At 43.6% G+C, this 129,580-nt stretch overlaps 2 protein-coding genes across 5 annotated transcripts; both read left to right on the plus strand.

Annotated features, from left to right (window-relative positions):
- Positions 1-11,057: 11,057 nt before the first annotated feature.
- On the plus strand, positions 11,058-12,666 carry LOC121572812 (mid1-interacting protein 1-B). Its single transcript, XM_041884840.1, has one exon. It carries the CDS (start codon positions 11,324-11,326, stop codon positions 11,798-11,800), a length of 477 nt encoding a protein of 158 aa, XP_041740774.1. The 5' UTR covers positions 11,058-11,323; the 3' UTR covers positions 11,801-12,666.
- An 11,146-nt stretch (positions 12,667-23,812) lies between these two features.
- si:dkey-100n23.5 (cyclic AMP receptor-like protein A) lies at positions 23,813-119,255 on the plus strand. Of its 4 annotated transcripts, none has more exons than XM_041883161.2 (13): positions 23,813-23,853; positions 31,652-31,704; positions 34,556-34,610; positions 36,837-36,893; positions 37,000-37,060; positions 40,984-41,071; positions 43,098-43,187; positions 43,725-43,763; positions 48,052-48,130; positions 53,857-53,904; positions 71,594-71,676; positions 117,181-117,328; positions 118,875-119,255. In XM_041883161.2, exons 1-13 carry the CDS (start codon positions 23,851-23,853, stop codon positions 119,040-119,042), a joined length of 972 nt encoding a protein of 323 aa, XP_041739095.1. In that variant the 5' UTR covers positions 23,813-23,850; the 3' UTR covers positions 119,043-119,255. The 4 variants fall into 4 exon arrangements, with proteins under 4 accessions (XP_041739095.1, XP_041739094.1, XP_041739097.1 ...); XM_041883160.2 differs by having other exon boundaries at positions 23,819-23,989; XM_041883163.2 differs by having other exon boundaries at positions 23,819-23,989; positions 117,246-117,328; positions 118,875-118,997.
- Positions 119,256-129,580: the final 10,325 nt, after the last annotated feature.

Consider the following 129,580-nt stretch of genomic DNA (forward strand, 5'->3'; position numbering starts at 1 on the left):
CATTGTTGGTTAAGGTCTTGTAAGTAAGCATTTCACGATAAGGTCTACACCTGCTGTATTCGGCGCATGTGACAATAAAGTTTGATTTGATTTGATTTGAGATAATGGATTTCCGAATAGCTCTTTCAGAAGAGCGATTTATTCTAATCATAGGCCGTGACCGAATAGGCTACTCTACTAGTCTATTACGATCATACTGTTTAGTCAAATGTATGCAGTAAGTGTGTTCTGGACCTATCATAACCCACTCCATCCTCCTACATCAAACACCTTAATTGAAAACACCAATAAAACCATTGTTTTATAGGCTATATAGGCTTTGGGTCAACCTTGACCCTTGGCTTTGGGTCAGCCGTATGGACGCAGCTGAACACTGTGAGTCTCTCCAGCCCTGACATCTGTGTGTCTGTCTGTGGTGTGGAGGTGCGGAGGTGGGGACGTGAAATGATGAGTGCGTGGCTGGCCGTTACCCAGGGAGACAGCTCAACGAGAAGTTCTCATCTCGTTACGCAAATTACTGGCATATCAGCATGGCAGTGCACCCCCTAATAGAGCGCGCGTGCCATCGGCACCGAGCCAACCCCTCTTCCCCCTTCTCCCTTCTCCTCCCCCCTCTGCGTGGCTTAATGGGTGGGGGAATTACGTGTTCTGTGATTCATGAACATGGAATGCACCATTACACATTGCACACACACACAGTTTATCTCAGCATAAACTGTAAATGACCTGTTGATTATAATAGACTCATTCCTCTCTCTCCCATTTTCTCTTTTATGACGCTCCCTCCCTCTCTCTCGTTCTCTCTCGCTCTCTTGCTCTCTCCTATCTCTATGCTGTCCATCTAGCTCTCTCCCCATCTAACTCACCCTGTGGGATGATGACACCAGCTGTAATCAGTGGGAGTCGAATCCCTCACATGCAATTGAGGAACGTCTCCTGTAATCTACATTAATGAGTTAAATTCACACATTGACACCCCTCATGTGTGCCATTTTAATACAAAGCTTTCTCAGAACATTAAGGAAGGGGACATTTTAATCTAGTTCCTGGTTGTGACTGTGAATTAACATAGTAAAATAATGTTTTCCAGACAGGAATAGGTTGTTGTTACCAAGCATAATCCAGAAACGCTCTGATGTCGAGGACTTGCAGTGATGAGTGTTTTGTGGGTCATATCAAGCCAAACAGTGTGTGTGTGTGTGTGTGTGTACTTCTTCTTATTATTATTATTATTATTCTACACGTGTACATACAGTATGTGTGTATGTAGGCTACCCTTAACAAATGGATGTCACTCAAAGGCTTTTTCACCTTGACAGCTTTGATGAAAAAACTGAAATCCATCTCCACTTATCTGACTTGAAATCAGTCCAACCCTGTGGTCACAGCCGCACCGTCTTGGGTGGTGCTGACCTTTATTTTTACTTATCTGATCTAGGATCAGCCAAGCCTCACTGTAAAACAAATTCTAGTTGTTTCATCTAATTATTATTATTAAGTACCTGGTTCCACAACCTTTTTGAGTTTACTCAACATTTCAATCGAAGTGTTACCTGCTCAACTTGTCATACATTGTGAATGTTAATTTATACAGTAATTATTATTCAACATGTGCTCACCTGGAATTTGAACACACAACCTCTTGGTTCACAGCATACCGATACTGCCAAGCCACCATGTCTGTGTGAATGACTGATTTCACCTGTATTGCTATACTTTGCAATTCAAAGTAAATCTCAGCTCTGTTAAAAGTACACTGAAGTAAAACAATTGTATTTATTATAGTAATTAAGGAGTAACATTAAAACAGAGTAATATGCCCCAACAACATTAGACAACTATACAGAAAACCCTAAAATTGCTGAAATAAATAAATCAAATCAATGAGAGAATAGTCAAATTAACTGATCATTGACACAGACATGGTGGCATAGCATGAAGATTGGAAAGCTGTGAGTTCAAATGTTGAATAATAATTACGGTATAAATTAACATGCACAATGTAATCATGTATGTCATTGTGTCAAATATGTGCACTATAGGTCAAAAGTTTTAGAACACCTACTCATTCAAGGGTTTTTCTTTATTTCTACATTGTAGAATAATAGTGAAGACATCAAAACTATGAAATAACACATATGGAATCATGTAGTAACCAAAACAGTGTTAAACAAATCCAAATATATTTGATATTTGATATTCTTCAAATAGCCACCATTTGCCTTGATGACAGCTTTGCACACTCTTGGCATTCCCTCAACCAGCTTCATGAGATAGTCACCTGGAATGCATTTCAATTAACAGGTGTGCCTTCTTAAAAGTTAATTTGTGGAATGTCTTTCCTTCTTAATGCGTTTGAGCTAATCAGTTGTGTTGTGACAAGGTAAGGGGGGTATACAGAAGATAGCCAGTTTATGGCAAGAACAGCTCAAATAAGCAAAGAGAAACGACAGTCCATCATTACTTTAAGACATGAAGGTCAGTCAATACGGAACATTTCAAGAACTTTGAAAGTTTCTTCAAGTGCAGTCGCAAAAACCATCAAGCGCTATGATGAAACTGGCTCTCATGAGGACCGCCACAGGAATGGAAGACCCAGAGTTACCTCTGCTGCAGAGGATAAGTTCATTAGAGTTACCAGCCTCAGAAATTGCAGCCCAAATAAATGCTTCACAGAGTTCAAGTAACAGACACATCTCAACATCAACTGTTCAGAGGAGTCTGTGTGAATCAGGCCTTCATGGTCGAATTGCTGCAAAGAAATCACTACTAAAGGACACCAATAAGAAGAAGAGGCTTGCTAGGGCCAAGAAACACGAGCAATGGACATTAGACCAGTGGAAATGTGTCCTTTGGTCTGGAGTCCAAATTAGAGATTTTTGGTCAGATGACCTGGCCTCCACAATCCCCCAACCTCAACCAAATTGAGATGGTTTGGGATGAGTCAGACCGCAAAGTGAAGGAAAAGCAGCCAACAAGTGCTCAGCATATGTGCGAGCTCCTTCAAGACTGTTGGAAAAGCATTCCAGGTGAAGCTGGTTGAGAGAATGCCAAGAGTGTGCAAAGCTGTCATCAAGGCAAAGGGTGACTATTTGAAGAATCTCAAATATAAAATATATTTTTTTGGTTACTACATGATTCCACATGTGTTATTTCATAGTTTTGATGTCTTCACTATTATTCTACAATGTAGAAAATAATTTAAAAAATAAAGAAAAACCCTTGAATGAGTAGGTGTTCTAAAACTTTTGACCGGTAGTGTATGTTGAAAAGATCGTATGTCAAAAGCACCGTGTGTGTGTGTAACTAGTTCCACAGCCGTTTTAGTGAAGATGCCCAAATAATAATTTCTAGTTGAGTGAACATATGAGACAATACATTTTAAGTTCAGGTAACACTTCGACCGAAAAGTTGCGTAATGTAAAAAAAGTCTGTGTAACCAGGTATTTCATAATAATTTGTTGAAACTGTGCTCAAAATGGTGTGGGTTTGTAAACCGGAAGCGACAACACCAAAAAAATGCAGATATGTGACATTCATTACATTCCAGAGAGAGAGAGAGAGAGAGAGAGAGAGAGAGAGAGAGAGAGAGAGAGAAGAATACAAAAAGTACGGGAGGGGTAGCAGAGATTGAGAGGGGAGGCGAATGAGTGTGCTCGCATACTCCCTTAAAAGACCTTCTCTTGAAAAACGAGAAAAAAGCGGCAATGTTTGTCCATCTTGAGTCAAAATATAATTAATCTAAGATAATTCAAGAAATCTGTCATTAATTTTGACGTTTTTGCAGAGGAGATCTTAGTCGCACAATTTTACATACAAGATGTTTGGTTCAGTATTTCTCAAGTGAAAAAATGTGCATGAAAACGATTCGTCTCTCGCTAAATAGTCCCAGTCGGTATTAATTAACTATTGACGCTAATAACATAATAAAAAAAATCCCCATCAAAATCTGTCAGTTTAAACTAGAGATATCTGCGTGGGCTGCGTCTCAATACACCACATCCGCCTATGTCAGCCTACCTCAAATATGACCACTCTATGGAAAGATGAGACTCTCAAGAACAAGATCTTGTTGGAGGTAGTTTTGTGCCAACATAAATAAGGGGTTAAGTGTCCAAAAAAACAAAAATATTTCCTGAGCTTTCTTATATCTCCTAGATAAAGGACAGACACTTCAAAACCTTATTCCTTATGATTTATTTGTTGACTGTTTTTTATGCCATTTATGAATGTGTTATTCAATGTATTTCTATGGGCTATAGTAGTAAAGGCCAATTTCAATATTTTATTAAATAATGTTTTTTTATATATTTTTTTTACCTAAAGGGGTCCTAAAATTCAAAGCTCAAATAGCTAAATGATCCATGGTATAACAACCTGTGGTTACCTTGGTTACCGTATTGGCTCACAGCAAAAACCTGACCTTTTTCAAATGCAATTTTCTTGTTGTCTGCATGTGTTAGTCAATTACACACTACATTTTTTCTAATGCAATTTTCTTGTTATCTGCATGTTTTAGTCAATTACAAACTACATTTAAGAAAAGTACAACATGTCTAAAGATTACTTTTCAACATTGCCTGCTCCCAAGTGTTCTCACTACTTAGAAAAACGTAATCTTGAAGGGCTTCCCTCATGTGCCTTTTCATGACGGCACTAATGTTAGCCATGTGAGTTAGTGCTAGCTAGCTACCAACCAGAACATTAAACTAGCCAAGACCAGCAACGCAAACAATTTATTTTTATTTTTTATTTAACCTTTATTTAACCAGGTAAGCCAGTTGAGAACAAGTTCTCATTTACAACTGCGACCTGGCCAAGATAAAGCAAAGCAGTGCGATAAAAACAACAACACAGAGTTACATATGGGGTAAACAAAACATAAAGTCAAAAATACAAACAGAAAATATATATACAGTGTGTGCGAATGTAGTAAGTTATAAAGTAAGGCAATAAATAGGCCATAGTACAAAATAGTTACAATTTCGTATTAACACTGGAATGATAGATGTGCAAAAGATGATGTGCAAATAGAGATACTGGGGTGCAAATTAGCAAAATAAATAACAATATGGGGATGAGGTAGTTGGGTGGGCTAATTTCAGAATGGCTGTGTACAGGTGCAGTGATCGGTAAGCTGCTCTGACAACTGACGCTTAAATTTAGTGAGGGAGATAAGAGTCTCCAGCTTCAGAGATTTTTGCAGTTCGTTCCAGTCATTGGCAGCAGAGAACTGGAAGGAATGGCGGCCAAAGGAGGTGTTGGCTTTGGGGATGATATACCTGCTGGATGGTCTATAATGCTACAAGTAGTGAGTGGAGTTACAAACAGACTATACTACAGAAGTTAACAGTCTTACCTGTGGTGAAATGTTTTCCACACACATAGCTATATTCTTAACTTGGACTGAAATAGGTGCCGGTACTCACTTTGGGTACCGGTACTGTTTATATTTTGGTGCAGGAACGCCACAATAGTCCGCCACAATGGACGCGTCATAATACCCATAAAACCTAGCGGTAAACCTGGTGTAGGCTTACCTTGGCGTGGACAAGGTGAGTTTTATCAATATATTCAACTCAATTTACTCAAAGAAAATCAAAATGCTAATTAACAACAGAGAAGACCTCAGCAAGTCTACAAATTCCTGCAGGAAGCTCCTGCACGTCATCTCTAGCCGACACTGTCAGCTACCATTCACCAGCACGATCAGAGACCTGTGCCCAATCCATGATGAATCCATGTGCTGTATTGAAATGAATTGAATAAAGTGTTGAACTTCTTCCGTCCCCTTTCTCTGTCTTAGCTAGCCACTGACTACACTTTAGATAGCTAGTTAGCAGAGCAGTAGATAAAAACATTATTTTGTATTACTTAGCCTAGATAATTGTTTGTACAGTATGTCGTATGTATTTTTCAAGGATGAGCATATGAGCATTAAAATGGGAGAAGACCACTATAAGTCTGGCTATGTGGAGAAGTGCAGCTATAGTGAGGGCCAACTTACCGGTATGGTCAGGGCCAGCATGAGGGATAAGGTTTATCCTGTGTCGGCGAGTTTAGCTATTAAGTTAAATTGAGCATCTTAGCAATACAATGTGTTCTATACAGCTGTCAACATTCTACAAGGAAAGAGACACAATCAATGATATAATCATTAACCAGATTACCCCAGATACCAGACTTCGATGAGTAATAACAGTGGGAATTTATATCTGTGGTGTATAAATTATGTCTTACCCCCAGAGTGAGAGAGTGGGAGAGTACATAACTACCAGCAGATCTCCTTGGACATAAAGTAAAAATGTTGATGCGTCTACAAATTCAATGTTTTACACCATATTGTATCATATTTGATGAGTTACTGACCTGTCCGTCCACAGGCTCGATGTGCTGTAGTCTCCACAACTGGATGCTCGTGCTCGGATCACACTGCCACAGGATGTCCATGCACCGGATGGTCTGAAGGATGCACTCTGTTGAACTGGAAAACAAAGAGACATTTGGTCAGTGGTAGGTCTTTTTCAATTCTGTATCACCATCTTTATCTGGACAGAAAACACATTGTTTATCATAACACAAACCCACCTTGGACAATGTGACAAGTGGTCCCTCAACACCCAATCCTCATTTCTCATAGTTTGTTCTTGTTCCCAATCAACAGTCTGGAGCTTCCTCTTCTGCCATGGTGGATGAGCTACCTTTTCTGGTAAATACAGGGCCGTTTCTCTTTCCAACCGGAAAATGGCAGCTACAAACCTGAGTGTTTTTACTGGGTTTCCGGTCCCCCCACCTGAAAGACAAAAAATATATATACTTTTACTAGCTAGCTAAATTGATTACTAAAATGGTAACATCTGTATTAAAATACCATAACCCACAGACTTGACTATAGTAACGGTAAAATAGACTGGGCTTTGGTCTATCTGCACATCTGAAATCCTACTATGTTGATGGGACATTTCTGCTGGGATGGAGGAATTATCTGGAATGCTCAACTAGATGATCAGGACAGTTTAGGGTACTATTTGCCCGAAGAGGTGAAGTATTGGGATGAGCTATACGACTGTACTTCTGATTCTAATTCTCAAGAGGAAAGTTAAAACCCTCAGCCGTGAGGTCACTGAGGATGACCAACAGTGATAAGGGGATCGTCTGAAATGGACTGACATGTAGGGATGTAATATAAGGATTTTGGGAACTGGCCAGCAGACCATGATTTCTACGTTCAGATCCTAAATCTGTGGCATGCGATGTTTGTAAAGGCAAAATGTCACTGCAGTGTCAGGCTAGTTTGGCACATTTTCTACTAGCCATTTCACTGCTGTGTCAGGCTAGTTTGGCACATTGTCTACTAGCCCAGTCTGAAAAGTACTAGCTTACTGTAGACATGTATAACTGACTTCACAGGTAATTTGATTAGTCATGTACAACAGATGCACTCGTAGAACTAAACCGTTTGTGTTTTGTATGGGGAAAACATTGAGCCCACAAGTCCTTTGTGAGATAGCTAGACAACTTTAGATAATGTAGCTAACTAGCCAACCAGGTGCCTAACTAGCTAGCCCACCGGGCGATATTTAGCTAGCTAGTTAACATTAGCTCACCGTTCGTGTAGTCAGAATTTTCTAAGTGGTGACATGCTAGCTAACCAACTATGCCCAAGTCAAGCACTGGCAATGTGTAGCCTACTTGGACACCAGGTCCCCACAATTTCCCACTCTTCCACACCGAATAGCCTGAAGCCACAGGGCTCGTCTTGCAGGTTCTATTTCGGTGGGAGCATTGCGAACTGTAGGTCGAGAATTTTGACCAGGTTACATGTACATTGAACGACACAGCAGTTTTTCGGCATGTTTTGTGATTTCTGTATGACAAAAACTTGAGGACAAAGTTGGTTATTTTACAATGGGGGTCAATAGGAAAGAATGTTTGTTTTCCCCAAACTGTGGGCGTGGTCGAGGGAAATTCCTTCTTACTCAACTCGGAGTATGACAACAAACACTTAATTGAAGAATCCCTACTGTTGACCAATCACCGACGAAGTGGAGTAGTCTTCAGCTACCAACTTCGGCTTGCCTCGAGAAAATGTTTTGTGTGCACGAACAGCCGAAGAAACCTTTGTCGAAGACCAAAAAGAAAAAAACGTCACAAAATGTCGCCATAATATATGCACAAACTGTTCCGAACTGTTTCAGATGATGCCTTTAAGATGAGCAGAGGCAAAATTGATAAGTATAATTATCGGAATGGGAGGGAGGGAGGGAGGGAGGGTGAGACCAAGAGAGATTGACTGACCAAGCAGGTTTTGTCATCTACTGTATGTTGACATTCCTCCCATTGTTGCTGAGCAGTTCAGTGTTTAGAATACTGATTCAATCTGTATAGTTTCTCTCCAGACATTCCAGAACACTCTCTCTACACCCATTATCTCCTACCTGCATTTTTATGTGTGTGTGTGTGTGTGTGTGTGTGTGTGTGTGTGTGTGTGTGCGTGTGTGAGTGTATGTGTGTGACACACGAGTGCATACTCATATTTCTATTTCTGCTAAATGGTCACTATCTGGAATGAATCATTGCTTGATGTGACTGCTTGGACAGTACTGACAGATTGTTCTTCTTGATTGATTTCTTCTTCTAATTCATCTAAAGAGTGAGGTGCAAAGTCCTCATAAATATAGCTATTCCATCAACAATATGAGAACACTCACCATTTAGGCCTATGAAATTTCAAGGATTACCATAGGCCAAATAAATATATTTGGTGAGTGCTGTCCTACATAATGTAGATGGACCAGGCTGTAGTCACAATGATTCAGCACCCTGGTCGCAATAAATAATAATTTTGTAGTGACTGAAAGCATATTGTTTGCTATTTCTGTCAATTGTTGATTGTGCTGGTGGTTAACTGTAGGTGTATACATATGATTAGATTTCAGACTGGCTGGGCTGGATCATTTCCGCCTACTTGTTGTGGTGTTTTGTTTTACCATGTCAAATCAAATCAAATCAAACTTTATTTGTCACATGCACCCTTTACAACATGTGTAGACCTTACCGTGAAATGATTACTTACAAGCCCTTAACATTTTACATTTACATTTTAGTCATTTAGCAGACGCTCTTATCCAGAGCGACTTACAGTTAGTGAGTGCATACATTTTTCATACTTAACCAACAATGCAGTTCAAGAAAGAGTTAAGAAAATATTTAACAAACAAACTAAAGTAACACAAAATAACAGGGGGGGGGGGGTCAATGTAAATAGTCTGGGTGGCCATTTGATTAATTGTTCAGTAGTCTTATGGCTTGGGGGTAGCAGCTGTTAAGGAGCCTTTTGGTCCTAGACTTGGCACTCCGGTAACACTTGCCATGCGGTAGCAGAGAGAACAGTCTATGACTTGGGTGACTGGAGTCTTTGACAATTTCTTGGGCTTTCCTCTGACACCGCCTAGTATATAGGTCCTGGATGGCAGGAAGCTTGGCCACAGTGACGTACTGGGCCATACGCACTATCCTCTGTAGCGCCTTACGGTCAGATGCCGAGCAGTTGCCATACCAGGCAGTGATGCAACCGGTCAGGATGCTTTCGATGGTGCAGCTGTATAACTTTTTGAGGATCTGGGGACCCATGCCAAATCTTTTCAGTCTCCTGAGGGGGGAAAATGTTGTCGTGCCCTCTTCACGACTGTCTTGGTGTGTTTGGACCATGATAGTTTGTTGGTGATGTGGACACCAAGGAACTTGAAACTCTCGACCCACTCCACTACAGCCCCGTCAATGTTAATGGGGGCCTGTTCGGCCCGCCTTTTCCTGTAGTCCACGATCAGCTCCTTTGTCTTGCTCACATTGAGGGAGAGGTTGTTGTCCTGGCACCACACTGCCAGGTCTCTGACCTCCTCCCTATAGGCTGTCTCATCGTTGTCGGTGATCAGGCTACCACTGTTGTGTTGTCAGCAAACTTAATGATGGTGTTGGAGTCGTGTTTGGCCACGCAGCCGTGTGTGAACAGGGAGTACAGGAGGGGACTAAGCACGCACCCCTGAGGGGCCCCAGTGTTGAGGATCAGCGTGGCAGACGTGTTGTTGCCTACTCTTACCACCTGGGGGCGGCCCGTCAGGAGGTCCAGGATCCAGTTGCAGAGGGAGGTGTTTAGTCCCAGGGTCCTTAGCTTAGTGATGAGCTTTGTGGGCACTATGGTGTTGAACGCTGAGCAGTAGTCAATGAACAGCATTCTCACATTGGTGTTCCTTTTGTCCAGGTGGGAAAGGGAAGTGTGGAGTGCGATTGAGATTGCGTCATCTGTGGATCTGTTGGGGCGGTATGCGAATTGGAGTGGGTCTAGGGTATCCGGGATGATGCTGTTGATGTGAGCCATGACCAGCCTTTCAAAGCACTTCATGGCTACCGACGTGAGTGCTACGGGGCGGTAATCATTTAGGCAGGTTACCTTCGCTTCCTTGGGCACAGAGGTGGTCTGCTTGAAACATGTAGGTATTACAGACTCGGTCAGGGAGAGGTTGAAAATGTCAGTGAAGACACTTGGTGTGTGAATGTTTTGAGAAAACTCAATATAAACCATTGTGTTGCGTTTCAGTGGCTGATGCGCAACACAGGCTGACAATTGTGCGGACATAGAGCCTCCTATCATTTGGTTTGCATAAGATGCAAACCAAATGTAGCTCAGTTGGTAGAGCATGGCATGTGGGTTCGATTCCCACGGGGGGCCAGTATGAAAAATGTATGCACTTACTAACTGTAAGTCGCTCTGGATAAGAGCGTCTGCTAAATGACTAAAATGTAAATAAATTGCTTTCCTCCTGGGCACTGGGCAGGGGCCGGATAGTAGGCTAATCGCTATTGGGAGGCCGCTCTCCTTCATGCAAACTATGCCCAAAAAAAATATCTGTATGTGTGCTAGCTCGTTGGAGTCCGGTTACAACTGTAGAGAAAGAATAATCCTGACAAACAGGTTCTGGGCACGCCCTTGGACACGAAACCACCTGCTCTATAAAGATCCCACCCGGGACCAGTAAGAGTCAGAACAGAAACGAAAAGAAGAAGGAACAGGCAAAAGGAGAAACGATAACTATTGCCGAACTCTCTCCATAGCTTGAAACACAGAAATCTGCACTGACAAGAATTACCAGCAACCAATCTCCGTTTAAGCATTTAATACAAAAAGGACAAGCCGCTTTCCAAAGCTGATTTGAAAATAATTAGAACAGGGTACACGCAAAGAAGAAACGAACTATCCAGCTCTGGTTGACAGTTATAACTTTCATTTCTAAAAGAAGTTCAAGAATCAACAACAGTCGCCAAGATGATGCAGATCTCAGAATCCCACCTGCAGAAGAACTCCCTGTTCAACTCCATGAACCGCTTCATCGGTGCCGTCAACAACATGGACCAGACGGTGATGGTGCCCAGCCTGCTGCGGGACGTCCCCCTTGAAGAGGCGAGGGAGGTGGCCGACCTGAAAAGTTCGGGAAACAGCGACATCGAGGACGGCGACATGTACAGCTACTACCAGCTTCTCAAGTCTATCCGCTGTGACATTGAGTGGGGAGTGATGCGCGCGGAGGAAGACAAGAAGCGCAAGGAAAGCTGGGCTCCCATCTCTCGGATGGATTCAGCGGAGGAAGATTCAGAGGTATCGTCGGAGGAAGAGGAGGATAACCTGCAGAAGCAGTTCCAGTTCCACATGACGGGGCTCCACGGGGTGCTGTCCAAGCTGACGCAACAGGCTAACACCCTGACCAACCGCTACAAGCAGGAGATCGGCATTGGAAGCTACTAAAATGGAGCACAACGACCCGAGCGAGCCCTCATTCCCCGATGATCGATTCTCATTCGCGGAAAGGAGGTGAACTGAACTTAACCGAATAGTCTATCACTGATGAAATTCGTTTGAATGGACTGAGAGAGAAAGAAAATAAGAGAGACAGAAATAAACATTTCTGCTCTCTATATGTGGTATTATTTTACCTTTGTGATATATTGTGTTGATCCAAAGTAATGTTGTGGTTGACCTGCTATGTGGTATATCCGGGTTCCACTACACCTGTTTTGCACTCAGATTTTTTACCACAATGTCTGTGTTTTATGCACGGTGTCCAATGGCGCTCCATGCCTTCAGCTCAAGTGACACAGATAATACATATGTATACATTTATTTAATATTGATGTATTTAACTTGTTACCTCGCACTGTATGTTTGAGAGCTGTATATTTCAAGGTTGAAGAAGTACATGACCTCAGAGACATTTGGCTATATATTTCTTTACTTCCTAGAAAGGGGAAATGCGCATAGGATTTAGCATGTCTAATGATGCCAATGTGTCAAAAAAGTCTGTACAGGTCTTGTACTTTTCCCTATTGTTATGTGTCTTTATTATGTGCTTAGCTAAATGGAGGAGGCTTGACAGATTCTTGCCTATGATCCCATTGCTGCCCTATATGATCAATGAACTGAAATCAACTGATGGTTCTTCTGCATAGAGAATAATGAAGGATTCCAAGAGATCATGTTATTATCTTGCTATTGCCATGGTATTTATGGAGAGGTGAAACTCCATAAGCCAGTGTTTTTGTATGTACTATATTATGTTTTTATATTGAAGATAATGTATTTGTACTGAGAAATAAAATATTTTGTAAATGAAATTAATTTGTTATGCAAGTTCTTTGCCTATAGCAACACTTCACCTAGAATGTTGTGGAACAGGAATACAATTGAAACAGCTATCATCCTCCAACTGACCCCAATACATTTCAACCAGTGTTTGATATTTCCCTAACATTTAATGTTTGTCCAGGGATCACTTCATCATATGTACATGTTTCTATACAAACCCTATTCACCCTATACAATAATTTTAAAGGCATACAAAGGCAGAGTGAACCTGTAACATATATCCACTTGTCTAACATAATTAAACGTAAAGCACACAGAAACTCTTAGGTTACAGTAATGATACAAACCAAAGTTATTTTGGTAAACATGCATTAAAATGGCTCATATTGAAGTACAAGTAGTCATGTGATATGACATGGCCACTCCCACGGTTTTTCATTCAGCCAATTAAGAAGGATTCATTTTATTTCCTTAATAAGTGTGAGTCTACTCTCAGCTACAGTAGCTGCATATGCTGCATCCATCCAACTCAGATTCAAGGCATTTGCAGGGCATTGAAATAGACCCCTATATTCTGTATGCAAGGTCATGAAACAGCCACTGACTATTAGGACCATGCAAATACATCTCCCAAGAGTACATTTTTATATTTATTTTGACATTTTAGTCATTTATCAGACACTCTTATCTAGAGAGATGTACAGTTAGAGCATTCATCTTAAGTTAGCTACAGTTGAAGTCGGAAGTTTACATACACTTAGGTTGGAGTCATTACAACTCGTTTTTCAACCACTCCACAAATTTCTTGTTAACAAACTATAGTTTTGGCAAGTCGGTTAGGACATCTACTTTGTGCATGACACAAGTAATTTTTCCAACAATTGTTTACAGACAGATTATTTCACTTATAATTCACTGTATCACAATTCCAGTGGGTCAGAAATGTACATGCACTAAGTTGACTGTGCCTTTAAACAGCTTAGAAAATTCCAGAAAATGATGTCATGGCTTTAGAAGCTTCTGATAGGCTAATTTACATAATTTGAGTCAATTGGAGATGTACTTGTGGATGTATTTCAAGGCCTACCTTCAAACTCAGTGCCTCTTTGCTTGACATCATGGGAAAATCTAAAGAAATCAGCCAAGACCTCAGAAAATAAATTGTAGACCTCCACAAGTCTTGTTCATCCTTGGGAGCAATTTCCAAACGCCTGAAGGTACCACGTTCATCTGTACAAACAATAGTACGCAAGTATAAACACCATGGGACGACCACGCAGCCATCATACCGCTCTATGAGACACGCGTTCTGTCTCATAGAGATGAATGTACTTTGGTGCAAAAAGTGCAAATCAATCCCAGAACAACAGCAAAGGACCTTGTGAAGATGCTGGAGGAAACAGGCACAAAATTATCTATATCCACAGTAAAACAAGTCCTATATCGACATAACCCGAAAGGACGCACAGCAAGGAAGAAGCCACTGCTCCAAAACCACCATAAAAAAGCCAGACTTCGGTTTGCAACTGCACATGGGGACAAAGATTGTACTTTTTGGAGGAATGTCCTCTGGTCTGATGAAACAAAAATAGAACTGTTTGGCCATAATGACCATTGTTATGTTTGGAGAAAAAAGGGGGTGCTTGCAAGCCGAAGAACACCATCACAACCGTGAAGCACGGGGGTTGTCACGATCGTCTAAGGAAGCGGACCAAGGCGCAGCGTGTTGAGCGAACATGTTGACTTTATTAAATCAAAGCAACCACGAAACAACAAAACAAATGACGATACGTGAAGTCCTCTGTGACACTGACAGAACATGGAACAAAAACCCACAACCCCAAGGTGAAAACACACAGTTTAAATATGGCTCCCAATCAGAGATAACGAGCCGACAGCTGACACTCGTTACCACTGATTGGGAGTCACACGAACAACCAAGACAACACACCCAAAGACAACCAACCAAAACACAACAAAACGAACACACCCTGGCTCAACATACAAAGTCCCGGAGCCAGAGCGTGACAGTACCCCCCCCTAAAGGCGCGGACTGCGACCGCGCCTCAAAAACCCCCAAACAGGGGAGGGCTGGGTGGGTGTTGCTCCTCGGAGGCGGCTCCGGCTCCGGGCTTGACCACCACCCCACTTCACTCCCCCCGTAGTGCCCCCGGTCCGATCTGACCCCGCTTGCTGGATCAGGACCTCCGACCGCGCACCCCTGGCTTGGCGCGTGAGGTAGGAATGGACCGGACCTGGCAGACGATACGCACCCTTTGCCTGGTGCGTGAGCCGGAACAGGCCTCACCAGGCTGAAGACTCGCATCCCTGGCTTGGTGCGAGTAGCAGGAATGGGCTGGATCAGGCTGACGGCTCGCACCCTTGGCTTGGTGCGAGTAGCAGGTACGAGCTGAACCAGGCTGACGACTCGCACCCTTGGCTTGGTGCGAGTAGCAGGAACGGGCTGGACCAGGCCGACGACTCGTACCCCTGGCTTGGTGCGAGTAGCAGGAATGGGCTGGACCAGGCTGACGACTCGCACCCTTGGCTTGGTGCGAGTAGCAGGGACGAGCTGAACCAGGCTGACGACTCGCACCCTTGGCTTGGTGCGAGTAGCAGGAACGGGCTGGACCAGGCTGGCGACTCGCACCCCTGGTTTGGTGCGAGTGGCAGGAACAGGCCGGGTCGGGCTGGCGACGCACACCGTAGGTTCTGTGCGTGGAGCAGGAACAGGCCGGGCTGGGCTGGCGACGCACACCGTAGGCTTTGTGCGTAGAGCAGGGACAGGCCGGGCTGGGCTGGCGACGCACACCGTAGGTTTAGTGCGTGGAGCTGGGACAGGCCTCACCGGACTGTGGAGACGGATAGGAGACCTGGAGCGAAGAGCGGCCACCACCCGTCCTGGCTGGATGCCTACCTTCACACACTCTGCGTGAGGCATCTGCACAGGACGTACAGGGCTGTGAACCCGTACCGACATGACAGCACGCGATACGGGAGCAGGATATCCGGGACCGCGGAGAGGCACTGGAGACCTCGAGCATAGAGCCGGCACACTCCGTCCTGGCTGCATACCCCCCTTCGCACGACACGTGCGGGGTGCTTGCACAGGACGTACAGGACTGTGCCGGACCACTCGTGGCCCAGTACGCTGCTCCGCATACCGCGGAACCTGCCCCGTCTCATGCTGCCATGCCTGAGTACGGGAAGTTGGTTCCGCTCTACCTCCAGGCCTCGCCAACCTGCCTTCTGCCTCCCAACACCCGGTGACCACCTCTCCAAAACGTCCTGTAGCAGCCGCCTGCTGCCCAGCCGCCCAAGCCATGTGCCCCCCCCAAAATTTTTTTTGGGGTTGCCTCTCTTCCATCCGACGATGGCCCTGCTGACGCCGTTGCTCCTCTCCTGCCAGGTTCTCCCCCTTCATCGCCCTCCGGTACCGGACGGCCTCCTCCTGCGTAATATGTCCCCAGCCGAGGAGGACATCCACCAGCGTTCTCTCCTGCGGGTGTTCCTGTATACGCTGCTTGGTCCTTTTGTGGTGGGTTTTTCTGTCACGATCGTCTAAGGAAGCGGACCAAGGCGCAGCGTGTTGAGCGAACATGTTGACTTTATTAAATCAAAGCAACCACGAAACAACAAAACAAATGACGATACGTGAAGTCCTCTGTGACACTGACAGAACATGGAACAAAAACCCACAACCCCAAGGTGAAAACACACAGTTTAAATATGGCTCCCAATCAGAGATAACGAGCCGACAGCTGACACTCGTTACCACTGATTGGGAGTCACACGAACAACCAAGACAACACACCCAAAGACAACCAACCAAAACACAACAAAACGAACACACCCTGGCTCAACATACAAAGTCCCGGAGCCAGAGCGTGACAGGGGTGGCAGCATCATGCTGTGGGGGTGCTTTGCTGCAGGAGAGACTGGTGCACTTCACAAAATAGATGGCATCATGAGGAAGGAAAATTATGTGGATATATTGAAGCAACATCTCAAGACATCAGTCAGGAAGTTAAAGCTTGGTCGCAAATGGGTCTTCCAAATGGACAATGAACCCAAGCATACTTCCAAAGTTGTGGCAAAATGGCTTAAGGACAACAAAGTCAAGGTATTGGAGTGGCCATCACAAAGCCCTGACCTCAATCCTGTAGAAAATGTGTGGGCAGAACTGAAAAAGCATGTGCGAGCAAAGAGGCCTACAAACCTGACTCAGTTACACCAGCTCTGTCAGGAGGAATGGGCCAGAATTCACCCAACTTATTGTGGGAAGCTTGTGGAAGCCTACCCGAAATGTTTGACTCAAGTTAAACAATTTAAAGGCAATGCTACCAAATAGTAATTGAGTGTATGTAAACTTCTGACCCACTGGGAATGTGATAAAATAGAAGAGAAGAGAAGAGCTTTGACAGGGCTGAGCGGGAGCTGACCCGCCGTAGGTTTGGGACGGCCAAGAGACCAGAGGTGGCAGGACGAGTGCTCTGGTTGGTGTGTAGGGTTTGAGCATAGCCTGAAGGTACTTGCTCTTTGCTTTTGAGATAGTGAGATGCTTAGTTCACACATCAAATCAAATTGTATTTGTTAATAATATGCCATTTAGCAGACGCTTTTATCCAAAGCGACTTACAGTCATGCGTGCATACATTTTTGTGTATGGGTGGTCCCGGGGATCGAACCCACTACCTTGGCGTTACAAGCGCCGTGCTCTACCAGCTGAGCTACTCTGAGCTACAGAGTTACATGCTTCGTAAACAACAGGTGTAGACTAACAGTGAAATGCTTACTTACGGATCCTTCCCAACAATGCAGAGAGAAAGAAAATAGATAAATAATAGAAAAGTTATAAGAAATAATAATACAAGTAATATTAAATACACAATGAGTAACGATAACTTAGCTATATTCACAGGGTACCTGTACAGAGTCTATGTGCAGGGTATGAGGTAATTGAAGTAGATATTTAAGCAATAAGGCATGAGGGTGTGTGGTATATGGCCAATATACCACAGCTAAGGGCTGTTCTTGTGTACAAAGCAACTCGGAGTGCCTGGATACAGCCCTTAGCCATGGTATATTGGCCATATACCACAAACCCCTGAGGTGCCTTATTGCTAATATAAATTGGTTACCAACGTAATTAGAGCAGTAAAAATAAATGTTTGGTCATAACCGTGATTATATACGGTCTGATATACCACGATTGTCAGCCAATCAGCATTCAGGGCTCAAACCACCCAGTTTATAAGTACATTTATAAACTGGGTGGTTCGAGCCCTGAGTGCTGATTGGCCGAAAACCGTGGTGTATCGGACCGTATACCACAGGTATGACAAAACTTTACTGCTCTAATTACGTTGGTAACGTTGGAGGATGGGGAATGTTACTAGACAACAATCCAGCTTCTTATTACTGAAAGAGCGCCTTTACTTTATCACGAAAGCACTTGGACCTTGAAAACTTGACAGTTGTGAGTTATTTATCAATAGAAATATTATGAACTATAACTCAGGTTGTCATGGGTGAGATAGCTGGGGGTGTTGTGGTGATAAAAGACAGATAGAGGTACATTGATTGGAGAACGCATCATGTAGAGAGCTATATGTGCAGTATAGTGTATATGACTCTGGGTTCATGGCATGGCTTTGCATGCATCCAAAACTCATGTTCCTTTCCTTGGACATACATGTCCACTTATCTGAAAGGATATTGTTTCAACGTGTATATAATATGCTTGGATATGCTATTCAGTGCTCCATAGGAGCAGCTGGTAAATGCACTGGATTAACTGAGAACAGCAATGCTGACAGGGAAAACACTTCAGGCTCACAAAAACACAACAACACTCCTGCACGTTTTTCTAATATACAGTGCAGTCGGAAAGTATTCAGACCCCTTCACTTTTTCCACATTTTGTTACGTTACAGCCTTATTCTAAAATGGATTAAATAGTACCCCCCCCCCATCAATCTACACACAATACCCCATAATGAAAAAGCAAAAACGGCTTTGTATTCAGACCCTTTACTCAGTACTTTGTTGAAGCACCTTTGGCAGCGATTACAGCCTCAAGTCTTCTTGGGTATGACGCTACAAGCTTGGCACACCTGCATTTGTGGAGTTTCTCCCATTCTTCTCTGTAGATCCTCTCAAGCTCTGTAAGGTTGGATGGGGAGCTTCGCTGCACAGCTATTTTCAGGTCTCTCCAGAGATGTTTGATTGGGTTCAAGTCCAGGCTCTGGCTGGGCCACTCAAGGACATTCAGAGACTTGTCCCGAAGCCACATCTGCGTTGTGGGGTGGCAGGTAGCTTAGTGGTTAAGAGCGTTGTGCCAGTAACCGAAAGGTCACTGGTTCTAATCCCCGCGCCGACTAGGAGAAAAATATGTTGATGTGCCCTTGAGCAAGGCACTTAACCCTAATTGCTCCTGTAAGTCGCTCTGGATAAGAGCGTCTGCTAAATGACTAAAAATGTAAATGTCTTGGCTGTGTGCTTAGGGTTGTTGCCCTGTTGGAAGGTCAACTTTCACCCCAGTCTGAGGTCCTGAGCACTCTGGAGCAGGTTTTCATCAAGGATCTCTCTGTACTTTGTTTCGTTCATTTTTCCCTCGATCCTGACTAGTCTCCCAGTCCCTGCCACTGAAAAACATCCCTACAGCATGATGCTGCCACCACCATGCTTAAACGTAGGGATGATGCAAGGTTTCCTCCAGACGTGACGCTTGGCATTCAGGCCAAAGAGTTCAATATTGGTTTAATCAGACCAGAAAATCTTGTTTCTCATGGTCTGAGAGTCTTTAGGTGCCTTTTGGCAAACTCCAAGTGGGCTGTCGTGTGCCTTTTACTGAGGAGTGGCTTCAGTCTGGCCACTCTACCATTAAGGCCTGATTGGTGGAGCGCTGTAGAGATGGTTGTCCTTCTGGAAGGTTCTCACATCTCCACAGAGGAACTCTGGATCTCTGTCAGAGTGACCATCGAGTTCTTGGTCACCTCCCTGACCAAGGCCCTTTTCCCCGATTGCTCAGTTTGGCCGGGCGGCCAGCTCTAGGAAGAGTCTTGGTGGTTCCAAACTTCCACTGTGTTCTTGGGGACCTTCAATGCTGCAGAAATATTTTGGTACCCTTCCCCAGATCTTTGCCTCGACACAATCCTGTCTCGGAGCTCTACGGACAATTCCTTCGACCTCATGGCTTGGTTTTTGCTCTGACATGCACTGTCAACTGTGGGACCTCATATAGACAGGTGTGTGTCTTTCCAAATCATGTCCAAACAATTCAATTTACCACAGGTGGACTCCAATCAAGTTGTAGAAACATCTCAAGGATGGTCAATCGAAACAGTATGCACCTGAGCTCAATTTCGAGTCTCATAGCAAAGGGTCTGAATACTTATGTAAAAAGGTGTTTAAGTTTTTTATATTTAATAAATTTGCAAACATTTCTACAAGCCTGTTTTCACTTTGTCATTATGGGGTATTGTGTGTAGATTGATGAGGAATAAAAGTAATTTAATCAATTTTGGAATAAGGCTGTAACGTAACAAAATGTGGAAAAAGTCAAGGTGTCTTAATACTTTCTGAATGCACTGTACGTGTATCAGAGGATACTGATCAATTTGATCAGTACGTTTATTGTCCCCACACCTAACATGCTTTTATTGCAAATACACTTCACGTTACAACACAGCATTACAGTCATAGGATATTCAATATTGTGTGCTACAAATGTGTTAGGGAGCAGGTGTCACTGAGTGAGAGGGACTAGGGTGGGGAGGCGAAGAGGAATGTAGGTGTGTGTGGTGTCTGTGTAGTGTGTGTGTTTCTTCTGTTTTGTCCCAGTGTAACCTCGTCTCTTGGGAACTGAGACAGAGGCATGTCAGTGTTGCGTCATCGTTCCCAGGGTGTGACAGTCTCTGAAGCTCTGTAGCCACCATTGGTGGTGATGGGTGCAGCTGGGGCTTAGTGGCAACAATGGGCCTCTCTACACACATTTCACACACACACACATCACATACACACGCACGAAAGCACGCACACACACACACACACACACACACACAGACACACACAAACAAACACATACAAAGGCACACCTATCACAGACAAACACTGACCTTATTATTACACAAAAAACTAAACTAAATCAATCACAAACTAACAATGTTACCTTGCACTTACCACATACACACATACATACATACTCACATACAAAAACACACAGGACTGCTGCATATCGAAAGACTGAATCTTCATTTCAGGTTTCTAAAAATGTCTTTGGCATGAGGTCAGCACCAACTCAGTTTCCGAGTCCCATCCCTATAGCAGATTCCATTGTGGTGAAGCACAATAGCATTGAACAGAACAGAACCAGTTTAAGTCTAGATACCTAGAGCAACGCCTCTTACCCATTGGCTAATACCTGAAGACATGCTGTACCTTTACAGTAGTCACACCCCCCACAGTATTCTTCCTCATACTATCTCTCTAATTAGTGTTGCAACATGTCGGGTTTGCTCTCCTCCGGATTCCTCATCATTTGGTCACTTCTCTGTCACCTATCCCTTTTCAAGCCAAAGTTATAGCTAAATTGCTCTGTATAGCTCAATTGCTATGTTTGTGTTTGATAATAAAATGTATGTATTTGGTTTTTAAAACATCCTCAGTGATAATGATAACAACTTGTTATTATCGGCTAGCAGATTTACAACCTCAATGTTTACAACAAATGAGGGTGACTCTTGATTTTTCCATATGCCTGGCTGGCCACCAGACTTTATCTCTTGCACATGCACGAAGATAGACCTACATCTTACTGACAAGTATAATTTCATGTGAAAGGGTTAGCTACGGTCTGCATAAGAAGAGAGAACCTCATCTCAAGGGTCAATACCAATAAAGTACTGTATACAAACCCTGGATTGCTGAAGCTATTCATTGGTCATTGACAGGCTTTGAAGCCACCTGTCGGCCATATTGGCACTCCCCAGAAGGAGCAGTCCTCCATAGGAATGAATGGAATTCTACAGTATTTCAATTAAGTGTTTCAAAGATCAAATTAAATGTATTTAAGTATTTTATTGTTGTAGTGAGGACAGTAACATTACTAATAAAAAATATATATACTTTAAGGAAAATGTTTTTATATGTTAAAAAAATTTTATTTGAAAGTTTAGCTTAGATAATATAAATGAAAAGTATGCTTGGCAAAAATAAATGTAGATATTAATAAATACATTTCTATAGCTTCCAAAATAATATATGTTAAATCGGTGAAGGTAGCTCGAAGTGGACTTCTAATGATTTTCTGTGTTTCTTCCATCCAGAGGGAGCGGGCGTTTCCCGTCACACGCCTATGGACAAGACCTGTGACTTTTTTTGCTCTCTGGAGCAGGGTGCCTTTTAAAGGAGTGATTACTAGGGTGGTGTTAAGTGTTGAGGTGGAGCAACTGAAATGGAAGATTCCCTATGTCTGTAGCTAGATTTCTATCCAATTGGTGACAGATATTCATGCAAATATTCAAAAATCTGCATAAAAATAATATGCACATTTTCCCACCAGAGATGTTTCCATCAAATTGACTTGTTGTGGATAAAAGGATGTGCATGATGACGTAGTGCACAAAAAAATAACTTTTGCTGTTAATTTCCCATGTACCGAATAAAAAATACATCACATTTTCAACTCTACTTATGGTTTTCTCACAACAAATGTTGCGTTAAATAGCGAGTGTGCCCACTCTGGTATTGGCATGTGCGCTCACAGATACAGTGTGGGTATAGCCTACATGATGAGATTATTATGGACAAAAGAGCGAGATAAGCTAGTCACCATTGATCATGTCATCAGAATAAGATTATTGAAATTTATTGGAAAGAAGCATGAAGGTCATCACCTTGCACTTTTACCAGCCTGTGAAGTTCATCATCACTTATTTCATCTTTAGCTTAATAAACGGTATGCTTTCCCAATGAGTCGTAGTGGGAGGACCACACAACATGTCACATGTGACTCCAAGTTTACTTTCGATATGATGGTTATTATATCAATATTTGCGCATAAAAGCGTTTCCACTGACATTTCTAGCATAATGAATTTTACAGACACTTACAGATCCCACCTTGTCTAGCGTATTTTGTTTTGTCGACATTTGCAAAGTTTACCGACAAATGTTCTGTTTCCATTCCATTTTTTATCCCACATGTACTTTACTCGCTTAAAAAGGATGGATGGAAACCTGATTTGTGACGCCCGCCGTTTGGTGCAACGTAGACCTGGTGGCGTGCATGGTGAAACTTAGAAGACACTGTCTGTCTTTTTGAGTTTTGAAGCAGAGTCTTTACCTGATGCAGTCATGTTAGAATATGTCAGTTATTCCATGAGATCTTTTGTGCCAAACCCACTAACGTGTTTCAGATGCCAGGTTTATGGTCATGTTGCAGAAGTGTGTAGGAGGGAGATCCCTAGATGTGAGAAGTGTGCAGGAGAGCATGGGACAAAGGGATGTGTAGTATTGGTGGAAAAATCTTGTGTAAATTGTGGGGGTGTCCATGTTGCTGGGGTCAGAAGTGCCCGGTGCGAGAGAGACAGGTTGAGGTTGCCAGGGTCAGAGTAGAATAGAAGGTGTCATATGCTGAGGCAGTGGAGAGGGTAGAGGATGATGGGTCAAGGGTGAGTAGTAGGTCGAGGCCAATACAGAGTGAAATGAATTTGTGCTTCTGTAAGGTTGACTTCTTAGCATTCATTGCCATGGCTGTCAACTGTACCGCAGAAATTGAACATAAATCACAGAAAATAGATGTTGTGGTGGCAGCTGCAGAGAAGAACTTGGGCGTACGAGGTTTTATTTCAAAAGAGTTTACAAGGTGTGTTGAACGAACTAGTCCCGTCCTCCCAGGCCGTCGGCCTGGTGTATAATCAGTCAGGGTCAAAGTAGCGGAATGGGGTGGGGATTTTAATTTTTTTATGAAATTGTGGTATATAGGTGTAGGGTTAGTTGGTGGTGCAATTTTTTCTTTTTCCCCCTTCCTTTTAATTTTTGTATCACAAAATGTTCAAATGTAACACAGTAGGTGGCGGCATGCACAAACTAAATGTGCGAACACCATAATACCAAAGAAGAAGATCTCTTTGCGTTTGCAGCGTCCATTCTGTTTGTCCTTAGCCGTGCACTGTAGCTAGCTAGGAAGTTGATGTCATCAAATTTCACATGGTGTGTAGCTACGTCAAAACATCTAGACATTGCTAGCAAATTGTAAAAAGAAATGGATAGTAACAATATAATTCCATTAAATAACAACAGTAGACGCTGTATTTTCTTTAATACAGATTCTGACGACAATCGATGTGTAAGTAGTTTCGTATAGTAACAACAATATGCAATGGGCATGGGTAGATAACCAGTTATCTAGCAAGCTAACTTGCTTTTTTTGTTGACAGATTCATCGTTTATTCTAACCGTCTGTGTTTACCAATAATAAACGTGACTGGTGCTGACAGCTTTAAGCAACTCATTGTTTAGTTATCTAGAAGGTTGGCTAGTTAGTGACCGACTGGTATTAAAATGGGTAACATACTGTAGGTAGTTGGTTGGTTAGCTAATAGCAAGCTGGCTAACAACTTGTGGATGCTGGCCAAGTGTGGCCTTGGTGTTGTCAGTTACTCTGACTGACTTGAATAATGACAAGTGAGTAGCAAGCTATGTTTTTTCTATTGACCATAATTCCTTATCATAACATGATCATAGCAGACTTATTTGTGATAGCTGGTGTTCACTGGTTTCAGCGTCCCTATGCTATTTGTGGGGGTGTTTATGTTTGATGCTATCTTACTGAGTACGTTTACATGCACACTAATAATTCGATATTAAACTGATTATGGCAGAAGGCCGAGTATGGCATTAGTCATGTAAACACCTTACTCTGCTTATCTTAATTGGCGTAAGGTCATAATCGAAGTAAGTATACGCCGATTAAAACACCTGGTTTTCTGAGCAATCTTTCGAATTATTAGGACATCTTAATCGCCATTCCAGTGGTGTATTTGAACTGCGCATGTGCCACGGAGTAGCACAAACTTCCCTCTTAAAGCCAATATATGCTTGATCCGAAAATGTGGTCGGAGGTGCCATACGTCTGGTGTAACGCAATGGCGTAGCCTCTGGAAGCATACAGAGGCCAAAATGACCTCCATAGCAGCTCAACTTTTGTAACAATGAGGAGGGCTCCGTAAAGCTCCACATTGACATGATTGGTTGGCGGGAGGTCCTGTATAAACACAAACTCACTTCCTTGACAACTTCCTTCACAACAGTTCTGCGGTACTTCGCGAAGCGCAAGAAGTATGAATGCCCTGACTTCTGCAGAGGCCATATCACCGTAAATGCTGCACGGCCAATGCAGACGACAGATTGACCATGCAGCGCCTTTTACCCGCGAGTGAAGTGAGTTCGGAAAAACTGAAAGTATGCATAAATATTTTTCACGTTTATCAAAAGTCCCATCAGTAGCCTGATTTCAGATGTGTCCATGTAAACAGGATTATTAGGGAAATCCTTCTTGCAAAGCATGTAAACGTTTTAAACGAGCTATTGTATTAACTGGACTATCCACAATAATCACGTTATTGTGTGCGCATGTAACCGTGCTCACTGTCTCTTATCATGGTGTTTTGATGGTAGAGAACAACATCAGCAGTGGTCACCTTCTTCACCATCAGAGCACTGATGATACACACACACACACACACTGGACCACACTATTCTCAGGGCAATTGCAAGTGTGTATGGGCAGTGCTGGAAAGCATTGCATTCAGATCCAACATTGTATGTGTGTGTCTTAATGGCTGTCTCTGTATGTAGGCTGTTGAAACAGCATCTCACGCAAAACACCTGGCTCAAAGTTGTCATTGGGTGTATACAGACAGTAAAAGCAATTGCCTAATTTACACATGAACGCTGCAGTAATGGCTTTGCAATCTGATCCAATGTTTTATGATTTGTTCTTATTATCTGTATCTAGACAGCATCTCACATGAACCGCTCAGCTCCAAGTTGTCATCAGGTGTAAACAGACAGACAGTGCAGTGGCCTACTTTTTCACAGGAATGCTGCAGTAATGTTGTCCAGCCTAGAGCCCACATGAACCACAGTTTGGCAGACGTGCAATCGCTCACATTAACATCGGAAGCTGTCTTCCTAATCAGCCAACCTTGTTAAAGATGCCCCGTTGCCAAATAGGCCTGTGACAGATTTAGATCTGTAGGCCTAATAGGCTTAGCCTAACCCATATATAGGGCATTTGATTTTTCAATGATTGAATTAGAATTTCAAATCACTTCCTGAATTTACAGAATCAAAATAGAATCAACCCCAACCCTGATGCAAATGTTGCACTGATGCAAACATATTATGTAAATATGGCCATTTGGTGTGCAAATTAATTGATCCCGTTTTGTGGTAGTTTTTACAGTAGGCCTAGTTTTTATCCTATAGTCAAACAAAATCATGTGAAACTGAAAAAAACTACAGTCCTTGTAGATGCTTTAAGTTTTTCAGGATAAGAAGTGTGGTTGTGTGATTACTAGTTTGTAAACAAAGACATGGTGTAAACATTGCTATGGTGGTTGTGATTGAATTCCAGCGGCCCAGTTTCCAGATAGTGATGGAACTTAGGTTTATGAGTGTTTTTAATGATGCATCGTTCCTACAACGGCCAAAGATGTAACATGCATTTCCCAAAACACCACACAGAGAGAACATTTGCTAAGTACGTCGTTGAGGCATATGTCGATACTGATAGGATCGAAAGAAAAACAACGTTGCTCTCTGATCAGCTATCTCCAATAAAATCTTACCTTACCATTCAAACTATTCCACAATACTGACGACAGATCAGCTTCTAGAGAGAGATTATCTCCTATGGCTGCAAAGATTGAGGCGGCTTATTCTAATGTGCCTAATACTTATAAGCATTGCCGTATAATGACCTATAAAAATTCACTCAATCAAGATTTGGCACATCATTGCGCACATATTGTTACACATCATGAAATATATTGAGGCAACATTTTCAGACGGTAGCCTACAATTACCGAAATATAACTCAATTTAATTAACATGTAATTTATTTCAATATGATTGAAGTACATTTATATTTACGTCATTTAGCAGACGCTCTTATCCAGAGCGACTTACAGTTAGTGAGTGCATACATTTTTAAAATGTATTTTTTCATACTGGCCCCCCGTGGGAATCGAACCCACAACCCTGGCGTTGCAAAGCCATGCTCTACCAACTGAGCTACATCCCTGCCGGCCATTCCCTCCCCTACCCTGTACGACGCTGGGCCAATTGTGCGCCGCCCCATGGGTCTCCCAGTCGCGGCCGGCTACGACAGAGTACACTATATATACAAGAGTATGTGGACACCCCTTCAAATTAATGGATTCGGCTATTTCAGCCACACCAGTTGCTGACAGGTGTATAAAATCGAGCACACAGCCATGCAATCTCCATTGACAAACATTGGCTGTAGAATGGCCTTACTGAAGAGCTCAGTGACTTTGAACGTGGCACCGTCATAGGATGCCACCTTTCCAACAAGTCAGTCACATTTCTGCCCTGCTATACCTGCCCCGGTCAACTGTAAGTGCTGTTATAGTGAAGTGGAAACGTCTAGGAGCAACAACGGCTCAGCCTCGAAGTGGTAGGCCACACAAGCTCACAGAACGGGACCGCCGAGTGTTGAAGAGCGTAGCGCATAAAAATCGTCTGTCCACGGTTGCAACACTCACTACCGAGTTCCAAACTGCCTCTGGAAGCATCGTCAGTACAAGAACTGTTAGTCAGGAGCTTCATGAAATGGGTTTCCATGGCCGAGCAGCTGCACACAAGCCTAAGATCACCATGTGCAATGCCAAGTGACGGCTGGAGTGGTGTAATGCTCGCCGCCATTGGACTCTGGAGCAGTGGAAGTGATGAATTATGCTTCACCATCTGTCAGTCCGACAGACATATCTGGGTTTGGCGGATCCCAGGAGAACGCTACCTGGCCCAATGCATAGTGCCAACTGTAAAGTTTGGTCGAGGAGGAATAATGGTCTGGGGCTGGTTTTTTTTTGGTTTGGGCTAGGCCTCTTAGTTCCAGTGAAGGGAGCTAATGACATTCTAGACGAATCTGTGTTTCCAACTTTGTGGCAACAGTTTGCAGAAGGCCCTTTCCTGTTTCAGCATGACAATGACTGTGCACAAAGCGAGGTCCATACAGAAATTGTTTGTCATGATCGGTGTGGAAGAACTTGACTGGCCTGCACAGAGCCCTGACCTCAATCCCATCGAACACCTTTTGGATGAATTAGATCGCCGATTGCGAGCCAAGCCTAATCACCCAACATCAGTGCCCAACCTTACTAATACTCTTGTGGCTGAATGGAAGCAAGGACCTGCAGCAATGTTCCAACATCTAGTGGAAAGCCTTCCCAGAAGAGTGGAGGCTGTTATGGCAGCAAAGGGGGGACCAACTCCATATTAATGCCCATGATTTTGGAATGAAATGTTCGACGAGCCGGTGTCCACATACTTTTGGTCATGTAGTGTACATGTATATAGGCATGTAGCCTATACTCTATTTGTCTTTTAATGCAGTCATCTCAATTTTCATTTGAAGCATATTTGTATCCTCTGTTTATAACAATTGCAAAGATATTGGTAACTTTGTATTTGTTGTCAACTTCGTTCTGGAGTTCTTGTCGGTCACAGAGAGACAGATAAACTTCTTGATTCTGTGTTTAGGGGAGATCTTCTGTGTATAAAGTGACGCAAAAAGCATCTAACTTAGCTGTTCTACGGGTGGTCTGAGGCAGTCAGTAAATAACAAGCGTTTTTAAGTGCAACTTTAGTATTATTGTTTTTGGAAACAGCTTTGGGATTTAACAGTGAACTTAGCCTTAAGATGCTTTTGTGAACCGGGCCGTGGTCTTTATTATTAATCAGGTTGCCAGCTCTCTGTGCCTATCTCTCCCATGGGCAACACTGTCACTGTGGAAGATCACTCACAGCAGCCCTGTTCTGCTGACTGCCGTGCAGACGTGTGTGTTGGTGTGTATCTTTGTCGTGTGTGTTCAATGATTCTCTCAGCCCCGAATGGAGGGCCCCTCAAGATGCTTGAGGGTGCTATTTAGCTGTTATACATGTTTCACGTTCTCAACTCTCTCTTTGTATCTGTCTTGCTCTCTCTCTCTGTTTGTCCCCCTCTCTGTATGTGTGCATGTCTCTCTCTCTCTCTCTCTCTCTCTCTCTCTCTCTCTCTCTCTCTCTCTCTCTCTCTCTCTCTCTCTCTCTCTCTCTCTCTCTCTCTCTCTCTCTCTCTCTCTCTCTCTCTCTCTCTCTCTCTCTCTCTCTCTCTCTCTCTCTCTCTCTCTCTCTCTCTCTCTCTCTCTCTCTCTCTCTCTCTCTCTCTCTCTCTCTCTCGCTCTCGCTCTCTCATGTTTATAGTTTGGATGCAAGCCAAAGCACATAGTCCTACCTAGGCCCTAGGTTATAAAACCATGCATGCCGTTGAAACAAGGGCTCCCACAGAGTGACAGGTACATGCTAATGTAAAACAGGTTTCCTCTAGGTTGATCCTTATCTCTCTGTTGTGTGTGTGCGCGTGCGGTGTGTGCGTATGTCTACACTTTAGCCCTTAGCAATGATGCTAATCATAACCTTCTGGTAGAGATGGAAATGCTTTCCCAAAAACCTTCTCAGTTAAATGTTAACTACAAAGTAGCCTATGCCTCATGATTATTTGCGTCAATTCGGTAGCCATTTGTTTAGCAAACTCTGCAAGCACATGAGCGCTACAGAAACATTGCTAACGAAACAACGGTCTCTGGCTGGTGCACACTTTAATTAAAGAGTAACTACACCCAGGAATAAACATTTCTTAGATTATTCTTAGACCTCAAAGTCGTCTCCTGATGTGGTTTAAGCATTGTTGTGGACTAAGAACATCAATTTCTTCTATTAAAAAAGTGAAAACCAGAAAAAACGTGGATAAACGGAAACCTGGAAAAACAAAATGGAGAAAACGGAATTTGGGAAAAAATAATCAGGCAAAAAATGAAACACATTTTATAGGGCCCTAAACCAGGAGTGTAATTTTGATTAGCCTACCTCCAGATGATTTACAGTGGTTTACTATAGGTTAAAGTCAATGCGCCCTTAGGCCTATGTCTTGAAATGTTGTTTTAAGTTTAATTGAGATTCTACTATTTTTATTATACAATGTTTGGGTCTAATCCTGAATGCTGATTGGTTAAAACTTAATTCAAGCCTGTGTCTATTCCACAAGTTACCACCGGCTAAATCTATGACTTAAAATGCCTATTTAGTCTGTTCCTTCTGACTGCCAAGACTGTGCAAAGCTGTCATCAATGCAAAGGGTGGCTATTTGAAGAATCTCAAATATAAAATATATTTTGATTTGTTTAACAAATTTTTTTGGTTACTATATGATTCCTTATGTGTTATTTCATAGTTTTGAATTCTTCACTATTATTCTACAATGTTGAAAATAGGAAAAAAATTGAAAAACCCTTGAATGAGTATGTGTTCTAAAACTTTTGACCGGTAGTGTATGTCAATCATTATTTGAATATGTTGTTAACCCGTTGTATAGAAGTGATTATGCCCTCGAAGCCGGTGTTTGGAGGATATATTGGCACGGTTTGCCAGCCCTCGACTTAGTCTCGGGCCTAACAACACCCGTGCCAATATATCCTCCAAACACCTGCTTCTCGGGCATTATCACTTAAACGTGGTATTTACTCACATGGTACATTTTTTGTTAGCCTACCTATTAATTGCTATTAAAAACAAAATATTACGTTTTTAGTGAGAAGTAGGCATTTGTCTGAAGCCGAAAGCAGTAGCTATGTTGGTATTGTACTTCAAACTATGTGTAGGCAGGTTGCTTAGGATTCAAAACCTTCTCAAACAGCCTAATTCATACCCTTAGAAGAGATGCTTCCACAATAATGTGATTTGTACCGTATACAAGGTAAATTATTGGAATCTTCACACACCACAGTAAGACATTATCCCATTACGCTACCTTTTCATGCTTTTTTTAATTAAATGAAAGCAAGCTTTGCTTTTATACTTACAAGTCCATCATCCTTGATTGAGTGAGCTGTTTTGTCTTGTAGTAATGTGATGCCTGCCTGTATTTCCTTAAACCTTTATTTTAGCAATACATGTCATTGAAAAATAATAATCATAATAACATAGTTTTTTGGTCAGTAGGTGCCCAAAATAACAACAAGACACAGTAGCTGTTGGACACGGTAGCTGAGATAGATAGAGCCTGCCTGCATTCCTGATTTCTGTAACTGTTAGCTTACCTGTGTAATATTGACATAAGCTCAGAACCACTTGTGTTTCAAACATGGTCCTGTTTTATCAATTGCTGTGCTGATCAATGGACAGTTAATTACAGCTGTCAAAATAGACTCCTGAGTGGCGCAGTGGTCTAAGGCACTGCATCGCAGTGCTAGCTGTGCCACTAGAGATCCTGGTTCGAATCCAGGCTCTGTCATAGCCGGTCGCGACCGGGAGACCCATGGGGCGGCGCACAATTGGACCAGCGTCGTCCAGGGCAGGGGAGGGGATGACCGGCAGGGATGTAGCTCAGTTGGTAGAGCATGGCGTGTGCAACGGCAGGGTTGTGGGTTCGCTTCCCACGGGGGGTATGATTATTTTTTTTAAATATATATATATATATATATATATATATATATATATATATATATATATATATATATATATAACTAACTAACTGTAAGTCGCTCTGGATAAGAGCATCTGCTAAATGAGTAAAATGTAAAATAATTTGTAGCTTAAAGCTGCAATATGTAACTTTTTGGGCATCCCGACCAAATTCACATGTGTTAAACCACCTGAAACAGAATCATAAAATAAAGCCGCCTGTAAAATGAAGCCTTACCAAATGTTGTGTTCCCCTTCACAGGTGGTGATTCTCACAGTGAAGCGAGCCACAGGCACCTTCTCACTGATAGGATGGTGAGTATTAGTTCAACCACCTTTTACTTCATTACCCAATTAATCAAATAGCTATTCTTATGAGGAGATTTAATTAAGATAATAAACCGATTGGCATCTCTTGGCTTTGTTTCAAAGTAGCGTTCTTCAATCCAAAGGGACCTACATTGTTTGTAGGCCTCAGTTCCATCCCAGTACTCACTAGGCTTGGGCGATATACCGTTTATACCGTATACCGGGGTATTTTGATGGTATATTTTCAGTACCGGGGGGGTTGTGGGCACTCCCGCCTCGCGGGGGTGAGTGCTACGCCACTGCTTATAACTAACTATAAGTTAAGTATAACTATAACACATCTAAGAGGTGTCAAATAAATGATATCCAGCTCAGGGCTCCAGCTATGCATTTGGTTTGCTAACTTGTTGGCTAAGTGGCTAGATGTCAAGATCAAGCTTCTTGCTTACAGCAGAGACATTCAATCCCCTCCTGGATGAAGAGCCCTGTTGCCCAAATTATTTTGTGTGTAAAAAAAAACACACATGAAAAAACACACATGATTAAATTAAATCAATGTCATATCTTCAAGCCTTTGATTAGTGGAATTAGGTGTGCTAGTGCTGGGTTAAAGCAAAATAATCTGTGGTTTTTCAGGACCAGGATTAAAGAAGCCTGTGTTAAAGGATTTGGCTGGCCTTAATTCCGCTATTCACTGATGATGTGATGAAGCAGGGAAGAGTGGAATCTTTAGTTGTTGGTGGCTGGGTTAGGATCAGGGGTCAAGGGTAGCGGATTATTGCATTGGATAATAATCCATGTAGATCAATGATATGTATAAACCTTGGATTGCGGATGCTATGTATTGGCCATTGAGAGGCTTTGAAGACACCGGTCGTCATATTGTCACTCCCCAGTAGGAGCAGTCCTCCATAGGAATTAATGGAATTTTACATTATTTCAAGGTTTCAAGGACAAAATTACATGTATTTAGTTATTTTATTTTTTTGTAGTGGGGACAGTAACATTAGTACTGTCAAAAAAAAAGTACTTTAAGGAAAATGTTTTTATATGTTTTAATTTTTTTATTTGAAAGTTTACCAGATAATATAATTTAAAAGTACGCATTAAGATGTCTGTAATATAATAAATGTGGCAAAAACAAATGTAGCCATTAATAAATACATTTCTATAGTTTCCAAGATGGCTGCGCTGTGGCTTTAATACAGCGCCCCCTGTCAGTCATCCAGAGATTATATACACTGAACAAAAATATAGTTACAGTTCATATAAGGATATCAGTCAATTGAAATAAATAAATTAGGCCCTAATCTATGGATTTTACATGACTGGGAATACAGATATGCATCTATTGGTCACAGATACGTTTAAAAAAAGGTAGGGGCATGGATCAGAAAACCAGTCAGTATCTGGTGTGACCACCATTTGCTTCATGCAGCGCAACACATCTCCTTCGCATAGAGTTGATCAGGCTGATGATTGATTGTGGCCTGTCGAATGTTGTCCCACTCCTCTTCAATGGCTGTGCGAAGTTGCGGGAACTGGAACACGCTGTGGTACGCGTAGATCCAGAGCATCCCAAACGTGCTCAGTGGGTGACATGTCTGAGTATGCAGGCCATGGAAGAACTGGGATGTTTTCAGCTTTCAGGAATTGTGTACAGATCCTTGCGACATGGGGCTGTGCATTATCATGCTGAAACATGAGGTGATGGCGGCGGATAAATGACACGACAATGGGCCTCAGGATCTCGTCACGGTATCTCTGTGCATTCAAATTATCATCGATAAAATGCAATTGTGTTCGTTGTCCGTAGCTTATGCCTGCCCATACCATAAACCCACCGCCACCATGGAGCACTCTGTTCACAACGTTGACATCAGCAAACTGCTCGCCCACAAAACGCTATACACACTGTCTGCCATCTGACCGGTACAGTTGAAACCGGGATTCATCCGTGAAGAGCACACTTCTCCAGCGTACCATTGGCCATCGAAGGTGAGCATCTGCCCACTGATGTTGGGTACGATGCAGAACTGCAGTCAGGTCAAGACCCTGGTGAGGACGATGAGCACGCAGATGAGCTTCCCTGAGACGGTTTCTGACAGTTTGTGCAGAAATTCTTCGGTTGTGCAAACCCACAGTTTTATCAGCTGTCCGGTGGCTGGTCTAAGGCGATCCCGTAGGTGAAGAAGCCAGATGTGGAGGTCCTGGGCTGGCGTGGTTAGACATGGTCTGCGGTTGTGAGGCCGGTTGGACGTACTGCCAAATTCTCTAAAATGATGTTGGAGGGGGCTTATGGTTGAGAAATTAACATTACATTCTCTAGCAACAGCTCTGGTGGACATTCCTGCAGTCAGCATGCCAATTGCATGCTCCCTCAAAACTTAAAACATCTGTGGCATTGTGTTGTGTGACAAAACTGCACATTTTAGAGTGGCCTTTTATTGTCCCCAGCACAAGGTGCACCTGTGTAATCATGCTGTTTAATCAGCTTCTTGATATGCCACACCTGTCAGGAGGCTGGATTATCTTGAAAAATTAGGAATACTCACTAACAGAAATAAGCTTTTTGTGCATATGGAAAATTTCTGGGATCTTTTATTTAAGTTCATGAAACATGGGACCAATACTTTACATGTTGCATTTATATTTTTGTTCAGTATACATCATTGATGTAGATCAACGGGAAGTGCACTGCTCTTTCATATCAATAGATATCATAGGTAAAGCTATACCTAGCCTTACTGAGTTATATAGGAAGGTAAGCCAAAGCTATGTATTGAAAGAATGCAGGGAATGCAGAGCTAAGCAGGATTGTGTCATATGAACAATTGTCTCTTTACTCTCTCCTCAGCTTTTTCATGCTGTTTGTAATCTGGCTACTGCGCCGGTATCACTCCTTGGCCCAGGTAATTTATGTGTGTCTGTGTGTTTTGAAGTGCATCTGAATCCTTACCTCTGTGCCATAGCAAGTCTGTTACGCTGCTCATGACAAATCACAGCGTAATTGAAATGTACAAATGTATCAATTATTGCTCTAATTGACTCATGGTCTGTATCTGATAATGATTGCAGGATTGTGTTTTTCCCTCTCCAATTAAAGTGAAAAGTCTTTCTCCACTGGTGAATCTGCACCTAATAGTTTTAAGGCTTCTACTGTACACATCTATCCAACTACAGCCAACCCAACTGTCTATGGAAGGTCGTTCTAAGAATCTGTCCTGTGTGTAGTCTCAGTTGTTTGCCGCTGGACATAGTTGCGTATAGTTGGTCCCAATTCAACATGTAGAATGGGCCACGGACAGTTGGTCTGAGTTATGAAAAAACAACCCAATGCATCATCGATATTTAGGTGGCTGTAGTTTAATAGATGTGTAGATGCCTTAAGGCCACATTTAGGCAATGTTTAAACTAACATTACCTTGCTCTCTTTCAATTTCAAGAGATAATGTGGTTTGTATGTATGTATGCATGTTTTGTGAGTGTGTGTGTATTTGTGCGCGTGCGTGCATATGTGTGTGTATTAATGTTTGTGATGACTGTGGAGCAAGTTTAGCTGCATTCTGTTCTGTTATCCTCCTAATCTGGAGTAAATGACAGCTTAGTCTACGACACTGACGGATCCTATTACCTCTGGAACTGTACCTCACCCCTCTACCCCCACGACCTCTCTCTCTTTTTCTCTCGCTCTCTGTCTCTCGCACATCAGAACAGAAAGTTGTTTTTACACTTTGTCATTTTGTCAAGTCTCTCAGAGTTTATTAAAGGAAAAGGTCGGACTGTGTGAGAGGCTCTGAGCTATGTGTGTATGTGTCAGGGTTTCCGTTAGCCAGTAATAGCCAGCTTTTGGTCTATAAAAAAACTAGAAAAGCAGATAAATAAAATTTGCAGCGGCAACTTGTCCAGGAGAAGTAGAAAAAAATCCCATTGCGAAATAATGCTTTTTAGCCTATTCATTTATGGAAATACCAGTCGATGTAAATACATTTTACTGGTCATGCTTATCGGTCTATAGATTCATTTGCATTATTTATTGGAATTAAATTAGCGCGTGTGTAGGCTATAGTATATTCGTTATGTATCTTATTTATCACACGCATACAACATACAGATACAGAGCCTTTGAGCTGAAAATCTGTCAGACAGCGAGAGAACTGCTGCTGCAGCAGCATCTCAAATGACAACGGAAGGCAGGCTTCATCAGCGCGTCACACACCATGTTGCAGTGAGCTGGAGGCAATAGGCTATGCATTTTGAAAACATATACTTAATTGTTTGAAACCTGAACGTTTTAATACATATTATGAGGCATGTCTTAACTTGCTTCAAAGTAGCCTATTAGATCTCCTCTCTTTCTAAATTTCTAACGGATGTTTTCATCTCTGTCGCATGAAACCGCTCGCATGTGCAGTGCCCTTTTGTGTTTTCCAGGTAATTGCATTATGGAACGAACATTCTCACGTAGACTACTGCCGTGTGCGCATCGCTTATAATGTGAATAAATAATAGTTTATCAACATTTTAAGCAAAACGTTCTGATCTGTTGCATCAGACTCATTGGTTTTTTATGTCTTTTTTTCATGTAGCCTAGAACTACTGGTTGTATGAATTTAGGATCTGTCGTCCCACAACTGTCCCAGAGTCTGTTTGGAAAAGGCTATTTCTGTTACTATTAATTGCCATAATCTAAATGTGATTTCTGTCATTCTGAGCACCATGGGTGGACGCCCTAATTAGGTTACACTCCTCATGCATATGGGTCCGGCAGATTTCTCAAATGTCCGGTAAATTAAATTGTTGCCGGTCAAATGCCAGGTGCCACATTGACCTAACAGAAACCCTGGTATGTGTGTAAATATTTGTGTAAATGTATGTGTTTGTGTCTGTGCAGCGTGTGTGTGTGTGTGTGCGTGTATCTGTGTGTGAGGTGAAGAGGGGCTCTCAGCCCTATTGTGAGTAATGAGATTAGCGTGGGTAGGGCTGGACCTGGGGATCGATCCCCAAGTCAACCCCAGACCACAGGATAAGTGGACCATCTGGCCTCTCTCACACTGTTATCTTTCTCTCTCTCCCTCCCTCCCTCTCCATTTATCTCTCTCTCTACTATCTCTCCATCACTCTCTGTCTCTCTACAGAAGATGATTTGCAGTCTGACAGTAGCGGCCTTCTTTGATAGTGTAGCGTATGTCATGGTGAGTGACTGTCACCACACACACACACACACACACACACACATGTTCCCATAAGCACATACACACTAGAGCTACAGAGTGACCTCTTCCCTCTCTCCTTCCTCAGGGTGATACCCATCCAGAGGGGAGTCTGTGTAACTTCCAGGCCTGGTGGCTCACTTATTTTGGTAAGATTTCCCGTCACCCCTCACATACACTACCCCTCACCTGTTCCCTACATATCCCTTACAAACACCTTCCCTAAAGCTCACATCACCTACTGACTCTTTACTTTGACTGACCTCCTAATATACTGCTTCTTACCCAAGCTTTCTTTACAATCTATTTCTGACTTTCTCTCAACCTAGTCCTAAATTACTAATCACATCTAACTTACTGATGACCTAAGATACTGGGGCTGGTTTCACCAAGTGGGTGCAAAAAAGTTGGTCTTAAATGCTAGGTCGGGCGTAGCCACGTCCGACTTCGGGATCAGAATTTACATCTGCTGTCACCAATCAAAAATAAGACTAGTCTTAGCTATGTCCGGCATAAGCAATGCATGTTCATGAGATTTGATGCTTCAAAATGATGCCTGCTAGGCAGTGCCCGTTAGTAGGCTTGTGGTCCTCTGTAGCTCAATTGGTAGAGCATGGAGCTTGTAACGCCAGGGTTGTGGGTTCGATCCCCGGGACCACCCATACGTAAAAATGTATGCATACATGACTGTAAGTCGCTTTGGATAAAAGCGTCTGCTAAATGGCATATTATTACCATCCTCATGGCAGTTCTAAACTTTGGGAGGCATGTCACTATCGCCCATCACTTCGCAAAGCCCACCGCTATGCATGCACATTTTCTTCACCACAACTGGATGGCTCAATAAATAATTACTGTGGAAATATCACTGACTAAAGTAGGCTAATGTCATTAAAGGCATGTATCAAATTGTTGCTTTACTGAAACTCCCAAAGTCATCCAACTGTTTTAAATCATTTAAAGCAATAGACGTGTCTGGTCAACTATAATTTCAGCACCGCGCTGCTTTGAGACAAGCGTGGCGACTCGTCTTGATAAATCAATGTCAGATTTTTGTTTTCACTGAATCTCCGTTTGGATATTTGGTTACAATTAGGCTGGGAAAATGTTAGCTATATTGAGGTGAGTGTTCATGATGATAATCTTTAGTCTACCTTGTTTGCTCATCTATTAGCGCTGATCAGAACATGTTATGTAGCCTAGTATAACAAGTGGATTATTTTGCTTTTCACTCGCATAGTAGCCTAGCCTATATCCCAACCAAAAGCCCTAGACTTCTCTGATAATCAATCAATGTGATTTTGTTTCACTGAATCTCTGTCTGTATATTTGGTTATTTGATCTCTGGCTGGGCAAATAAGTAGTGGTGGTAGCTGGTCTATTCGTTTGCTAATCTATCACTGATCAGACACATTTAGTTAAGTGATAATATAATGCCCTCGAAGCCGGTGTTTGGAGGATATATTGGCATGGGTGTTGTTAAGCCTGAGACGAAGTCGAGGGTCGGCAAACCGTGCCAATATATCCTCTGAACACCGGCTTCGAGGGCATTATCACTTTTATACAACTGGTTACCAACATATTTAAATAATGATTGACATATTTACATTAAAAATGTTATTTTGATGAATTTATTCATACTATTTCATCCTTCCACAAGATAAAGTCCCGACACAAATCTAGGGTTGCTACCCAAGCCGGCTGGTCGTTCGTTCTATCGGTTCGGTTGCCAGAGTTTTTTTGTTCTGTATCTATGGACCCGACCATGTCGTTCGTTCTAAATGCTGGCTGGTAACGTTCTTATCCCTTGCTTGCTAGCTAGCCAACTACGACTAACTTACAGTCACATCAAACAGTGCAGCCAGAATAACCTGTTTTTATTGATAGTTCTTTGTATATATCCATAAAAATGATTGCCTGTCTGTCTCATCCCGACTCCCGACACGTTCATTACTATGGGACAGCTGGAGATCGAATTTGAATATTGAAACAATGTTGCAAATGTCAGAGAGACAGACAGCAAGGTTTATGCAAATCTCCGCTGTTGAAAACAAAATGTTAGTCTAAAAGAATGTGAGATAATGTCCAGATGCTTTTTATAGTGAACATCAAGTTTATAAATTGCCTGGCTGGGCTGATGAGACAGTGGATTGCGCAGTCAGATGGAAGAGAGTAAATAGGCATTTTAATGTCATAGATTTAGCCGATGGTAACTTGTGGAATAGACACCGGCTGGATTGCGGTTTTAACCAATCAGCATTCAGCATTAGACCCACCCGTTGTATAACATGATAGAATGTAGCATAAATCAAGTGTGTTATTTTGCTATTGACTCGCACATAGGCAACGCAAAAAGCCTGCGGAGGTTGTGAAATATGAACACGAGACTCACATCCTTTTGGAAATATAGATTGCTATTATTTTCTGTGCATATCATGATGAAAATAGTCCCAATTTAAAACCCTGCACCTGCTCTCTGCAGTTTAAAACCTTACTCCTGCTCTCAACCCTACGCCTGCCCTCTCCTACGTAGCTATAGAAGGGCTTACGCCCAGGTGGTGCAACAGGTATACATTTCAGATCTGGCGTAGAGCGCATTTTATGTCGGACATAGAGTTACGACCCACTTACGACCAACTGGTGCAACCGGCCACTGATGAACATCTAACGTTCTCCTGACCTTCTAAGGTCCTTTTTAAACTAACTGAATATGTGAAGTAAGATCTATATGTCTTTCCGATGACCTTCTAAGTTACTGAAAACCGTCTCCTGATTTAGGCTTAACCTCCCCCTGCTCTGTACCTCAGGAATTATGTAACTCAGGTTTTACCCCTGAAACACAGCAGACTGTTCAGTGCACTCAACACTGCTCCTCTCTGGCTTTTCAGCTTCAGCTACAGAGCCTGCGGGGCTGGGGCACGCACACACACACGCGCACACACACACACACACACACACACACGTAAACACATGCACACACACACAGCCTACAGGGCTGACTGGGAGAAGGGCAGTGAACTACAGCGGTGGGGTCAGTGGCTGTATGTCAGTTCTGTTTATCATGAAGGGATAGGAAGGTAGGGGGAGGAGGATGGAGGTCAGTGATAGAGAGGGAGAGAAGTGGAGGAGATGGGGAGAGTGCAAAAGAGAGTGAAGTAAACGTGAAGTGAGCTATGCCAACAGTCAGTGGGCGAGGATGGAGAAGAGAAGACCGAGAAAAGAGTGAAAAGGGCCAGAGGACACTAAACTACAGAAGTCCCCCTGAGAGAGATACAGTGTGTGTGTGCCCCCTCTCTCTTTTCTTCCTCTGAGTCCTCAGCAGCAGCAGCAGCAGGTATTAATGCCCTCTATTCCTATAGCGAGAGAATGACACAATGGGGAGAGAGATTAATGAGGGGGCAAAGGAAGTTCATCCTCAATGACACACAGACACAGTATTGTATTGCAAAGGTGTGTGTGCTTATGTAAGGTGTACTGTATATGCTGCCACAACTGGAGTGTCTGTCCGTTTGTCTGTCATCATAAGTGGGGATAAATGACAAAACAGAAGCTTCTGCACACCATCACTCAACACTGAACACACACACAAACACTCAACACACATTTAGACAAAATTACAATAATCCAAGTGTGTGTGGGGGACTGAAACTGGGAATCCATCAATCTGACAGTTGGCCCAGCCTGTCCTGTCAAACTCTATAATCACACACACATACACACACATACAGATGCTACAGTGTTCTTATCTCAATGTCAGAGAGAGGGAGGACGAGTGGACGAGAGAAACATTTAGGGAAAGAGAGGCTTTTGTTCATCATTATATCTCTTCTCTCTTTCTTCTCCCCTCTCTCTGTCTCTATCCCTTTCTTTCTTCTCTCTCTCTCTCTCTCTCTCTCTCTCTCTCTCTCTCTCTCTCTCTCTCTCTCTCTCTCTCTCTCTCTCTCTCTCTCGCTCTCTCTCTCCATAATTCATCATAATCTCTTTACCAGCACAGACACACACCCCCCCTCTGTGTTATAGATGATGCAATATGACCTTGTTTCTTCTTCCCTCTCTCCATTCCTCCCTCCAGACTGGAGTGCCTTGGCCTGGGTGTGCCTGATCACAGTGAACCTCTACCTTAACCTGGTCAAAGAGATGAGCACCAGCCACTACGAGTTGTGAGTGCACCACCAACATCCCCCATCTAAAGACAGACAGTGTGTGTGTGTGCAAGAGAGTCGGACAACCAACATCCATGTGAAAAAGTTTGTTGACGTGTGTGTGTGTTAGTGGGGGGGGGTGGGGGAGTAGTGTCTCCTCTACGCTCTAGGTGATGCATGTGTGTGTGTGTGTGCATATTAATGTGTTTTCTCTTTCTTGTTTCTGTTACTCATACTCCCTTGAGGTTGAGTGCATCCAAAATACATATGTGGGTGGTTGTCTGTGTGTATGCTCGTGTGTGTGTGTGTGTCTGTTTGCAGTTTGTGTTTGTGTGTGTGTGTGTGTGGGGGGGGGGGTGTTAGTAAAGCAGGGAGGTGTTTCTCATATTGATCAACTGTAACCCTGGTCATATAATGATGGTATAACTCAGAGGGGACAGTTTAATCTGTGTGCGTGTGTGCGTGTCCGCTCAGTATGAGTGTGTGTGTGTGTCTGAGTGATGAGACAGCTTTATGACTGCTGGATTTAGGAGCAGTGAAATCACTCACCCCTCACTTTAACATCCGGACAACCACCATACCCCTAATTTGTATGTGTGTGTGCACTCGCGCATTTGTGCGTGTAGTAGAGACCGAGAAAGGAAAATAGAAAATAAATAGATGGAAGGATGAAAGATGATGCTCGTTGTAGTAGTGGGAGAGATGGCTTAAACAAGGGGGCACTAAAAATAGAGGACAGAGAGAGAGAGAGAGATAGACACCGAATGAGACAAAAGAGAGGCAGGGAAACGGAGAGAGTTGAAAAGAGAGATTGATCCTCCAGAGAATATGTGAGCGAGAGAGAGAATGTGATGTTAAGTAAGTGTGTGTGTGTGTGTGTGCATGTGTGTGTGTTAGCCAGAACGTACCAGTCCTGCTGTGCCTCATTAAGTCCATGTTTGCTACGGACCTAGTCACCTCCCTCTTCGAGCACTGCTAGTGTGTGTGTGTGTGTGAATCGATTTCCTTTGCCAGACCCCCCTCCCCCATCCAGATACTGTGTTGAGTGGCAGCACCGATTTCACTATTAGTGTCCTCTCCTCCCACCATCTCACTCCTTTCATCACTCTTTCTCTCTCTCTAGATCTACTGTATATATCCATTCTCTCCCTTTAACTATTTCTCCTTCTTTCTCTCTTTCCCTATACCTCTCTCTCTCTTTCTCTTTCTTTCGTTCTTTCTCTCCCTCTACAGCCCAGTGACCACCCACCAATCTGTCTCTGTTAAGCTTCCTCTACAACCTATCATTCTCTCCCTCCCTTCCTCCCTTCGATCGCTCTCTCTTTATCTTCCTTCCTGTCTTTCTCTCACTCATGCACTCTCTCTCTCTCTCTCTCTCTCTCTCTCTCTCTTTCACTTTTCATCTAAAGAGAGTGGAGAAGAGTTGATTGAGGGCTGTAAAATCAAATAGAAGAGAGACAGAGAGAGAGAAAAGGAGCGAGATAGAAATGTAGAGAGAGAGAGAGAGATCACCTATTCCCTGGGATTTCAGACACCCATATAACTTGAATGAGAGCTGTCACATTCAGTGGACCAGAGCAGTATTGACCGTGTATCGAGTGTCGCAGTAGGACTGACCGCTTATTGACCGTGTCATAGTAGTCCTGACGACATATCGAGCGTGTAACTGTACGGTCCATAAAGTATCGACAACACTCACTACTTCAGCCACTGTGTCTTGACCGCAATCTGCCAGGGAGGCTCACTGAGTCGTTACCACCTGACCACCACCAGCAGACAGTGTGACCATGCCTGGGAGACAGGTGGTTTCCTCTCCTGTCCCGACACACGATTGTCTGTCTTCATCAGTGTTCAGTGAAGCGCATGGTAAAGAATGAGGGAGAATAAGAAGAAAGGTGTGTGTGTGTGATCAGCAACTCTTGTATCCTCTCTCTCCACAGAGCTTTCCATCCCTTAATTTGTGGCACAGCATCGAGACCACCTGGGCTGTGTATTTGTGTTCTTTCCCGTTGGTATGTAATCACTGCCCTTTCTTATCTCCCAGACTGTACCACCTGATGGCCTGGGGGGTGCCTCTGGTGATGGCCTCCCTGCCCCTGTTCAGTGGATACTACGGCCCAGCAGGAGCCTGGTGGTGAGTTTCTCACTCAGTTTTGCCTATTTGTTTTTACATTACATTTACGTCATTTAGCAGACGCTCTTATCTAGAGCGACTTACATTTGTTGTCATGCTAACAAAGCATTTCGAATTTAGATTTCTGTTTATATTTTTTATGTCCTTTCCTTTGCCTTGGGTTTTGTTCTACGTACTCCTCAAAATTTAATCTATAGTCATCTCTTCCTGTTTGACCTGAGATTCAGTATGAAACTGGATGGGTTTAAGCAAAATGTCTCAACTAGCCTTTGATTTCACTTATCCATTATTGTTAGATTGATTGTCTTGAAGGAACAGAGGTAAGGAAAGAAGATAAGGGACAGAACCTTAGTCTCAGAGCTCCATTCTCTTTCTAGTCTGAGATTATTCATAGCAACAGCTGTGCTCCTTTCCCCACCACAGTCACAGAATTCTGTTTTTTCCTCTCTTCCTCTCTCTCTCCCTTTGTAATCACTCTCACTCTCTTTCTGCCCCTCCCTCTCTCTCCTCTCTCTCGCTCTCTCTTTCTCTTTCCAGCTGGATCACAGACGACCACGTAGCTTGGAGATTTGGGATGTAAGTGAAAACCCCTCAGCCATCAAATCCTGGGCTTCAACAGGGGGAGTGAGGCATAGAGGGAAGACTGGAGGGAAGGAAGGAGGGAGGGAGAGAGGAGGGGGGTGGTCCCTACAGAGAGAGGGGAAGGGGTTGCATGTTGGGAGGCCAGAGGTTTTTCCTGTGTGTGTGTGTGTGTGTGTGTGTGTGTGTGTGTTCCTTCCTGTACATGTCTGTGTTTCTTCAGAATGTTATGAAGGATTACGTCTCGCCAAGCCTGGATATGACCTGCCAATCACTTAGCGTAGCCAGACATTCACTTATCAAGCCAGGCAATCGTGCTAGCGCTCGCAGCATCAGTGAGGAATCAATCTCTCTAACCACACGTGCACACACACACACACTCTTCTCTATCAGTGCAGACAGCAGTGCTAGTGCTCTGTCTCTCTGTCTTTTATCAGCCCCCCTCCTCCCCCTCTCCTGGTTTCCATAGCGCTGTTGGTCGCCTGGGGGACGGGCTGCTCAGAGGATCTGGGAATCTTCATTAAGTTTAATTACATCAAATGAGACCGTCAGACAAACACACACCACTGACACACACACACACTATATACACACACACACACCATACATACGCATGCACATCTGACACTCAGAGAGAGAGAGTGTGGGTGAAGGGGGGTGGAGGTGAGAGAGGAAAGGAAGGTGAGAGAGAGAGAGGGCCAGAGGGGAGAGAGACAGAGGGATTAAGGGGTCAGGTAAAAATTAGAGAATAGAAGGGAGGTTAAAAAGGAAAGAGAGAGATGGCTTCATCTCCTGTTCCAAGACTCAGTAGTTTTGTCTTCATCAGTGTTCAGTCAAGCGAATATGAAAGATTAAAGACAGACTGAGAGAGAGAAAGCGAGAGGTGGTGGTGGTGTGCACTTCAGGTCTTGTATTCTCTCTCTCTCTCTCTCTCTCTCTCTCTCTCTCTCTCTCTCTCTCTCTCTCTCTCTCTCTCTCTCTCTCTCTCTCTCTCTCTCTCTCTCTCTCTCTCTCTCTCTCTCTCTCTCTCTCTCTCTCTCTCTCTCTCTCTCTCTCTCTCTCTCTCTCTCTCTCTCTCTCTCTCTCTCTCTCTCTCTCTCTCTCTCTCTCTCTCTCTCTCTCTCTCTCTCTCTCTCTCTCTCTCTCCTCTCTCTCTCTCTCTCTCTCTCTCTCTCTCTCTCTCTCTCTCTCTCTCTCTCTCTCTCTCTCTCTCTCTCTCTCTCTCTCTCTCTCTCTCTCTCTCTCTCTCTCTCTCTCTCTCTCTCTCTCTCTCTCTCTCTCTCTCTCTCTCTCTCTCTCTCTCTCTCTCTCTCTCTCTCTCTCTCTCCTCTCTCTCTCTCTCTCTCTCTCTCTCTCTCTCTCTCTCTCTCTCTCTCTCTCTCTCTCTCTCTCTCTCTCTCTCTCTCTCTCTCTCTCTCTCTCTCTCTCTCTCTCTCTCTCTCTCTCTCTCTCTCTCTCTCTCTCTCTCTCTCTCTCTCTCTCTCTCTCTCTCTCTCTCTCTCTCTCTCTCTCTCTCTCTCTCTCTCTCTCTCTCTCTCTCTCTCTCTCTCTCTCTCTCTCTCTCTCTCTCTCTCTCTCTCTCTCTCTCTCTCTCTCTCTCTCTCTCTCTCTCTCTCTCTCTCTCTCTCTCTCTCTCTCTCTCTCTCTCTCTCTCTCTCTCTCTCTGCCCCTGAGCATAGAGGCAGACAGAAAGGAATATCATAACTGAGTGGGGGGGTGTATTTGATTGAACTCAAACATCAACGCTTAAGAACTGCTTCATGTGTCTTTTAATCCAGTGTTTCAGACTGACAAACAATCCTCTGGACCCCTCTCCTGAGTTTGTGAAAGTGTGTCAGCCTGTGCGTGTGAGAGAGATACTCTACCTATTTTATCCTTCCACCCTGCCCTCCCTCTCTCTCTGCTCTCTGGCCCATTCCTCCCTTCCTGATCTCTTCCTCCTCTGGCCTGAGATAGTATCTTCCAGGTCAGACGTGAAACTAGCATGTCTGTAGCTGAGGTGTTATCGGTGTGTCTGTCTCAAGTGTCTAATTAATGGTGCTTTCATCAGTCGTCCTCTATCACTTCAGAGCAGGGCTGGAGAGGTTCTAGAGCTGCAGGGTGGTGTGTGGGTGTACACGTGTGTGTGAGTGCGCAAGCGCTGGCTTCAACAAATCTTCTTTTTAGTTTCTGCCTCCCTCCTTCCTTTCTTTCTGTATCTTGCTTTTTCTTTTTTCTGTCCATGTTGCTTGCCTCTCTGTGTTCTCCGTCCTTATCTCTCCTGGTCACTCTCCTTCCCCCTTTCACACCCCTCTCCCTCCCTTTTTCTCTCTCTCTCCATCCCACCCTCCATCCTTCCTCTCTCTCCATCTCTCTCGGGGTGGGTGATGTTCAGCTGTAGAGCTCCAGCAGACTCTAATGGCAGATCATTATCATGCTAATTAGAGCACTTTGTAGCTACCGCTCGTTACTCCTCCTCCCTCGTCTCCCCCCTCTCTCGCCCACCTCCCTCGTCTCCCCCTCTCTCGCCCACCTCTCTCGTCTCCCCCCTCTCTCGCCCTCCTCCTCGTCTCCCCCCTCTCTCGCCCTCCTCCCTCGTCCCCCTCTCTCGCCCACCTCCCTCGTCTCCCCCCTCTCTCGCCCACCTCTCTCGTCTCCCCCCTCTCTCGCCCACCTCTCTCGTCTCCCCCTCTCTCGCCCACCTCCCTCGTCTCCCCCCTCTCTCGCCCACCTCTCTCCCCCCCTTTGTTAAAAGGCCACTCTCCCTCCTCCCCCATGGTTAACGGGAGGCGCTGTGTAATTGGACGCCATTTATTCCTGAGAGAGGGTTATTAAATCACACAGGGGTGAGGTGAGCACGTTTTCACGCCATCCTGTCGCTCTGTCTTTCTCTCTGGATGAAACGACTCTCCTCTTATCTTGCCTTACACACACACATGCACGCGCACACACACACACACACACACACACTTACCCTCAGACTACGTGTCCAGACAGCTCCACACTCCCACTTCCCCAGTTTCCAGGCAGTACTTACTGAGGATAGTTATGCACTTAGTCTAAACTGCTCTGGATAAGAGCGTCTAGTAAGTGATTGTAATGTGAATGTAGTTGTTGCTAAATGAGCATCAGTGTAATGTTAATGTTACGTAAGCTACTGTGAATGTAATTTTTAATTTAAGGCAGATATCAAATGACATTGAAAGAGCTCTGAGATGTTCCAGATCCTGTAACTATGACACAGAATATTTCCTGGTCAGGTCAGGTCAAGTCACGTGGTCAGGATGAACTCCGGGCGTAGCATGTGTCTGGCCTGGGGAATGAGGAAGTAGAGTGGATCTGATGAACAATGTGGACTTTCTCGCTCTGATGAAACTCAAAGTCTATTGAAACACTGCTAAATGTTGAACACACATCCTGCTGTCTGTCTGTCTGTCTGTCTGTCTGTGCATGTACAGTAGCAGGGACAGCCTTAGAATGGTCTGTCTGTTTATGATGTGTTACATTCTGAGGAGCAGAAGTGCTTTGATGAGTTAAGGTACTGTTCAGGCCCTGAGGGTAGGGTTGTGGTTAGAGTCCTGGCATTCTGAGGCCATGTCGCAAACAGGCCTGTTGTCTATTGTCATTTTCTGAGAGGGTGACACTCCTCTGAAGCTGTAAATCCCTTTCTCTCTCTCTCTCTATCTCTCTCTCTCTCTTGCTCTAGTTCTGTCTCACTCTCACATATCTTAACAGAAATATCATGCATTTCTGCATCACTGTGGTTGTATTTCTTTCTCTTTGTCATCCTCTCTTGTCCCCTTCCTTCTCTCAAGAATGCGATACATTACCGCTATTCTCTCACTTTCTCTGCCTCTCTCTTTCTCTCCTGACAGAAACCCAGGCACTTACCTATTGTGCTATGTTTTTACTTCTCTAGACAAGTGATGAATCAGAGGTGGCAGAAGGATATCTAGCTAAACAAATACCTGTACAAAATGAATTGAGTTAAATTGAGGTTTTAGATTATTGTCTTTTACTGGCTTTGCAGAGTTCACTGCCCTTTGGTGTATTATGATTATACTAGGGCCAGGAGTTTAACTTGACTACATGACTTGACCAGGAAAAACTCCTGGCCCTAGGCTCCTCAGGCCTGAGAGGTCATGACCATTCCAACTGTCAGTCTTCCTCTTCAGTTAGAGTATGCTCTTGAAATAACTATTGCATTCAAGTCAATGGGAGAATCACATTTTAATGTGTGTTAATTTCATGTAAAGACATTGCCCTCTTGTGTGTAACACATTTTCCTCTGTCCCCCACCCTGCAGATGGTACGTCCCACTCTTCACCCTCATCTTCCTCATGATCTGCTGCTACGCCAGAATAATCTACGTAGCCAATGAGAGGGTGAGCCCACCTTACAATGTGTCATGTTCGGCCAATCTGCACAAGAGTTCACATGGTCATAATCCTGTGTGGCCAATGGTTGTGTAGTATCCACTCAGTTTATCTTGACGTGGATGCCTCTGTGATATTCACCTCAGTGTGTGTGTGCAGTGTTTCCCGCTAACTGCTGCTTAAAACAATCCGAGGAGAAAAATTGGTGTGTTTGTGTGCGAGAGAGAGTGTGTGTGTGTTTGCCTGTCAGAGAGCTCACAGAGAACTAGTGAATACAAGCCACCAGTGGGTGTGAAACTCTGTTTATCCCTCCCTCCCTCTATCCCTCCCTCTATCCCTCTCCTGTTGGGAGTGTTTTTGTGTTGATGGGCAGCCTGGAGGCAACATACCAGCAGGCTCCACATAGCTGCCATCCCCCTGATTCTGGCCTGAGTGACGACACAACACACGGATACAGCCTGGGGCGGCAGAAGGGTGCTGTCTGACCTGCCAGCGTAGGCAGGGCAAACCATAAAATGTGCTAGCTACACATACAGTGAGGGGAAAAAAGTATTTGATCCCCTGCTGATTTTGTACGTTTACCCACTGACAAAGACATGATCAGTCTATAATTTTAATGGTAGGTTTATTTGAACAGTGAGAGACAGAATAACAACAAAAAAATCCAGAAAAACACATGTCAAAAATGTGGAAATAAGTATTTGACCCCTCTGCAAAACATGACTTAGTACTTGGTGGCATAACCCTTGTTGGCAATCACAGAGGTCAGACGTTTCTTGTAGTTGGCCACCAGGTTTGCACACATCTCAGGAGGGATTTTGTCCCACTCCTCTTTGCAGATCTTCTCCAAGTCATTAATGTTTCCAGGCTGATGTTTGGCAACTCGAACCTTCAGCTCCCTCCACAGATTTTCTATGGGATTAAGGTCTGGAGACTGGTTAGGCCACTCCAGGACCTTAATGTGCTTCTTTTTGAGCCACTCCTTTGTTGCCTTGGCTGTGTGTTTTGGGTCATTGTCATGCTGGAATACCCATCCACGACCCATTTTCAATGCCCTGGCTGAGGGGAGGAGGTTCTCACCCAAGATTTGACGGTACATGGCCCCGTCCATCGTCCCTTTGATGCAGTGAAGTTGTCCTGTCCCCTTAGCAGAAAAACACCCCCAAAGCATAATGTTTCCACCTCCATGTCTAACGGTGGGGATGGTGTTCTTGGGGTCATAGGCAGCATTCCTCCTCCTCCAAACACGGCGAGTTGAGTTGATGCCAAAGAGCTCAATTTTGGTCTCATCTGACCACAACACTTTCACCCAGTTCTCCTCTGAATCATTCAGATGTTCATTGGCAAACTTCAGACGGGCCTGTATATGTGCTTTCTTGAGCAGGGGGACCTTGCGGGCGCTGCAGGATTTCAGTCCTTCACGGCGTAGTGTGTTACCAATTGTTTTCTTGGTGACTATGGTCCCAGCTGCCTTGAGATCATTGACAAGATCCTCCCGTGTAGTTCTGTTCTAGTTTTACATCACTGGTTAGAGGACAACCTGCAGAACACAGTCAGCTACATTTTGGAATGTTGCATTTTGATACGGGGGACACCAAAACAGAAAGAGAGATGCATCACTTGTGTCAATAACTCCCATCGATATCACGTGGAAAATAAGTATTTGGTCAATAACAAAAGTTATTTTTATACTGATAACAAGTTCAAACAGGTGCCATTAATACAGGTAATGAGTGGAGGACAGAGGAGCCTCTTAAAGAAGAAGTTACAGGTCTGTGAGAGCCAGAAATCTTGCTTGTTTGTAGGTGACCAAATACTTATTTTCCACCATAATTTGCAAATAAATTCATAAAAAATCCTACAATGTGATTTTCTCAATTTGTCTGTCATAGTTGACGTGTACCTATGATGAAAATTACAGGCCTCTCTCATCTTTTTAAGTGGGAGAACTTGCACAATTGGTGGCTGACTAAATACTTTTTTTCCCCACTGTATCGCCTCACAGCTGCAGGCGGTCTCACTTGAAATGATTTCTAAAACTTTGAGAGAAGTAGGTGGCGAAGGAATAGAGAGAGGGGATAGGAAAGGCAGCCGGCCCAGAGAAAGAAAAGAAAGCGAGGGAGGAAGAGAGATAAAAAAGAGAGAGAGACGGAGAGGGGGAGAAATTAGGAAAATCTTCTAGGAGGAGCTCAAAATATTAATGATTCAGATGTTTATGAAATGTTTAGTTTTTTTACTATGCAGGATAGAACATATCCTAAATAGTTTTTTTAATCAGAAACCATGTTTCCATCCAACTTTATTATGCAAGTAAAATACATGTTGGATAAAAAATGTCAGGACAGGCTTGATGGAAACAGCAAATGTGTCTGTAAACTTTCCAAATGTCCACAAAACTAAATACGCTAGACGAGGTGGGATCTTTTTGTGTCTGTAAAATTAATTATGCGAGAAATGGTGGTGGAAACACTTTTTTATAAGCCTACCCATCCACCCCGACCAACCACCTTACTTTAGTTTTTGCCTTAAAAGTAACCTATCTTATGTAACCATACCAAAACTTAACATATCATACTAATTTTAATGTCCCAGATTTACATTTACTATGTTATTTCTAGTGTATGAGACCATGCTGGTTTATTAGGCTACAGATGAAATAAGTTATGATGAACTTCACAGGGTGGTGAAAGTGCAAGGTGATTAGCTCGATGCTTCTTTTCAACAAATATTGAGGGTCTTATTCTGGTGACATGATGATCGGTGTTTGGCTGCCGTTTGACAAATTACAATGAACAAAAATATAAATGCAACATGCAACAATTTGAACGATTTTACTGAGTTACAGTTCATATAAGGAAATCAGTCAATTGAAGTACAGTCCCGTGTAGCTCAGTTGGTAGAGCATGGCGTTTGCAACGCCAAGGTTGTGGGTTCGATTCCCACGGGGGGCCAGTATGAAAAAAACCCAATTGTATGCACTCACTAACTGTAAGTCGCTCTGGATAAGAGCGTCTGCTAAATAAATAAAAAATTATAATAATTTTAAAAAAGATTTGTTTTTTAGAAAAATAAGTTAATTCATTCGGCCCTAATCTATGGATTTCACTGTGAATACAGATATGCATCTGTTGGTCACAGATACCTTAAAAAACAGATAGGGGCGTGGATCAGAAAACCAGTCAGTAGCTGGTGTGACCACCATTTGCCTCATGCAGCGCAACATCTCCTTCGCATAGAGTTGATCAGGCTGTTGATTGTGGCCTGTGTAATGTTGTCCCACTCCTCTACAATGGCTGTGCGAAGTTGCTGGATATTGGCGGGAACTGGAACATGCTGTCATACACGTCGATCCAGAGTATCCCAAACAGCTAGAGCAGACGTGCCAATACCAGAGTGGACACATTTTTTGTGACAAAACCTACAGTTGAAAATGCATTGAAAACACATTTAACTTATATTTTTTTATACTGTACAGTGCCTTGCAAAAGTATTCAGCCCCCTTGGCGTTTTTCCTATTTTGCTGCATTACAACCTGTAATTTAAATAGATTTTTATTTGGATTTCATGTAATGGACATACACAAAATAGTCCGAATTGGTGAAGTGAAATGAAAAACATAACTTGTTTTAAAAAATAATCTAAAAAATAAATAACGGAAAAGTGGTGCTTGCATATGTATTCACACCCTTTGCTATGAAGCCCCTAAATAAGAGCTGGTGCAAACAATTACCTTCAGAAGTCACATAATTAGTTAAATAAAGTCCACATGTGTGCAATCTAAGTGTCACATGATCTGTCACATGATCTCAGTATATATACACCTGTTCTGAAAGGCCCCAGAGTCTGCAACACCACTAAGCAAGGGGCACCACCAAGCAAGCGGCACCATGAAGACCAAGGAGCTCTCCAAACAGGTCAAGGACAAAGGTGTGGAGAAGTACAGATCAGGGATGGGTTATAAAAAAATATGAGACTAAAATTGAGCTTTTTGGACATCAAGGAAAACGCTATGTCTGGCGCAAACCCAACACCTCTCATCACCCCGGGAACACCATCCATTTTTCATCGGCAGGGACTGGGAAACTGGTCAGAATTGAAGGAATGATGGATGGCGCTAAATACAGGGAAATTCTTGAGGGAAACCTGTTTCAGTCTTCCAGAGATTTGAGACTGGGACGGAGGTTCACCTTCCAGCAGGACAATGTGTCAACCTTATAGAGACATACCCCAAGAGACTTGCAGCTGTAATTGCTGGAAAAGGTGGATCTACAAAGTATTGACTTTGGGATGGGTGAATAGTTATGCACGCTCAAGTTTTCTGTTTTTTTGTCTTATTTCTTGTTTGTTTCACAATCAAAAATATTTTGCATCTTCAAAATGGTAGGCATGTTGTGTAAATCAAATGATACAAACCCCCCAATAACCAATTTTAATTCCAGGTTGTAAGGCAACAAAATAGGAAAAATGCCAAGGGGGGTAAATACTTTCGCAAGCCAATGCACGTGGGAATTTTAGTTTTATATGCGCTAAGTCATCACGCAAATACTTTTATCCGCAACAAGTCAATTTGATGGAAACACATCTCTGGTGGGAAAATTTGCATATTTGAATTATGCATATTTTTGAATATTCACATGAAAATCTGTCATCAATTGGATGGAAACCTAGCTATTGTAAGGTAATCTATGTGTGCAGGAGAGGATCCTCTAGCTCTCATGAGGAGGATTCATCAACGAAATTAGAGAGCCACACACTCACACACGCTTCTGTACATGGGTAGATGACAGACAACATCATTGTCGTACACACACAAGCAACCTTTGTCTACAGTGGTTAGATAGGCGGCCATTGTCTGTCATTCTTTCATGCTGTCTGATTCTCTCTCATGTGTAAATAAACACACATCCTCCCTCTAACCTCTTAGCGCGCACACACACACACATACAGGTAGAAAATACTCAAACACAGACAACTACACACACATACACAAACATCCATTGACGAGCGCTGTAGTGCAGACAGAGAAACCATGGCAACGCTGAGTTGATAAATAGTTCAACAGAATGAATGTGTGCCTATCTCTCTCCCTCGTATCTGTATGTGTGTGTGTGTGTTTGTGTATATGTGTGTGTCAGAGTATGTGTGTGTTTGTGTGTGTGTGTGTGTGCGTCCATGGCTGACAGAGGCTCTTCAGACTCTCCTCTGTTTAGATTGCTCTTGATTGTGTAAACCACACACTGTGTGTGTGTGTGTACGTGTATGTGTACGTGTGTGTGTGTCTTGAGGAGCAGCTGATTCCCGATTGAGCTTTCTATTGTTGCTGGAATTCTCCCGAGACGAGAGAGCGAAATGGAGGGAGAGAAAGAAAGAACAATCTAGTGTCCTCTCTTGAGATGTCTGGTCTGGCCACCCGTGTCTGTCTCTTCTATTTTATCCACATCTATCCAACTCTCTCTCTTTTTTCTTTCTCAGCTGTGATCAGTAATGGTCTTTGGAGAGGTGGGAGCTGTACGTGTTTTGTTTTGGTTGTTAATGCATTCCCTGTCTACCTCAGCTTTGAGTAGCTGTGTGTCTGTCGGGTTGTGTGTGTGGGTTCCCTGGATGCGTTTCAGCCTTGACTGAAGGTGGATTAAATGAGGCTTATGTACCTCTCCTCCAGTCTCAGGTGAAGTACTTGTGTGTGTGTGTGTACCAAACGGGACTCAGACAGTGTGTTCTTTGTGCTCCTTCCTCAGATGCAGTCGTGGTTTGGCACCTTCAACCCAGAGAGGGAGAGGAGAAAGGTAAAGACCCATACTTTTCATTACTCAGGTCAGTCATTTATTGGTTTTTAAAATGAGGGGGAGTTCCCTCATCTACTGAAATGTTCCTGGAATTTTTGACACACACACAGACACACACACACACACACACATAGGCGTTTTGGGGACTAGAGTGTGTGTAGGATTAGCTGAGGTCATGCTGGGTAGATTCTTACTCGCCAGGGAGCAGTTTGACCCTGTCACACCACCTCTCGGTCAGGGCGCTTTGAGTGTGTGTTATAGGGTTATTTTATAGGATTGTAATAAGGTTATCAAAACACTAAGGCAAGGAATCTTAATTGTAAAGTGTTTATTTAACAAAACAAGTGGACCTGCCATACCAGCCCTGTCCCCAGCGATGCATTTTTAGGCTAGGGTGAAGGAAGTAAAAGGTTGAGGCCATGTTAGGTATAGGGTGAGGAAAGGGTAAGGCAGGGTGAAGGTTATGTAGATGCTGCCCCTAAGTGGCAAATGTAACTACTACACCTTGAACTGGTGTAACCCAAACTCCTGTGTGTGTGTGGGTGCGCGCGCGCACGCAGTATGTCTGTGTGGCCATTCCCCTCCTTCGAGTGTGCTAATTACTCTTAGCCTTTTCAAACCAAGACGTTTTACCGCCAACCTTAGCATCGCGCCAACTTTTTGCCGACTTTTCTGTATATATGAAAAGTATTGCCTGCGACAAAGCCTCTACTTTAATTTCCGCCTACCAACCTAGTCATGATCAAATCAAATCAAATCAAATTGTATTGGTCACATGCGCCGAATACAACAGGTGCAGACATTACAGTGAAATGCTTACTTACAGCCCTTAACCAACAGTGCATTTATTTTAAACAAAAAAAGTAAAAATAAAACAACAACAAAAAAAGTGTTGAGAAAAAAAAGAGCAGAAGTAAAATAAAGTGACAGTAGGGAGGCTATATATACAGGGGGGTACCGTTGCAGAGTCAATGTGCGGGGGCACCGGCTAGTTGAGGTAGTTGAGGTAATATGTACATGTGGGTAGAGTTAAAGTGACTATGCATAAATACTTAACAGAGTAGCAGCAGCGTAAAAGGATGGGGTGGGGGGGCAGTGCAAATAGTCCGGGTAGCCATGATTAGCTGTTCAGGAGTCTTATGGCTTGGGGGTAGAAGCTGTTGAGAAGTCTTTTGGACCTAGACTTGGCACTCCGGTACCGCTTGCCGTGCGGTAGCAGAGAGAACAGTCTATGACTAGGGTGGCTGGAGTCTTTGACAATTTTGAGGGCCTTCCTCTGACACCGCCTGGTATAGAGGTCCTGGATGGCAGGAAGCTTTGCCCCAGTGATGTACTGGGCCGTACGCACTACCCTCTGTAGTGCCTTGCGGTCGGAGGCCAAGCAGTTGCCATACCAGGCGGTGATGCAACCAGTCAGGATGCTCTCGATGGTGCAGCTGTAGAATTTTTTTGAGGATCTGAGGACCCATGCCAAATCTTTTTAGTCTCCTGAGGGGGAATAGGCTTTGTCGTGCCCTCTTCACGACTGTCTTGGTGTGTTTGGACCATGATAGTTCGTTGGTGATATGGACACCAAGGAACTTGAAGCTCTCAACCTGTTCCACTACAGCCCCGTCGATGAGAATGGGGCGTGCTCAGTCCTCTTTTTTTTCCTGTAGTCCACAATCATCTCCTTTGTCTTGGTCACGTTGAGGGAGAGGTTGTTGTCCTGGCACCACACGGCCAGATCTCTGACCTCCTCCCTATAGGCTGTCTCATCGTTGTCGGTGATCAGGCCTACCACTGTTGTGTCGTCGGCAAACTTAATGATGGTGTTGGAGTCGTGCCTGGCCATGCAGTCATGGGTGAACAGAGAGTACAGGAGGGGACTGAGCACGCACCCCTGAGGGGCCCCCGTGTTGAGGATCAGTGTGGCAGATGTGTTGTTACCTACCCTTACCACCTGGGGCGGCCCGTCAGGAAGTCCAGGATCCAGTTGCAGAGGGAGGTGTTTAGTCCCAGGATCCTTAGCTTAGTGATGAGCTTAGAGGGCACTATGGTGTTGAATGCTGAGCTGTAGTCAATTAATAGCATTCTCACGTAGGTGTTCCTCTTGTCCAGGTGGGAAAGGGCAGTGTGGAGTGCGATAGAGATTGCATCATCTGTGGATCTGTTGGGGCGGTATGCAAATTGGAGTGGGTCTAGGGTTTCTGGGATAATGCTGTTGATGTGAGCCATGACCAGCCTTTCAAAGCACTTCATGGCTACAGACGTCAGTGCTACGGGTCGGTAGTCATTTAGGCAGGTTATCTTAGAGTCCTTGGGCACGGGGACTATGGTGGTCTGCTTGAAACATGTTGGTATTACAGACTCAGTCAGGGACATGTTGAAAATGTCAGTGTAGACACTTGCCAGTTGGTCAGCACATGCTCGGAGTACACGTCCTGGTAATCCGTCTGGCCCTGCGGCCTTGTGAATGTTGACCTGCTTAAAAGTCTTACTCACATCGGCTACGGAGAGCGTGATCACATAGTCATCCGGAACAGCTGGTGCTCTCATGCATGCTTCAGTGTTGCTTGCCTCGAGCCGAGCATAGAAGTGGTTTAGCTCGTCTGGTAGGCTTGTGTCACTGGGCAGCTCGCGGCTGTGCTTCCCTTTGTAGTCTGTAATAGTTTTCAAGCCCTGCCACATCCGACGAGCGTCAGAGCCAGTGTAGTATGATTCAATCTTAGACCTGTATTGACTCTTTGCCTGTTTGATGGTTCGTCGGAGGTCATAGCGGGATTTCTTATAAGCGTCCGGGTTAGAGTCCCGTTCCTTGAAAGCGGCAGCTCTACCCTTTAGCTCAGTGCGGATGTTTCCTGTAATCCATGGCTTCTGGTTGGGGTACGTACGTACGGTCACTGTGGGGACGACATCATCGATGCACTTATTGATGAAGCCAGTGACTGATGTGGTGTACTCCTCAATGCTGTCTGAAGAATCCCGGAACATGTTCCAGTCTGTGCTAGCAAAACAGTCCTGTAGCTTAGCATCTGCGTCATCTGACCACTTTTTTATTAACCGAGTCACTGGTGCTTCCTGCTTTAGTTTTTGCTTATAAGCAGGAATCAGGAGGATAGAGTTATGGTCAGATTTGCCAAATGGAGGGCGAGGGAGAGCTTTGTATGCGTCTCTGTGTGTGGAGTAAAGGTGGTCTAGAGTTTTTTTCCCTCTGGTTGCACATTTAACATGCTGGTAGAAATTAGGTAGAACGGATTTAAGTTTCCCTGCATTAAAGTCCCCGGCCACTAGGAGCGCTGCATCTGGATGAGCGTTTTCCTGTTGATTAATGGCCTTGTACAACTCATTCAGTGCAATCTTAATGCCAGCATTGGTTTGTGGTGGTAAATAGACAGCTATGAAAATATAGATGAAAACTCTCTTGGTAAATAGTGTGGTCTACAGCTTATCATAAGATACTCTACCTCAGGCGAGCAAAACCTCGAGACTTCCTTAGTATTTGATTTTGTGCACCAGCTGTTGTTTACAAATATACACAGACCGCCACCCCTTGTCTTACCAGAGTCAGCCGTTCTGTCCTGCCGATGTAGCGTATAGCCTGCTAGCTGAATGTTATCATTGTCGTCGTTCAGCCACGACTCCGTGAAACATAATATATTACAGTTTTTAATGTCCCGTTGGTAGGATAACCGTAATCTTAAATCGTCCACTTTATTTTCAAAAGATTGAACGTTGGCTAATAGGATTGATGGAAGAGGCAGTTTACTCACTCGCCGTCGGATCCTTACAAGGCACCCCGATCTACGTCCCGCGATATCTCCTTCTCTTCCTCACGCGAATGACGGGATTTGGGCCTTGTCGGGTGTCTGTATGATATCCTTCGCGGCCGCCTCGTTGAAGAAAAAATCTTCGTCCAATACGAGGTGAGTAATCGCTGTCCTGATATCCAGAAGCTCTTTTTGGTTATAAGAGACGATGGCAGAAACATTATGTACAAAATAAATTTCAAATAACGCGGAAAAACACACATAATAGTACAATTGGTTAGAGGGCTGTAAAACGGCAGCCATCTTCTCCGGCGCTGTTCTCATCATTATAAGCGTCCGGGTTAGAGTCCCGCTCCTTACAGTAGAGTTCAGCCTACTGCTTAGTATGAAATTTAACCATAATGCTGAGGCGGCATTTGCATGCACTATGCTCTTAAGCTCTTGATGGTTACTAGGCTGCGCTTGTTACTACTATCCTCCTGGCAGTCCTAAACTTTGCGAAGCATGTCATTTTCCCATAGATATAGAAAACCATCTCTTTGCATAGCCCACCACATGCACTGTTTTCTTAACCACAACTGGAGGGCTCCATAAAGAATTACTGTGGGAATAAATATCACTGAATGATGGAAATATTGGAATAAGGTAAGCTTATGCAATTGAAGGTAGGCTTGGGCGATATACCGTATACTGGGGTATTTCGAAATACAGATGGTCTAATTTTCAATACCGTAAAAAGAAAAGAGATGTCTACTTTTTTTTGGGGGGGGGGTGGCACCCCCACCTCGCCTCGCAGGGTGTGCGTGCTACACCACTGCTTATAACTATAAGTTAAGTATAAATATAAGAAACCTAAGATGTGTCAAATGAATTATATCCCGCTCAGGGCTCCAGCTATGAATTTGGTTTGCTAAGTCGCTAGCTAAGTGGCTAGATGTAGAGCTCAAGCTTCTTGGTTACAGCAGAGACATTTGCCTAAATTGCTTTGTGCGTCCAATTATTATTTCAATAAATACAGTGCGTTCGGAAAGTATTCAGACCCCTTGATTTTTTCCAAATTTTTTATGTTACAACCTTATTCTAAAATTGATTAAATAAAACAATTTCCTTATCAATCTACACACAATACCCCATAATGCCAAAGTGATAACAGGTTTTTAGATTTTTTTGCAAAAAAAACAAACAAACAAAAAACGTAATTACATACACTACCATTCAAAAGTTTGGGGTCACTTAGAAATGTCCTTGTTTTCCATGAAAACATACAGTGGGGAAAAAAAGTATTTAGTCAGCCACCAATTGTGCAAGTTCTCCCACTTAAAAAGATGACAGAGGCCTGTAATTTTCATCATAGGTACACGTCAACTATGACAGACAAAATTAGATTTTTTTTCCAGAAAATCACATTGTAGGATTTTTAATGAAATTATTTGCAAATTATGGTGGAAAATAGGTATTTGGTCAATAACAAAAGTTTCTCAATACTTTGTTATATACCCTTTGTTGGCAATGACACAGGTCAAACGTTTTCTGTAAGTCTTCACAAGGTTTTTACACACTGTTGCTGGTATATTGGCCCATTCCTTCATGCAGATCTCCTCTAGAGCAGTGATGTTTTGGGGCAGTTGCTGGGCAACACAGACTTTCAACTCCCTCCAAAGATTTTCAATGGGGTTGAGATCTGGAGACTGGCTAGGCCACTCCAGGACCTTGAAATGCTTCTTACGAAGCCACTCCTTCGTTGCCCGGGCGGTGTGTTTGGGATCATTGTCATGCTGAAAGACCCAGCCACGTTTCATCTTCAATGCCCTTGCTGATGGAAGGAGGTTTTCACTCAAAATCTCACGATACATGGCCCCATTCATTCTTTCCTTTACACGGATCAGTCGTCCTGGTCCCTTTGCAGAAAAACAGCCCCAAAGCATGATGTTTCCACCCCCATGCTTCACAGTAGGTATGGTGTTCTTTGGATGCAACTCAGCATTCTTTGTCCTCCAAACACGACGAGTTGAGTTTTTACCAAAAAGTTCTATTTTGGTTTCATCTGACCATATGACATTCTCCCAATCCTCTTCTGGATCATCCAAATGCACTCTAGCAAACTTCAGACGGGCCTGGACATGTACTGGCTTAAGCAGGGGGACACGTCTGGCACTGCAGGATTTCAGTCCCTGGCGGTGTAGTGTGTTACTGATGGTAGGCTTTGTTACTTTGGTCCCAGCTCTCTGCAGGTCATTCACTAGGTCCCCCCGTTTGGTTCTGGGATTTTTGCTCACCGTTCTTGTGATCATTTTGACCCCACGGGGTGAGATCTTGCGTGGAGCTCCAGATCGAGGGAGATTATCAGTGGTCTTGTATGTCTTCCATTTCCTAATAATTGCTTCCACAGTTGTTTCTTCAAACCAAGCTGCTTACCTATTGCAGATTCAGTCTTCCCAGCCTGGTGCAGGTCTACAATTTTGTTTCTAGTGTCCTTTGACAGCTCTTTGGTCTTGGCTATAGTGGAGTTTGGAGTGTGACTGTTTGAGGTTGTGGACAGGTGTCTTTTATACTGATAACAAGTTCAAACAGGTGCCATTAATACAGGTAACGAGTGGAGGACAGAGGAGCCTCTTAAAGAAGAAGTTACAGGTCTGTGAGAGCCAGAAATCTTGCTTGTTTGTAGGTGACCAAATACTTATTTTCCACCATAATTTACAAATAAATTCATTACAAATCCTACAATGTGATTTTCTCGATTTTTTTTTTCTTCTCAATTTGTCTGTCATAGTTGACATGTACCTATGATGAAAATTACAGGCCTCTCTCATCTTTTTAAGTGGGAGAACTTGCACAATTGGTGGCTAACTAAATACATTTTTTCCCCACTGTACATGAAATTAGTTTGAATAGGAAATATAGCAAAATGAATAGGAAATGTAGTCATTGACAAGGTTAGAAATAATGATTTTTAAATGAAATAATAATTGTGTCCTTCAAACTTTGCTTTCGTCAAAGAATCCTCCATTTGCAGCAATTACAGCCTTGCCTTTGGCATTCTAGTTGTCAATTTGTTGAGGTAATCTGAAGAGATTTCACCCCATGCTTCCTGAAGCACATCCCACAAGTTGGATTGGCTTGATGGGCACTTCTTACGGTCAAGCTGCTCCCACAACAGCTCAATAGGGTTGAGATCCGGTGACTGTGCTGGCCACTCCATTATAGACAGAATACCAGCTGACTGCTTCTTCCCTAAATAGTTATTCCATAGTTTGGAGCTGTGCTTTGGGTCATTGTCCTGTTGTAGGAGGAAATTGGCTCCAATCAAGCGCCGTCCACAGGGTATGGCATGGCATTGCAAAATGGAGTGATAGCCTTCCTTCTTCAAGATCCCTTTTACCCTGTACAAATCTCCCACTTTACCACCACCAAAGCACCGCCAGACAATCACATTGCCTCCATCATGCTTGACAGATGGCATCAAGCACTCCTCCAGCATCTTTTCATTTGGTCTGCGTCTCACAAATGTTCTTCTTTGTGATCCGAACACCTCAAACTGCGATTTGTCTGTCCATAACACTTTTTTCCAATCTTCCTCTGTCCAGTGTCTGTGTTCTTTTGCCCATCTTAATCTTTTCTTTTTATTGGCCAGTCTGAAAAATGGCTTTTTCTTTGCAACTCTGCCTAGGTCAGCATCCCGGAGTCGCCTCTTCACTGTTGACGTTGAGACTGGTATTTTGCGGGTACTATTTAATGAAGCTGCCAGTTGAGGACCTATGAGGCGTCTGTTTCTCAAACTACACACTCTAATGTATTTGTCCTCTTGCTCAGTTGTGCTCCGGGGCCTCCCACTCCTCTTTCTATTCTGGTTAGAGCCAGTTTGCGCTGTTCTGTGAAGGGAGCGTTGTACAAGATCTTCAGTTTCTTGGCAATTTCTCGCATGGAATATCATTCATTTCTCAGAACAAGAATAGACTGACACGTTTCAGAAGAAAGTTATTTGTTTCTGGCCATTTTGAGCCTGTAATCGAACCCACAATTGCTGATGCTCCAGATACTCAACTAGTCTCAAGAAGGCCAGTTTTATTGCTTCTTTAATCAGCACAACAGTTTTCAGCTGTGCTAACATAATTGCAAAAAGGTTTTCTAATGATCAATTAGCCTTTTTAAAATGATAAACTTGGATTAGCAAACACAATGTGCCATTGGAACACAGGATTGATGGTTGCTGATAATGGGCCTCTGTACGCCTATGTAGATATTCCATAAAAAATCAGCCGTTTCCAGCTACAATAGCCATTTACAACATTAACAATGTCTACACTGTATTTCTGATTAATTTGATGTTATTTTAATGGACAAAAAAAATTGCTTTTCTTTCGAAAACAAGGACATTTCTAAGTGACCCCAAACTTTTGAACAGTAGTGTAAGTATTCAGAAAAACAATTTAATTTTAGAATAAGGATGTAACGTAACAAAATGTGGAAAAATTCAATTCGGAAAGTATTCAGACCCCTTGACTTTTTCCACATTTTGTTATGTTACAGCCTTATTCTAAAATTGATTAAATAGTTTTTTCGCCCCCTCATCAGTCTGCACACTACCACATAATGACAAAGCAAAAACAGTTTTTTTGAAATGTTTGCTAATTTTTTTAAGTTTTAATAACAGAAATACCACATTTACATAGGTATTCAGACCCTTTACTCAGTACTTTGTTGAAGCACCTTTGACAGCGATTACAGCCTCGAGTCTTCTTGGGTATGACGCTACAAGCTTGGCACACCTGTATTTGGGGAGCTTCTCCCATTCTTCTCTGCAGATCCTCTCAAGCTCTGTCAGGTTGGATGGGGAGTGTCGCTGCACAGCTATTTTCAGGTCTCTCCAGAGATGTTCGATCTGGTTCAAGTCCAGGCTCTGGCTGGGCCACTCAAGGACATTCAGAGACTTGTCCCGAAGCCACTCCTGCTTAGGGTCGTTGTCCTGTTGGAAGGTGAATCTTTGCCCCAGTCTGAGGTCCTGAGCGCTCTGGAGCAGGTTTTACATTTTACATTTACATTTTAGTCATTTAGCAGACGCTCTTATCCAGAGCGACTTACAGTTAGTGAATACATTATTATTTTTTTATACTGGCCCCCCGTGGGAATCAAACCCACAACCCTGGCGTTGCAAACGCCATGCTCTATCAACTGAGCTACATCCCTGCCGGCCATTCCCTCCCCTACCCTGGACGACGCTGGGCCAATTGTGCGCCACCCATGAGTCTCCCGGTCGCGACCGGCTGCGACAGAGCCTGGATTCGAACCAGGATCTCTAGTGGCACAGTTAGCACTGCGATGCAGTGCCTTAGACCACTGCGCCACTCAGGAGGTTTTCATCAAGGATCTCTCTGTACTTTGCTCTGTTCATCTTTCCCTTAATCCTGACTAGTCTCCCAGTCCCTACCACTGAAAAACATCCCCACAGCATGATGTTGCGACTACCATGCTTCAGCGTAGGGATGGTGCCAGGTTTCCTCCAGATGTGACGCTTGGCATTCAGGCCAAAGAGTTGAATCTTGGTTTCATCAGACCAGAGAATATTTTTTATCATGGTCTGAGAGTCCTTTAGGTGCCTTTTGGCAAACTCCAAGTGGGCTGTCATGTGCCTTTTACTGAGGAGTGGCTTCAGTCTGGCCACTCTACCATAAAGGCCTGATTGTTGGAGTGCTGCAGAGATGGTTGTCCTTCTGGAAAGTTCGTTCTGTCAGAGTGAACATCAGGTTCTTGGTCACCTCCCTGACCAAGGCTCTTTTCCCATGATTGCTCAGTTTGGCCGAGCGTCTAGCTTTAGGAAGAGTCTTGGTGGTTCCAAACTTGTTCCATTTAAGATTGATTGAGGCCACTGTGTTCTTGGGGACCTTCAATGCTGCAGGCATTTTTTGGTACCCTTCCCCAGATCTGTGCCTCAACACAATCCTGTCTCGGCGCTCTACGGACAATTCCTTCAACCTCATGGCTTGGTTTTTGCGCTGACATGCACTGTCAACTGTGGGACCTTATATAGACAGGTGTGTGCCTTTCCAAATCATGTCCAATCAATTGAATTGACCACAGGTGGACTCCAATCAAATGGTAGAAACATCTCATGGATTATCAATGTAAACAGGATGCACCTGAGCTCAATTTCGAGTCTCATAGCAAAGGGTTTGAATACTTATGTAAATAAGGTATTTCTGTTTTCGCTTTGTCATTATGGGGTATTGTTTGTAGATTGAGGAGGAAATAAAATAATTTTATCCATTTTAGAAAAAGGCTGTAATGTAACAATGTAGAAAAAGTCAAGGTGTCTGAATATTTTCCAAATGTAGGTTAACAAGTGGATTATTTTGCACTTCAGCCTAGGCCTATTCCCGACCAAAAGCCTGTGATTTGTCTTAATCAATCAATGTGATTTTATTTCACTGAATTAATCTTTGGTTAATTCTCTGGCTGGGAAAATAAATGGAGGTGGAGTAGCTCATCTATTCGTTTGCTCATCTATCACTGATGATAAACAGTTAGCTAAATCAAGTGTAGGCCTATTACTCTGCTCGATCCCGTAGGCCTATCGGCAACTCCAAAAGCCAGCGGAGGTTGTGAAATATGAACACGAGACTATTATTTTCTATCGATATCATGATGAAGATGCTCTCAATGTAAGACCCTACACCTGCTCCCTAACAAAGTGGAGTGAGAGTAGGAAAGAGATTAAACATGGATCAAAAAAAGCATGGGGTTGCCTTGGGCTCTCTTTTTTTATATGTCAGCGGTTCCACACATTGCCATGACGCAAGTTGTGTGGGAAAAATATTATTTGTATTTTATTCTGTTATATTTCTTTATATTCTTAGCCTACTGTGAAATAAATGTGTGTTGACTGTGATCAAGTTTGCCTAAGTGTGTCTTGTAGCTCAGCTGGTAGAGCACGGCGCTTGTAACGCCAAGGTAGTGGGTTCGATCCCCGGGACCACCCATACACAAAAAAAAAATGTATGCACGCATGACTGTAAGTCGCTTTGGATAAAAGCGTCTGCTAAATGGCATATAATTATTATTATTATATTATAAAATAACTATTGATTTCATGTGCATGGCACAGCGATGTAGCATATAGGCTGCACAGACCAGTAACATAATTGAACTCAAAATATGCAATTCTATTCTTTTGAAAATACATTTTATTAGTCTTATGTTTCTTAGGACCTGCCTAAAACAAATCAATAATGGATTTTGTTTGTGATTGTGTATATTCAATGGATTTATTAAAATAGATATCGGCCCACTCCTAAACTTGATATGTATAAGAGGCTTATCCCGGCAAGAATATGGTTAAATGGGACTGTATGAATTGGGCTCTAAAAAACATTGCCATTGTAAAGTCTGTTTGTAAAGGGTATCTGTGTAACTCAACGCATGAATTAATCATCAGCTCTCTCTCTCCCTCTATCTCTGTCACACACACACACACACACACACACACACACACACACACACACACAGAGCGTATGAATAAAGCAGCAGGCCAGGTTCATGGACATTAATATTTATGAGTGTTTATGCACGCGCTGTGTGATGTTCTAAAACAACACTACCCCGCTCTCGCTGTTACCTAGCCACTGCTTTCTACTGTGTGTTCGTGTCTGTTCGTGTCTGTGTGTGTGTGCGTGTGTGTGTGCGTGTGTGTGTGTGTGTATGTATGTGTGTGTGTCAGCAGGTGTAAACCAGAGTCCCTGCTGGGTGTCTCAAACTGCTGCCTGTGGCCATTTCCCTCACTCTACTCTAGTCACTCTCATCTCCCTCTGTCTCTCTCTCTCTCTTTTCCTCTCTCTCTTGTTCTATTTTCTTTCTTTTTTTGCTCTGTGTCTCCCTCCTACTTCTTCTCCCTCTCCCGTTTCTCTTGTATCTCACACTTGTTTGTGAGTGTGTGTTATTTCTCTCTCGCTCTATTTTTTTCTCTTACTCACTCCATATGTCTCTCCTCCTCCACCTCTCCCTTGTGTCTTTCTCTCTGGCTCTGTTTTGCTGTCTCTTTCACTCTCTCCCGTTCACTCTCTCTCTCGTGGCAACATTCATACTTGGCTAATACGGTGGTTATCAGAGACTTGAATCGCAGTGCTGTGTCTGGGGGGCACACACACACACGTAGATGCAAGGTCCACAACAAACGTAGGCTACACCCCACACACAGGTCAGACAAGTGAGACGGAGGGCATTTGAAAGAGCGGACAAACGCACACGCACACACACAGTGCTCTCAGAATGAAAACATTGGGAAGCTTGTTCTTTTTCTTTAATGGGTGTTTATTTACTGTTCAGCAGTAGCTCTGCCTACTGTCACGAACACAGCTACTGTATGTGTAAAGTACCAGTCAAAAGTTTGGACACACCTACTCATTCCAGGGTTTTTCTTTATTTTTCTATTTTCTACATTGTAGAATAATAGTGAAGACATCAAAACTATGAAATAACACATATGGAATCATGTACTAACCAAAAAAGTGTTAAACAAATCAACATATATTCTAAGTAGCCCCCCTTTGCCTTGATGACAGCTTTGCAGACTCTTGGCATTCTCTCAACCAGCTTCATGAGGAATGCTTTCCCAAAAGTCTTGAAGGATTTCCCACATATGCTGAGCACTTGTTGGCTGCTTTTCCTTCACTCTGTGGTCCAACTCATCCCAAACCATCTTATGCAGCACTCCATCACTCTCCTTCTTGGTCAAATAGCCCTTACACAGCCTGGAGGTGTGTTTTGGGTCATTGTCCTGTTGAAAAACAAATGATAGTAGTCCCACTAAGCGCAAACCAAATGGGATGGTGTATCACTGCAGAATGCTGTGGTAGCCATGCTAGTTAAGTGTGCCTTGAATTCTAAATAAATCACAGACAGTGTCGCCAGCAAAGCACCCCCACACATCACACCTCCTCCTCCATGCTTCACGGTGGGAACCACACATGCAGAGAACATCCGTTCACGTACTCCGCGTCTCACAAAGACACGGCGGTTGAAACCAAAAATCTCTAATTTTCAGATTTCCACCGGTCTAATGTCCATTGCTTGTGTTTCTAGGCCCAAGCAAGTCTCTTCTTCTTATTGGTGTGCTTTAGTAGTGGTTTCTTTGCAGCAATCGACAATGGCCTGATTCACGCAGTCTCCTCTGAACAGTTGATGTTGATATGTGTCTGTTACTTGAACTCTGTGATGTTTTTATTTGGGCTGCAATATCTGAGGCTGGTAACTCTAATGAACCTATCCTCTTCAGCAGAGGTAACTCTGGGTCTTCCTTTCCGGTGGCGGTCCTCATGAGAGCCAGTTTCATCATAGCGCTTGATGGTTTTTACGACTGCACTTGAAGAAACTTTCAAAGTTCTTGATATTTTACGGATTGACTGACCTTCATCTCTTAAAGTAATGATGGACTGTCGTTTCTCTTTGCTTATTTGAGCTGTTCTTGCCATAATATGGAGTTGGTCTTTTACCAAATAGGGCTATCTTCTGTATACCACCCCTACCTTGTCACAACACAACTGATTGGCTTAACCGCATTAAGAAGGAAAGAAATTCCACAAATTAACTTTTAAGAAGGCACACCTGTTAATTGAAATGCATACCAGGTGACTACCTCATGAAGCTGGTTGAGATAATGCCAAGAGTGTGCAAAGCTGTCATTTGTGTAACACTTTTTTGGTTACTACATGATTCCATATGTGTTATTTCGTATCATAGTTTTGATGTCTTCACTATTATTCTACAATGTAGAAAATAGTAAAAATCAATAAAAACCCTTGAATGAGTAGGTGTGTCCAAACTTTTGACTGGTACTGTATGTGTGCACACGTGTGTTTGTATGCGTATGTTTGTTTGTGATTTTGCCTGTGTGTGTCTGTCTGTGTGTTTCCTTAAAATAAAGTATGTTTGTGTGCATTGTTCTGGGCAGACAGAGTTCACCATACATCTTCCTGTATATATATTTCCTCTTCCTCCTTCTGTGAATCTTTACAATGGCTCTCTGTGCTCCATATGTGGTAGAGAGAGAGGAGGGTGAAGGCAGAGAGAGAGAAGCTCTTATTAGGGTAAATCCATATGAATTCAATCACATTTTGACAGCATCCCTTTTTGATTTAAACAAAACTTTCAATACATGTTTGCCCATGGAAGAAGTGGCCAGAAAGTGACTTTTTGGACCTGAATGCCAAAACATTCAGGAGATAGAGGTGCTCAAAGTTGACCCATTTTGCATACCGTTAGACATCCATGTCTTCATTACTGGAATATATAAACGGCTGAGTTTGATATAATTTGGAAGCTGACACACAGGTGGTCCAAATATTGTATAATTTCTCAACAAAAAATGTGAATACAAATGATGATATTGTTTGACTTTTAATGTCAATTATCTAACAACGCGTATTTGCATATGGTGTAGCTTAGACCATACTTTACATAATCTGTGGTTTGTGTGTTGTGGCCACCATCGGTTGAGACGCAACATGCTCTTGAGTCTTGGTGGGTGTCATGTTTTGGCTGATAAATGTACTAAAAAGGGAATACAATTAAAATTAAACTTACAAATCATATTATATCGATCTCAACTGTTTTATATTTTCCAGTGATGAAGACATGGATGTTTTATGGTATGGTGGGATATGCAAAATGTGTCAATTTTGAGCACCTTTATCTCTTTAATGTTTTGGCATTCAGGTCCAAAAAGTCACTTTCTGAGCACCTCTACAATGGGCAAATATGTATGGAGGTTTTGTTCAAATCAAAAGGGGTGCTATCAAAAAGTGATTGAATTCAAATGGATTTACCCATTACTGTGGCTAATGTGCGTCATTAATGGAGAGCCATCAGACCCTCAGCCATGCGCGTAATTACTGTTTCATTATCCTCCACTCCCAAGGAGCACCAGGCCTCTGACACGGCAGAGCTGTGATTAAAAACACCACACACATGGAAGATATTTTTCGCATTGACTAAGTTGCCTGTTTTCAATCAGATCAACCATTAACCGGCGATAGCAGACACCCGCATTGCGGATGTTCTGGCGGTGTCGGAGGTGGAACTGCGTTGGAGCCGTCAAATCGGTGAGCGGCTGCTCTTGCAATCATTGTCACGAAGCCACACCCGCCCCACTCCTGTTAGAAGTTCAAAACGGGAAAGTGTAGGCTATATAGAAATAATTACGGTCAAATGTAAAAATCATTCAACTAAATAATGAGGATTTCTATCATCCTAATGGAGGTGTAGATTACATCTCACATTCCAGTGTTTGAACTTGTAAACAAGGCTGCATGGGATTTAATTTAATGCGACTCTGTGCAGCCATTGGCAATGTCCGCTTTAGGTATAAGGCCAGGAACCACTTGTCGATATGATGGCTCTAACGCAGTTCCACCTCCGACACCGCCAAAACAACCGCTATGCTGATGTTGGCTAAAGCGGATCTGATTGAATCGAGCCCTAAACAGCTAAACCCCCATTTCATTTATTTATGCAGGAAATGTACCGCAACGCGGTGGGAGCTTAGAAGCCTTTTCTCCAAAATCCCCCACCAACGAGATCACACACACAGGCGAGATGAAATACCACCGGGGGGCTCTCATGATTTTCATTTGAATTGTTTAAAAGGCGTGCGTTAGTGCGAGCACGCCTCGGGGTCTTTCTAGTGAGTAATTAATTTTTAGCCTGGTCGGAGGAGTCTGGAGGCTCGTGGGTCTGCCTCGTGGTGGAGGGAGTGAGTGTGTGTGTGTGTGTGTGTGTGTGTGTTAGTCAATCAGTGTGTGTGTGTTCTTGTAGATCGAGAGAAAAAGAAAGGGAGAGGTAGAGAGAGAAATAGAGAGAGGAGGGGCGCTGGCCAGACTCCCCGCGTGCTTAGGAGAAAAAAAGCAATTCAGCAGCAAATCGATTCTGGGCCTGGTCTGCTTCCGGCTGCTACAGTCCTCACTACCGTCTACAAGGAATTTAATAACGTACTGTCAAAGCTTTCCACCATGGAACTTCCAATCCCTTACCATTTATAGCATTTTTTAAAATAATGTTAATGTTATCATGTTAATATAATTTATTTGATTTTATAGGCTGTGTAATTTAAAATTCCTTTTCCGATCTGAAGTGGCTCTACTTCTCTTTATTTAGTTCACGTGGAAACACTGATTTTCTAATTAAAGGAACAATTGGCACACATATACTATAAACTATACTAAGTGTAAACCAACATAGATTCTGTTTGTTTTTGTCTTCCCCACACATTTTCACACACATTTTCTCCCTTTCTCCCTGTGTGTGTTTTTGTTTAACTATCCTTGTGGGTACCAGAAGTCCTCACAAGGATAGTAAAACAAGGAAAATTCAGACACAAGGACAAATGCTATTTTAGGGTTAGAATTCGGGTAGGGTTAGAATTAAGGTTAGGGTTAGGAGTTACGGTTAGGTTTAGGGTTAGGAGTTAGGGTCAGGTGTGGGTTTGGGGTTAAGGTTATGGTTGAGGTTGAGGTTATGGTTAGGTTAGGGTTAGATTTAGAGTTAGGGAAAATAGGATTTGGGATGGGAATCAATTATTTGGTCCCCACAAGGATAGGGATACAAAACTGTGTGTGTGTGTGTGTGTGTGTGGTGTGTGTATGCACACGTATGTGAAACACCAGGTGGTGCTGACACAAGACAGAACCTCTTGTGTTGGCACTTTTGATGTCGGGCAGGGATTTGGCTCTCTCTCTATCTTTCTATCTTTCTCTCTCTCCTCTCTCTCGCTCTCTCTCTCTCTCGCTTTCCCATAGGAAATGGCCAACTGTCAGTCTCCTGTGTATACAAAATCTAGACTTTCACTCCTCTGAAATAGTGTGTGTGTGTGTGTCAAAGCTTTCCACCACAGAACTTCCAAACCCTTGCCATTTATATCAAAGTTTAGAATTCATGAAATCAGTATTTTGTTAGTTTTAATCATGTTAATTTCATTTATTTGATTTTATAGGCAGTGTAATTAAAAATTCCTTGTCAGCTGTGGCTCTACTTCTCTTTTTTTAGTTCACGTGGAAACACTGATTTTTCATTAAAGGAACAATTGGCACACATATACTATAAACTATACTAAGTATAAACAAACATAGATTCTGTTTGTTTTTGTCTTCCCCACACATTTTCACACCTTTTCTCCCTGTCTGATCTCACACAGAGGAACGCAACGGTGTGTGTGTGTGTGTGTGTGCATGTGTGTGTGTTTTTTTGTTTAACTATCCTCGTGGGTACCAGAAGTCCTCACAAAGTCGAACAAGTGGGGACATTTTGCCGGTCCCCACAAGGAAAAATGCTATTTTAGGCTTAGAGGTTAGGTTTAAGGGTTGCAATTAGGGTTAGGGTTAGAATTAAGGTTAAGGTTAGACGTTACGGTTAGGGTTAGGAGTAAGGGTTAGGTATGGGTTTGGGGTTATGGTTAGGCTTAAGGTTAGGGTTAGGAGTTAGGGAAAATAGGATTTTGGATGGGAATCAATTCTTTGGTACCCACAAGGATAGCGATACAAAACTGTGTGTGTGTGTGTGTGTGTGTGTGTGTGTGTGTGTGTGTGTGTGTGTGTGTGTGTGTGTGTGTGTGTGTGTGTGTGTGTGTGTGTGTGTGTGTGTGTGTGTGTGTGTGTGTGTGTGTGTGTGTGTGTGTGTGTGTGTGTGTGTGTGTGTGTGTGTGTGTGTGCGTGTGCGCGTGTGCGTGTGTGCGCGCACACGTATATGAAATACCAGGTGGTGCTGACACGAGACAGAACCTCTTCTGTTGGCACTTTTGATGTTGGGCAGGGAGATGGCTCTCTATCTCTCTTTCTCTCTTTCTCTTTCCCATAGGAAATGGCCAACTGTCAGTCAGTCTCCAATCTAGACTTTATCTATCACTCCTCTGAAATAGTGTGTCTGAAGTATTTATTTAAACTCTCTCTCTGTCGCTCCAGGTGTCTTTGGCTGAGGAGATAAAGCCGTTGAAGTGGTATCCATCCGTTTATCTCCTGGTGTCTCTGTTCCCCCTCATCAACAGGTAACACACACACAAACCAGAGATTGTCATTGTCGAGACAGTGTGTGTCTTTTTCAGCATTTTAAGCATGTCTGGTTCCATCCCTATCTTATGTCCAGTCACACTTTTGGCTTCCACTCCTATCCTCTCACCTTTAGGCCCTTTTTATATTGACAAGAGTTCAAGGAAATTCTCCAGAGGTATCGAAAAATATCCAGAGTGCAGGATGCAGTTTTACTGTAATGTAAACTTGCAAACTTTTCATGTCTCGACCGCTACCTCCGGAGGTCGCCCACGACTTTTGTCTGACAGTCGCCCCCTTCCAAGCAGGGCAGTGTAAACAAAATTGTCTCATTGAGCCCATCACTCCTACAGTATAAATAACAGAGCAATGTTTTTGAAACAGCTGAAATATATAGGCATTTTCTTAATATTAGAGACTTGTTTTACTGAGTTTTTATCAGAAATTGCAGTAAAAGACGGAATCTCAGAAATTGATGCTGTAGCTTTAAGGGAATCTCAGAACACTGTAATTCATTTAAATGCAAAAGCGAGCAGGAACGTAAGCATCAACTGCCCAGTGAATTAACCTTTTCAGGCGCAATTTGCTTATTTTCATGTAATGATTTGCATGATATTGATGAAATGAAGCATTGTTTGCCGGTAGGTACAGGTAGGCCGAAAAGCAATCTAGCTATGATTCAGCTAACTAGTTATCTAACTTAGCTAGTAAGTTATTTTGTGAACTAACATTTTGTTTAGCTTTCTACCTAGCTCTGTATAATATGTATGACACATTATGATAACGTTACTGTACTTTATATTCGTATGAGAAGGGTAAACGTTCATTTTCACTATGCTGGTGTAACCGGTGTGAAATGGCTAGCTAGTTAGCGGTGCGCACTAGTAGCGTTTCAATCGGTGACGTCACTCGCTCTGAGACCTTGAAGTAGTTGTTTCCCTTGCTCTGCAAGGGCCGCAGCTTTTGTGGAGCGACGGGAAACGGTGCTTCGAGGGTGACTGTTGTCGATGTGTGCAGAGGGTCCCTGGTTCAAGCCCAGGTAGGGGCGAGGAGAGGGACGGAAGCAACACTGTTACACTGGAAGTTACCTGATGAAGCAAATGTTGTTAGCTAACGTTAGCTAGCTAGCTAGCAGCTGTGCCACATTGGCTGGGTTATTGTCTTGCAGCTAAATGAGTATATGGATGAGAAAATAAACCATTTAAATGTCTGCACATGCTTGTGAATTGTTGCATTATTTAAGAGTGTAATATGGTTTTGTTGCATTAATCAAGACTGTAATATGGTAGATGCATGAAACGTTGCTTGCATAGCTAGCTATTTGAATAGTTTGCATGCTTCCACTTCAGTTACACTATACGCGTCGCGTTGCGTCGCCATCAGCGTCTAGTCAATGTGACGTTCGACCTGCTACAAAGATCGCGTTATTTGAGAGCTGAGAGGAGCAGAGGGGAAGAGCGTCTTTATTATATTTCCCCTACTATACCATATTCATCGATTATGCATAAGTACAATAGCTTTGGTCCAGTTTTCACAAAACTACTCATTACATTGTTGCTAGTGGTTGTACTAAATTATTCTCTAATTACACAAGTTGTTTTTGTTTACATTGTGAACATAGTCAATGTAGCTAGCTAGCTAGAGTTTCTGCTAGCTAGTAGCTTCTTGACTTCATAAATCTTAGTAAAATAACCAGTGGTGTATAGTCGAGGCCATATGCAGGCATATTCACTAGGAAGCATTCCCTCAATGGCTGATGGCAATGCTGGACGCCCGATGGCTGTAGTGTAGCAGGGCCATTAGCCTACTGGCTAGTGGCAACTGTGACATTTAGGGTACATTTGAGTGTCGAAGCAAGAACGTCACCCGAACCCTCTCTCAGCTCGTGAAATTTCCGTTGCTAATGTAAATTGAAAAGTGTATGTACATATTATGTAAATATAAATGTTGTCCCGATACCTCTACTTCAACTCTCTTCGATGAGAATAAGCTCTTACTTTCACCCTTATCAAATCTAATTGTATTTGTCACATGCGCCGAATACAACCGGTGTAGACCTTACCGTGAAATGCTTACTTACAAGCCCTTAACCAACAATGCAGTTCAATAAATAGTTAAGAAAATATTTACTAAATAAACTAAAGTTTTAAAAAATCTAATCAAAAAGTAAAACAAGAAAATTGCATATCAATAACGAGACTATATACAGGGGGTCAATGTGCGGGTGTACAGGTTAGTCGAGGTCATTTGTAAAGTGACTATGCATAGATAATAAACCGTGAGTAGCAGCAGTGTGAAAACCAAGGGGGGTCAATGTAAATAGTCTGGGTGGCCATTTGATTAATTGTTCAGCAGTCTTATGGCTTGGGGGTAGAAGCTGTTAAGGAGCCTTTTGGACCAAGACTTGGCGCTCCGGTACCACTTGCCGTGTGGTAGCACAGAGAACAGTCTATGACTTGGGTGACTGGAGTCTTTGACAATTTTTCGGGCTTTCCTCTGACACCGCCTAGTAGAGAGGCCTGTAATTTTCATCATAGGTAAACGTCAACTATGACAGACAAAATGAGAAAAAAAAAATCAGAAAATCACATTGTAGGATTTTTAATGAATTTATTTGCAAATTATGGTGGAAAATAAGTATTTGGTCAATAACAAAAGTTTCTCAATACTTTGTTATATACCCTTTGTTGGCAATGACACAGGTCAAACGTTTTCTGTAAGTCTTCACAAGGTTTTCACACACTGTTGCTGGTATTTTGGCCCATTCCTCCATGCAGATCTCCTCTAGAGCAGTGATGTTTTGGGGCTGTCGCTGGGCAACACAGACTTTCAACTCCCTCCAAAGATTTTCTATGGGGGTTGAGATCTGGAGACTGGCTAGGCCACTCCAGGACCTTGAAATGCTTCTTACGAAGCCACTCCTTCGGTTCCCGGGCGGTGTGTTTGGGATCATTGTCATGCTGAAAGACCCAGCCACGTTTCATCTTCAATGCCCTTGCTGATGGAAGGAGGTTTTCACTCAAAATCTCACGATACATGGCCCCATTCATTCTTTCCTTTACACGGATCAGTCGTCCTGGTCCCTTTGCAGAAAAACAGCCCCAAATCATGATGTTTCCACCCCCATGCTTCACAGTAGGTATGGTGTTCTTTGGATGCAACTCAGCATTCTTTGTCCTCCAAACATGACGAGTTGAGTTTTTACCAAAAAGTTCTATTTTGGTTTCATCTGACCATATGACATTCTCCCAATCCTCTTCTGGATCATCCAAATGCACTCTAGCAAACTTCAGACGGGCCTGGACATGTACTGTCTTAAGCAGGGGGACACGTCTGCCACTGCAGGATTTGAGTCCCTGGCGGCGTAGTGTGTTACTGATGGTAGGCTTTGTTACTTTGGTCGTGGCAGGTAGCTGGGGACCCATGCCAAGGGTGGCAGGTAGCTTAGTGGGTAAGAGCGTTGTGCCAGTAACCGAAAGGTCGCTGGTTCTAATCCCCGGGCCGACTAGGTGAAAAATCTGTCGATGTGCCCTTAAGCAAGGCACTTAACCCTAAATGCTCCTGTAAGTCGCTCTGGATAAGAACGTCTGCTAAATGACTAAAATGTAAATGTAAAATGGTCCCAGCTCTCTGCAGGTCATTCACTAGGTCCCCCCGTGTGGTTCTGGGATTTTTGCTCACCGTTCTTGTGATCATTTTGACCCCACGGGGTGAGATCTTGCGTGGAGCCCCAGATCGAGGGAGATTATCAGTGGTCTTGTATGTCTTCCATTTCCTAATAATTGCTCCCACAGTTGATTTCTTCAAACCAAGCTGCTTACCTATTGCAGATTCAGTCTTCCCAGCCTGGTGCAGGTCTACAATTTTGTTTCTGGTGTCCTTTGACAGCTCTTTGGTCTTGGCCATAGTGGAGTTTGGAGTGTGACTGTTTGAGGTTGTGGACAGGTGTCTTTTATACTGATAAGTTACAGGTCTGTGAGAGCCAGAAATCTTGCTTGTTTGTAGGTGACCAAATACTTATTTTCCACCATAATTTGCAAATAAATTCATAAAAAATCCTACAATGTGATTTTCTGGATTTTTTTTCTCTCAATTTGTCTGTCATAGTTGACGTGTACCTATGATGAAAATTACAGGCCTCTCTCATCTTTTTAAGTGGGAGAACTTGCACAATTGGTGGCTGACTAAATACTTTTTTCCCCCACTGTAGGTCCTGGATGTCAGGAAGCTTAGCCCCAGTGATGTACTGGGCCGTACGCACTACTCTCTGTAGCGCCTTACGGTCAGATGCCGAGCAGTTGCCATACCAGGTGGTGATGCAACCAGTCAGGATGCTCTTGATGGTGTAGCTGTAGAACTTTTAGAGGATCTGGGGACCCATGCCAAATATTTTCAGTCTCCTGAGGGGGAAAATGTGTTGTCGTGCCCTGTTCACAACTGTCCTGGTGTGTTTGGACCATGACCGTTCGTTGGTGATGTGGACACTAAGGAACTTGAAACTCTTGACCCGCTCCGCTTCAGCCCTGTCGATGTTAATGGGGGCCTGTTCGGCCCTACTTTTCCTATAGTCCACGATCAGCTACTTTGTCTTGCCTACATTGAGGGAGAGGTTCTTGTCCTGGCACCACACTGCCAGGTCTCTGACATCCTCCCTATAGGCTGTCTCATCGTTGTCGGTGATCAGTCCTACCACTGTTGTTTCGTCAGCAAACTTAATGATGGTGTTGGAGTCGTGCTTGGCCACATAGTCGTGGGTGAACAGGGAGTACAGGAGGGGACTAAGCATGCACCCCTGAGGGCCCCATGGTTGAGGATCAGCATGGCAGATGTGTTGTTACCACCTGGGGCGGCCCATCAGGAAGTCCAGGATCCAGTTGCAGAGGGAGGTGTTTATTCCCAGGGTCCTTAGCTTAGTGATGAGCTTTGTGGGCACTATGGTGTTGAACGCTGAGCTGTAGTCAATGAACATCATTCTCACATAGGTGTTCCTTTTGTCCAGGTGGGAAAGGGCAGTGTTGAGTGCGATTGAGATTGCGTCATCTGTGGATCTGTTGGGGCGGTTTGCGAATTGGAGTGGGTCTAGGGTTTCCAGCATGATGGTGTTGATGTGAGCCATGACCAGCCTTTCAAAGCACTTCATGACTACCGACGTTAGTGCTACGGGGCGGTAATCATTTAGGCAGGTTACCTTTGTTTTCTTGTGCACAGGGACTATGGTGGTCTGTTTGAAACATGTAGGTATTACAGACTCGGTCAGGGAGAGGTTGAAAGTGTCAGTGAAGACACTTGCCAGTTGGTCCGTGCATGCTTTGAGTACACGTCCTGGTAATCCGTCTGGCCCTGTGGCTTTGTGAATGTTGACCTGTTTAAAGGTCTTGCTCACATCGGCTACCGAGAGCGTGATCACACAGTCGTCCAGAACAGCTGGTGCTCTCATGCATGCTTCAGTGTTGCTTGTCTCGAAGCGAGCATAAAAGGCATTTAGCTCGTCTGGTAGGCTCGCGTCACTGGGCAGCTCGCAGCTGGGTTTCCCTTTGTAGTCCATAATATTTTTCAAGCCCTGCCACATCCGACGCATGTCAGAGCCGGTGTAGTAGGATTCAATCTTTGTCCTGTATTGACGCTTTGCCTGTTTGATGATTCGTCAGAGGGCATAGCGGGATTCCTTTTAAGTGTCCGGATTAGTGTCCCGCTGCTTAAAAGCGGCAGCTCTAGCCTTTAGCTCGGTGCGGATGTTGCCTGTAATCCATGGCATCTGGTTGGGAAATGTACGTACGGTCACTGTGGGGATGACGTCGTCGATGCACTTATTGATGAAGCCGGTGACTGAGGTGGTATACTCCTCAATGCCATTGGATGAATCCCGGAACATATTCCGTATCCCTCTATCCCTCTATCTTTCCTTTTTTCCTTATTTCCATTGCCCTCAAACACACCTCTCTCTTTCTCTGCCTTTATAAATAGACTGCTGAAAGATTCAGATTCCAAAGAGCACAGAACTTTGTGCCTTAGGCAAACTGTGTGTGTGTGTTTGAACACTTAAATTAGTAAATTAGTTTTGCTCTCCCAACTGTGATTTTTAGTTCCTGGATGAGTGTATTTGTTTGTGTGTGTTTGTGATTGCAAATACTACTAACGCCCATCAGAGCCATTCATTTACAGTGCGCGGTTACCGTGACTCAATGGTCACGTGGAATTTGAATGCAGTCATGACTCATGACCGCTGATGTGGCGGCAATACAGTCAACGTAACAGCCCTAATGGTAAAAGTTCCACCTCTCCCTCCGTCCGTCCTCCCTCCCTTTCTCCCTCCTTCTCTCCCTCCCTTCCTCTGTCCCTCCATCTCTTTTGTTTAACTTTGTGACTGGTTAGATAATGAGTTTTTAAAATTAAAAGTCTCTCCTCCCAGGGGGACGGTGTGATTGACAGGTCAGGGTTACTAAGTGATTATCTGCGGTGGCTCAGCGTGTTGTCGCGGCGATGTAGGCAGAGACGTGGGTGATTTACAGGGTCAACATTTCTCAAAGGCTCTGCGCCGCCCCTCCCCCTTTCCCCTACCCCCCCATTCATCCCTCCATCCCCTGTTCCTTCCCTCCCTCTGCGCCCGCTGTCAGCTGATGAAGATGACAAACTGCATCCTGCGCTAACCCCAGACCTCTATCCGTTCACCCTCCGCTCTCTTCTCTTATTTCACTCACTCTCTCCCTCCTCTTCTTTCCTCCGTCTTTCTCCCACTACTCTCGCCCTCACATCTCTTTGTTTTTCTTTCTCTCATCCTCTCCTCCATTTCCTTTCCCTCTCTATTTATCTCTCGTTCCTCCACTCCTTCACTCTCCCTCTCTTTGCCTTCCTAGAGAAAAGAGAGAATGAGATAAATAAATCACTCTCGTCTTCAACCTCCCTCCTTACCTGCTCTATCTCTCTGGTGCCTATTCCTTCATTAGCTCCTTCTCTCTCTCCGCTCACCTCCACCCCCCACCCTCCACCTCCCTTCTTCCCTCTGGCTCATATTCTTTCTCTCCTCCCTCCTCTGTGAAGCGATAGTGTGCAAAGTGTTTGTCACGGTGCTGTGGTGATGTCGCTATGCTGTACTGTAGCTACACCGATCAGACAGCCAGAGTGTTTGTCACGGTGCTGTGGTGATGTCGCTATGCTGTACTGTAGCTACACCGATCAGACAGCCAGAGTGTTTGTCACTGTGCTGTGGTGATGTCGCTATGCTGTACTGTAGCTACACCGATCAGACAGCCAGAGAGTTTGTCACGGTGCTGTGGTGATGTCGCTATGCTGTACTGTAGCTACACCGATCAGACAGCCAAAGTGTTTGTCACGGTGCTGTGGTGATGTCGCTATGCTGTACTGTAGCTACACCGATCAGACAGCCAAAGTGTTTGTCACGGTGCTGTGGTGATGTCGCTATGCTGTACTGTAGCTACACCGATCAGACAGCCAGAGTGTTTGTCACGGTGCTGTGGTGATGTCGCTATGCTGTACTGTAGCTACACCGATCAGACAGCCAGAGTGTTTGTCACGGTGCTGTGGTGATGTCGCTATGGTGTACTGTAGCTACACCGATCAGACAGCCAGAGTGTTTGTATATGTTTCGTGGCTGTGTTTCTAGTCTCTCGCTCTCTCTCACTTTCTGTGTATATAGTGTCTGTGTGCGTTTGTGTGTTTAGACTCTGTGTGTGTGCACATCTTGGCTTTCCGTGGTTTATCTAGGCTGTGTGTGTGTGTGTCTGAGCTCTGTTTGTGTGTGACTCGACTGTGTGTGTTTGAGTGGGGGATTATTTCTCTCTGAGCTCCAAAGCCTCCTAAACAGGGCTTAGAGAGCGGGCCCAGGGCAGCAGCCAAAGCCCCTCTTTCTCTCTCCCTCTCTATCGTTCTCGCTCACTCTCTCTTCTTTTCTCAATCTCTATCTTGCTGTCCCTTTCTCTCGTACATGCTTTCACACTCTGTTTTTCTTTTTTTCTCCTTTCTCTGTCCGTCTATATCGCTTTCTTCCCGACTGCCTAACTCTCTTTCTATTTTAGTTCCCACTCTTTCTCCCCCCCTCATTCTCTTTGCCCTGATCCATTGCTATTATGCACACAGACTCCCACACACAGCATACTGTACACTTGATTTGTGCCTTCACCCTCTTTCTCTATTTCACACACACACACGCATACACACACATCTTTCATCTGTTCCAAACACAGGCTGTTAAATGTGTTAATTCGGCACCAGCTGTGGTAAATGGAAGTAGGGATTGGGAAGCACTTCTAGTTATTCATAGTGTTATATCTCTACCCTCCCCTGCTTTCTGTTTGCTCTCTATCATAACAAACAGGCAGACACACAGACATCCACTATTTCCCAAAGTGGGGGAATAACACTGAAATCATATCACAGTATCAACCTGCAACGATATTAGAACCTCTTTCTCCTTCTCTCTCTCTGTCTTTCTCCTGCCCCCTTTGTGTGTGTGTGTGTGTGTGTGTGTGTGTGTGTGTGTGTGTGTGTGTGTGTGTGTGTGTGTGTGTGTGTGTGTGTGTGTGTGTTTGTCTTAGTCCCAAATGACTCCCACTGCTCAATATTTCACATTCTGTTTCTCACTTGTCCTCAGAGTGTTCATGTTGCATGTTGGAAATATGTCTGTATGTGCATGCTTCAGATGTGTGTCTGTAACAACCCTCTCCATAGAGATCTGATTTATATGCTTCAGGCTAGCTGTGTGTGTGTGTGTGTGTGTGTGTGTGTGTGTGATCACACTCTGGCCAGGCAGAAATTCCCAGCTCCTTTCTTCGCTTTGAAAAACGAGGGAGGAGATCTTTGAGCTGCAGTTATTATTCATCCCTCAAAGAGCGAGAGAGGAGGAAAGAGGTGCTGGGAAGGAGGGTGGTTACATTAACTCTTATCTCTGTACTGTTTCTACCCCTGTACTCTCTCTCTCTTACTTTCCCTCTCTCACTCACTTTCTCTCTCACATACTTTTTTTCTTTCTTCCTCTGACTCCTCTATCCCTCCCTTCCTCTTGTCACCTCTTGTGTATATAGTGTGTGACTGTACAGTATATAGTGTGTGACTGTGTGTATGTGGTTTGTTAGTTCTTAAAGACAATTTAAATTCCTGGTGTGTGTTTAGCTCGCTGATCTCTCGTTGGCTTCCCTTAACAGCTGACTCACCTAGATGCCATCATTCAGCTGGATGTGTGTTTCTGTCTGTCTGTCTGTGTGTGTAATAGGACAGTGGTTCCCTTGACCATCAGCCTGACAGTCTGTCTCTCCTCTATTCATCTCCATCTAGAGAGAGCCTGGTCTACACACACACACATACCACAAAGGATGGACCTGCACTCTCCCACACAAACTGACATAGGAAAACACTCTCTCTCTCTTTCTCACAGATACGTATCGATTCTCTCCTTCACACACACACACACTGTTCCCCCCTCACTCCCTGGCGCGTCTTTAAATATTAATCACTCTGGCTGTGCTAAGAGGGCCTTAAACGCTGCCTCACACTCCAGAGAATCACTAGAGCTTACTGTATCATCTACACACACACACACATGCTGTACAGAGCACACACACACACCAGCAGTGCAGAAACATTCACATAGAAAGGCAGCATAGCACTTACACACACACACAAAATAGGCACACACGGGGCAAACATGAACAGATAATCACCACAAACTCATTCAGTGTGTGTGTCTGTGGGTGTGCATGTGTTTGTGTGTGTTGTGCTGTTGGCTCAGATGACTTAATAGTGTTGTGTCCAGGAAACAGGATGTCTCTTTGTTTGTGTTTTATTCCATTGGTGGACATTCGCTACACTAATCCTGTGTGTGTGGGCCTGTGCGTCTCTGTGTGTGTTTGTCTGCGCGTGTGTGCCTGTGTGTTTGTGTTACAGAGAATCAGCTAGACTCATGTCAGATTGAATACAATCACACACATTTCCCCTCTTCCTAGCTATATAAGAGGTTGAGTGGTGTGTGTGTGTGTGTGTGTGTGTGTTGACCCAATCATGAACCCTGATCAAAGAAGATTATGTGTGAGAGTGCAATGTGAGGGAGGGAGGGCGAGAGGGAGAGGGAGGGAGGGAGGGAGGGAGGGAAAGAGGTCAGCATGACTTTCTGTTGCTGTGAATGTCCTTGCCTCCCTTTTAGTGCATGAGTGGAGATGTGATTCTTCCTGAATAATCAGTCATGCTGGCAAGATGGCGCCGAAAGACATGGTCGCCCTGTTTTTAGCTCCTAGCCAACTTTGCAGTATTACATTTTTTAAAATGTTATTTCTTACATTATTTGCTCAGAACGTTTTTTGCATTATTAACTATAGCCGGAAATAACTTTTGAATAATAGATCGGTGGTCACTCACCAGCATTTCGACCAGAAATTCAACTTCCCTAAATTGGATCCTTTGTTTGAACTTGGAATTGCCTCGGGAAACACATGATAACATACGCAATATAAACACATGTACACATGGATGTTGTATTGTAGATATATGATAGTAGAGTAGTAGTCTGAGGGCACACACTTAATGTGTTGTGTAATGTAATGTTTTTAATTGTATATAACTGCCTTAATTTTGCTGGACCCCAGGAAGAGTAGCAGCTGCCTTGGCAGCAGCTAATGGGGATCCATAATAAATACAAATACATTAATCCCAGGGGCTGCTCCAAGACGCCGTCGCCGGAGAAGAGGAATAAGAAGCAGGCTTTTAGTCAGGTCTCAGGAGGCGTGCATATCATCCACCGCTTCCAAGTATATTACTCGCTAACGTTCAGTCCTTGGACAATAAAGTTGACGAGCTCAGGGTGAGGATCTCCTTCCAGAGAGGCATCAGGGACTGTAACATACTCTTTTTCACGGAATCATGGCTTTCTCCTGATACACTGTCCCCGTCCATTCAGCCAGTGGGATTCTCAGTCCACCGTGGACAGGTTATTGTAGTAACGTACAGGAACTCAAGTCCTTTTGTTTTCCCGATCTGGAATATCTCACCTTCAAATGCCGACCACATTACCTCCCGAGAGAATTCTCTTCGGTCATCGTAGGGCTGGGCGGTATACCGTATTTTACTTTATACCGGTATTGATGCATGGAACGGTTTGGGTTTTTACTTTACCTTCTATAACGGTATTTGAATGTTTGGTTTGTTAAATGTGATATGCCGTGTGTAACGTCCATTTTTATAGTTTACTATTCTTTCCACACAGACCCAGCCCCGCCCCGTCACTCATGGAGCGCATTTGTTGTTCCTTGACCACGAGACACTTGTGTTCAGTCTGCATGGTCAATGCAGCACATGCAACAATGTTGATGACTACGATGCTGTTTCCACTTTGCTTCTTAATATAAATCCACAAGCGTTCTATAATGACACTATTCGCTTGTGTTTCTTACATCTGCAAACAGCTAATTTGTCTTTTCTTAGCAAATTGTGGCTAAGCTAGCTAGCTAATAAATGTACTGAGTCAGGGAAAACGTAGCTAGCTATACAGACTGATACTAGTGATGGTGTAGGCCTAAATCAGCATGTTGTTTGTGCAACAGTATCTTCTAAATCAAAGAGGAATAGGCGAAGCTTGAATATGTCAGCTACATGAAGTAGCTAAGAGAAAACATTTAATGTAGCCAAAGATTATAGGGTCCCCTAGGAAACACTGACCAACTCTTTGGTTCCTACCCTGTCACAATAACTCCTCCCTGTCATTTTCATTCATTGTCATGTCAAACAACACTGTATTCAAAGTGCCCACTATTATCTTCTAACTATATAATTAGAATAATCATTATTTTTTCTATGATTCCAACACCTCACCTAAGTGTTTAAATCTGAATCGCAAGTCAAATCGCAATTGCAACATTTGTTTAAAAATAAGGCCTAGATGTTTTGCCCATATCATGCAGTCCTATGTGGCAGTTTGGAAATGATCTCAAATGAGTGCTGCAATTGATGTAAATGCAGAAAATAATTTTTGGTTTAAGTTTACAGTGAGGGGGGAAAAGTATTTGATCCCCTGCTGATTTTGTACGTTTGCCCACTGACAAAGAAATGATCAGTCTATAATTTGAATGGTAGGTTTATTTGAACAGTGAGAGACATAATAACAACAACAAAATCCAGAAAAACACGTCAAAAATGTTATGAATTGATTTGCATTTTAATGAGGGAAATAAGTATTTGACCCCTCTGCAAAACATGACTTAGTACTTGGTGGCAAAACCCTTGTTGGCAATCACAGAGGTCAGATGTTTCTTGTAGTTGGCCACCAGGTTTGCACACATCTCAGGAGGTATTTTGTCCCACTCCTCTTTGCAGATCTTCTCCAAGTCATTAAGGTTTCGAGGCTGACGTTTGGCAACTCGAACCTTCAGCTCCCTCCACAGATGTTCTATGGGATTAAGGTCTGGAGACTGGCTAGGCCACTCCAGGACCTTAATGTGCTTCTTCTTGAGCCACTCCTTTGTTTCCTTGGCCGTGTGTTTTGGTCATTGTCATGCTGGAATACCCCTCCACGACCCATTTTCAATGCCCTGGCTGAGGGAAGGAGGTTCTCACCCAAGATTTGACGGTACATGGCCCCGTCCATCGTCCCTTTGATGCGGTGAAGTTGTCCTGTCCCCTTAGCAGAAACCCCCAACCCCCCCCCCCCCAAAGCATAATGTTTCCACCTCCATGTTTGACGGTGGGGATGGTGTTCTTGGGGTCATAGGCAGCATTCCTCCTCCTCCAAACACGGCGAGTTGAGTTGATGCCAAAGAGTTCCATTTTGGTCTCATCTGACCACAACACTTTCACCCAGTTCACCTCTGAATCATTCAGATGTTCACTGGCAAACTTCAGACGGGCATGTATATGTGGTTTCTTGAGCAGGTGGACCTTGCGGCCGCTGCAGGATTTCAGTCCTTCACTCCGTAGTGTGTTACCAATTGTTTTCTTGGTGACTATGGTCCCAGCTGCCTTGAGATCATTGACAAGATCCTCCCGTGTAGTTCTGGGCTGATTCCTCACCGTTCTCATGATCATTGCAACTCCACGAGGTGAAATCTTGCATGGAGGCCCAGGCCGAGGGAGATTGACAGTTATTTTGTGTTTCTTCCAATTGCGAATAATCGCACCAACTGTTGTCTCCTTCTCACCAAGCTGCTTGGCGATGGTCTTGTAGCCCATTCCAGCCTTGTGTAGGTCTACAATCTTGTCCCTGACATCCTTGTAGAGCTCTTTGGTCTTGGCCGCGTTTGGAATCTGATTGATTGATTGCTTCTGTGGACAGGTGTCTTTTATACAGGTAACAAGCTGAGATTTGGAGCACTCCCTTTAAGAGTGTGCTCCTATTCTCAGCTCGTTACCTGTGTAAAAGACACCTGGGAGCCAGAAATCTTTCTGATTGAGAGGGGGTCAAATACTTATTTCCCTCATTAAAATGCAAATCAATTCATAACATTTTTTATATGCGTTTTTCTGGATTTTGTTGTTGTTATTCTGTCTCTCACTGTTCAAATAAACCTACCATTAAAATTATAGACTGATCATGTCTTTGTCAGTGGGCAAACGTACAAAATCAGCAGGGGATCAAATACTTTTTTCCCTCACTGTAATTGAACAGTATAAAACAATCAGAATGGAAAGAGACCCATTGAAATCACTTAGAAAGTATGTGTTGCCACCCTAGGGTCACACACTACTCATAAAGCAAATATAGAACTTGTATTATTCAAAAACATAAAATACTGTTATACCGTAAACATTTTTAAAATACTGTGATATGATATTTTGGCCATATCGCACAGTCCTAGGTCATCGTTACGGCCATGTATATTCCCCCCCAAGCCGACACCGCCGGCACTCAAGGAACTACAATGGACTTTGTGCAAACTGGAAACCACATATCCTGAGGCCGCATTTATTGTAGTTGGGGACTTCTGGGAAAAACTCATCTCCTGTGCTTGACCATTGCTACTCCCCCTTCCGGGATGGCTACAAGGCCCTCCTCAGCCCTCTCTTATGCAAATCATATCACACCTCCATTTTGCTCCTCCCCTCCTATAGTTGTTCCTGTACCCAAGAAAGCGAAGGTAACTGAACTAAATGACTATCGCCGCGTAGCACTCACTTCTGTCATCATGAAGTGCTTTGAAAGGCTAGTTAAGGATCATATCACCTCCACCTTATCCGACATCCTAGACCCACTACAATTTGCATACCGCCCTAACAGATCTACAGATGACACTATCGCCATCGCACTGCACACTGCCCTATCCCATCTGGACAAGAGGAATACCTATGTAACAATGCTGTTCATCGACTATAGCTCAGCCTTCAACACCATAGTGCCCTCCAAGCTCATCACTAAGCTCGAGGCCCTGGGTCTGAACCCCGCCCTGTGCAACCTGGTCCTGGACTTCTTGATGGGCCAACCCCAGGTGGTGAAGGTAGGCAACAACACCTCCACTACGCTGATCCTCAACACAGGGGCCCCACATGGGTGCGTGCTCAGTCCCCTCCTGTACTCCCTTTTCACCCATGAGTGCGTGGCCAAGCACATCTCCAACTCAATCATCAAGTTTGCAGACAACACAGCAGTGGTAGGCCTGATTACCAACAACGACGAGACAACCTACAGGGAGGAGGTGAAAGCCCTGGTAGAGTCGTGCCAGGAAGATAACCTCTCCCTCAACCAAACAAAAGAGCTGATCATGGACTTCAGGAGACAGCAGAGAGCGCACGACCCCTTCCACACCGACAGGGCCGCAGTGGAGAGGGTGAAAAGCTTCAAGTTCCTCGGCGTGCACGTCACTGACAACCTGACATGTTCCATTCACACGCAACAATGCCTCTTCAACCTCTGAAAGCTGAAGAAATTCTGCTTCGCCCCTAAGACCCTCACAAACTTCTACAGATGCACCATTGAGAGCATCCTGTTGGGCTGTATCACTGCTTGGTACGGCAATCAAATCAAATGTTATTGGTCACATACACGTGTTTAGCAGATGTTATTGCGGGTGTAGCGAAATGCTTGTGCTTCTAGCTCCGACAGTGCAATAATATCTAACAATTTCACAACATATACCCAATACACACAAATCTAAGTAAGGAATGAATTAAGAATATATACATATATGGACGAGCGATTGCCCCGTCCGCAACCGCAGGGCTCTCCAGAGGGTGGTGCGGTCAGTCTAACGCATCACCAGTGTCACACTGCCTGCCCTTCAGGACATCTACAGCAACCAGTGTCACAGAATGGCCAAAAAGATAATCAAAGACCTCAGCCACCCGAGCCATGGCCTGTTCACCCCACTACCATCTAGAAGGCGGAGACAGTACCGGTGCATCAAAGCTGGGCCCGAGAGGCTGAATAACATCTATCTGCAGGCCATCAGACTGTTAAATAGTCACCTCCAGACGGCATCCGCCCAGTACCCAACCCTGAACTTAGTCACTGTTACTAGCCGGCTACCACCTGGTACTCTACCCTGCACCTTATAGACTGCTGCCCTAGGAACATAGTCATTGAACACTGGTCACTTTCATAATTTTTAAATACTGTTTTAACCACTCTAGGCTCATCCTATATAACTACTGTTATACATACCTTTTCTATTCATATACTGTCCATACTGTCTATACACACCATCATATACATAAATATTAATAATCCGGACAGTGACATTGCTCGTTGTGATATTTCTTGATTTCTTTCTTAAAATGTTTTGGGGATTTGTGTTTGTTTTGTATTGTTAGGTATTACTGCACTGTTGGAGCTAGAAATATAAGCAGTTCTTACATCAATTACACACAGTATCATTATTTTTATGTTTTACCAATCACTTCCCTGACTAAGGTGTATACACTGAGTGTACAAAACATTAAGCACACCTTCCTAATATTGAGTAGAACCCCACTTTTGCCCTCAGAACAGCCTCAATTGGTGGGGTAATGGACTACAAGGTGGTGAAAGCATTCCCACAGTTGTGTCATGTTGGCTGGATGTTCTTTGGGTGGTGGACCATTCTTGATACACACAGGAAACTGTTGAGCGTGAAAAACCCAGTAGCGTTGCAGTTCTTTACACAAACCAGTGCGCCGGGCACCTACTACCATAACCTGTTCAAAGGCACTTAAATCTTTTTTCATTTTATTTTTAATTTGTCTTGCCCATTCACCCTCTAAATGGCACACATACACAATCCATGTCTCAATTGTCCCTTAATTTAAACTGATTGAAGTGGATTTAACAGGTGACATCAATAAGGGATCATAGCTTTCACCTGGATTTACCTGATCAGTCTATGTCATGGAAAGAGCAGATGTCCTTAATGTTTTGTACTCTCAGTATAATTAGAATCTTGACTACATGTTTTGTTTTAACAGTGCCAGATTTAGATCAACAGCACATTCTTGTGATGAAGGGAAAATAGAATGGAGATTAAGAAATGGTGAGAGAGTGATGGAAAGAGTGTGTGTGATTGAGAGGGAAAGGAGAACATTGGTAAAGTGAGTGATGGGTAGAGGGAGAGAATGATGGAGGGAAGGACATAGAGAGAGAGTGATTGATAGCATTATGTGTGTGCTGATGATCAACGACCGGCTCACAGATGGTGAGAGAGACAGGTTGTGACCTACTGCTGCAAACACACAGACAAACACTTCTGTGTTGATTTGTACAGTGGCTTGTGAAAGTATTCACCCCCTTGGCATTTTTCCTATTTTGTTGCCTTACAACCTGGAATTAAAATGGATTTTTTGGGGGGGTTGTATCATTTGATGTACACAATACTTTGTAGAGCCACCTTTTGCAGCAATTACAGCTGCAAGTCTCTAGGGGTATGTCTCTATAAGCTTGGCACATCTAGCCACTGGGATTTTTGCCCATTCTTCAAGGCAAAACTGCTCCAGCTCCTTCAAGTTGGATGGGTTCCGATGGTGTACAGCAATCTTTAAGTCATACCACAGATTCTCAATTGGATTGAGGTCTGGGCTTTGACTAGGCCATTCCAAGACATTTAAATGTTTCCCCTTAAACCACTCGAGTGTTGCTTTAGCAGTATGCTTAGGGTCATTGTCCTGCTGGAAGGTGAACCTCCGTCCCAGTCTCAAATCTCTGGAAGACTGAAACAGGTTTCCCTCAATAATTTCCCTGTGTTTAGCACCATCCATCATTCCTTCAATTCTGACCAGTTTCCGAGTCCCTGCCGATGGAAAAACATCCCCACAGCATGATGCTGCCACCACCATGCTTCACTGTGGGGATGGTGTTCTCGGGGTGATGAGAGGTGTTGGGTTTGCGCCAGACATAGCATTTTCCTTGATGGCCAAAAAGCTCAATTTTAGTCTCATCTGACCAGAGTACCTTCTTCCATATGTTTGGGGATTCTCCCACATGCCTTTTGGCGAACACCAAACGTGTTATCTTTGGTCTCTTTGTTGCCTCTCTGATTAATGCCCTCCTTGCCTGGTCCGTGAGTTTTGGTGGGCGGCCCTCTCTTGGCAGGTTTTTTGTGGTGCCATATTCTTTCATAATGGATTTAATGGTGCTCCATGGTATGTTCAAAGTTTCTGATATTTTTTTATAACCCATCCCTGATCTGTATTTCTCCACAACTTTGTCCCTGACCTGTTTGGAGAGCTCCTTGGTCTTGATGGTGCCGCTTGCTTGGTGGTGCCCCTTGCTTAGTGGTGTTGCAGACTCTGGGGCCTTTCAGAACAGGTGTATATTTACATTTTACATTTTAGTCATTTAGCAAACGCTCTTATCCAGAGCGACTTACAGTTAGTGAGTGCATACATTTTCATACTTTTTTCATACTGCCCCCCCGTGGGAAAAGAACCCAGAACCCTGGCGTTGCAAGCGCCATGCTCTACCAACTGAGCTACACAGGGCCCACTATCTCAGCAGCAATCGTGATTAAACACTTAAAAACAATGTTGAAAAGGGGGAAAATGTAACTAACTTCGCTATGTACTGTATGCCTACGTTGGTTGGAGAAAAAAATACATTATGTCTACTTATAACTATGTTTAGCCAATTGTACTAAGTTTCTCCCGGTAGCTTGCAAAGTAAACATTATCAGCTAACAGCACATCGCCGGCAAATGCGCCCTTCTGCTGCTTGACAGGCAGAGCCCACAAAGGACGGGAAATTAACCTAAACCACTCATACTAGTATACAGTGGGGGGAAAAAGTATTTAGTCAGCCACCAATTGTGCAAGTTCTCCCACTTAAAAAGATGAGAGAGGCCTGTAATTTTCATCATAGGTACACGTCAACTATGACAGACAAATTGAGAGAGAAAAAATCCAGAAAATTACATTGTAGGATTTTTTATGAATTTATTTGCAAATTATGGTGGAAAATAAGTATTTGGTCACCTACAAACAAGCAAGATTTCTGGCTCTCACAGACCTGTAACTTCTTCTTTAAGAGGCTCCTCTGTCCTCCACTCGTTACCTGTATTAATGGCACCTGTTTGAACTTGTTATCAGTATAAAAGACACCTGTCCACAACCTCAAACAGTCACACTCCAAACTCCACTATGGCCAAGACCAATGAGCTGTCAAAGGACACCAGAAACAAAATTGTAGACCTGCACCAGGCTGGGAAGACTGAATCTGCAATAGGTAAGCAGCTTGGTTTGAAGAAATCAACTGTGGGAGCAATTATTAGGAAATGGAAGACATACAAGACCACTGATAATCTCCCTCGATCTGGGGCTCCACGCAAGATCTCACCCCGTGGGGTCAAAATGATCACAAGAACGGTGAATCCCAGAACCACACGGGGGGACCTAGTGAATGACCTGCAGAGAGTGCATTTGGATGATCCAGAAGAGGATTGGGAGAATATCAAATGGTCAGATGAAACCAAAATATAACTTTTTGGTAAAAACTCAACTCGTCATGTTTGGAGGACAAAGAATGCTGAGTTGCATCCAAAGAACACCATACCTACTGTGAAGCATGGGGGTGGAAACATCATGCTTTGGGGCTGTTTTTCTGCAAAGGGACCAGGACGACTGATCCGTGTAAAGGAAAGAATGAATGGGGCCATGTATCGTGAGATTTTGAGTGAAAACCTCCTTCCATCAGCAAGGGCATTGAAGATGAAACGTGGCTGGGTCTTTCAGCATGACAATGATCCCAAACACACCGCCCGGGCAACGAAGGAGTGGCTTCGTAAGAAGCATTTCAAGGTCCTGGAGTGGCCTAGCCAGTCTCCAGATCTCAACCCCATAGAAAATCTTTGGAGGGAGTTGAAAGTCTGTGTTGCCCAGCGACAGCCCCAAAACATCACTGCTCTAGAGGAGATCTGCATGGAGGAATGGGCCAAAATACCAGCAACAGTGTGTGAAAACCTTGTGAAGACTTACAGAAAACGTTTGACCTGTGTCATTGCCAACAAAGGGTATATAACAAAGTATTGAGAAACTTTTGTACTTATTTTCCACCATAATTTGCAAATAAATTCATTAAAAATCCTACAATGTGATTTTCTGGAGAAAAAAATCTCATTTTGTCTGTCATAGTTGACGTGTACCTATGATGAAAATTATAGGCCTCTCTCATCTTTTTAAGTGGGAGAACTTGCACAATTGGTGGCTGACTAAATACTTTTTTTCCCCACATACATACATACACACACCAGTCATCCTTTGCCTGCATCTAGACTCTTCTGCCCACCATCTCATTAATCTTTCATTAGCCACCCTAACATACGAGAAACATATTCTGCCTTACCTCTCACTTTCTCCCTCTCTCTCTTCTTCTGTCTCACTCTCTCTCGATGCGTGCACCTCTCTCTCGTCACGCCTCAACCTCTTGATCTCTATCCCTTTCTCACTGACACCTATTTCTCTCTCCCTCCCGTTACTCTTCATAATCATCCCTGCCCCCCTTTCTGTGACACCCTCTGTGCTCATCCCCTGTAGCACCTCACACACACATTCTCACCTCTCTTTTTCCCTCTCTTTCCTCCTCACTCGCTTTCCCTCTTTCTCTGACACTAATTTCTAGGGAGCAATATCAATGCCAACAGAAGTTGTATTTTAATTCCATAATTTTGAATTTGTATTAAGATATTGCATTTGAATGTAATATTTTTTAATGTGTAATGCACAAATTCAATAATTTCATGAATTCATAAATTGAACTTGTATTTCGTGATTTGAAACTGAATTTAGTGAATATTGCATTCAGTTTGAAAATGTAATTTCAATTTAATGTAATATTCAAATTCAATAATTATATATTCAGTTTCAATATGGTAGATATTGCATTCATTGTCTGTGTATGAAGTTTATAAACTATAATTTCAAGTTGATCAAAGTTTCATATTCAACTTCTCAGATGCATTCCGATTCACTTTTCAAATTCAGTTCTCTAAATTCAGATTCAAAACCAGAGACAACATCCTGGTACTTTGCCAGCCAGGAAAAGTAGAGGAGAACACAGAATTAAGTGCTCACTGTGGTAAAAATAAGTTCTGGCGGTTTTTGAAGCCTATGTGGCGTGTTTCATTTATTTTCTTACTATGAATTTGGCTCTAGCGTTTGAACTGTTTCGGATATAAACTATTATGACCCTATTCCTGAAAGCTAAGACTCTCTGGAATATGGATGATCACAAGCCGCGTTAGAAGGGAGTGTCACAAAACCCACAATTTGTCGCACATAAGAATACAGTTGAATAGCCCTGTCATAGCCCTTCTAAGGATAGCCTTTCCACTCCTTATTTAATCTTGCTCTTGTGAATGACTGGGTTTGAAATTGTTCTCATAATGTCTACCCTTGCCAGAGACTTGAAACTAATACGTCTAACACAAACTAAGACATGTCAAACTAACACATCTTCAGGTCTCAGGCAAGGTTCTCATCACATAACAATGGATCACCAAACCACACTCTTTTAATGAGTAACCATGCTGGATATTGAAGACTTGTATTAGTGTAGCAGATGGGGATATATGAAACTCACTCCTCAGCCTGAAGTGTCGCCCTTTGCGCAATCAAATAAGGCCTTTTTTAATAGCACGATGGGTTGGAATGCTTCAGGAGGGCGGTCATGTGTGTTTTCAAGGCCTGATTTCGAGTCTCCATATGAACTGAATCAGGGGGAAGCAGTACTCGCTAAGTAGGCAGCGTGATGTCCTTTAAAATGGTGCCACTGGACTCAGATCTACAGTTGCGCTGGGTCAACCACTGTGGTCGCTGTGGAGTGAGTTTAGGGGGTGAATGTAGCAGATGGGGATCTTTAATTCGAGTCTTGGTATTTGCTGAATCGGGGGGAAGTGGTACTCGTTAAGCAAGCAGCGTGTCATCCTTTACATTAACTTTAGCTTTAGCTAAGTGGGCTAACACAGTCTTGTGACATGCAGAAGACCTGGTTCAAACCTAGTCAGTCACAAGAGCAAGATTAAATGTAAGAGATTCTCCAAAATGATAATAGTCCAGGTATTTATAGACAGTTGAAGTCGGAAGTTTACATACACCTTAGCCAAATACATTTAAACTCAGTTTTTCACAATTCCTGACATTTAATCCTAGTAAAAATTCCCTGTCTTAGGTCAGTTAGGATCACCACTTTATTTTAAGAATGTGAAATGTCAGAATAATAGTAGAGAGAATGATTTATTTCAGCTTTTATTTCTTTCATCACATTCCCAGTGGGTCACTCAATTAGTATTTGGTAGCATTGCCTTTAAATTGTTTAACCTGGGTCAAACGTTTCGGGTAGCCTTCAACAAGCTTCCCACAATAAGTTTGGTGAATTTAGGCCCATTCCTCCTGACAGAGCTGGTGTAACTGAGTCAGGTTTGTAGGCCTCCTTGCTCGCACACGCTTTTTCAGTTCTGCCCACAAACTTTCTATAGGATTGAGGTCAGGGCTTTGTGATGGCCTCTCCAATACCTTGACTTTGTTGTCCTTAAGCCATTTTGCCACAACTTTGGAAGTATGCTTGGGGTCATTGTCCATTTGGAAGACCCATTTGCGACCAAGCTTTAACTTCCTGACTGATGTCTTGAGATGTTGCTTCAATATATCCACATAACTTTCCTTCCTCAGGATGCCATCTATTTTGGGAAGTGCACCAGTCCCTCCTGCAGCAAAGTAGCCCCACAGCATGATGCTGCCACCCCCGTGCTTCACGGTTGGGATAGTGTTCTTCGGCTTGCAAGCAACCCACTTTTTCCTCCAAACATAACGATGGTCATTATGGCCAAACCGTTCTATTTTTGTTTCATCAGACCAGAGGACATTTCTCCAAAAAGTACGATCTTTGTCCCCATGTGCAGTTGCAAACCGTAGTCTGGCTTTTTTATGGCGGTTTTGGAGCAGTGGCTTCTTCCTTGCTGAGTGGCCTTTCAGGTTATGTCGATATAGGACTCGTTTTACTGTGGATATAGATACTTTTGTACCTGTTTCCTCCAGCATCTTCACAAGGTCCTTTGCTGTTGTTCTGGGATTGATTTGCACTTTTCGCACCAAAGTACGTTCATCTCTAGGAGACAGAACGCGTCTCCTTCCTGAGCGGTATGACGGCTGCGTGGACCATGGTGTTTATACTTTCGTACTATTGTTTGTACAGATGAACGTGGTACTTTCAGGCGTTTGGAAATTGCTCCCAAGGATGAACCAGACTTGTGGAGGTCAAAAAAAAAAAATCTTAGGTCTTGGCTGATTTATCTTCCCATGATGTCAAGCAAAGAGGCACTGAGTTTGAAGGTAGGCCTTGAAATACATCCACAGGTACACCTCTAATTGACTCAAATGATGTCAATTATTCTATCATAAGCTTCTAAAGCCATGACATCATTTTCTGGAATTTTCCAAGCTGTTTAAAGGCACAGTCAACTTAGTGTATGTAAACTTCTGACCCACTGGAATTGTGATACAGGGAATTATAAGTGAAATAATCTGTCTGTAAACAATTGTTGGAAAAATTACTTGTGTCATGCACAAAGTAGATGTCCTAACCGACTTGCCAAAACTATAGTTTGTTAACAAGTAATTTGTGGAGTGGTCGAAAAACAAGTTTTAATGACTCCAACCTAAGTGTATGTAAACTTCCGACTTCAACTGTATACTGAACAAAAATGTAAATGCAACAATTTCAACTATTTTACTGAGTTAAAGTTCATATAAGGAAATCAGTCAATTGAAATAAATAAATTAGGCCCTAATCTATGGATTTCACATGACTGGGGAAGGGTGCAGCCATGATTGGTCCTTGGAGGGCATAGGCCAGGGTTCTTCAATTCCGGTCCTGGAGGGCCGAAACACTTCTGTTTTTTATTTCTACCAGGTAGTTAATTGCACTCACCTGGTGTCCCAGGTCTGAATTAGCCCCTGATTAGAAGGAGAGGATGAAAAAAGGTGTTTCGGCACTCCAAGACCGGAATTGAAGAACCCTGGCATAGGCCCACCCACTTGGCAGTCAGGCCCAACCACTGGAGAGTTTTTCCCCACAAAAGGGCTTTATTACAGACAGAAATACTCCACAGTATTCTGGGATTTTTTATTTCAGCTCATGAAACATGGGACCAACACTTTACATGTTGGGTTTAGATTTTTATTCAGTGTATAAATTCCAGTCGTACTTTATCAAAGGCCTTTTCAAAGTCAGCTATGAATACCAGGCCTGGTTTCCCATATTTTTCATAATGTTCTATTGTTTCCAGTGCTTGTCTTATATTATCTCCAATGTATCGTCCATATAAAAACCTGTCTGATTAGGAAGAATAATATCCGACAATACCTTTTTAATTATATGCGCTATGCATTTTGCTAGGATTTTGGCATCACAACACTTAAGTTTAAGGGGTCCAGTTTTTTTAGGTGCACTGGATCTTTATAGTTATCACCTGGGCCCTGTTTCAGTAAATGTGAAATCAGACCTTCTTGCTGAGTATCCGATAGTCTACCATTTTTATAGGATTGGTTAAAACATGTTAATAACAGACCTTTGAGTACATCAAAAAAGGTTTGATATACCTCAACTGGTATGCCATCCAGCCCTGGAGTTTTCCCAGACTTGAAGGCTTTAATTGCATCTAGAAGTTCCTCCATTGTAATTAGGCCTTCATAGCTGTTAATTTTACACTATTAATAGAAAAATATCCTTACACTTAACTTCAGTTAGTAGAGATGGAGGAGATTGAAATGAAAACCTATGCTTAAAGTACTATGCTTACTTTTTCAAAATATTGTTTGCTGAATCATGCATGACTCCGTCATTTGTAACAAGTTTCTGTACATTCTTTTTGGTAGCATTTCTGTGTTGAAGATTAAAGATGAATTTGGTACATTTTCCTCCATATTCCATCTAGTTCGCTTTATTTTTATAATATATTGCACTTGCTCTTTCTTGAATAAGTTCCTCCATTTATTTTTGTTTTTCCTCTAGTCTGTGCATCTGTTACAGTTTTATTGGTATCTATCAGTACTGTTATTTCCTTTTTTAAGATGAACAATTTTGACCTAAATTGTTTTTGTTTTAAAAATGAGTATTGAATTGCATGGCCTCTAAAGGCACATTTAAAAGTGACCCATACAATAAGGGGATCTGCTGTACCTATGTTATGTAGGAAAAAGTCAGTTATAAATGATTCTGTCTTGGTTAAAAACAAGTTGTCATCCAGTAGGCTTTGATTTAAATGTCCAATATCCTCGCCCTCGTGGTAATTCTGTAAGAGTATTGTGTATAGCAATTATTTGATTGTCCAACCGCATTCTGTCCCCTATCAACACTCTTAACTTTTGGTGCCAATGAGAATGACATAAGAAAGTAGTCAAGACGACTAGCTTGATTGAGCCTCCGCCATGAATATCTCTCTAGGTCAGGATATTTAAGCCTCCATATATCCACTAGTTATCCGTAATATTCGTAATTTCCTTAAGTGCATGACGGTGATATTTTGTAGTGTGATTTCCTTTATTGTCTATTGAGGTACTTCAAACCGTATTATAACCGTATCATGTATTGCCTGTAAGCTCGTTAAATTATTATATATTTTTTCAAAGTAGCGTGGATCATCATTATACAGTGCATTCGGAAAGTATTCAAACCACTTGACTTTTACCAAATGTTGTTACGTTACAGCCTTATTCTAAAATTGATTAAATTGTATTTTTTCCTCATCAATCTACACACTATACCCCATAATGACAAAGCAAAAACAGGTTTTTAGAATATTTTGCTAATTGATTAAAAATTAAAAACTGAAATATCACATTTACATAAGGATTCAGACCCTTTACTCAGTACTTTGTTGAAGCTCCTTTGGCAGCAAAAAGTATTTAGTCAAATCAAATCAAATTGTATTGGCCACATGCGCCGAATACAACAGGTGCAGACATTACAGTGAAATGCTTACTTACAGCCCTTAACCAACAGTGCATTTATTTTTAACAAAAAATTTAAAAATAAAACAAAAAAAGTGTTGAGAAAAAAAAGAGCAGAAGTAAAATAAAAAAACAGTAGGGAGGCTATATATACGGGGGGTACCGGTGCAGAGTCAATGTGCGGGGGCACCGGCTAGTTGAGGTAGTTGAATTAATATGTACATGTGGGTAGAGTTAAAGTGACTATGCATAAATAATTAACAGAGTAGCAGCAGCGTAAAAGGATGGGGTGGGGGGGCAGTGCAAATAGTCCGGGTAGCCATGATTAGCTGTTCAGGAGTCTTATGGCTTGGGGGTAGAAGCTGTTGAGAAGTATTTTGGACCTAGACTTGGCACTCCGGTACCGCTTGCCGTGCGGTAGCAGAGAGAACAGTCTATGACTAGGGTGGCTGGAGTCTTTGACAATTTTGAGGGCCTTCCTCTGACACCGCCTGGTATAGAGGTCCTGGATGGCAGGAAGCTTGGCCCCAGTGATGTACTGGGCCGTACGCACTACCCTCTGTAGTGCCTTGCGGTCGGAGGCCAAGCAGTTGCCATACCAGGCGGTGATGCAACCAGTCAGGATGCTCTCGATGGTGCAGCTGTAGAAGTTTTTGAGGATCTGAGGACCCATGCCAAATATTTTCAGTCTCCTGAGGGGGAATAGGCTTTGTCGTGCCCTCTTCACGACTGTCTTGGTGTGTTTGGACCATGATAGTTCGTTGGTGATGTGGACACCAAGGAACTTGAAGCTCTAAACCACCAGAAGTGGTTTAGCTCGTCTGGAAGTATTGTGTCACTGGGCAGCTCGCGGCTGTGCTTCCCTTTGTAGTCTGTAATAGTTTTCAAGCCCTGCCACATCCGACGAGCGTCAGAGCCAGTGTAGTACGATTCAATCTTAGTCCTGTATTGACTCTTTGCCTGTTTGATGGTTCGTTGGAGGGCATAGCGGGATTTCTTATAAGCGTCCGGGTTAGAGTCCCGCTCCTTGAAAGCGGCAGCTCTACCCTTTAGCTCAGTGCGGATGTTTCCTGTAATCCATGGCTTCTGGTTGGGGTATGTACGTACGGTCACTGTGGGGACGAAATCATCGATGCACTTATTGATGAAGCCAGTGACTGATGTGGTGTACTCCTCAATGCTATCTGAAGAATCCCGGAACATGTTCCAGTCTGTGCTAGCAAAACAGTGCTGTAGCTTAGCATCTGAGTCATCTGACCACTTTTTTATTAACCGAGTCACTGGTGCTTCCTGCTTTAGTTTTTGCTTATAAGCAGGAAACAGGAGGATAGAGTTATGGTCAGATTTGCCAAATGGAGGGTGAGGGAGAGCTTTGTATGCGTCTCTGTGTGTGGAGTAAAGGTGGTCTAGAGTTTTTTTTCCTCTGGTTGCACATTTAACATGCTGGTAGAAATTAGGTAGAATGGATTTAAGTTTCCCTGCATTAAAGTCCCCGGCCACTAGGAGCGCTGCATCTGGATGAGCGTTTTCCTGTTGATTTATGGCCTTATACACCTAATTCAGTGCAATCTTAATGCCAGCATTGGTTTGTGGTGGTAAATAGACAGCTATGAAAAATATAGATGAAAACTCTCTTGGTAAATAGTTTGGTCTACAATTGTGCAAGTTCTCCCACTTAAAAAGATGAGAGAGGCCTGTAATTTTCGTCATAGGTACACGTCAACTATGACAGACAAATTGAGAAAAAAAATACAGAAAATCACATTGTAGGATTTTTTATGAATCTATTTGCTAATTATGGTTGAAAATAAGTATTTGGTCACCTACAAACAAGCAAGATTTCTGGCTCTCACAGACCTGTAACTTCTTTTTTAAGAGGCTCCTCTGTCCTCCACTCGTTACCTGTATTAATGGCACCTGTTTGAACTTGTTATCAGTATAAAAGACACCTGTCCACAACCTCAAACAGTCACACTCCAAACTCCACTATGGCCAAGACCAAAGAGCTGTCAAAGGACACCAGAAACAAAATTGTAGACCTGCACCAGGCTGGGAAGACTGAATCTGCAATAGGTAAGCAGCTTGGTTTGAAGAAATCAACTGTGGGAGCAATTATTAGGAAATGGAAGACATACAAGACCACTGATAATCTCCCTCGATCTGGGGCTCCACGCAAGATCTCACCCCGTGGGGTCAAAATGATCACAAGAACGGTGAGCAAAAATCCCAGAACCACACGGGGGGACCTAGTGAATGACCTGCAGAGAGCTGGGACCAAAGTAACAAAGCCTACCATCAGTAACACACTACGCCGCCAGGGACTCAAATCCTGCAGTGCAAGACGTATCCCCCTGCTTAAGCCAGTACATGTCCAGGCCCGTCTGAAGTTTGCTAGAGTGCATTTGGATGATCCAGAAGAGGATTGGGAGAATGTCATATGGTCAGATGAAACCAAAATAGAACCTTTTGGTAAAAACTCAACTCGTCGTGTTTGGAGGACAAAGAATGCTGAGTTGCATCCAAAGAACACCATACCTACTGTGAAGCATGGGGGTGGAAACATCATGCTTTGGGGCTGTTTTTCTGCAAAGGGACCAGGACGACTGATCCGTGTAATGGAAAGAATGAATGGGGCCATGTATCGTGAGATTTTGAGTGAAAACCTCCTTCCATCAGCAAAGGCATTGAAGATGAAACGTGGCTGGGTCTTTCCGCATGACAATGATCCCAAACACACCGCCCGGGCAACGAAGGAGTGGCTTCGTAAGAAGCATTTCAAGGTCCTGGAGTGGCCTAGCCAGTCTCCAGATCTCAACCCCATAGAAAACCTTTGGAGGGAGTTGAAAGTCCGTGTTGCCCAGCGACAGCCCCAAAACATCACTGCTCTAGAGGAGATCTGCATGGAGGAATGGGCCAAAATACCAGCAACAGTGTGTGAAAACCTTGTGAAGACTTACAGAAAACGTTTGACCTGTGTCATTGCCAACAAAGGGTATATAACAAAGTATTGAGAAACTTTTGTTATTGACCAAATACTTATTTTCCACCATAATTTGCAAATAAATTCATTAAAAATCCTACAATGTGATTTTCTGGGGAAAAAAAGTATCATTTTGTCTGTGATAGTTGACGTGTACCTATGATGAAAATTACAGGCCTCTCACATCTTTTTAAGTGGGAGAACTTGCACAATTGGTGGCTGACTAAATACTTTTTTCCCCCACTGTATTTGGGGAGTTTCTCACATTCTTCTATGCAGATCCTCTCAAGCTCTGTCAGGTTGGATGGGGAGTGTTGCTGCACAGCTATTTTCAGGTCTCTCCAGGGATGTTTGATCGAGTTCAAATCCGGGCTTTGTCTGGGCCACTCAAGAACATTCAGAGACTTGTCCCGAAGCCACTCCTACGTTGTCTTGGCTGTGTTCTTAGGGTTGTTGTCCTGTTGGAAGGTGAACCTTCGACCTAGTCTGATGTCCTGAGTGCTCTGGAGCAGGCTTTCATCAAGGATCTCTCTGTACTTTGCTCCGTTCATCTTTGCCTCGATCCTGACTAGTCTCCCAGTCCCTGCCACTGAAAAACATCCCCACAGCATGATGCTGCCCCCACCATGCTTCACCGTAGGGATGTTGCCAGGTTTCCTTCAGACGTGACGCTTGGCATTCAGGACAAAGAGTTCAATCCTGGTTTCATCAGACCAGAGAATCTTGTTTCTCATGGTCTGAGAGCCTTTAGGTGCCTTTTGGCAAACTCCAAGCGGGCTGTCATGTGCCTTTTACTGAGGAGTGGCCACTCTACAATAAAGGCCTGATTGGTGGAGTGCTGCATAGATGGTTGATCTTCTGGAAGTTTCTCCCATCTCCACATAGGAACTCTAGAGCTCTTTCAGAGTGACCATCGGGTTCTTGGTCACCTCACTTAACAAGGCCCTTCTCCCCCGATTGCTCAGTTTGGCTGGGTGGCCAGCTCTAGGAAGAGTCTTGGTTGTTCCAAACTTCTTCCATTTAAGAATGATGGAGGCCGCTGTGTTCTTTGAGACCTTCAATGCTACAGAAATGTTTTTGTACCCTTCCCCAAATCTGTGCCTCGACACAATCCTGTCTCAGAGCTCTACGGACAATTCCTTCGACCTGTTGGCTTGGTTTTTGCTCTGACATGCACTGTCAACTGTGGGACCTTATATAGACAGGTGTGTGCCTTTCCAAATCACGTCCAATCAATTGAATTTACCACAGGTGGACTCCAATCAAGTTGTAGAAACATCTCAAGGATGATCAATGGAAACAGGATGCACCTGAGCTCAATTTCGAGTCTCATAGCAGAGGGCCTGAATACTTATGTAAATAAGGTATTCCTGTGTTTATATTTAATATATTTAACCTGTTTTCACTTTGTCATTATGGGGTATTGTGTGTAGATTGCTGAGGATTTTATTTTTTTTATCAATTTTAGAATAAGGCTGTAACGTAATAAAATGTGGAAAAAGTCAATGTGTCTGAATACTTTCCGAAGGCACTGTAGATTAATTAGCCAAATCTGTTTATGGTCCAATAGCGTATTTAAAAGGATCCACCTTCTTTGCGGATCTGGTTGAACAGTTTGTACATTCAGATCAAAATTGTCAATTAATATCATCACCCCTTTTGAGTTTCTTTGCCCATAGGATAAATATATTTTGCCCCCCAGTCCTTTTTCCATACTACTTCATCTAAAGGTGTTGAACGAGTTTTCTCAGAACAAGAATAGACTGACGAATGTTCTTTGTTTCTGACCATTTTTAGCCTGTAATCGTACCCACAATTGCTGATGCTCCAGATACTCAACTAGTCTCAAGAAGGCCAGTTTTATTGCTTCTTTAATCAGCACAACAGTTTTCAGCTGTGCTAACATAATTGCAAAAGGGTTTTCAAATGATCAATTTGCCTTTTAAAATGATAAACTTGGATTAGAAAACACAACGTGTCATTGGAACACAGGACTAATGGTTGCTGATAATGGGCCTCTGTACGCCTATGTAGATATTCCATTAAAAATCAGCCGTTTCCAGCTACAATAGCCATTTACAAATTAACGATGTCTACACTGTATTTCTGATCAATTTAATGTTATTTTAATGGACAAAAAAATGAATTTTCTTTCGAAAACAAGGACATTTCTAAGTGACCCCAAACTTTTGAACGGTAGTGTATATTATTTTCCTTCTCTTTTAGCCAGGTAAAGACTGATTGTCTTTTCTTATTATTGGATAAGCCATCACAATTATAACTAGTTATACTTATTTCACCACTTACCATAATGAGATACAAGTTTTGATTATACTTACCATAATATATGTTTGTAAACTTACCATTAAGAAGTACCATGATAATTGAGTGTCCGTATAGCTGTACCATGATATTTGCACTGTTAAGCGTACTGTAGCTGCGACTAAGTAAACCTCAAATTGTCCTCCAATATTCCACCCGCTAACCCCCCAAGCAGTTGTTCCATCCCCGAACCAAACTTAAGAGAAGACTTGATGTGTGAGTGCATATACAGTTTGGCTGTTTAAGAAGGCATGCCAAATTGAGCAGGAAAGGGAAGATTTGATTAACCAATACCTAGTCCTAGCTGATGGAGCTTGGATACCCCCCTTCACCCCAACAGGCTCAGACTCTTGAGGGGGCGGTGCTGCTTTAGTGGGTCTCTGACTGCGTTCACCTTTCTGTCATGGCTGCGTAGGCTACTTGCAGTAGGCCTATAAAACGGATAAGGACTTCTCCTTAGTGGGTGGGTCGCTCAGGTGGGTGTCTAGGATATAGGGTTGGCACCGTTCCATCATGATAGGACAAAAATAAACAAACTATATACATACTTTTTTATTTTAAAATGTATATCCCAAATCTGCGGAAAAGTGAGGACTCGCTCTGTCACAACTCCTGCTCACAGACACACATGGGCTCTGGCATTTGCAACCATTTTCCTTACTCACTCACTTAACTCATCACACTTTTCCAATCACACAAAACACACAGGCACCCCATCTTCCTACACACCTGCACTCCCCTCACATATACACCCGTACATACCCACATACTGTGCCTTTTATGTCCTCTGTTTGTCGTGTTTTTATTCCTACCTTGTTGATTCCTGCCTAATTTCGGGCTTTGGGTACTTTTGTGTTCCAGTCCTATTTTTTATCTATTTATAAATACTATACATAAAAAAGAATACCAATTATTTTTACAACATTCCCTGACTTGAATATTGTAGTGTATTTATAGTTTCTTTATTAATTGTTGTATTTTATTAGTTCTGTTTTTTTATTTTTTACAATCCCTACCAAAAATAGTGTGCCATTTTATTTAGAATAGCCATCAAGTGGTCTTGGCGTCTTGGAACAGTTGGTTATCAATGTATAGCTTGTTGACAACGAGAGCTACACATCTCCTTTTTAGTCTATTGTCTTTGTGTGGATACAGTACTTTGCGTCGTTCTGCGATTTCCTTTGGGAACTGATTGATCATGCCTATTTTAAAGGCGGCGAGTCTTTAACCATTATTTTATCTTAATTGGATGCAAATTTGGCAACGATTGGGTGCTCGTATCGCTGTCCTCTCTGTCCGAAACGATGTACGCGTTCGAGTTTAATTTGGTCGACAGTGTCGCCTGGGATCTGCAGCACTTTAATCATGAATTCTTTCACTACACTCTCTGGATCTTCACCTTCATCCTCTTTAATTCCAGTAAGCACCAGATTTAAGCGCGTTGATCTAGTCTGTATATCAAGTAAGGATTCTCTGAACAACTTGTTCTCTCTTTTAAGTTCATTAACATCTGCTTTGTTAACATTGACTGTACCCTTCAGTTTTTTGAAGGCTCACCTTCATCTCTTGTATATCTTTACAGACTAACTCAAGCACGCCTAATTTATCTTTTATAGATTTTAGCAGTTCGGTTTTGTCACGAACGTTGAGAGACGGGTCGGACCAAGGTGCAGCGTGAAAAGCGTACATGTTTATTAACTCAAATAAACATACAACAAAACTACAAAACAACATAACGTGAAGTCCAAAGGGCTATACACATACCAGTCTAACAGGAACAAGATCCCACAATACACAGTAGGCAATGTGCTACCTAAGTATGATCCCCAATCAGAGACAACGAGCGACCGCTGCCTCTGATTGGGAATCATACCCGGCCAGACATAGAAATAGAACAACTAGAACATAAACATAGAATTTCTAGCATAGATTTCCACACCCTGACTCAACAAACTAGAGTTATATAGGTCAGGGTGTGACAGTACCCCTCCCCCCCCAAAGGTGTGGACTCCGGCCGCACAAACCTGACATGACAGGGGAGGGTCCGGGTGGGCTTTCAGCCTCGGAGGCAGATCCGGCTCCGGGCGTGACGACCTCTCCCTCTCTGCCTCCCCGTTGCGCCCCTGGTCTGGACCTCGGCGCGATGCTTCCCCTCTCCTTCCTCCCACGATGCACCAAGCCCTGTCTGGACCCTGGTGTGGAAGACCCCAAACCTGGAGATGGGCTGACTTCTGGGCCTGGATCGGCAATCCTCCCGCGATACACCAAGCCCTGTCTGGACCCTGGTGTGGGAGGCCCAAGACCCTGGAGAGGGGCTGACTTCTGGGTCTGAAGTGGAGCCGCTGACCGGAGCTGAACTGGACCCCGGTGGCGCGGACTGCTCTGGCTCCAGAGTGGAACCGCTGACCAGAGCTGGACTGGAAACCGGTGGAGCGGACTACTCTGGCTCCGGAGTGGGGCCGCTGACCGGAGCTGGATTGGGCACCGGTGGAGCGGACAGCTCTGGCTCTGGAGTGGAAACGCTGACCGGAGCTGGACTGAGCACCGGTGGAGCGGACTGCTCTGGCTCCGGAGTGGAGCCGCTGACCGGAGCTGGACCAGGCACCGTTGGGGACAGGCACCGTTGGGGACACGCACCACTGGTCTGGTGCGAGGAGCAGGAACGGGCCTGGCCGGACTGGGGACACGCACCACTGGTCTGGTGCGCGGAGCAGGAACGGGCCGGGCCGGACTGGGGACACGCACCATTGGTCTGGTGCGCGGAGCAGGAACGGGCTGGGCCGGACTGGAGACACGCACCACTGGTCTGGTGCGAGGAGCAGGAACGGGCCGGACCGAACTGGGAACACGCACCACTGGTTTGGTGCGAGGAGCGAATAGCGGCCTCCTCCTCTCCAGTCAGCCCTTTCACGGCCTCCTGCTGCCTCGTCGTCCACCCCGTGAGCCCCCCCAAAAAAAATATATTGGGGCTGCTTCTCGGGCTTCCTCTTCGGCCGGCGCCGTCGGTGTCGCCGTTGCTCCTCTCTTACCCGGGCTTCCTCTGTCTGTTCCCAAGGACGGCGATCCATCCCAGCCTGGATCTCCTCCCATTGTCCAAGATCCCTTACCATCCAGGATCTCCTCCCATGTCCAGGATGTCTGCTCCTGGCCACGCTGCTTGGTCCTCGTTTGGTGGGATCTTCTGTCACAAACGTTGAGAGACGGGTCGGACCAAGGTGCAGCGTGAGAAGCGTACATGTTTATTAACTCAAATAAACATACAACAAAACAAGAAAACAACGTAAGGTGAAGTCCAAAGGGCTATACACATACCAGCCTAACAGGAACAAGATCCCACAGTAGGCAATGGGCTACCTAAGTATGATCCCCAATCAGAGACAACGAGCGACAGCTGCCTCTGATTGGGAATCATACCCGGCCAGACATAGAAATAGAAAACTAGAACATAAACAGAATTTCTAGCATAGATTTCCACACCCTGACTCAACAAACTAGAGTTCTATAGGTTAGGGCGTGACAGGTTTCCATTCTTACCGTACAGTGTGGTGAAAATAGGTCATTTGTGTCAGTCGAAGAGTCTCTTAGTTTTCTTTTAGAGTTTGGTTCTCCATTCTTTCCATGTTTACTCTCTGTCATGTTTTTGTTTTGACTGCATTGGTGGTGTTTGTCCATAAAATTATCTAGCCTTACAAGTTGTTTTGAGTTATTATCCAGTTTGGATGTTGTTGCCCACGAGTGAGCAGATCAGCGTAAAAGTACTATTATTTGGGCAGTTTTAGGGACATTAATTTCTAATGTTTTTAACAAGGCATTCACGAGGCATTCTACACCACCATCTTCAGTCCGCCATGTTTTTCGCCATCTGTTGGACTAATGATTACACCCTTAATAGATTGCTTTTTTATAGATAATGTGTCGTGGAAATTCTACACAGGGACACTCAAAGTCAATCTTAATTGAATCATTGTTTATTATCAGCGCGCTGGAGAGGTTCCAACCAACTCAATGCACACATGTCGATCAGGAGCAGTCCCGTTAGATCCTTATATACTGGTTACAGACACGTTACATAGGCATAGTTCATAGGGTTGGTTCCGGCATGTATCTGGCACCATCTCCTATCTTAACTTATAGAACATATTCTGGGCGTTCTGCCAGATGGTCCTAAGGAGGAGGTCATGTCACCCCCCCTCATATCTTTACCAAGCACAGGCAGGAACCAAGGATTATTTATGACACTAAGACAAGATTAACATTTTCAAGGCTGTCTCTTCACATGATAAACATTTCCATCACAAATGTTTCGTTACATTTAACTGCCGAAAATGCTGGTATCGAGGTCATTTCCTTAGTAGGTGATGTCAAGAGGTCAGCATGTGGGAGAAGTCGGAGCTCAGGGATGATAGACGTGTTTCCCACTGGTAATTACCAATTGGAGGGGCGTTCAAGTGGATTTTTCCCAGTTGTATGTGGTAAATTCCCACTTGGTTATGGAACGCAGCATTAGGTACAATCATTACTGCGCTTTGAAATGTTGGTGGGAGCAATGTGCTGGCGGGGATCATTAGCATGTATGGTATAAAATATGTTGTATTTGTGCCAACAGTCAGTGAAAATGTTGTACCAGTTTAAGTGGTTTTATTGTTATGTTGATGGCTGAGCACCTCTTTTGACATTGTCAGTTCTGCAATCTTTGAAATAACTTGTGACAATGAAAAGCTGCACTGTTAAGAGGTTACATTTTCCAGTAGCTTAACAGCAGCTGGTTAACAGGAAGTTCATGTTTAATTTTCAATAGCTTACTGTCAACTACTTACAAGTGGGTTATTGTAAAATTCACAATAACTTACTGTAGCTAATCCATCACACTCACAGACCTGATGGTCCGGATGGAAAGTGAGGATTACAATTACATGGGGACTAGCTATACATTAAATATCAAATGGTTGTTTGGTATCACATGCACTTATGTCAGCCTTTAACAAGGCTGCAGAACTGACAATGTACAAGCTTAATGTTTATGAACAGAGCACATTAACTGGGATGACATTCACTCTTACAGTGAGGGAAAAAAGTATTTGATCCCCTGCTGATTTTGTACGTTTGCCCACTGACAAAGAAATGATCAGTCTATAATTTTAATGGTAGGTTTATTTGAACAGTGAGAGACAGAATAACAACAACAAAATCCAGAAAAACGCATGTCAGAAATGTTATAAATTGATTTGCATTTTAATGAGGGAAATAAGTATTTGACCCCCTCTCAATCAGAAAGATTTCTGGCTCCCAGGTGTCTTTTATACAGGTAACGAGCTGAGATTAGGAGCACACTCTTAAAGGTAGTGCTCCTAATCTCAGCTCGTTACCTGTATAAAAGACACCTGTCCACAGAAGCAATCAATCAATCAGATTCCAAACTCTCCACCATGGCCAAGACCAAAGAGCTCTCCAAGGATGTCAGGGAAAATATTGTAGACCTACACAAGGCAGGAATGGGCTACAAGACCATCGCCAAGCAGCTTGGTGAGAAGGTGACAACAGTTGGTGCAATTATTCGCAAATGGAAGAAACACAAAAGAACTGTCAATCTCCCTCAGCCTGGGGATCCATGCAAGATCTCACCTCGTGGAGTTGCAATGATCATGAGAACGGTGAGGAATCAGCCCAGAACTACACGGGAGGATTTTGTCAATGATCTCAAGGCAGCTGGGACCATAGTCACCAAGAAAACAATTGGTAACGCACTACGCCGTGAAGGACTGAAATCCTGCAGCGCCCGTAAGGTCCCCCTGCTCAAGAAAGCATATGCCCGTCTGAAGTTTGCCAATGAACATCTGAATGATTCAGAGGAGAACTGGGTGAAAGTGTTGTGGTCAGATGAGACCAAAATGGAGCTCTTTGGCATCAACTCAACTTGCCGTGTTTGGAGGAGGAGGAATGCTGCCTATGACCCCAAGAACACCATCCCCACCGTCAAACATGGAGGTGGAAACATTATGCTTTGGGGGTGTTTTTCTGCTAAGGGGACAGGACAACTTCACCGCATCAAAGGGACAATGGACAGGGCCATGTACCGTCAAATCTTGGGTGTGAACCTCCTTCCCTCAGCCAGGGCATTGAAAATGGGTCGTGGATGGGTATTCCAGCATGACAATGACCCAAAACACACGGCCAAGGCAACAAAGGAGTGGCTCAAGAAGTAGCACATTAAGGTCCTGGAGTGGCCTAGCCAGTCTCCAGACCTTAATCCCATAGAACATCTGTGGAGGGAGCTGAAGGTTCGAGTTGCCAAACATCAGCCTCGAAACATTAATGACTTGGAGAAGATCTGCAAAGAGGAGTGGGACAAAATCCCTCCTGAGATGTGTGCAAACCTGGTGGCCAACTACAAGAAACGTCTGACCTCTGTGATTGCCAACAAGGGTTTTGCCACCAAGTACTAAGTCATGTTTTGCAGAGGGGTCAAATACTTATTTCCCTCATTAAAATGCAAATCAATTCATAACATTTTCAACATGCGTTTTTCTGGATTTATTTTGTTGTTATTCTGTCTCTCACTGTTCAAATAAACCTACCATTAAAATTATAGACTGATCATGTGTTTGTCCGTGGGCAAACGTACAAAATCAGCAGGGGATCAAATACTTTTTTCCCTCACTGTATGGGAGACCAAAAAGAGCTAGCTGAAAGCCATGCCTCGAATAAGCCATGCCTGCAATCTTCTGATAGGCTGCCACAGTTACAGAAGGCTGCCAATCAGCAAGTGATGTGCATGTTGTCAACAGAAGAGTCAGTGTCCTGTAGGTTACTGGCAACGTTTTGCTGCTAAGTTATTGTGAGTTTTATCAATAACTTACTGACAAGTAGCTTTCAGTTAAGAAATTAAAATTCGCAGCATCTTCTGGCAACAAGTTGCCATTCATTTACTGCAAAATGCACAATAACCTCTTCACAGTGCAGCTCATTACTGACACATTCTCTTACAAAGTTTGCAGAACAGACCGTGTCAAAGGAGGGGCTCTATTTGCATCGGCATAGCCGTCAAACACTTAAACTGCTACAACACTTCCACTGACGGTTGTCACAAATACACATATATTTGACCACGTCCGCAAAAATGCTAATGATCACACCAGTACATTGCCCCCACCTATCATAGCGCAGTGATGTTCGAACTTTATATTCAAAATATTGGGTAGAAAAAATTCCCATTAGATTTACAAGGTACCAAACTATACCATGTGAGTTCATATGTGTACCTGTGAAGTGTACCTTCTACCCTTTTGTACCCCAAGTAACAACACTATAGTGTTCCCTACCCATACCCTTATTTTTTGAGTGTGTTAGTATATGTTCCATGCAATTAGTATGAACCTGGTGTCTCTGCAGAAACATTGATGCAGTCCCAACCAAGCGGTTGCAACTTCAGATACCCAAAGGAATAATGTAAACTCTACGTCAAGTGTCCTTGAGCACTGCTAGTTTTACGTTGATATTACATTGGTGGTGATAATTTGAGAATTATTTACTTGATTCTGGGCAGCTTTTAGCAAAGTGCCAATTATGGTCACAGAACAAGATTTTACTGTAATTGAAATCAGAATACAGCAGCATACTGTAATTTTATAGAAATAATACCTTCAAGTTGTATGTATTTACTTTATTTTTACTGCAACTTTTGGCAAAGTGCAGAAATGTAATCTTGCCAATCTCCATTACATCCACAGACCTGGTGGCGCAGCAGGAACTTCAGGTAGCTAGCAACCAAGAGGTTATGAGTTAAAATCTCAAGTGAGGTTGAGTCTCAAGTAATCAGCATACAGCAGCATACTGTCCTTTAACATTAAGACCTGAATTTAGCTGTAAAAATACAGTAACTAGTTGTAAATTTACCGTATTTTCACCGCAACTAGACAAATCTCCAGGGGACCATGACATAACGTTCTAAGAACGTCCTAAAAATATCCCTGGAGTCGTCGATGGAACAAACCGAGAACTAGACAAAACCTGCAGGGGACCATGACTGTTTAAATTGAATTAATGTAAATTATGCCTTTCAAAGTAAAATATTCTAAATGACATTTGACACCTAGGTTTTCACTTGCTCAAATGTTGTCACATGTGTAGTCCCATGTTATCACATTTATTTCACATTCATTTAACATTAAATCACGTGTTCACGTGAAATTGTTGTGTTTTTTCCGAAAGGGTCCACCAGACCACCAAGCCCCCCTCCCCTCGCGCTCTCCTGCTGATGCTGAAGGGAATGGCTATTTTCCTCTAATTGCGTATGCTCTGTTGCCATGGCGCATGTTGCTCGGTACTGCGAGGTTCAGTGTATGTGTGTGTGTATGTGTGGCAGGCGGATGATTGCAGGCTGCCAGCTCTCGTTTCCTGGATGCCGATCGCGTTTCTGGGTGGCGGCGGGGGGAAATGAGACGCCAGAAATAGCCCCCCACTACACACACATTTACACACACCATGTCACCGTATCTTCTCTTTCTGTGTCTCATCCGACCACTGAGGTCACCCTTCTCTGATTTACAGATGACCTGAACGAGGCCCCCCTCTGCTACACACACACACACACACAGAGAAAGACACACACACAGAGACACACATTCCTCTCTTGCCCTCCTTTTGCCCTCTTTACCCCTAAGTATTGTGTGTGCGTGTGTGCGTGCGTGTGTGCGTGTCTTCGCTCCAGGGATGGCTGTGTGTGGACTCCTGATTTATTTCACCTTTAATGGGAAGTGAAGCTAAATGTGAGCAGCAGCTGGTCCTCAGAGATACAGAGCTAATGGTTAACCCAGGAAACAACTAACCAAACAGGTAATACAGAGCTAATGCCGAACCCAGGAAACAGCTAGCCAAAAAGCTAATACAGAGTGTACGGTTAAACCAGGAAACGGCTAGCCAAAAAGCGAATAAAGAGCGTACGGCTAAACTAGGAAACAGCTAGCCAAACAACCAACACCGAGCTAAAGGCTAAACCAGATAACAGCTAGCCAAACAGCTAACATAGAGAACTGCGAGAGAAAAAACGTACACAGAGCTAATGGCAAAATGCTAGCCGAACATCTAACACAGAGCATACGGCTAAACCAGGAAACAGCTAGTCAAAAAGGTAATATAGAACGTACGGCTAAATCAGAAAACAGCTAGCCAAACAGCTAATACAGAGCAAACATACAGAGGTAATAGCACTGAGGTAATAGCACAACATCTAGCCAAACAGCTAATACAGATTTTACAGCTAATCTGGACAACAGAGAGCAAAACAGCTAATACAGAGAACCAGAGAGAACCTAACCTGAAAACATCTAGCCAAATGCTAACACTGAGCTAACCGAATAAACTGATTTTAACTCTGAAGTAGTAGTAGATCAATTAAACATATTAGCGGTCCGCTAACCCCCGTCAGAACAGGGTTAACCGTTAAGGAGCATGCAGCTGGCAATACATGTGCTCAGGGCTGGCCCAGAGAAAATAATGACTTGGAGAAGAGGCCTTGTGGAGCTCCTAGTCTGGCTGCAGGCCCTATGCTACAGGCTACATGCTACATGGTACAGGGGGTGGATAGACAGGGAGAGATGGTAAGAGACGAAGCAAAAATTATGGAAGGACAGGTCTAGGGATGACCCCATTTTGTCGACTGGTCGATTGTTTGGTCCATAGGCTGTTGGTCGACCTGATTTTTTTTTTTGTCGAGCAGTGGCAAATATATAAAAAAAATTTATGGCACATGAGCCACCTGTCTGATTCATGCCTGTCTTAGTGGAGTAATCCATTGCGGAGGCCGCAGGGATGGCACACCAGTATCACAAATAGTACATTTACCGTTAATTACCATAATTAATGTTTGGTTACGGTAATTTCTGTTAATGCATTCAATATATTATTATTACCGTTGTCATTGTAGACACGTTGTTTGCAGAGCGCACAACCTGGTCGACACAATTTCATTCCATTTAGGAGTTGTCAATTTATTCATTGTCTTTTGTTTGGAGCACTCCTATCAATCTTGAGTAAGGACATGCACCTGATTACGCTTAGAACTAGGCCTAGGCTACCTGGCCTGCGTGCAAATATAGGCTTATAAATATGCCCATTTGGGGATCTGATACTATTTCTGATTGTCTCAACTCACCATCACTGTGGAGCTTCTCAAAGTATTTTTTTCTTCGCTTCAAAAAGCAAGTAAACAAAGTCTGTTTTTACATTCATTGAGAATGACATTAGTTCCTCAATGTAGCCCATTTGAAAAATCTTTCCAGCTCTCTCAGCATGAAAGAGGAAAAAATGTAATGCTCTGATCCGGTGTCAAAAAAAAGGCCTACCTGATTACTTCTTATCCCTTGTGCAAAATAGCCTACAGCTGTGTCTGTCTGTCCGGAGCTCACTGGCATGGGAAACTGAGGGCCCAGAATATTTTATACAATGTTGCAAGTTTGCTAGCTTGAGCTTCAGGTTGGACCCAAGTTAATAGTTGATACAATGTTTCAAGTTCCTTGCAGACAGGCCATGCATAGCCAATGTGATTTATAGGTTATTTATCAGGATATTTTCCACCTGCGGGCTGCAATGCTTTTATTTGTTGGCTTTATGTAGGCTATTTTTACATATTGGCAATGGCAATGGAAGTTACTTTTAGATTTGTATCATTTTCATTTAGATAGAATATTGATTAACCACATAACATTGATTTTGAGATATTACTTTATTATATATTAAATGAAACTGTTCCACGAACATGAATATGAAAATCTTAACTGGCACGCAGATCAGTAGAAATAAATGGTACGATAACTTGGCACTCCAACTGGAAAAGGTTGCCGTCCGCTGGTGTAGCCTATTACCAGCAACTTCAGGAGCATAATAGCAGAATCTGTGAAGGCCAGCAGCAGCGGGCAGCGGGAGTAGGAGAGTTGGGTCGGGAACAGGTTTTGTTCTACTGGTTAGGCTATATTGATCTCTGGCTCCCTTCTTTAGTAATTTGTGTTTAATTGCAGTGCTTAAAGCATCAGGCAAAGTAGCCTACATATAATTGATTTTATTCAAACATAGGGTGTGTCTATATATGAAAAGAAACACGTTTTAACATTTCAACCAATCAATTGATCTAAAGAACAGACCACTCACGTTGACCAAGATTTGTTTTAGTCGGGTACAGCCCTAGACAGGTCCTATACTGTAGGATTACATTAGATCAGAGAAGGGCTGATATAGGGAGATGGAGGTGAAGAGGACAAACCGTGAGGTAGAGATGGAGCGTATTTGAAAAAACTGAGGGAGAGATAGTGGGGCAAAGATAGAAAGAGGGATAAGAAAGGGGAAATCCCTATAATCCCTAGGATCCCCTGTAGCTCAGTTGGTAGAGCATGGCGCTTGCAATGCCAGGGTTGTGGGTTCGTTTCCCACGGGGGGCCAGTATGAAAATGTATGCACTCACTAACTGTAAGTCGCTCTGGATAAGAGCGTCTGCCAAATGACTAAAATGTAAATGTAAAATGTAAATAAGGGAAGCAAGATGAATGGAAAGACAGTGACAGAGGTGGAGATGGATGGGAAGAGTGTGGGGGGAGAGGGGGAGCGATAAATAGGAAAGGAGGGAAGCAGACCCTCTACAAGCTGAAGAAGCCCTTCTTGCTGAGTGGGAGTAAAAGGAAATAGGATGGAAAGAGAGGAAGATGAAGAGGTAGTGAGGAAAGCGGAAGATGGCCAGCATGGACAGAGAATGAGGATGGAAACAAACTAATCGAGATCGATACAGAGAGAAGGTAGAGCCGAGAGGAAGAGCATATGGACGAGTGTGTGAGGAAAAGAGAAGTGAAAAGAGAGCGAGAGGGAGGTAGAGGGCGGAGAGAGAGATGTGAAGAAAGTTAGGGAGGCAGAGAGAAAGGCAGAGAGAGATGTGTGTAGAAAGGGATGGAGAGAGAGGAAGTTGAGCGCTGTCCTTGTAAAGTGCTGCGTGCTGTCAGGGCTGCAGCCAAGAATGTGTAAGCCTGCCATCTCCCACTGCCTAATGGGCTCTTAAACGCTGATATAAAGCACCCTCTCTCTCTGTTTCGTCTCTCTCTCTCTCTCTCTCTCTCTCTCTCTCTCTCTCTCTCTCTCTCTCTCTCTCTCTCTCTCTGTGTGTCGTCCCTCTCTCTGTCTGTTGTCCCCCTTGCTCTCTATCAATTCAAAGGGCTTTATTGGTATGGGAAACATATGTTTACATTGCCAAAGCAAGTGAAATAGATAATAAACAATACAAAAAATGAACAGGAAACATTAAACAACAGGATTAGAGACATCTCATATGTCATATTATGGCTATGTACAGTGTTGTAACGATGTACAAATAGTTAAAGTACAAAAGGGAAAATGAATAAACATATATGGGTTGTATTTACAATGGTTTTTGTTCTTTACTGGTTGCCCTTTTCTTGTGGCAACAGGTCACAAATCTTGCTGCTTTGATGGCACACTGTGGTATTTCACCTAATAGATATGGAAGTTTATCAAAATTGGATTTGTTTTCAAATTCTTTGTGGGTCTGTGTAATCTTAGGGAAATACAGTGCATTCGGAAAGTATTCAGACCCCTTCACTTTTTCTACATTTTTAAAAACGTTATAGCCTTATTCTAAAATGGATTAAATAAATGTTTTTCCTCATCAATCTACACATGATACCCCATAATGACAAAGCGAAAACATGTTTTTAGACATTTTTGCAAATGTATTAAAAATAAAAAACAGACACCTTATTTACATAATTATTCAGACCCTTTGCTATGAGACTAGAAATTGAGCTCAGGTGCATCCTGTTTCCATTGATCATCCTTGAGATGTTTCTACAACTTGATTGGAGTCCACCTGTGGTAAATGCGATTGATTGGACATGATTTGCAAAGGCACAAACCTGTCTATATAAGGTCCCACAGTTGACTGCATGTCAGAGCAAAAACCAAGCCATGAGGTCGAAGGAATTGTCCGTAGAACTCCGAGACAGGATTGTGTCAAGGCACAGATCTGGGGAAGGGTACCAAAACATTTCTGCAGCATTGAAGGTCCCCAAGAACACAGTGGCCTCTATCATTCTTAAATGGAAGAAGTTTGGAAACACCAAGACTCTTCCTAGAGCTGGCCGCCCGGCCAAACTGAGCAATCGGGGGAGAAGGGCCTTGGTCACGAATGTGACCAAGAACCCGATGGTCACTCTGACAGAACTCCAGAGTTCCTCTGTGGAGATGGGCGAACGTTCCAGAAGGACAACCATCTATGCAGCACTCCACCAATCAGGCCTTTATGGTAGAGTGGCCAGACGGAAGCCACTCCTCATTAAAAGGCACATGACAGCACGCTTCGAGTTTGCCAAAAGGCACCTAAAGGACTCTCAGACCATGAGAAACAAGATTCTCTGGTCTGATGAAACCAAGATTGAACTCTTTGGCCTGAATGCCAAGCGTCACGTCTGGAGGAAACCTGGCAACATCCCTAAGTGAAGCATGGTGGTGGCAGCATCATGTTGTGGGGATGTTTTTCAGCGGCAGGAACTGGGACACTAGTCAGTGTCGAGGGAAAGATGAATGGAGCAAAGTACAGAGAGATCCTTGATGAAAACCTGCTCCATAGCGCTCAGGACCTCAAACTGGGGCGAAGGTTCAACTTCCAACAGGACAACGACTCTAAGCACACAGCGAAGACAACGCAGGAGTGGATTTGGGACAAGTCTCTGAATGTCCTTGAGTGGCCCAGCCAGAACCCGGACTTGAACCAGATCGAACATCTCTGGAGAGACCTGAAAATAGTTGTGCAGTGGCGCTCCCCATCCAACCTGACAGAAATTGAGAGGATCTGCAGAGAAGAATGGGAGAAACTCCCCAAATACAGGTGTGCCAAGCTTGTAGCGTCATACCCAAGAAGAGTCGAGGCTGTAATCGCTGCCAAAGGTGCTTCAACAAAGTACTGAGTAAAGGGTCTGAATACTTATGTAAATGTGATATTTCAGTTTATTTGAAAAAAATGTAACCAGTTTTTGCTTTGTCATTATGGGGTATTGTGTGTAGATTGATGAGGGAAAAAAACATTTTAATCAATTTTAGAATAAAGCTGTAACGTAACAAAATGTGGAAAAAGTCAAGAGGTCTGAATACTTTCCGAATGTGCTCTATGTGTCTCTAATATGGTCATACGTTTGGCAGGAGGTTAGGAAGTGCAGCTCAGTTTCCATCTCATTTTGTGGGCAGTGTGCACATAGCCTGTCTTCTCTTTAGAGCCAGGTCTACCTATGGCGGCCTCTCTCAATAGCAAGGCTATGCTCACTGAGTCTGTACATAGTCAAAGATTTCCTTAATATTGGGTCAGTCACGGTGGTCAGGTGTTCTGCCACTGTGTACTCTCTGTTTAGGGCCAAATAGCATTCCAGTTTGCTCTGTTTTTTGGTTATTTCTTTCCAATGTGTCAAGTAATTATCTTTTGGTTTTCTCATGATTTGGTTGGGTCTAATTGTGCTATCTTTCTGTCTTTCTGTGTCGTCCCTCTCTCTCTCTCTCTCTCTTTTCCTCTCCCTTTCTCTGTGTCATCCCTCTATCGCCCCTCTTTCTTTGTTGTCCTTCTCTCTCTCTGTCCCTCTTGCTCTGTCTCTGTCTCTGCCTCTCTCTCCGTCTCTCCCTCTAGTCTCCTTTACTGTGAAGTATCAAGCTGTGAACATGTTGTTGGTATTCTGTTTTTGTGTGCGAACTGCATGTGTGTACCTGTTTGTTTGTTGACATACATCTTCATTCACACTCTCTTCAACTCCCTGTGCATCGTCTCTATAATGTGTAAATACAATTTTTTTCATTTCTCTCCCTCCCTCATTCTCCCCCTCTCCAGGCTCCATAATGCGTTCTACCCCCAGGATCCAGTGTTCTCTCTTACCTTGCTCCATGTCCTTTCAGCCCCTCTCCATGGCTTGGCCAACGCATTCGTCTTTGGCCTGGACAGAGACACCTGGAGCCAGCTCAGTCCTACAGGCATACAGGTACAACCCTCACCTGAACACTTCTCTCTTTCTCCCTCCCATCTTGTGGTCTAATCATAAGCTTTCCTGCCCCCCTAAACACCTCTTCTCTCTTGTTCAGCGAAATGGTCTGAGTAAATACTTCCTTCCAAATGTCTTTGAAAGTAATACTATTTAAATACTATTTGAACCCAGGTCTGGTGCTGTGCGACTCCACACACACAAACACAAACACACACATACACACTGCTGAGTGGCTGTATTTACTCAGCCCATTTCGCTGAACAAGAGAGGAGAGGTGTTTGGGGGGCAGGAAAGCTTATGATTAGACCACATGATAGGAGGGAAATTACAGACACATACACACACCCTGCTGTTGCTCTTAATGGAGAGTGAGCACACTCAGAGAGAGAGAGAGAGAGGAGTCAGAGATGTGACCTTCAACCTAAATGTCAGCGGAGATGTGTGTATCTGCGGAGTGTGTGTGCGTGTGTTTGTGTGTGTTTGTAAGAGACCGAGACACAGAGAGAGAGAGGAACAGAGATATAGACATGATTATGTCTGTGTTTGAGCAACTGGGAGTTCTGTGTGTGTGTGCGCATGTGTTTGTGCGTGCGTTTGTGTATGTGCGTGCTCTTTCGTGACTAACAGGCGGTTGTTATTCATCATGGCATGCGACTCCCACACACATCAGGTGTGAGATTGGTGGGGGGGTGGCGTATCCGTAACAACGTCAAAACATTATTCCCCTCCGCAGCAAATCCACACTTTCACGCTCTCCCCCTCTCTCTCTCACCCTCCCCTCTTTCCCGCCCTCCCACTTTTTCTCCCGCAGTCTCTCTCCCTCTCCGTCTCTCTCCCTCTCAGTCTCTGTGTCTCTCCCTCTCTGTCTCTCTCTCCCTCTCTGTCTCTCTCTCCCTCTCTGTCTCTCTCCCTCTCTGTCTCTCTCCCTCTCTGTCTCTCTCCCTCTCCGTCTCTCTCTCCCTCTCTGTCTCTCTCCCTCTGTCTCTCTCTCCCTCTGTCTCTCTCTCCCTCTCTGTCTCTCTCTCCCTCTGTCTCTCTCTCCCTCTCTGTCTCTCTCTCCCTCTGTCTCTCTCCCTCTCTGTCTCTCTTCCTCTCTGTCTCTCTCCCTCTCTGTCTCTCTCTCCCTCTCTGTCTCTCTCTCCCTCTCTGTCTCTCTCCCTCTCTGTCTCTCTGTTTCTATTATGCCATCTCATCCTCAGTCGTTCATATCTCTCGCTCTGTTTATTTATATTTTTCTCTCTGTTTGTCTAATTCTCGATCTCCCTCTGTTCTGCTATCTGTTGTTCATATCTCTCTCCTTTGTGTTACGCTTTCTCTCTCACTCTCATCCTCCCCCTCTCTGTGGCTTGCACTCTCTCCCTGTCTCTCCCCCTCTCTCTCTCTCCCTCTCTGTGATATTGATCAGTTTTCTAACCATGCGGCTCAACTGCCTGTGGCACTACAATCAGCATACATCTCGGCTCTGCCAAATGTGTGTGCGTGTGAGAGAGACTGTTAACTCTGTGAATATGTGTGCTATGTGTTTCTGTGTGTGTGATCCTAGTTGGCGCTGCAGTCTCGGCTGTGTGACAGGACACGTATCGGGGAGTACCATCCTGGGGCGGTGCGCTACACACAGGCTGAGCTGGGGGACTTCAGTGACGAGGATGACGATGACACCAACGTCCTTTTCTACTCCCCTGACATGACCCTGAAAGACAGAGGACCCTAAGAGAGAGAGAGACACAGACATAGAGAGAGAGCAAGCGAGAGATGAATTCTGAGGGGGGATACGTAGAGAGAAAGGGAGTGAAGGAGGGATAGAGAGGGGTTTCTGTAAGGTGGTAGAGCTGTCAGGATCCATTAATAATTTTACATTGACATTTTAGTCATTTAGCAGACGCTCTTATCCAGAGCGACTTACAGTTATTGAGTGCATACATTTTTCATACTGGCCCCCCGTGGGAATCGAACCCACAACCCTAGCGTTGCAAGCGCCATGCTCTACCAACTGAGCTACACGGGGCAATAATCCACATCCTTTACTATTTAATATCCTCCAACTACAGACAGACACTATCCTGCCTGGCTATCGGACTTACACAGCATCGTAACAGAAAACCAGCGAAGCAGCTATAGCGCTTTAAACAGCCTTCAACCCTAATGCTACACACTAGCCTGGGTGCCAGTCTGACTCTGCTTTAGTCCTAGTCAACGACTGCAGAGCTGGCTAAGGAAACAACAGACTGTCCTGGAACCCACTCTAGCATATCACTAGTCCCAAGGGGCTTCCTCTCCTCACCTCCTTTCCTTCATCTGCACTGATCTGAAAAGACAGGATAGGGAATGGGAAAAGGGAGAGGGAGAAAGAGGAGTGAGAGAGATCTTAAAACAATTCATGTCCCAACGCTTGCTGGGGATTTGAATGAACAAACTCCATACAGTTGCAGTATTTGAACCATTTAACTTTCTATCATAGCTGTTGTTCTCTTTACATATGGTATTACTAATTTTGCTACTCTTGTAAATGTCCATTGTTTTTCGTACTTTTATGCATCTGTACGTTGTTTTTCCGTGAAATGCTGTGGTCTGCCCACAGGTTTGAGCTTGTTTGATAAACTGTTATACTGTATTTATAAGAGAGAATGTACTGTATATATATTCGTGTATACTCTATATTTTTTTATGGATGCTTTTGGCTGGAATGTGAAAAGGTCAACTTGACCTCTAAATGGTCTCCATGTCCTGCTGTTTAGGCCTCAATGGGGATGGAAGCAGTACAATTGAACACACACACACACACTTTCTTAAAATGTGCTTCTCACACACTTACACTCTTTCTTTGATGCCTGTCTCACATAAATGTACACACACACACAAGCACTTTCAGACACACAGTCACCTGTCTCTTTGATATAGCGGCTGCCACAGGGTCAGTAGGAGCCTCTGACGGCCTGTCATCTACCTTCGACACTATGTCATTGGCTGACATCTAGAGAACCGCAATGTGATTAGCAGGCTATTAGAGGTACTGTGTGGTTGACAGGCTGATGAAAAGAGAGACGTGATATATGCTGAACATCCTGACAAGGGTGTCGCCCCTTTCCCAAATCAACCCCCCAGCCCCTGTGCACTTATGGAGAACTGAATAGGTATTAGTGGAACAGTAAAAGCTCATTTCAGATCTACACAAGTGCATAGGAGGTAAGGGGGCAATTTGGAAATGAGCATATAGACCTAACACAGAATCCTCTCTACACATAATTATACAGTCCCCTCTCAAACCACATACAATTGCTGCACCAGTCCCAGTTGAGGCATATTTCTATTGTTCTGCTGTACACTCCATCTAATAAACAAGCAGGATACACATTTCACCACTGGCTGTTTTTATTATCCTGTTACATTGTCAATCATGGATCATATTGGGAAATATAGTAATACAACACTGTGTGTTTGTTTGTGTGTGTGTGTGTGTGTGCGCGCGCCACACCGTGTCTCGAGGGTTGTAGAATAATGGATATTAATTATTCTACTAACCCCATTGGCCTCCGCCATGTCTCCAAATCTGGTTAACTGGATTTTGATTTATGAAAAAGCGTCCGTTGTCCTCCAGAAATCTACCCCCACCACTCGGTTTGAACGGCTGTCTGTATAAAAAATAAAAATAAAAAGACCCGCGAAGCGCCTGGAAATAACTGAATCTCATTGTCACATGGGAATAATTATTCCCCCGGTATCGCTGCATATGATGTAATTGGATACTACTGAACACTCGCAGCACACAGGCATAGCTGCGCGCACTGCCTACTATTAGCCTCGCCTCCCCGCCACGGAGTCACTTCTAGTAGATCTCGTCAGAGAGTAGGCCTAGCCTATAGAGAGTTTAACAGTCAGGTAGAATGTGTTTGAAAGAATGCGTGTGATAGAAATAGAGAAGCCTATGTGGGAGAGAAAGAGACCGATAGATCGTGTGTTTGTGTGTCACAATGGGAGAGAGAGAGCGCAGTGGCGTAGTTTGGCGACACGCAGGATTCGGAGAGAAACCGGAGCAGTTGTTTGGACGGTGGCCATGACCCAGAGGTGACGCACGGCGCCTTGCAGTCAGTAAGTCAGTAGGCTGCCTGGGCTGATTAGTACACAGAGGGAGAATAACTCGGCCCGGGGCTGAAGTCAACCTCATATGAAAGACGCGGGGGGTCGTGAGCTGGAGGAAGGAAGCATTAATAGCCTACATTTTGGGGCACGCACAAACCCAACTTCCCCGATAGAGGCCAGCTGGGAATGGTGCCCCTCTCTCGTTCTTTCTCTCAATTCAATTCAAATGTGCTTGATTGGCAAGGAAAACAGCCTATGTTTACATTGCGAAAGCAAGCGAAAAAACAATAAACATATGTGAAATAAAGAATTAGAAATTAACAGTAGCCTAAACATTACACTCCACATTTTCAAAAAGTATAAAGACATTTCAAATGTTATCTCTCTCCCGCTGTTTAGCCTATACAGTGCATTTGGAAATTATTCAGACCCCTTGACTTTTTCCACATTTTGTTACTTTACAGCCTTATTCTAAAAGGGATTCAATTGTTTTTTGCCCCCTCATCAATCTACACACAATAACCCATAATGACAAAGCAAAAACCGTAAAAAATAAAATAAAAAAATGTTTGCAAATGTATTACAAATAGAAAACGGAAATATACCATTTACATATGTATTCATACCCTTTACTCAGTACTTTGTTGAAGCACCTTTGGCACCGATTACAGCCTCTAGTCTTCTTGGGTATGACGCTACAAGCTTGGCACACCTGTATTTGGGGAGTTTCTCCCATTCTTCTCTGCAGATCCTCTCAAGCTCTGTCAGGATGGATGGGGTGCGTCACTGCACAGCTATTTTCAGGTCTCCAGCTATGTTTGATCGGGTTCAAGTCCGGGCTCTGGCTGGGCCACTCAAGGACATTCAGAGACTTGTCCCGAAGCCACTCCTGCGTTGTCTTGGCTGTGTGCTTAGGGTTGTTGTCCTGTTGGAAGGTGAACCTTCACTCCAGTCTGAGGTCCTGAGCGCTCTGAAGCAAGTTTTCATCAGGGATCTCTGTACTTTGCTCCGTTCGTCTTTCCCTCGATCCTGACTTGTCTCCCAGTCTCTTCCGCTGGAAAACATCCCCACAGCATGATGCTGCCACCACCATGCTTCACCGTAGGGATGGTACCAGGTTTCCTCCAGGCGTGACCCTTGGTATTCAGGCCAAAGAGTTCAATCTTGGTTTCATCAGACCAGAGAATCTTGTTTCTCATGGTCTGAGAGTCTTAAGGTGGCTTTTGGCAAACTCCAAGCGGGCTGTCATGTGCCTGTTACTTAGGAGTGGCTTCCTTCTGGCCACTATCATAAAGGCCTGATTGGTGGAGTGCTGCAGAGATGGTTGTCTTTCTGGAAGGTTCTCCCATCTCCACAAAGGAACTCTGGAGCTCTGTCAGAGTGACCATCGGGTTCTTGGTCACCTTCCTGACCAAGGCCCTTCTCCTGCAATTGCTCAGTTTGGCCGGGCGGCCAGCTCTAGGAAGAGTCTTGGTGGTTCCAAACTTCTTCCATTTAAGAATGATGGCGGCCACTGTGTTCTTGGGGACCTTCAATGCTGCAGACATTTTTTCGTACCCTTCCCCAGATCTGTGCCTCGACACAATCCTGTCTCGGAGCTCTATGGACAATTCCTTCGACCTGTTGGCTTGGTTTTTGCTCTAACATGCACTGTCAACTGTGGGACCTTATATAGACAGGTGTGTGCCTTTCCAAATCATGTCCAATCAATTGAATTTACCTCAGGTGGACTCGAATCGAGTTGTGGAAACATCTCAAAGATGATCAATGGAAACAGGATGCAGTGGAGCTCAATTTCGAGTCTCATAGAAAAAGGTCTGAATACTTATGTAAATAAGGTATTTCTGTTTTTAATTTTTAATTTTTAATAATACATTTGCAAAAATTTCAGAAAACCTGTTTTCGCTTTGTCATTGTGGGGTATTGTGTGTAGATTGATGAGGACATTTTATTTAATCAATTTTAGAAAAAGGCTAACATAACAAAATGTGGAAATAGTCAAGGGGTCTGAATACTTTCCGAAGGCACTGTAGGCTAACTCACTCATTTCCCTCTAGCATAAATCTTCTTAGGCCTACTCTCTTGCACGAGTTGCTTCTGCCCCATCATTCTGCCTCAACGCTTGGAGCTGCTCGACAAACTGCCCTATAATGGGGCCTATGTGGTTCTAAATAGGGGGTTTCCTCATCGGGGAGTTCCCAGCCTTCTTTCCACTCTTGGTTCAACTGCCTGTCAGTGTCAAGAGTTGGTTGATTGATAATACAATGACGAACAACGTGCAGATCTAGATGATTAGATTTCTATAAATCAATCCGACTTCGCCTGCTCGCCCGGCTGTCAGTCGGTGGTGCGTGTGAGGGCTGCACAAGCTGGGTGAGGAGCTGCATATCATGTATTTTTTGTCAAATTATACCCCCCTCCTCTCTCTCTCTCTCTCTCTCTCTCTCACACACACACACACACACACCCACGCAAACAAACACTCAAACCCACACAGCACAGGCTAGTTTGTTTGCTTGTGGTGTGTGTGTGTGTAGCCTATCTCTGTGTTGCGTGTTCACAGGTGCACAGCACTAACTAATTCCTATAGCATGCATATGATTATGGCTGTATTAGGGTGTCTTGGGGTAAAACACATACAAGGGTTAAACGCCCCCTCTCCTGTAATTCTCACAGAAACCACTTTGTCACACATTTTTTCCTAACACTTGCTGTACTAAAAATGTAATCTGTCTCATCTCAATTTTTTAAGTCAATCCAACAAAACGATTTTTAGAAAAAGTTATATATATAATCTAATGAAATTAGATCTATAAACGTTTTTTATAAACTAGTAGGGGAGCCTAACGATAAATAATCAAACATTCCCCCAGGGCAATCCAATGCAAGTCAATGGTACCCTATACAGTGCCTTCAGAAAGGATCCACACCCCTAGACTTTCTCCACATTTTGTTGTGGTACAGCCTGAATTTAAAATGGATTACATTTAGATTTTGTGTCACTGATCTACACACAATACCCCATAATGACAAAGTGGAATTATATTTTTACAAATGAATAAAAAATGAAAATCTGAAATGTCTCAAGTCAAGTATTCAACCCCTTTGTTATGGCAAGTAAAGATTTGCTTAACAAGTCTGATAAGTTGCATGGACTAACTCTGTGTGCAATAATGGTGTTTAACATGGTTTTTGAATGGCTACCTCATCTCTCTACCCCACACATACAATTATCTGTAAGGTCCCTCAGTCGAGCAGTGAATTTCAAGCACAGATTCAGCAACAAAGACCAGGGAGGTTTTCCAATGCCTCGCAAAGAAGGGCACCTATTGGTATATGGGTAAACATTTTAAAAAGCAGACATTCAATATCCCTTTGAGCATGGTGAAGTTATTAATTACACTTTGGATGGTGTATCAATACACCCAGTCACTACAAAGACACAGGACTCCTTCCTAACTCAGTTGATGGAGAAGAAGGAAACCGCTCAGGGATTTTACCATAAGACCAATGGTGATTTTAAACCAGTTACATAGTTTAATGGCTGTGATAGGAGAAAACTGAGGATGAATCATCAAGCGTTATGTTTGGGGCAAATCAAACACCACACATCACTGATTTGGACAGGAAGCGCACAAATGAAAATGGGGACCTTAATAAATCAAACCCTATTAATAGTGAGGTGTGCAATTCCATTTTGTTTCGATATTTGACTTATTTAAATAAAAAAAGATACCTAGGCTTTAGCTTTTAAGAGCCAATTACTGTAAAATGTCTAAATAAAACATATAACATTTATTTTAACACACCTTCAGGGGGCATTTTGCCCTATAGAGGGGGGCGTTTTACCCTGATAGTGGTGCAAAATACCCCCTTTCTAAAGTTTCTGTTTTTATTAAATAACAAAAAAGTATAGTTCTGCCCACTTATTGCCCGTCAACATGTGTTTGTGTAAGGAAAGCCAGTATGCACATATCTAAATCTTACTAAACATTGTTGTGTCAGAAAATATAAACGTTTCCTAAATGGGGTGGGCGTTTCCCCCAACATACCCTAACGTGCCTCGTCTGGGCTTGTCTTGTGCTATACAGGCTCTATAGAGGGCCATTTAATTCCCAAAGGCGGTAAAACCGTCACCACCCCAGATAACAGCTGCCGCCTCTCGAGCCGCGGACATTTATCTGCTGCGGTGGAGCCAGAACTGAAAGGAGAGCGAGAGAAGGAGAAAGGAGGTGGGAGGAAGGGAGGAGGAGAAGTGGAAATGAACCAGCGAGAGGGAAGGCGTAGGGGCGGAGATGAGAGCTCAGTTATGGAAACATACTCGGTCTTTCCGTCTCTCTCTCAATTCAGTTATATTCAAATGGGCTTTATTCACATCGAAAACACGTGTTTACATTGCCAAAGCAAGTGAAATAAACAAAAGTGAGATGACTCAAAACAACATCGTCAAAAAAAAATATCGTGCACTATCATGCCTTCTCTCCTGCCATGGCTAATCGCAGTAGCAGGGGAAGAAAGTGAAGCGCCGGCGGCCTCTCGGAGCTCGGTAGCGCCGAGGTGTTTATGAGCGTGTGTGTGTGTGTGTTTATTTGAGAGAGAGAGAGAGCGAGCGAGGGAGCGTGTGTGTGCGCAGTCTGACAGCTCAGCCAGAGTGGTGAGAAATAGGAGGAGGAGAGGAGGGAGGGAGTGGCGGGGAACTGAGAGAGTGGGTGGCGAGGTTACGAGCAGAACTCGACAGAGCTCGAGGGAGGGAGGGAGGGGAGGGGAGGGGACAGGGAGGGAGGGGAGGGGAGGGGACAGGGAGGGAGGGGAGGGGAGGGAGAGAGAGAGAGAGAGGGAGGGAGGGAGGGAGGGGGAGGGAGGGGAGGGGAGGGGAGGGGAGGGAGGGAGGGAGGGGAGGGGAGAGGGAGGGAGCTTGCTGCGCTGCGCTATAAAAGGCTAGTTGTCTGCTCAGAATGCTTGAAATCCAAGCTAATCTTTTTTGTTTTTTGACATTTTTAGGGAACTCTGCTAATTATAGGCTATTTGATTACAGACCATTTTCATTTTACCGCAATAAACCTGGTTTTCTACCTAATTAATTAATCAGTCCCTGATTAGAGGGGATCAATGAAAAAATGCAGTGGAACTGGCTTCGAGGTCCAGAATTGAGTTTGAGGGGTCTAGGCTATATTCTTGGCCCTTTCCGTTTTTCTCCCTTCCCGTTTCTCTTTGTATAGCTGAGCAGCCTTGGCACGGGGCCAGGCTTGCCCCGCTGCGCTGGTCTGTAATTATCCCTGGTGAGGCTGAGCTAACGCAGCGTGGCGCGCGTGTGGGGAACCGGTTAGCCCCGCACGGCGGGGACTGTTGCGTACGTGCGCATGTGTGGATTGTGATAAGGAATCCATAACGATCTCTATGTCGAATCCCGAAGATTAGTGAGGGCGCAGTATGAGTGTATGAGAGGTGTCCATGTATTAGAAAGTGTGTGTGTGTGTGCATGCTAAAGAAAAATAGTAGGGTTTGTGTGAGTAAGTGTATATTATAAAAGTGTGTCTGTCCATGTGTGGATTGCAGTAAGCGATCCATAACGATCTGCAGGTGGATTGTGCTGATTAGGACCGGCTGCTGCTAGCTGAGCTGCGTGCAAAGAGCTTCCTGCAACCTGAGCCTGCTGTGTGTGTGTGTGGCATTTGTGTGTTAGTGAGACATTGTGCGTGTGTGTGCGTGACACTGTGCTTGTTTGCATGTTGGCTGCGCTAACTGAATGTGTGCCAACAAACCGTGTGTGTGTGTGGGAAGGTGTGTTTTTGTGCAAAGTGTGTGTGTGTTTGTGTGTCTTTGGCTGTCTGTGCCAGCAGTGTGTGTGGAACTGGTTTCGACGTGTTTAACTATTCTTGTGGGGACTTCTGGTCCCTAGGAAACACTGTCACCACTGATAAATCTATGACAATTGAGAATTTCAATAAGCATTTTGCTACGGCTGGCCATGCTTTCCACCTGGCTACCCCTACCCCGGCCACCAGCTCTGCCCCCCCCCCAAACTGTTACAGACCTATATCCATCCTGCCCTGCCTTTCGAAAGTATTTGAAAGCCAAGTTAACAAACAGATCACTGTCCATTTCGAAACCTACCGTACCTTCTCCGCTATGCAATCTGGTGTCACAGTTCCCTCAGCCAGAACCCAGAAGCAGACCAGGACAAGGAGAGTTGAACGAAAGTGAGGGTTTATTCAGATAACAAAAAGGTGCAGAATAATCCAGGGACAGAGCGGGCGGCGTGGGTGAGTAGTTGGGGGTGCAGTACTTGGTCCAGTGATGGCTCGGCAGCCGCCGACCATCAGGCAGAGGTGGGGTGAAGGTTCCGGACGTGTGACTGCAGGTGGAACAAAAACGGAGGTAAGGACACAAAAAACTCGACAAAGTACAAAACAACCAAAACTCACGCTAGCACTCAAAACTGATACGCAGATACACCTACTGTTCATGGCTAACGATCCGGCAGGAACTGGATGTTGGGCCAGAGCCTAAGAAAGGTGCTGATTAGGCCCAGGTGTGCAGATTGCTAATGGGAAGCAGGTGCGGAAACCAGAGCGCTCCCCGGAGCGTTCCCGAACCCTCGGGAAACTGGAGATTACGACCAGGACCCGACTCAGACAGCCGGGATCGTTACATCTGGTTTCCGAGCTGGTCATGGGTGCACCTCAGCCACGCTAAAGGTCCTAAACGATATTATAACCGTGATCGATAAAAGACAGTACTGTGCAGCTGTCTTCATCGACCTGGCCAAGGCTTTCGACTCTGTCAATCACCACATTCTTATTGGCAGACTAAATAGCCTTGGTTTCTCAAATGACTGCCTCGCCTGGTTCACCAACTACTTCTCAGATAGAGTTCAATGTGTCAAATTGGAGGGCCTGTTGTCTGGACCTCTGGCAGTCTCTATGGGGGTGCCACAGGGTTCAATTCTCGGGCCGACTCTATTCTCTGTGTATATCAATGTTGTCGCTCTTGCTGCTGGTGACTCTCAGATCCACCTATACGCAGACGACACCATTTTGTATACATCTGGCCCTTCATTGGACACTGTGTTAAGAAACCTCCAAACGAGCTTCAATGCCATACAACACTCCTTCCGTAGCCTCCAACTGCTCTTAAACGCTAGTAAAACTAAATGCATGCTCTTCAATTGAACGCTGCTTGCACCCGCCTGCCCGACTAGAATCACTACTCTCGGCAGGTCTGACTTAGAATATGTGGACAACTACAAATACCTAGGTATCATTAGATCATTTGTTTTGGTTCTGTCCATTTGTAGCTTGTTTTTGGACACAGGTCCAGGAATGGCTAAAGGATTGCAATATTTACCTGGAACTAACCTTGCAGATAGCATTACTGGGTGATCTGAAAAGTCATAGTCAATCAATCAATAATATAATAATACTTTTAGCAAAAATGTTTATTTTTAATTCACAATCTGTAGAAGCAATGAGAATAGAAAGGTTCAGAACTTTTGTAAAACATCACAGTACGGTTGAAATATATATGGCAAATAGAAATCCTATATGGATGGTGTTAAGAGATAGATGGGAGGTATTGAATAGAGTTGAAGGATGGGACTAATAACAAATAACAACAAATAATAACAAAGATAGCTAATAATGTAAGCATACTGTGTCCATAATAAGTATATAGGTTGTATGTTGGGAGCTTTTGGGAAAGAGCACAGTTAGAAAGATATGGCATATAGAAGCAAACCGGATGGACATCATGAAAATGATCGGAGAGGTTGAGAGTAGAAGAAGTTCAGGAGCAAAAAAAAAAATAATAATAATAAAAAAAAATATATATATATAATAGAATTATTGTAAAATTAACTCTGTCCATAAGGTGTAGATAGTAAGTATAGACCGGAAGTAGAGGCCTGGGCATTGTTGTTCACTAATTTACTCCAAGTAGGGGAAAGGATGGTGGGGTTGAAAAGTAATAAAGGGGGAGTATATATATAAAAAAAAAAAAATAAAAAAAAACATGGGGGATTGGAAGTGATGCAGACAATTACATTGATAGAAGATACAATATATCTGCAATATTAAGCTGATCCATTCCCCCTAAAAAATAAATAAAAATAAAAATAATACCTAGGTGTCTGGTTAGACCGTAAACTCTCCTTCCAGACTCACATTAAGCATC

This window comes from Coregonus clupeaformis, chromosome 40, assembly GCF_020615455.1.
Source record: "Coregonus clupeaformis isolate EN_2021a chromosome 40, ASM2061545v1, whole genome shotgun sequence".
NCBI lineage: Eukaryota > Metazoa > Chordata > Actinopteri > Salmoniformes > Salmonidae > Coregonus > Coregonus clupeaformis.

What these genes read in the sequence shown, in the direction of transcription:
- LOC121572812 (XM_041884840.1), top strand. Translation starts at nt 11,324, where the DNA reads ATGATGCAGATCTCAGAATCCCACCTGCAGAAGAACTCCCTGTTCAAC.
- si:dkey-100n23.5 (XM_041883160.2), top strand. Translation starts at nt 23,906, where the DNA reads ATGGATAGTAACAATATAATTCCATTAAATAACAACAGTAGACGCTGT. An exon ending in GGTATCACTCCTTGGCCCAG is followed by an intron (nt 34,611 to 36,836) that starts GTAATTTATGTG and finishes GTCTCTCTACAG; the next exon opens with AAGATGATTTGCAGTCTGAC. An exon ending in CAGAGAGGGAGAGGAGAAAG is followed by an intron (nt 53,905 to 71,593) that starts GTAAAGACCCAT and finishes CTGTCGCTCCAG; the next exon opens with GTGTCTTTGGCTGAGGAGAT.